General features: G+C 40.5%; 2 protein-coding genes and 1 long non-coding RNA gene across 11 annotated transcripts; 1 reads left to right on the forward strand and 2 right to left on the reverse strand.

Moving 5' to 3' along the window:
* Positions 1-26,328: 26,328 nt before the first annotated feature.
* LOC128139358 (uncharacterized) lies at positions 26,329-28,696 on the reverse strand. The gene is made up of 2 exons (XR_008234343.1): positions 28,356-28,696; positions 26,329-28,267 (listed from the first exon to the last, which is right to left on the reverse strand). It is a non-coding gene; the product is annotated as an uncharacterized LOC128139358 (long non-coding RNA).
* Positions 28,697-28,725: 29 nt separating this feature from the next.
* On the forward strand, positions 28,726-80,407 carry CEP162 (centrosomal protein 162). 8 transcript variants are annotated; one of them, XM_052781592.1, is made up of 31 exons: positions 28,844-29,019; positions 30,018-30,103; positions 30,970-31,060; positions 36,102-36,240; positions 39,838-39,948; positions 42,018-42,167; positions 44,906-45,058; positions 45,329-45,515; positions 46,511-46,563; positions 48,702-48,817; positions 50,937-50,967; positions 51,363-51,485; positions 52,170-52,361; positions 52,542-52,623; positions 53,465-53,732; positions 54,913-55,180; positions 56,915-57,054; positions 57,795-58,022; positions 58,698-58,835; positions 59,744-59,856; positions 60,641-60,746; positions 62,284-62,410; positions 63,270-63,433; positions 64,974-65,078; positions 66,167-66,391; positions 67,553-68,223; positions 69,102-69,243; positions 72,012-72,110; positions 75,081-75,215; positions 77,732-77,954; positions 78,537-80,407. In XM_052781592.1, exons 3-30 carry the CDS (start codon positions 31,001-31,003, stop codon positions 77,948-77,950), a joined length of 4,545 nt encoding a protein of 1,514 aa, XP_052637552.1. In that variant the 5' UTR covers positions 28,844-29,019; positions 30,018-30,103; positions 30,970-31,000; the 3' UTR covers positions 77,951-77,954; positions 78,537-80,407. The 8 variants fall into 8 exon arrangements, with proteins under 8 accessions (XP_052637550.1, XP_052637552.1, XP_052637549.1 ...); XM_052781590.1 differs by lacking the exon at positions 28,844-29,019 and adding an exon at positions 28,726-28,797 and having other exon boundaries at positions 77,732-80,407; XM_052781589.1 differs by having other exon boundaries at positions 77,732-80,407.
* Positions 80,408-81,143: 736 nt separating this feature from the next.
* On the reverse strand, positions 81,144-107,360 carry MRAP2 (melanocortin 2 receptor accessory protein 2). 2 transcript variants are annotated; one of them, XM_052781599.1, is made up of 6 exons: positions 107,286-107,360; positions 101,307-101,404; positions 96,820-96,924; positions 95,265-95,414; positions 89,862-89,961; positions 81,144-85,091 (listed from the first exon to the last, which is right to left on the reverse strand). In XM_052781599.1, the coding sequence occupies exons 4-6, from the start codon at positions 95,389-95,391 to the stop codon at positions 84,698-84,700; spliced, it is 621 nt and encodes a 206-aa protein (XP_052637559.1). In that variant the 5' UTR covers positions 95,392-95,414; positions 96,820-96,924; positions 101,307-101,404; positions 107,286-107,360; the 3' UTR covers positions 81,144-84,697. The 2 variants fall into 2 exon arrangements, with proteins under 2 accessions (XP_052637559.1, XP_052637558.1); XM_052781598.1 differs by lacking the exon at positions 107,286-107,360 and having other exon boundaries at positions 101,307-101,831.
* Positions 107,361-137,177: the final 29,817 nt, after the last annotated feature.

The raw sequence follows: 137,177 nt of genomic DNA on the forward strand, positions 1-137,177 counted from the left end.
CTGAGACAGCTGGCCAGAGCCTTTCTGCAGCACTCCTCCTCCTCCTCCTCCTCCTCCTCTGCATGGCACACCGCTGAGAAGCTCGGAGGCGGCACGACGTGCGCAAGCAGCCGTGGCGGTTGCAGGGAGCAAGGTGGCTGACTGCCCGCCGGCTTAGCCAGCCTCTCAGCTGGGTTTCGCAGCCCCGGCTGCTGGCCTCCTCCCAGTACCTCAGCCACCTTGTTTAAAACGAGCTTAAGTACGTCCGCGCTGCACCACGCTTCCAGCCGCGCTCACCGTCTCAACCACACCGCAGGCAATCTGGGCTCCGGAGATAACCCGTTGCCTGCACGGTCATGCACAGAAAACCCTGGTTTTCGGAAGGGTTGACTCAACCTTCAAGCAGGCATCAGGATCGCTTACAGAAGCATACAGAATACTTTGTTTCAGCGCTCAATGGTCTGTTTGTGTGTTTACCAACCGGAGGGGGTTGTAGCATGCAATTTTGCCAAGGCAAAAAGGTGTTCCAAGAAGAGCAGCAGCAGCTGTAAGCAGGCTCTGGGAATTAAATAATGGCATCTTATAAAACTTCACAAATTGAGCCAATAAGTGTGCAATAAGTCAGTTTTGAAATTACTGTCTTATATCAAGTTTCTCTAATAAAAGTCAAATTTGTGCTTAGAAAAGCTTAAAGCCCATATGTAGGAAAACTTTATAACTCTAATGGGAGCCATGATAGAGCAGCATGTTAGTAAATACATGTGTAAGCAGCACAGTACAAAGAGAAAAGTAGCAATATGTTAATTATCTCCCTCCTGTATTATTTTTGGTTGTCACTATGGATGCAACTACAGCGAAACACATGCACGTTCCTGACAGCTGCTTTGTTCCATGAGGAATAAAACGGCAGGAAGACTGGCAATGTGAACGAGAGAAAACAGAGGCTTTCCTTCTATAAAAATTAATTATGTGTCCATCCAGAGATAGAAATAACCTTTTTTATGCTCTCAGTGACTGATTCAGATGCAACTTTTTAAAAAGAGGTATATGGGTTGGAAAAGAAAGCTGTCTGATGCTGAAGAACTAGTCTGTAGGGACAGGCTCCTTATTAACAGCCATAGGTTCTCACTTAGCTTGGAAATGGTTGCAAACAGTCGTGCCAGCACTGACAGAGAGGTAGTCTCTCGCATCCCGAAGGCCCGTACGGCCTCTGGCAGGCTCACCCAGCAAGCGTGGAGCCAGCCTGGAATCCAGTTCTCCACCAGACGAAAGGTGAGCTAGGCTGTTGCTGCTTTGCAGGTGTGAGACTTGGACACTGTGCAGAAGACACGTCCTGTCGCTGGAGAGGTTCCAGCCGTGCCGTGCGGAGCGCCACTGAGTAATGGCAACTCAACCAGTGGCTAACTGTATTTGCCAAGTGGGCAAACTTTCCATTGCCCTAAATAAAAGTGGGCAAACTCCTTTTGCTTGCATTTTTCCTTAGCCACAGTACAAAGCAGCACCACTCTGTCCTGTCCAAATGAGGTAACCACCGCTCTATTGGTTGAGGTATAATAATAAAAGTTCAGCTGAAATGAGCCAGGCAAGCTCTTCAAGGACAGATACTGGTCCTCTCATTTGAGCTTTTAGAGAAAAAAGTATCTAACAGAGCACCAAGATAGAGGACACTGTAGGCCTTTTTCCACTGCAAGAGCATACCCTTAAATAGGAAAGGTGGAATGACAAAGGACTGAGCAGCTTGACAAGGTGGTTTCAGATGCTGAGTTAATCCAGTAAATTATGGGGTAAAAAGAGCACATTACACATGCAGTCATCCCTGCGTCCTCCAAACCTCACCAATCTACCACACCACAGAATCACCTTCTCACCTGGAAGACATTAACCATAATGGGGCAAATAATTAGAAATTTTTCCAAAGTTATCAAAGACTACTTTGGCCAATCCACAAAGGTGTGGATAACTAAACTGGAGATGTTGCATGAAAAGGGTGACAGAGTACTTAACTCCAAAAGGACATTCAAGGCTACAAGTCTCAGTGAGTCCGGAGTAAATAATCTAAGTTCCACAGTAGGATGGGTCTTTAAGATATACCTCTCTCTTCACCATTTCTTAGTTTATATAACTCCAGTCCAGCCTATTGGATTTCGTGGTTTCTGTTCTTAGGCACTTGACCCATGCACTGCACTGCATAAGCACCAATCCTAATATCTTCATTAGATAATGTCTAAAACTTGGGCATTATAATGCTTACTTTGTTTTATGGAGCTACGCTTGGGCTTAATGTAGTAGACCAAGTCACCTGTTCAAATTTTTTTTTTTACCATTTTGAGTTATTAGACAAGGCCCCTTCAAAGATTTCCTTTGCCTTTGAGAAAAAAAATGTAGCTTCTATAACCTTTCCTTATCACCAGGTCTCGTTGAGACCTACTGTTCTTCAGATTACTGCATGCTGTGCTTTTAGAAATAGACAAATTATGTCCTCTTCCTGTGATATGGTGACTAAAACTGTATAAACAAGTGTTTCAGATAGCAATGTGTAAACAACGCACCAGGTCATCCCAGTCTGCAAATATAACAGGAATGCAAAATTTCCTGGGCCACAGTGAGGGTGTAAGCAAAGTAACTTCCCAAATATGCAGGGACTCTGGACTTGGAGGCCAGAAAAATTGCTTTATCTGTTGGATTTGACATTACTTTGGTCATCACAAGAATATGCAAGTATGGAAGCCCCTTTCTTTAGCGTGGTATCTGTCATATATGGCTGGTTGTCTGGACAAGAGTTGTGTATATGGCAGTGGTTTGTTTTTCTTGGGCTTTTCCTTTTGTGTTTTGCTTTTTGGGTACACAGAGAGGTCAGGTGTGTTGGAGAGAATGGGTGACGGATGCACACCCTGCTCATCGGTCAGGTGCGGATGGTCCTCCTTTCTCATAATAGGTTATTCCATGGACACGGACGGTCCGTGTTTCTGCCAGAGTCTTCAAGGTGAAGACAGGCAGCCATCCATGGTCTTCCCTCCCAGACCTCTTAGCCAGTCCTCTGGAAAACCTGAGCTCAGGTCCCGTCTTGTTTTGAAAACAAGCATAAACACCTTGAACTTGGTTCACAGTTCAGGGGAAAAACAGTTTTCCTGCACATCCTTAACAAGGAAGAGCTGCCTAGAGCTCCTTGGTCCAGATTTTGGGCAGCCTAATTCCACATAAATCCCTGTGCTTAGGGTTTCCTGTGGCTGGCCCTAGGCCTTCAGGCATCCAAGGCAATACAAAAACACTAAAAAAGGGGGTTTGGAGGCAATTGAGGCTGACTGAACCTAGGCCTGTAGGTTTTCACTCCTAAAGATGTTTTTTCCCATGTTTTATTTTGTAGTATGATCAAGATAGGCAGGAAGTGTCCTGGTTGAGAACATATTACACAACAACCTCCTGCAAACAGCCTTAACTAAACCACTTGACTTTCAATAGGGCTTCCAACTCTAGCGCTCTGGATCCAGCTGCTGGTCTTCAATTTTGGCTGCAACACAGGGCAGAAAGCTGCAGCCTCCATTGAGTGCAATGAGAGGAGGAACATCCAGAGATATTTTGGTCAGATGTTGTGAGAAGGGCTAAGGTAAATAAACAGAGTTCCAAAATCCAGTACCTGAAATAGCAGCTCTTGCCTGCACCTTCACAGCACTGTATCTCTGACATTTCAGATTCTTCACTCATCCTCTTGATTTTTTATGTGTGTGCATGTATATTATGAAATGGAAGAATGTTCTGGAGCAAATAGTACAGTCTGGTTTCATATAATGACTCATGCAAATCCATAAAGCTGTAGTAGAATTTAAGTTGCATTCTATTAGTACAATAAATACACAGTGTTTTAAAAAATATTTGTATTTTCCCATGAAAAGATTACAGTTTATCCCTAGATTTTGAAGCTCTCTTGCCTTTGAGATGATAAGGCTCCACAAATGTGTAACCAAGAGGGTTTTTTCCTAGAATGTCATAACATGCTCTGCTCCTAAATTGGAAAATATCACTGTCTCCATATTTCATGATATTCTGGGGAATACGAAGTGAGCTCTTTTAGACTAGGACAGAGGGGCATTGGAACAGCAGAGTGACCACTGGGGATACGGTGAGATGCAAAAACCTCACATTTCTACCTACAGTGCTATCTGGGAAGCAATTTCCCAATAATATAAGAAGATATATGGATAGTCTGACCTATTTTTTTGTAGAGACTCACTGCAGCTGAGTATTTCCTGTACTGACCTGGATCCAATATCATAGAACCTAATAAATCAGTTAATATTTCAGGTAACTAAAATATTAAAAGATGCCTTAAAGATTCAAAATTTTTCCACACATCATACTCCAGCTTAACAAACAAAGGTAATGTGAAACATGTAAAAATTCCCCTCCTTTATTAATTTTTCATTCTTTTTTTTTTACTTGAAAGCTATCCAACTAAGCAAGGGGAAGCCATGACCTTAGAAAGCAGTTTTGTCTTTACCAGAGTGTTCAGAGACAATGTGTGTGGCACATTTAAGTGATACATAATCCCCAGTTCTTCCCCTCAGTCTCTAAGGAATAAAGACAGAATATCTTGTTGTGGTAAGAACTATTCCCCAGAATAGAGATTTCATCTATCCGGTGCATCTAATGCTGTTCAGTTATTAAACATCCTGTTTAGTTCTGATCTGTCCCCAAATAAGAGATTTTCTTCTGTGATTTGGCTCAAGAATCCAAATCTTCAGTTGTGTCACATAGGCTCCACAGTGATCCTTCACTTCTCCTACATATGGAGACTCCATATAACCACCCCAGCAATAAATATACTTGGAATAGACCCAACTCCTTTCACTTTGTTGGGCTGTGCTGACCATGATGCAACTGCACAGGCATCAGCTGCTTAGCCCAGGAGAATCTGTCCATTAAAAATGAAAAAAAAAAAAAAAAGCCTTCCTATTGTTTTCCTAAAACAAAAGGATCCCAGTTTCATAAAGCCAAGGCTTTTGTATTAATCAAAGTATCCGTTGATCTTTGCCAGCCAGTACATTTCTTGGAAGTTCAAGGAGCTGAAACAGTTAATTCAACATGATCTCTAAGAAAGATCCTAGTAGCAGAAAAGGGTTGGCTGAAGGCATTTTCCTGTACTCAGGGTTTTAGTTAATTTTATACACAACAACTAGGATGACATGCTATTATGGAAAAGGTCATAATTCATTCCAGTCCATTTGCAAGCCAGGAATTTTAGGATTTGTAGAAGTCTTTTGTAAAACGGCCAATTTCATGTAGAGCATGCAAACACTCAGAATTGCAACTGTCAGGAGACAAAATTCGCCAACAGCCGAATGGAATTAAACACAAAAACATTTGAGTTACTGTCTTTCATACTAGATAAGCTCTAAAAGAAATTTTACAAAAAAATGATTGTGACATCAAAATAATATTTTGCCATCTATCCATAGGTACGAATTCAACCCCAAAATGCATAACACTCAAGGTTTTGCATTCTTCATGAAACTCTGATGCAGGCTTCTATGCTTTTCAAGTTATCCTGTCTCTCCCAGCCCTGCAGTGAAGCATGCGCACTAAAAGTCCTTGGTGTAGCCTTAGCTAACAGCCTAGTTACTGAGTTTAGTTGTTTTTCCTATTTGAAATATTCTATGAGCAGGCTGTAGTTTGACTACCTATTTCTTTCATTTCATGTAATTTCATAGCTGGCATAATGTGTTTCAGGTTACAGACCGGACACACAGTATTCACTGCAAATATCAAGCAAAATCCATCTAAGATTTGAGGTAAGATTTCAGGTCATCACTGATAAAGCAGTAGACAAAGACCTAACTTTGTGTTTCCATGCTGAGATTTAACTACATAATGTCATTATGTTTACAGATATACCTAATGCTAGAAGTTACGTAGTTTAGCTTGCAGCTGGATCAAAGGACTTGTCACATGAGGCACATCAAAATGCTCTTCGGCATTGTTTTTATTTTAGAATAAAGAATAAAAGGGGGTTTTATTTAATTTAGTTGTTTGAATTTTTTTTTTTTTAGCATAAATGTGGACCTGACATCAGTTTTTTTGAAAAAAGTTTAAAAAGTCCTCAGACCTATAGGCTCCCTAATGTTTTAGGATTTTAGCTGTACTATCCACCAAAAATCTCTGAATGTTTTAGGTTTGGGTTAACTTGATTTCACACACACACACCCCTTAAGTGCAAACAAATCAGCCATCCTGGAAGAGCTCAAAAGAACGACAAAACAGTCACAAACCAGTCTGGAATTAGGCCGACTTTTCAGTCCCCTTCAATGCCGTAAGCAGGGCGGGAGCTGCCCGCGGGCTGGTGTTGGTACCTTCCCGTGGGAAGGCAGCCCCCTCGACTGGCTGGAGCACACGGCCGGGGGCAGGAACCCCTTCAGCCACCCGATATTAATCCGCTGCCACATGCGAGTCAGAGCCTGGAGACTCCCCGGGGAAGAACTGCCATTTCATAGCAACCTTTCCCGGCACGCTCTAAGTTTGGCCAAGTCAAGGAGCCGCAATCCTACGTTAGTCATTTGGCAAGCAGGTTGATCCTGCAATTTGTTGAGCGCACATAGTAGTCCTTTAATGTATTCCATTAAACAAACCTCGATGCATGTGAGCAGTCCTCGAATTCAGTGGGAATACTGCAGCAATTGAGAGATCTTGGTTTCAAGTGTCCCATCCTGGCCAGTACATGGGAATTTTGCCATTGAATTCCACCGGTGTGTGGGGGGATACTCCAGGAACAGATCAACTCTGTAACTACATGGAGGAAAAAACGCTTTTAGGTGTCATGTGTGGTTTAACCCGGCATTGTTGTTCTGCTACAGAAAAGTTTTCTGCATGCAAAATCTGCATTTTCACTTTGTAATCTTACAATTACAGTCTTTGCAAGTGTCTGCTTGGATCCACTATGAAAGTGGGGGTGAAACTGAAACTACTCGAATTAAAGGTGTCGCATGTTTGCAAAGGCTTAAAATGCCTTTTTCTCCTAACTCCACACAACATACATCCTCCCGGCTAATCCCGTGAATCCAGGGAACAAAAAGCCACTTCACACAGTCTGGCTCCTCCGGATAATGAAATATCCAGAGGAATTAGGTCTGGGGAAATGCTCTGATTTGCAGTTGTTTGAAGGCAGGACAAGTTAATAGTGTCCCTGGTGAAGATAATCCAAGGAATTTCAGAGATAAACAGGAGTTGAAATGTCCCTGGTTTAATGGATAGCTGATGTTACACCTTGGGGGGTTTTTTTTAAAAGTCTGCACCTATAAAGACTGTCAACAGCAATGGATATAGCGGACTTGAGCCTCCTCATATCCAGCAGACAATCCTGCTCTTACCCAACTCTCATATATTCTTTGACTTGCAGCTACTTTTCAATGTACGCTGCTACACATCAGTGCTGACCTAGCTCAATTTCAGAGCATGTGGCTATTGCTGTTCCCAGAGCACTGATAGCTGGCTGGAGGCTCTACCGTGGAGCAGAAGAAAAGGTCACTGCTGAAACAGCTTTCCAACTACAGGCCCTGTCTGCAGGGGCAGATGCATCTTCTCACACACACCCTGCATCCCCCTGCAGTCAGAGGGCTCCAGGAGGAGCAGACAGGTCTACCTGTACGGAGAAACTGAAAAAAAGCGCAGATACACCCCTGATAAGAGAGAGGGGTCAAGAGAAGGGGAAATAAAAGTGCGCTGGAATAAGCCTTGCTCGTTACAAGGGTCTGGAAGCCAGTCTGGGTGATTTTTTTCCTCTGATCTGTAAATGCTTCTTTGAAAAGAAGACATATAAGCCACTTAGGAAAAGTGTATTTTAAGGAAGTCGTTAAAAGAAAAGAATATGAAGGCAGAGTCAGCCAGTCACTCCAGGCAAAGGAGACCATTTTTATCAAAGTTGTTTTAATAGCAGAAAAAAAGTCTATGTTGGTCAAGTAATTTCTTCCTGCTGAAGACGGCAAAAATATTAATTGAACAACTTACTTGACAAAAAACTCGGGCTATTATTTAGTCAGCTGTAGTTACAGCCTAATTTATGTCCATTTCCATCCTCATTGTTGTGAGAGTTTCCCTCAGGAGCTAACAGTGTGAGATAGTACAAAAATGCTTTTATTTCATTTTATTGCCTACACCCAAATGTTTGGTAATTGTACTAGGTTTTCTCAACATGACAAGCGGAGGACATGCTGAGTGAGAGCTTTAATAGCAGAAATTATTTAAGAAACAAAAAGTCTTGTTTCCCTCAACTCCCAACCTCTTGGACACCAGCAAATAACTGAGTAGAAAAATGTCACCCAGAAAGAAGTACTCGTGACCCAGCCGGTGCTTTAACTGGCTTTAATGACATGACAAAGTACCTAGAATCCAGCTGTCTACAGCAAATCTCCCGGGTCATCAAGGTGGGGGTACTTCCACGTCATCAAACTAGTCTTGTATCCATACAGCAGGCTCTGAGATCCCCATCACAAAGCGTCCCTACAACCTCCGCTTTGCACGTACACACAAGGCATGCATGTAGTTTTCAAAACGCCCGGAAAAGCAATCACAGTATGAAACAAAAAATGCAACAAAGCTGGCAGGTGTTTGGGGACACTGGAGGATTTCCTCCCTTTATTCTTTTGCTTTTTTTCTTTTGCTTTTATCCTCCCTCTCGTCCCGGCAGCAGCCCTTTCTGCGCTCACCCCTTAGCCGCGCTACCCCTCTGCCGCAGCCCTCCTCCCGTCCCCCGTCCATCCCCGTCCATCCCTGTCCATCCCCATACGTCCTGCGGCAACCAGCAGTGCCAGCAAATACTCAGCGGCCGGCCGTGGCCTGCCCACCCAAAAGCAGAGGGAGCAATTGAAATATTCCCTCCAGGGTTTCCCTTAAGCATTGCCATCAGGAAACTTGCTGCTGACAAAGGCGCTGTGCTGGCCCCAGGAATCAAACACCGGCCGAAGAGCAGGGGCTCTCGCTGTAGCCCAAACACAACTTATTGTAATCCCTTGCTGCCTCCTGTGCTTATACAGCACAGACCTTCTTGGGTTACAAGACACTTTGAAGATCTCACCTTCTCCCATTACTTGTCTTTTACATAAAATGTCCACAGATGTGAGTCTGCTAGTGTGTCGGAGGACTGCGGTTAATAATTTATAAACCAATACTTCCTATTGGGTATATTGTTTAACGTAGGGGTGTATGGCAGAGGGAGCGGGCTGCCTTGCTGCAGGAGCACCCTCTGCTGACTCCCGTGCAGGGCAGCAGCCCTGAGGTGGGGTGATGGCCGCTGTGGGGACGCTGCCTCTCAACTTCTCCAAGGTCGTGGTGACTGTTAAACCCCTCGCTCTGCAGCAAATAGCAAGGCTTAATGTTCCAGCAAAGCACAGACAAAGAGGGCTGTAGTGGAAATACTCTGATGCGCAATCCTCGGGAACCCCATGCGATGCACCCCCACCTCGTGAAGCATCACCTGGAGGAAGCCCAGAGTTTTGCTGTGTGCATGCTCCAGCAATCACACTGAAAAGGCTCCTCTTGAGCCAAAGCCACAAGGAAATGGTCTAGACGGCTACACCTGAAAATAGGCTCTTCTGTGTGATGGCGTTTGCCACGGACTCCTAATTCACCCCAGGTCCAAGTGGAGCACAAGAGAGGATGTGGGCAGATATATTTGCCATGTCAAAGATAACTCTCTGCAGGTGGGACTGATGCTCTGGACCAGCAGTTACAGGCTAAGAAGAAGGGTCCTCCCTAGAAGTGTGCACTGGGTGGATCTTCTTCAACTCCCTTCCCATCCATGACAGCTCTGGAGCTGGAAATGCCAGTAACAATGGTGAGAACAGTTGAACAGCATCTTCCTGCAGGGACGTGTGGACTACATCATCATAAATAAACAATGTGGCATAGCTAGCAATGGCTGCTCAATAAAGAACCATTGTGTAGCTCAAGAGCGCTGGTGGCAAGTGCTTGTCCTTCCTACTCTTACCACATTTATCTCGAGGAACAGTAAGTCTATTTACTATTTCACTTTTTTAAAATATTTTTTAAAGTTTCTAAACACTTTTTAAGTATTTGCTAATTGGTGAGCTAATGGTTCTTCACATCATCAGGAATCCTTGAGAGATTTTAAAATGACAGTTAATTTCAGATTCCCCAAATGCAGTAAGTGGTATAAATGTTACAGAAATGCTTTCCAGGGCACTGTGCAATTTCAGCTTGCTTTCAATTTTGCTTAAGTCTTAGGCCATTTTTCTACCGGAAAAGTGATTACAAAACCAAAACATTCATAGCTCTCTAGGCACACCTTTACTGACCTGAGGAAGAGTTTGTCTGCTGAAAGCTTGTCTGCTTTTTCAGACTACTGTAATAAAAGATATTGCCTCCCCTTACAAACCTTGCTTCGTTGATTGATCAAAATGTTGCAAATGTTATTTCCAGCAGTGCGTTATTATTCAGATTAGAAGGGCAGGTTTAAAAACCTACAGTAGAGGCATGTCCTCATTTAGCTAGAAACCGAACTGACATCCTCCTGCCTGAAACTTTCAGCTGCTTATCTCCAGTCTGTGGCAGAGGAGCCCATTTTTGCACCAGCGGGAAACACGAGCGGCCGTTGGAGGCTCTGGGCTGGACATCCTCCATGGCGGGATGGAGGTCGAGGCTTCAGTGTCCTCTCACCATGCGCCAAAGATCCCGGCTGGGCTATTCCTTCCTCCACACTGGTCCTTGTGAGCCCCAGACTGCCCTTTCCTGCTGTCCTCATGCTGGACTTGCTGCTGGTTGATGCATAGCGGGAGGTGTCACCAGGACAAGCGGTGGGACATGTGGAAGCTGCTGTGCTGATACTCACGCAGAGGACTGTCAGAGACTCCTTCACACCCACGGCACGGGTCCTCACCTGAGCTAAGGGCTACCTGTCTTCACAGGCTGCTGCACCTCCAGGAATGACTGCAGGGACTGCTGTTACCAAATTTCATTACACTCTGCTTTCTCAGATTATCATACGACATAGAATTTGTCTTGGTGGTCTGCTGTTAACAGGGCAGGGATACAGGCAGAGGTGATTTTATGGTAAAAGCTGCATTCTTTCCCATTCACTCACCCGGGGGGAACCAACACCTTCACAGAGGGCAAACCTGAACCCTTGCAAGGACAGACAGTATATCAAGATCAACTGCTATCAGAAATACTGTGTGTGTTATACTGTCATGGAGAGGCCATTTATTGAGCCCTGTTTCTGTGTATCAAGACATTTTATATTTTTAAAGGAGGTGGAAAAAATACAGACAGCCTCCTTCTGCCCAAACGTACCTGGTAAGAGATCTTGGGCTATATTTAATTGGAAAAATGTTCTGATTGAACTGGCTTTTGGATTTTACTTCCAATTCTGTTAGAGTTAGTGCACCAAACCCACACATACCATCTCTCTTCTGCAGCTATGTAAGCATCTCAGTTTCCTCCCAGTGACTTCCTTTTGTCACTTTTCATATCTGTGTTTTTCTCTTCCATTCAATAGGGAGGAGGAGTTTCCTCCAGATTGTCAATCATGACGTGGACTGAAGCTTGGCTCTGCAAAGTACCAGCCTTAAGCTGGGGGCTGTAGTGTCACAAGGTGGACCGTGTTCCTATGAAAAGGCTGAGGCTCTGGGGTTTTCATCAGACCCTCACTTTGATGTGACAACAACAGAGAAAAGACTGTCAGTAGCAATCCTGGGCATCTTGAACGTCACCCGGTTGCAGATGTCTGCACACAGCGACTTCCAGCCTGTTCTTTTACTTGGCTGCTTTTAACACAGCCTTGGGCCAAGGCAATCCTCGAGTAAAATCAGTGGGAGTTCTTTTCACTGGAAACCAGGTGTTTCCTCCTGGGAGATGCCATGTTTTTCCACTGCATATAGGGTTTTGTCTTTTAGGTGCCTCCTACCTCAGAGGCTCATCCTCTGTATTTGTACCAGGTTTTGGATCAGCAACAGTTTGCTGTTATGTGTGTGCTTGCTATTCATCCTCATTGTGGACAGGCAGTCATCGGGTACAGATAAAGTGCAGTTTTAACTACACGTTGTTTCACTAGTGCTTGTTACAAAGCAGCATCTAACAAACTCCCTGGCTCACTCAGCCAAGCACCCACAGAGAATAAGGCGCATGCTGTCCGACAGAAACCCCCTTGCAACAGCAGTAAGAGGATTTGTTCTGAAGGTCTTTTATTTAGGAAGAGGAGCAAAATGTTAAGAAGTGCCAAGATTCTTCTTTTGCATATAAATCCCCTCACTTTTTATTTCAGGGGTCATGCACTGCTGAGGTATGTGGTAAGGAAATAGCATCTTGAACTTGCCTTATACTGAAAAATGAAACAGATCTTCAATATTCCATGGAGAAGAGGGTGTGCATCGTTTCTTGAGAATAAGGCCTTTGTGTCTCTATTATTTTTACAATGCACTTTAATGACCTGAAAGCATGTGTGTGCCTTCTTAAATCATCGCATACAAAACTACATTTTGACTGTAAAATATATTAAGAATCTTATAGAGGAATTTATGCCAGGTGTGGGGTTTTTTCCTCTGTTTTCAAAGATAGGATGAGTTGTGCCCATATTACAAGGACAAGCTCCAAAAATGAAAAAATAAGGTGGGAAGGGGAAGGTATTTTTTTTTAAAAAGAATAAATCCTAGCCCTAGACACCAGTGTTAGAAAAGTCACCCTTACCAGATGGCTAATACAGACAAGGGAAAATAGCCAACTTGATTTCAAATGTGAGAGTGATTTTTAAAATGAATGATAGAAACTACTTCAGATTCATTATTTTAAGTGGGGAAACTCATGTGTTTAGCTTATGGGTCTGGTTTGAATAAAAGTTTGTCTTTCTTGAATAGAAATCATATGTGATTCCAGGCAGTGGCCTGGACCATTTGCTAATACTAATTGTTGCTGGTTGAAAGTAGGGTAGAAGATTGTTAAAGTCTTCCCTGGCAGTAACTTGATCTGTGGAAATGTACTTTACAGGAACTGTGATGAGGTTTACAGCTGGCAGAAGCTTGTGATAGGATGGCCACATGACTTTACATCTCCCTTTTAATAACTGAATAAAAGCTCGCATGACACAAGTTTGGTAGGTAAAGGATGGCAGGGAAAAAAACCCACTGAAACAGGGATATATATTTTTATAAACATTTCACATTTTGAAAAGTACTCAATGATGTGGCTATTTTGAAATAATATTATCACAATATGCTGAAGTAAAGCTGGCAAGTTAGAAAACCACCAACTGAGGCCAGATGGGCTGTTGAAGTTCTCACATGAAGCATCAGTGGTGAAAAAAAAAGTGTCAGATTATAATCATATCAGTTTGCCCTTGCTCAGTCTCAACAGAAACCTGGTCAGTTGGTAAATACTTCATCTGCTGATAAGGAAGAGCTCTAACCTTAGTTAAATAGATAAAACGTGATTATTCTGCATAATTTACATGTTAGCACCAGTATCCTGGTAAATCCCAGAGTGAAACCTTATCTTCTGTTTCTGAAATGCCAGGGTTACACTATTTCCAAGCTTCAGCCATAACCCATAGTGCAGCGTTGCTACCCACATTCCCATCCAAGCTGGCTGCATCTCACCACTGTGTGAAACACCTAGGGCATGATTCAGCTGCCCAAAATTAGGTCTGGGTGCCCTTCAAAGGGCCCTGACTTTTCTGAGACATCCCCGATGGGCTGGCAGATGTGGTCCACAACCCACCACACCCCACATCCCTGCATCCCCTTCCAGAGTGGCAGCCAGCTGCCTTGGGGAGACACCCTGCGGCATCGCAAACAGCGCAAAACGCCAAAGCTTGAAGCACTGATTCAAGTCCCCTATGTCTGTGGTGTAAACCTGCTAAGCCACCTCGGGATCAGGCTCTGTAGGGACCTGTAACAGAGCTGTGGCTGGGGAGCAGAAAGGAGCTGTGGGTTTGATGCCCCGGCGGGATGCCATGGCTCCTTCCCCACAAGGAGCGTGCTGGAGTTGTAAGAAAAGCTCGGCCCTGCTCGACGGGATGAGCGGCATTTTGTTGGTGTTCATACTGATGACATGTCACTCGTGAGCTCGTCCAGAAGAATTTCAGCCTGCAGTTCCAGTCAGAGAATCGCATACTTATTTTCATTGCATATCCAATCAGTATCAACGTGTTTTATGAAGCCTTGTCATGCTCGGGTAGACAGAAAGTATTATTTTCACTAATATTTGTATTGTTTCACATCTGGTTCATAATAATTCTTATGCTATTGTCAGTGGAATTGCTCTGCCATTCGCTTTCATGATGTGCTTGATGGCTGCTCTGGAAAACAGTTTATTTACAGGTTCAAGAAGATGCCGTTGGGTATATTTTTCATTTGGCAAACTACAAAAGTAACATTCACAGTTATAAACACCTGTGTAGACTAATGTATATGTTGCATAACTTTCTTCACAGAGAGGTATACGCGTAAATATCATGTAAACAGCTTTCCACAAGTCAAAATGAATGCAGAAAAAACGCAAGACTCTTAGGGAAATAAAAAATAGAGAAGTGCAACTTTTTTTAAACCTTTTCACTTCCATTCCTTCCCAATCCCAGTCATGGTTACTTCACATTTTCCCCAGCGACTCTCTTTTGGAAGTAGTGAGTATTGTGTACTCGTTCTATATTCCATCGAAAAAGCCAAAACCTTCACAACCACTGGTTCTTTTTATTCATGATTTTACATCTCTACACATTTGCAGAGTAGCAGCTAGCTGTGAAAATGCTCTCTGTTGTGTCCTGTTCTGTGTGGTCCTATAAGAAGTTTCAGTGTGCTCTTCTCTGGGGAAAGCTGAGCTCCTCAGTTGAGTCACGTCCGCAGCCAAGGCTGGCATTAAGTCCTTTCATCTTTTGCTGGTTCTCGCCTGAGCATCCTCTGGCATTTTTAGGCAGCACAATGTCCTTGCCCTAAACACAGCTAATCAGTTTTCAGACTCACTGCTCAGATGGAGAGCAGATATGTAACTTTTAGGATTAATATACTTGACTTTAAAATGTGGGCTTCAGTCATGCTGTTGTCTGGGCTAATTCTTGCTTTTTCTTGATGGTTTGTTTGGGTATTCTTGGCAATCTCTTATGATGATGACAATAACCTTACAAGTATAGCTCTAAAAGTGGACTTTTCTAATTTCTTCACAGTTGTCCAGTGGAAATAAATGTAGTAGGGTGGGATGTAGAAGAAAGTAAATATTTCCATTGTTCTGACATATTTTGAGCAGTATATTGCAGCATCAGGTACGTCGTTCATGGACAAGCACACAACACTACCCATATAAATACTATGTTTGGATATGTGATGGCCACTTGGGTATAAAGACTGCAGCTTCCCTGACTGTGGACTTTGCAGAAGATTGTAACAAACTCACAGCTGCCCACGGCAAAAATACCTGGGAGAAAGTTCAGCTCTGACACTCATAAACCTGATATTACTGACTGAAACCTGCCTCTTGCCTGCATATCTCTCAAGAGGAATGAAGATGGCTGTGAGACAGACCTTCTCTTCTCTGATTCAAAGACCAATGCAACATCTCCCTTATTTTCCTGGTCCTCACGTTCCTGAGGAATTGCACATTTTTTCCCCCTGCCCCTTGTAAGTCCTTCAGTCCTCTTCCAGTGGAGGACATGTGGGCAACAGGCACAAACGGTGCAACAAAACTCATTTTACTGCCTGCAGCTGGGTGAAGCCTTACCTTGTAGTCATCTCCCACCTCTCCTCTGGCACACTTCTAGGAGGTGCAAAGCAGCTCCGGTGGTGTGGAGAAACACATCAAAGGACCAGCAATTCATAGCTCTCTCACTACAGACAAGGCTGCAGCATGGACCCCTGGGCAGGTTCTGGGAAAGGACTGATTGAACTTAGCAGGGTCTCCAGAACTGTCAAGATTAGGCAGAAGACCACTGAGGCTACGGAAAAAGGAGAACAAGATAGATTGAAGCCACCTGAGACCCACACTTTCTGAGCCATGCCTCTGAGAGTTTCTGCACATGTCAACCTTTCACAGGCAGTTTGGTACAAATGCTGAGTAAATGTTGGCCTTTGCCAGGAACATGCTTTAGAGAATAGCGTGGACAAAGGCTAAGAAAAGCTTTCACAAAAAGCACAGAAAACAAGAATTAATGGAATCCCTTCCCCAGATGTAATTCATGTGTGTTTTAAATACTATTAACACAGACAAAAACAAATTCTCAGATAGTTTCTGTAATAGCAAAAGCGGTTGCTATTGTAACAGGTTATGATTCAACGTTTCGTTTTCTTTTATGCATTTTAACTTACATCCAGCCATCTTTTAGCTGGCTCTGTCACCAAGTCCTGACTCCCTGTTAAGCCTCAATCTCTGGCACTCATAACTAAAGCAACGAGACCAAGTCCTTAAACTTATCCACTAAATGTGTTGGCTCTGAGAGTTTTTTCCAGAATTATGTCAACCCTCCACTTATCACTTATCTTCCTACCTCCTGCAAGTGCCCCTATTCACAACACTTTGTACATAGCCTGAGACTTTCAGAGACCATCATGCAACATATTAAAACCATTCTAATCTGCTGCTTCACACATAACCCCTCAATCACAGCTCGTACTGATTCCAACCATCAGGCTCATAATCTTTGTAGCACATTAGCCAAAAAAAAAAAAAAAAAAAAAAAAAGAGAGAGAAAATCCATTTTCATTCTATCTTATCCACAACATGTGCAAATATTACCTCATCCATCCCTGAGCTGGCTCCAGAGATTAACCCAAAGCTGACATGATAGATGTCTAATTTAAAAAATAGTCCGTTTCCTGGCAGTTGATTTTATTGTCAGTTTTGTTTTAAACTTCAACTTCGGGTGTGACATTGCTACCAGAATTTCATATTTTTAAATACCATTTCACTTTCAAAGGCTGAAGCCAAGGATGATGTCATGTGTGGTAGTAGCTTAGCACATATCTGCAGTGGGAGCCTGAAGATTAAAAAGAAAGTTTTCCTTGCAAAAACAAGAGCAGGACACATAGGAAAAAGATTTTTGTAGGAAAGCAACATGACGCTATTTAACCTTCTGATTAGGCAAAGCATTACATGAGTCTTTTTAATTGAGGGAACGTCACTTAAGCAGTTTACTAAGCAGGAAGCGGCTGCTGATGCCTGTGGAAAGCAGGCTGCATGAGGTTTGAAGCAGCACCCTTTGAAGTGAATGGAAAGAGTTTTACTGAGCTCAGCGGAGGTACTCTGCATTTGTACTAATGCAATTCTGAGTACAATTTGACCCATGGGGATGAAGGGCACCGGCTAAATGAAAAAATAGCATGAATCCTTTGTTTATGTTACAGAAAAGCTCATATTGTATGCAATATTACTAAGAAATAAAATATCCTTTGCAGTGAAACAGTTTGTTCTTCCTAATCCAGTATTATTGTTACGCATGTGTTAAATCATAGGATACACATGGTTGTAAAAGCTGATTTATTAACTAACTAAAAATCAGAGGCATCCACCCAAGCGCCACCCAGCATCTGCTGGGACTAATGTCCCTCAGAAACATCCCATATGTCAAAGGAGGGTATACGCTCAGAAAAACACTAATCCCAGCTGGTCAAAAGGAGCAAAAGAAAAACAGGTTTTGCTTTATAGACTACAGTATTTTGTTTGTTTTCATTAAACACTCTTACTGATTTTAAACATCTGTATTTGTTAACTTGTTTAGTTCTTTCAAACTTAAGAGTACAAACAGTGCCATATGTGCTCAGTGCTGGCATTTCTGTTCCCCATGTTAACATTTGCCTCCAGAGCCAGGCTTATCTCTGACAACTCGGTAAACACAGCTCACGATGAAATCTGAACTATGCGAGGTAGTTCACTGCCTAGAGAAGGCAGAAGGGACACGCAGAAACCTCTCTTTTAAAACCTACGACACCCGCTGTGGCAATGTCGGCTCAGCTGAAGCAAAGCTGACATACGGGGGGACTGCATGGGGCCAGCTCTACTGTCTCTGGTCATTAGCTTTCTCATCATTTGTGTTTGCTTGTTGGAGTCCGCGCAAGCAGGTGGAAGGGTAAACTCCAGTGACTTGCACATCCTGCTGTTATATTATTGTAGAGGCTGGTTTAAAACGAAACGAGTAGCTTCCCATGGTTGTATGAAGCAAGACTGCTTGCCTCAAGTCACAACTGGTCAAGAAGAAGATTAAGAAGTGGTTTGGCTGAAATTTATTAGTGCTTTCACAGAGACAAAATAGAGTGCACTCCAGGGCTCTTTAATCTAGCAAAGGATGGTCTCACAAGTGGAAGGCTCAAGCCAAACACAATTAAGTGATGAATTAGATGAGTTTTTAACAAAAGGAATAATCATTATTACTGACCGGAACCAGTTACTAGAGGAAGCAATGTCTTTATGGCTGCTTTCCTAGAAGACAGGTCACGGTCAAACAAGTTACCAGTCCTGGTACAGCAATACTTCCGATGGACAGGAGATCAGACTACACGATGTGTAGTCACCTTCACCCTGTATACTCTGGGAAGGCACCAAGCTGTGGATACATCACTTACGCTCCCCAAAAGTGTAGGGAAATGACAGTCATGCTGCTTCTTCTTCCCCTATGGGACCAACTGAGAAAAAAAACCCTTAAATTCTGCTGATTTTTGGCAATTTGAGCAGTCATGCTCAGAAAAAACAGACTCATTTAAGGCATTTCCCATAGAGTGTCCCCATTTTGAATATTCAGGCCACTTTTTGCAACCATTAATCTAATTTCAGGCTGATCCTTTTTCCAGAATATTTTTACTTCAACTCTTTTTTCTCCTATGATCAACTTGTCATGTCTAATTCCAATTTCTAATATATACCTCCTTGGTAGGCATACAATCTTGGAACCTGGTCTGGAATTATCCAACCCAGTTTTTGGCACCCAAGTTTCCTGCAGAATAGTTAATACAAATGGGCACCTCTTAAGCAATGATTCTTAGCTTCTTTTTCTCAGCTAGTTTGCCCCTTCACACAGAGACCATAGATACTGACATTAAACATTTGTCTATATTTAGAATTACAGAAACATGTACCTCTTTTGTCCTCAAACCCTGTCCCCTTTGCACTCAAGACCTATATTTCATACTTGGTCCTTCTCTAAAGCTTTGCACCCAGGCTGTGCTCCATGCTATAGAGGTACAAGTCTGTGCTCACCTCTCCCAGTTCATTTTCCATGAGCCAGGCAACCATACGCTCCTTGAGACAGGGGTGCACCTATACACAAGAGCATGTGTGTGCACATCTGTGTGTTCACACACACACTCACTTTTTAAATAGGTGCAGCAGCTCTGCCTGCCTCTCTCCAGCAGATGACGTGGGAAATACCGATACTATATAAAAGCTGGGAGAGCAGAGGCAGGGAGAGGGGGTGATAGGTACATGTATACATACATTTCTTCAAAGGAGAAGAGGAATGGTTAGTGGAATATATATATATGTGTTTAAATGGGAAGCGAGGTGGGAAAAACAAAGGAATGGCAGAGCTCATTTGTCAAAGGCTACAGAAGGCAAAGGACACAAATTGGGTTTGAGGTTATAGGAGAACTGGGGACAGCTTCTGCTGTTCATATGCAAGTATGCATACATGTTGGGGTGAGGGAGAATCATGCTGTGAATAGAGGAAAACTTCTCCTGATCCTCTCTGGGCACATTCCATGGGAGCCTGGAGCAGCTGGATGAGACGACTAACAGAAGATGAGGTTGGGCAAGAGCTACAGCACAGTCTTGGTTCATTGAACGCTTCCCAAGTTTTAGGAAAGGTGCATTACAGTCCTTCAGAAGTCTAGTAACAATCCTTCAGAGTCACTGAATGTGACCACTACTCCTAGAGACTTTCTGAAGCCTGTCTCAACATTTCACCAGCAAAAGTGTGTTAAATTGTCTTTTCTGCCCTTGTACACTTCCCTACAGGAGGCACCAGCAATATGAGCTGCTCAGAGAACACACAGGTTTCTAAACATGTAGTTGATACCTTTTTCTTGTTCCTCTTTCTCCTGCAACACCCCTTTCGCTCCACTTCATTCTTTAGTATGTATCTTTTTTTGGAGTACTAACATTGGCCTCCAGGGCAGCTACTCTTAGCACATCAGTAAGAGTGTGTATGTTGATCTGATTAGACTCAAAGTCCCCTAAAAGGGCAAAAAAGCATCCGAGGGGATTACCAAAAGCTTCTAGGCAATGAAATATCTCAAGAAATCCAGCTTGACTCTCCTGGGTGTGGACTGTGGCTTGTATACATTTCTGAAATCAGGGGCAGGTGTCTGGGAATGCTACTGCAAAGAAAATACACAGGGGGGTCTAATTCATATCACTTCACATCCCCTTCTGAATTTGCACCTCTTTCCATGTCCAACTATTGGGGGTTTTTTATCGCTTATTACGTTTTGAACTTGACACTGTGAAGATCAAATAAGCAGCCAGTCATCAATTAACTTTCCAAAGCAAATACTTCAATATTCACAACACATATGTGTTGCAGGCATAAATGTTGGGGGAGGAGGGGTTGCTGGTGTGTGTGCACATGTAGAAGGAACCGGGGCAATGGGCTGCTCAGCAAACACAAAAGTTCCGAAACACGTGGATTATACACTCTTCTTGTACCTCTTTTCCCCGCAAGATCTCTTTCACTCCAGGTGCAGGCAGATACACATACACATACATGCTCACCTTTGGTATGAAATCGGGCCTGGCTCTTGCTGTGAATGTAATTTTCTTCTGCTCAATGGCTCTCTTACACTCCTCTGTAAGTGGTCTGAGGGGGCCACCAGGTAAGGAGAATTTTGGCCCACCATGTTTCAAACCTCATTGCACATTAGGGCCAGAAGCAGCAATAGCTTCTCATTGCAAATTGTGCCTGTTATTGTAATTTATCAGGATCAAACAGTTGCTGGCGGCCCTTTCCATAAGATCCGGTTGCAGTGTCTATATCAGCATCAAGCAAAATCAAACATGGCTTGCGAACAGAGGTTTAGCGATAAATAAATCACTCAGGGAGCTTTAGAGAAACAAGTCTTCACACACACCAATGTTATGGTGCTTGTCTTTATTTCTCTTCCAGCTTTCTTTTCTTTTCTTTTCTTTTTTTAATTTGATTCACAGTGTTCAGATGACATGTGTTTTGCCTTATTCAGCCATTTGGAGTACAGGTGCATGACTGTGTTTTTGATGGAGTGTTGCTATTCTGGAGTGCTCCATCCAAAACACAATCCCACACATGTAATCCAAACTGCCGAAGATGAGTCAACCATCTTCCCGTTGCCATGATAATTAGAATTTTTTTTTCATTCAAAGTTTCATAGTCTTTATTATTAGTTGCAGATGCCATGCTTAAACAATATTGTTGAATCTTAAAAGGCTTTCGCACCGGCCTATTTTATCCTTCAGAATGGAGGAAATTAACAAAAAGCCCAAGCTTATCCAAACTTAAATTAAATCAAATCAAATATTATTACACTGCAAGAAAACAGTGACACCTAAATACCTTTAGTATTCATGTAAAAATTGTAGCTTAATATTCTATTAAGTAAATATAGCAGCTCACCAGGGAAGGTTTGTTGTGATTAAGGGATTCATGGAACAGCAGCTTCCAGTCTTACTAATCCACGCAGGCCACACATCTAAGTGTCTTTTCTTTGAAAGCGTTTCAGTTTCTTATCACGTTAAGAAAATGACCACTTCCCAGAAGCCTGAAACAACAAAGAACCTCACTGGGTTTTAAATCCTTAATCTAGGTATTATTTTCCAGGCAAATGCTTGCAAAAGGCAGTTTTCACAGGTCTTAATATACACTGTCTGAACCTTGGGGCTGCTGGTGTTTATTTCTGGTACCTTAGGAGCTAATAGGCGATTAGTGGGGGAGATATGGAGAGAAAGAGAAGACACGGGAAAGCAGGTGTCATAGTCCTTTGAGGCTAAGCTTTAAGGACCATTTTAGTCCTTCGACAAGCCGATCTCTTGGTGGAATTTTGGTACTAGGTGGGTGGCAGACAGACACCAACTGTTCAGCTGCTGGAAATCTCTAAGTAATGACAGGTTGTATCCCTACCTAAAGCACTGTTTCCAAAAAAAAAATAAATAAAATAAATCTTCTGCCTGTCCACATTTGAGACTTTCAGAGTGGTGAGGTTTTCCTTTCCATAGTACCTAGCTAGCTGGCTCTTGTTTTCTGTACACAGAACATCAGTTTAGATTATCTTTATTTCCAGGTATGAAAAAATAAACCGAAGAGGAGGACACGTGCTGACTCCAGAAAGGTTGTTTTGCCTGGTGGAGAATGAGACCTCCTCGTCAAGCGCTGCCAGCACCGGGCAACAAAGGCAGCGTGCTATAGATGTGTTGGAGGTGAGGGATCTGCACCTAGCTGAAATGGCCCCCAGCAGCGCTGGGGATGTGGCCGTAGAGAAGGAGACCTCAGATTTCTCCGACTTCCCCACCCCCCGGCTCTGTACTAACAGCATCTGTACAAACAGCATGGGACCGGGCCCTGCGTCTCCACAAGTGAGAGGATGACGAGTGAGACAGCTACATTAAATCGACAAACACGTGAACTTGCTTCACACAGAGAACAGACTTGTAATAGTCACCCTGTCCCCCCCACCGATACCGGTTAACGCATCCCAGGGTTTTTGTTATTACGTGTGAACCTGAGTTCTGGGGGGTTTATTCCTTCACCGGCCAAAGACAAAAAAGGGTATCCATGTGCACTCATCTACCTTTTTTCCATTCACTGAGGGAAAAGGGCTTCCTACACGTTCAGCTGGGCAGTCCATGGATCAGCCGGTGGAGCAGAACTTCTATAGGCAACAATTCCTGGCAAGGATCTGATTTTGTCCCCTCAGCTTTTAAGACCTGATGTTCAATTCCCTGTGCAGGATTGTAAGGCTGAACCTCACAGCACGATTTCAAAGAAAATAAAAAATGTGGAGCAGATTAGCTTAGGATGAAATTATAATGAGAAAAAAAGCTTGAGGAAAAGGGTAAGTGGGATAAATTTCACAATCCAGCTCTCCTGTCCAAATGCACACTGCAACTACCTTTAGCCTGCTGAAAATGCCATAGAAATACCACTAACAAGCCACTTGCTTCACAGGAATACTGTTTATAGCAGACATGAAGTCAGGAAAACTGTGGAATACATTATTGGTTTAAAAGTTAAATCAAACTCCTGGCAAATAAATCAATGGTCATTCCAAATTTTCTTTCTAAAAATGTAGGCTAGTATATGGCAACGCAAGTGATTCATTAACAAAGTAATGACCTTTCAAGCCAGAAGACAATCTTGTCCAGTAACTAACTGCTTAATGAAATTATTACCTCAGCAGCATAATTACAAGCCTTTTGCCAGAAGCCACAAAGAGTCGAGTAGACCCTGCCCATCAAGCTTGAACTCTGGTGCTTACAGCTCCACCGCTCCATTTCAGTGCAAAGAGCCGCGCAAGTATGCTGGATGCCCTCAGCCTAGTACGGGGGGCTGAACCACTGGAGCAATAACAAACTGCTATCGGATTAGCATCAGTTATCATACATGTATGCACCTGCCGCTATGCCCCACATCCGTCCTGGGGAAGACAGACCTAGAGTTACTGGAGAAATGCCAGCAGTTACATGCAGGTAAAGAACAGGTTGGAGGGACTGGTCTCATACGCCTCCGTACGAAGAACAAGCACCATGTTCCTCAGCTGCAGCCAACTTTGAAAACATTTTGACTGATCTTCCTGAGAGGATGCACAAATCTCTCTTTCTACCTCTTCACTTCAGCAGAGACTCCAACCCAAAATAAGCATCCCGCACTAAAAGTAGGGAAGCACAATCCTTGGCCAAGTGGGTGTTCCATGTTCCCACCACTCCAATAACAGATCATTTTTAAATCAACCCCCCAAAAACCTGAAGACCTCCCAGTTGCACTAAACAGAACAGTTACATCCTTTTTTGGCCAGTAGGATAAAATGTGATGTTATGACTCGCTGTATTTTAGGGAGAAATCTCCTGTGGCAATCCTAAAGCTAGCTTACTTTCAGAGGAAAATGCTGAAAATTCCAAACCTATCACTTGAGATCTTACGCTGTTTCTGTACCGACAAATGTAATCGCACTTGCCATACTGCACTTTTTCAGATACTTCTCTGCAGAGAAATGATGTTCCCCTAAATTAGCTTTTTAAGATAAACACACATGCATGTGCTGTTTATTGTACTTTAAAAATACAACAACAAAAAAAAAAAAAGTTGAGTGCAGAGAAAATTCTTCAAACTGCATTTGGAGAGTGACCCAGGATGTGGGAAAGTTGTCTATTGCTTATGTTATTTTTTTCACCCACTTTTGAGTGCTTTGAGGCTACATTTCCCCTGAGTTATGACAGATATTGCCACCCACCTTAGTTCTTCCTGCCTCTGCCCTAACAAAACCTCTTTGTTGTTTTATCTAATCAGATTCAGAGGCCCTGCTAGAGTTGGCTCTTTCAGACTGTTCAAAGCGGTTATATTTCTTATTTCCCAGGCTTCAGAAGAACTAAAAATAACCAAGTGAAAAACTGAAATACAAAGCTAATACTCTTGCCAGTGTTAAGCAGATATGTTGTCAGGATTAACGAGAGATTTTACAGATCTGAAAAATTTGAATAAATCAGAACACTTAATTTTTCTTTGCTGAGTTTTCTGAGTTTAATCTTTTCTATGCTACTAAGAATTTTTTATAAAAATATTTACCTTAGTTTTTTCTGAACTGAAGATACGGGGTGTATCTTCACACAAAGAGAAAAATTTATTATAAAACTTTCTATATACAAAGGAGAATATTCATGGCAGATGAGGGTTTGCAGTTCAAACAACTTTGTGGTGAGAGCAACCCAAGTTGATTCTCCAGTCCCCGTGTGGAGTAGGAGTCATAGGTGTGTCGCCCGATGCCAAGCACTGAGAATTTTCACTGGCAAAGAAGGACCAGCAGTAGGCATGGGACAGGATCATTAGGCTAGTTCAAATGTGCTACGGTTGGTCAAACCAGCCATGTTTGTATCTATCTTTGCACAATAATTTTCCCAGGATTTGTCAAAAATGAAAGCTCGTAACAGGAGGGATCTTGCTCTACTGGCTGGATTACGCAGCAGAGCAAAGTTTCCCAACAAGTTTACAGAGAATCTAAAAGCAGCAAAAAAAAAAAAAAAGCAGCATTAAATGTTGGCAAAGCAGCATTAAATGTTGGCAAATGCACTTCTTTTAAGTTGAGAGAGTGAGAAGCAGCTATAATTATTGACTGCAAACATTTACCCTCTTGAAGGAACTTTTAGCTGCTTATATTTGCTGGTGATAGCACAGTTTTCTCTATGATGGGGAAGGGTTTACTCCTGCAGCCAGTAATTACAGCAACTTTGCAATACCCCTCTTCCAGAGGAACTGAAAAGTTGGCAGCACAGGGCACAATATTAAGGCAACTAAGCATTTACACAAATGAGCCAAAGGGATGATCCGTTTTCAAAAAGTCTGCGAAACGGTGCATGTCTAACTTCCAGAAACCGGGAAATGACCATCAACATGACAACCCAGCTTCTAAACCTGCAGCTCCGTTCAACGGATGCAAGCGTGAAGCAGAAATAAGATTAGCGACAGGTCTAAGCCTCTGGAATAATCTGAAACATGATGCAGAATTTAGTTCTCAGCCCATGGAGAAACTGCATGATGGAAAACACCCGGCGGGTGAGATGCTACGCTGAGTTCAGGCTAGCTACCGTAACACAGTCGACCATAAATTTGGCCCTCATGATCTCAGGACTACAGCTAATCAGTGGCGGAACAAAATAAGACCTGCAGTGAAACAAAAGTGAAAGTATTAAAAATTATCTTTTAAACTGAAATTATAATTAGGTGAACTATAACTAATCCTAATTTAACAATGACAGACTACTGTTTTCTCTCACACAAAATACAGTTCCACATAATTTTTCCATTTCCTGTGCAACTTGTACTTTTATGGAAGGGTCTTCCTTTTTCTGATGTGTATACTGGAAAGGGGTTTTATTGCATAGTCATGTAAGGAAGTATTATCACAGTGGGCATGCACAGAGAATGCAGTTTTAACTTAATTCACCAGTGTTTGTTTGCTTTTCATTCAGTATGAAACTGTTAACCTTTAAAAAAACATAATCAAGAATATGGCTAAATATTTGTTATCATAATCTCATATTTCACATATTTGCAAGTTCAGTACTGAAATACTATCTAATGCAATGCCTCAGCCAAAGTGGATGTGGCAGACGTTTTGTTTCTTTTTTTATTTGATGTCTTTTTCCCCATTGACATTTATGGATTATACGAATCTGAAATGAGATGAGCAAAACCAAAAGTATAGATATTTTATCCCTTTTAATTTCACCATCAATTGTTTGAAATTATTACTCTAATACACGAAGCCTTATATTTTAGCAACCTGGAGAAAAAAAATGCGTTAAGTGTACACATGCCACACATTTAAATGAGAAGCCAACGACTACAGCAGCAAAATCTGGTTTCACAGAAGTCAACAAAGGCTTCCCACCCATGTCAGCAGAGCCAGAATTTTACCTTATAATTTGGGGCTCTGTCCAGCAGGATCTATTTCAGAATTTGTGACCGCCTTTCTGCTTTATTAACATTGCCGCCCAAATTGCCACGTTCCTGGCTGAAATTCATGGCTAGCCCTGCTCTCCATTTTTTAAGCTCCACTGTCAAGAGCTGTTGAGAAAACTGCTCCAACTGGTTGGCATTAGAAGGAAATGAAAATCTTTCAAGTGGCTATTGTGCATGTTATTTGAATGCACTGGATGACATTTCAACACCAGGCAATGCCTCCTCTCCACCACAGTCATCAAGAGTGGTTTGGGTTTTTTTTCCTTCCCATATGGGCACTGAGGTTTCCAACAGCATTGATCACTCCGCACATTTTTCTATACTTTGTACAAGCCTCTTTGAACATCTTTCTGCAAACAGAAAGGCTTCAATGTGCAACAGTTTTTTAGCAGCTTGCAGGATTGAGCCCTTGATGTGATTATTTGATTATATATGAAGTAACTCTCATGATCAATGAATGATGTCACAGCTATTGCTTTGAAGTTAACAGCAAAATTTGCATTGGCTTAAATCTGAGCAGGATCAAGGCATGCAGCATCAGACTGACATCCCTTAATTTCCATATTTCTCTTTAAATGCTCATGCCTCGCTCCATGCTTTTTCATGAGATGAGAGAAAAGAGCAAACGCTGGAAACTGATGTTTTCACCAGCAGTAGGCTGTCACGCTTAACAAATTGTTCTAGTATATTAGTTTATGTGGGCATCCTGTCCTTGATCAGCTCCCACATTTCCCATAGACAGCAGCAGAAGTTGAGCACAAAGACGAAATGAATGACCCATACTTTGCAAATAAAAATATAATACTCCATCTGCAGACAAAAGGTCTGATTGAAAGAAGCACTGCAGCACCTTTAGCAAAGTAAATCCTATAGACTTGGGTGGAAAATACAGAGCCTGCATTTCTTTGCTTTGATGAATTTAAACTGTAATTTATACTTGGCATAAAAAAATCTGGGATACATAAAGGCCATATTGGAAGCATGGTCTTTATCTCTCAAGCTAACAGGAAATGAGAGACAGTAATAGGATTTTAACTAGTTTCTCACTTGCAATGAGTATCCAACACTCGCCGAAGAAAACTTTCTTTCAAAATCTTTTCATTCCAAGTCTGCCCAACAGAGAATCAAAACGTGTATGTGCGTGTGTGAACAACGTTCATTTGTATTCTTAAGTGAGCTTGTTTTATTTTGCCATTTACTAAATGCTGGCGTAAAAATTCCTAAAGCAATGTGACTCTCACAACAAACACAACTGACAGACCCTAGCTGGAGAGCACATGCAAGCACAGACTGCAATTGTTCTGTGGTTATTTGAGAGACAGTGGTCAGGGAAACAGGGGTCATTAATTTCTCCGCATTATTTTAAACATTTGCAGAGATGTGCTAAAATGCGTTAAAAGCACAGCAGCCGACATCTGAGGCTGAAACGTTAGAAAAGCTTTAGAAGGGAATTTCTGCGTAAGAGCGATAAGGCATGAGTTTGGGTTTGACCTCTGCATTAGGGGAAGCGATTAACTCTTTCCATCTTGCTTTTCCAGAAGATCAGCTAGCTGAAGGACTCCCGGAGTAGCGCCTCCCTCAGAAACGTGAGGAAGAGACCTCGGCTGCAGGTGGCAACGCAGGCTTCCCGAACAGGAGCAGGGGTGGTCCTCTGCGCCGGCCTCGCATCGCCACCGGCTGGAGAAATAAACCCAATTCTGTTGTAATCCCCCCGCTTTACCCCGCGCAGCTCCTAGAGAGCAGGGGCCAGAAACAGCGCGACAACCTCAGCAGAACCGACAGCGGGCCGGGGGAGGGGACGACGGGCCGGGCCCGACCGGGCCACCAACGCCGCGTCCCGGACCTCCGCTCCCGCCCGGCGGGCCCCGAGCCCGTCCCTGAGGTGGAGTGGGGGACGGGACGGGACGGGACGGGACGGGACGGAGCAGCCCCCGCGGCCGGCAGCGGCCTCCCCCCGCCTCGCTGGCAGCCCCGGAGGCAGGTGCGGGGGTCGGGCCTCGCCGGCCGCCGCGTTATCCCGGCGCGACCTCCCCCTCACGGCGGAGGCGGCCCCTCTCCCGCCACCCGGTAGGCGGCGCCGCTCCCCAACGCCCGGCGCGCGCCGCCGCCGCCGTCCCACGTCACCGCGCGGCGACTTCCGCCTCCAAGCCGCGCCGGACGGGCCGGACCGGACCGGGCCGGGACGAGGGGAGGTGACCTTTGACACGGTAGTAGTGGCCGCCGGCCCCCCCGTTGTCCCCCGTCACGTGTCTTCCACCCGCGTCTCCGGCGGGGGGGGAGAGGAAAGCCGGTGGGGTGGGGGGGATCACGTGACGCGCCGCCCCGCGGTCAGTTTTGGCGGGCGGTACGGTGGCCGGGAGGGTTTCCTAGGCAACCGCGCCGCCGGCGAGGGAGGCGGCCATGACGGAGAGGGGCCCGACGCGGGCCAGGTACGCTGCCGGCGTCCCGAGGCAGGGCAGCGGGCGGGCCGCCCGCCCTCAGGGCAGCGCTCGGCTCTGAGCCGCTTCCTCCCCGGTCCCCTGCCGCTCTCTGGAGCGTCCCCTCGGGCCGCGGAGCCGAGCCCCACCCGCCGGCTCGGCCTGGCGGTGCCCCGTCGGGGGCTGCTCTTCTCTCTCCTTCCTTCCTCCCGGCCGGCCGGCCGCTCGTCTCCGGCCGGAGGAGAGCCGGGGAGTCGCGGCTGGGGTTGGCAGGAGCGCGGCCCGCCGGCCCCAGGGCTGTTGCTGCTGCCCGGCCGCCGCCTGTGCCAGCTCGGCGTCTGCTTTAGGGGAAGCTGGAGGAGGACCGGGTGACGGCTGGTCCTAGCGCTGGGGTGGTTAAAAGATTACCTGAAATGTGTTAGGCTGTAGAAGCTTTCCTTCAGCCCTGTGGTTTAGCCATACCTTCCCAAAACTTCGGCTTTCCGCACTGTGTTATAGCAAATACCCCAGCAAGTGACTTCTCTGTTTTATGTACAAAGTCATTTGCAAGCCTCCAGTTCTAAAGGTGTGGCTGTATTTGGTAAGGGTAATGTTTGTCTGTAATCTTCTGTTATGGAAATTGTCCGACATATTTTTTGTCCTTTTGAAAAATAAAGGTTTATACGGTTAGTTTTTATAAAAGCTGTAACTATAAGGTAGACAGAAGTACAGGTGATGTCAGAAGAATCAGTTTGTTTTTCTGGTAAGGCTGGAATTAAGTATTCTCTGCTTGCTGAAGTAGTTGGCACAGCTAGTAAACTGTTAAAGCACCTGATGTTTAGCATCTAGTGTTCTTTGATGTAAAAGTATAAAAGGACACTGGATTACGTGTGTCATGAGAGGTAACATTCTTAATCTTCTTACCGTGTTTTCAGAGATATTGTCCAAGTGCTTACATAAGGATATCTTACTCAATTCAAAGTCTGGGCAGTCTGCTATAACTTTTTTTTTTTATTTTTTAACTGCCAAAGCCAAAGTGTCGGGTGGTCTATGGATGAATAAGGAGTGAAAGCAGGAAGCAGTTGTCACAACTCGCCTGTCAAAATCAATTTATTAGGTAGGTAACAGTCCTGTGTACTGAGAGCGCTCCATATTGGGAGAAGTTTTATTTAATGGTAAGAGCATTTCTGCAAATGTTTAGCCCTTTTATGTTTACAAAGCACTTCTCAGCCAGGAAGATGCTAGGGTAGTTTAATGCTGCTATACACATGCAATTTTGAAGGTAGCCATATGTGTTGAGCACTGTGATATACAAAAGCTTTGTAGCGTTTTGTGTGGGGGGCATATTTTATACCTGAGAAGTCAACCCACACTTTTGGGAATGGGAGAGGGGCAAGTGCCTTTGGCTTTCTGTGTCAGGACAGATCAAACCAAATGTCATTGTCTAATCTTAAAAGACTTCCATGTTTTTATCGTTTACTGAGTCCTAAGCACAGCAGAGGCTATGAAACAAAACTTATAATGCCAGATGTCTCCAGTTTTGGAGAAGAAACATAGAAAGGAGTTAAAAGCCCTTAACATGGGTGGGAAGTATTACTGCAGCGGATTCTTGTTTGATCATTGACAAAATGTTTAATTGTGCATAGCTAAGAGAGCTGTCTTTTGAAGAAAAATGTAAAGATGGTGAAGAGAATCATATGTTATTTATCCCTCAAAGTTTAAATACTGAAACCGTTGTTTTGGAAATTAGTATTTTGATAATAAGGAATTTGGGTAATCCAGGTATGTTTGCATTGATTGTCTCGTTCAGTAAATAATTTAGATTAGGGGTGGGAGGAATGAAATTTGGCATCTCTCTCGAGATTTTTTTTTTTTTTTTTTGCTTATAGCTCTCTAGAAAGCAGCAAATCACTAGGCACTTCTAATTTCAGAATGCTTTTAATTAACTTTATTTTCATTCTCTATCTTCGTTTTTAAACTCAGTTGTTTGGAAGGTAACATCCAGTTGCAGATTATGGCTCATCGATTTTCAAAAGAAGAATTAGATGAGCAGTTTGAAGAGTTTCTGAAAGAGGTATGTTTCAGAGCAAGGTCACATCCCTTTTCCCTATTAAAATACAGGGCGAAAATTGAGTATGGAATAATATGAAATGGAAGGTGCAGCTGTGCTTTTATCACATAATTGACATAGCTGTCTTAGGTGTGGGTCTTTTGCAAAGTCTTAACTTCATTGCTAAACTTAACTCATACTATTTTGCTATATTGAAATCAAGAGAACAGTTTTGTGATTAAATAATTTTTTTGTCACTGCTAGGTTGTATCTTCAGAAAGCCCTTGCTTCTTGATTTTTGTTTCAGTTTGATTGTGTGTGTTATTTAGTAGCAGAAGCTTCAGATTGATATATAATTGAAAATGAGATAAAAAACTTTTCCTGGATGTAGGCACAAGCTATTTTTTAAGAATTTCCTTATTTTTCTGTGCAATACCAAATTTCACTGACTTCTATTTAAAAATTCTTGTATTAATCCTAACAAAATGAAGTATGTTGTAGTGATTAGAAAATTTTAATTCGATTCCTTTTATTCCTCATGGTGCTCGATGATTTTTAGTACAGGCAAAATCATACAAGTCTATGAGTTATGACTTAAGCTAACCATTATCAGACATGGTCAAAATGCCCTAACTTGGTATGTTTTTTTCACTGCAAATAGACCTGTAATTTCAGAATTTGTGTGTCTGATAGACCAGAGGGCAGCGTGGTAACCCTAAGGTGTAAATACCGCATACATAAGGACTTTACTAGATTCTCTCACTGGCTATAAGTGTCGCTGATCATGGCAGAGAATATTCTGTGGGTCTTTTGTTATATGTAATGTATGCTTAAAGTTTTTTTGATGTAGAGGCTGTGCTACAATTTGATTACTTGTAAAAAATGTAGGTGCTAGATTATATAAAAATTGCACTTGTACTGTGTAGTAAAGATCTGTAGTAACCAGAAGCTTCTTTTCAAGAAGATTTTAGCTTTTCCAAGTAGGTCCGTAACTCTGCCTTGACCATGCAGCTTGTGAGGTATTTTTACAGATACAGAGTAAATGTAACTTCACTGAGCAATACTAAATTGAGAGAATAGAAAACCAAAATGCCATCCGAAATGTACAATTCACAAATAACTTAAATTTGATGATGTAATTGAGTTAAAATTCTTGAATTCACTGAAATTACTAATCTTAGTAGAAATAGAAAATTAGGCTCTGCATTTCTGTCAAAAGTTCTTTACTTACTATTGTTGTGAAGGGAGTTGCTCTGGGGAAGAGAAACAGGTTTATTCTTTTATTTATTTTGCGCATCTGTCAAAACTCTGCATACGATTGCTTTAGTATTTTGTTCCTCATTTGACATGCTCTCCTTGCTCCTCAGCTATTGCCCACATTGAGAATGCTCAAGCTAGAAAAATGTCAAAATAGCTGTATTGAATTACTCTAAGTGGTATTTGGCGTGTTCCAGAGAACATAACTTTTAACAACTCATGTCTTACTTTGAAACGATAAAAAAACAATTAAAACTGTATGTATGTAAGGTGTTTAAGCTTGCTGAAACACATATACTGCCAGTCCAGTCTTTAAAAATATGCATTGTTTTGTTTTGCCAGCTAGATACAGACCTAAACAACAATGACATTATCTACTCTCTTACTTTATACGCATGCATCTTTTGTTATGTCCCTCCCTTTGCTTTTGTTTTTTATAAAGTGTGCAGCCTTTTATTGTTAGAAAGATGAGAAACTGGTGTGCACCATTGTTTGAAATTGCTGCGTAGGTGATGTTTGTGTTGAGAGTGTAACAGTGGAGGAGGGAATAGCAAAAACTGTTTCTTAGTAGTTTGAGGAAGACTTAATATTGTTTAAGCAAATCTTTCAGAAAAGAAATGGAGCAAGATGGTTTTTTCCTTTTAAATAACTCATAGTTAGTGAAACTTCCTTTATTGGGAGGGTTGTATGTATGTTAGCGATTAAAACATACAAAGTTAAAAGCAAGACTGTATATACAGTTGGATGATGCAGGTCTAATAGGATTAAACTAAGTCTTTTGGCATATGCACTGAACTTTAAAAGCTATCAGTGAAGAGGTTTTTCTAGCCTTTTATCATTAAACAGAAGGAAACACAATGTGCATTAACAATTACTGCATGTAGGATAGGTCTTTTAACGATTCCTCTGCCTGGTCACGCTTATTCCCAACCCCTTGCCAGAACAGCCTGTTGTCATCCATGATTCTTCTCTTCCTCCTCCATTGTCTGTGTGCCTGTGATCCTTCCACTCCCCACCACCAATATCTTGCTTTAGCGTGCTTCCCCTATTGTCACTTTAATTTCCCTTAAGCATCATCTGTCATATTGGTATAGCTCCTAGGTTTTCAGAGTGTTGGCTGTGAAGTTCCCTTGGGACATGCAATGTGAGGAGCTCTTTCTAATACACAGTGCTTCAATTAACTGCTTTTTTTGATGACAGTTCAAGCAAAGCAAAGTTATGAAAAAGCCATTGTCTCCTTCTAGTCTTCTAGGTTGACTTTTGTTCTACTTGATATTCATGGACAGCTGAGAAGGAAGACTTTCAAATGGAAAGGCTACACCATCTTTATTAGAAAATCTGTAGTATAGCACCTGGAAGAGTAACACTACACATTAAACCATGTTTGAAAAACATTTTTAATTTTTATTAAAAGATCAGATATATTAAAATATTATTTTGTACTAAAAATATAATTCGGAGTAGACTTGTTTCATTGAAAAAGACTTGGTTTGTAAAATAATTAGGATAACTGGTCATGAAAGTCCGAGTGTTTCAGATCCAATTCTCTATTACCTATTTACTTAAGTTCCTTCATGTGTATAGGAGGTGGTAAGCTGATTATGTGCCATGTAGTTGTCCCAGTTCTTAAAACTGACTCTTTGGGCTTTTATTTAAGTTGAGATTAAACAACTGACACTTCTTTTTTTTTTTTTCCCCCTGTGTCTGTGCTCCTGAAAGGCTGACAGGCTGTTTTATAGAGGGGAAGGAAGAAATCAGTGCCACTTAGTGGCACTGAAAAGCCATTACTGGTCCAAAAAGTTGATTGACTAATTTATTTACTTTTTTTCAAAGGAAGAAAAAAATCTGTAAGTTTCACTGTTGAGACAACTGACATGTTGGGAAAAATGCACTAGTATTTTTGTGTCAGCATTTCTTTCCCAGCTGCTGCAACTTTACTGTCTGCAGTTGACAAGATGGCTGGACATAGAAAGTTTCCAGAACTTGAGAACAACCTGTGGGAGTTTCAGTTTCTTTAGTTACAATACTCTAAGGAGTACAAGCATCATTGAAGTTCTGCTTGCAGAGTAGAGGGTACTGTTAGTCGTAAAAGAAACAGCAAGCGATAACAGAGCTTGCATCAAGCACCTGTTAGTACTTCTAGCTAGCAGGAGGCAGTCCGACCTTTGGGGACAATGGCACTAGTACTTGTGTTGTGACTTGTGTAAGGAAGTTGTTATTTATAGGACATTTATTAAGAATGTAAAGCTGGTTTGTCCTATGTCACTGAGCCAACTTAAAGAAATTGCAATACATCCTGTTGTCTCGCAGTTTCATAATTTATTAAAATTGTGTTTTATTAAAGTGCAAGGCTCAGAGCACTTAAATTTTCTTTCTGAGACTGTATGACAGGCATTTAGTTTCTCAAGTGAAACTATAAGCTCTAAAGATGTTATCGGTCAGTGATATTTATATGAATATTATTTTCTTATAATAATTTTTTTCTTAAATGGTAGTTTTGGATAATTGGCATTTGATTTATGGATGTTCTTGTTAGGCCCATATAAATTGAAGCATCAGATATGTAGTAAAGGTAGGCTTTTATGCTAGTGCTTTTTATGCAATAGGAATCAGGCAGTGGACTGCAGAGGCTTGTTTTTATAAAATACCCTCTTGTGTTTTACATATTAAGTACTCGCAGTCCTGTTGCCTCTAGTATTCTGTTTATATTATCACATTTTCTTATTTGTGACTATTACAAAAGTGAAGCTTTTGAAATTTTTCCATATGATGCATTTCATATGTGAATTCTTTGTTTCTTACGCTTTATGGCTTTTGCTAACTCTGTTCACAGTGTTAAGACACTTCAGGACAATTGGTTTCAACAATTATGGCTAAAACATTAGATAAAAATAAAAAGTATGTCATTGCCCTTAACCCCATGTTTACTGAGTTTAAGTACAAAGAATACATAGCACATAAGATTGCAGTGCGCTAGCTTAATGAATATATTTCCTTGTTCAATGTCTGGAAAGCTAATTGTGGCTCTGAGCCTGCTGTAAGCCACAAAGAGCTTTATTAAAGGAAAAGAGCAGAGATTAGTTGTTTTTTTTTTTTTTAAAAAAAGCAGCATCACTTAAAAAAAAGTGATGCTGTCTTATGAAGTGTCTGTAGGTCTTTTCCTTCCCATTACTCTTCAGTAACTTAAATTCATAGGATGTTCATACTCATAGACTTTTTTTCTCCATTGATTTAAGCCATCAGTCAAAATTGGCATGGGTGACTAGCACATATGAAAGCTTAATACACAGAGTTGGGTAGGAATGGCTCTGGCATTTCTATTAATTTCCATGAACACAAAGTATAAAATTAATTTCTGAAATCTGATTTGCTGGCAGCTAGAATGTTGCTTGTGAAGGTTTATTTTTAGAATATTAGTAGTGTTGTTCATGTACAAAGGAAGGCTAAGGCAAAACTGTTTCTGCTCTACTTCATTCTCTTCAGGGATGTAGTCAGGATTTTGGTTCTTATATGTTGTAACTAACTGAAAAAGAACTGATTATGCTGTTTATTTGAACATTTACTCTACTAAGCAGTTAACTTTAACATATCCAGATTCTGGCAGTGGGGTTGTTATAATATACAGTATTATGCCACATGACTATTGTTATTGTTTCTTACTCAACTTTGTCATGCATATACAAAAAAGGCAGACAGTGGGGAGTAAAGAGGCGCATCTGAACTCAAAAGTCCAGAACTGAGTGGCTGAAAGACAGTTAGCAATGTGAAAATGTAAAGCTGTCTTTAATCTTGTATGCAATTGACTCAGTCTCTTTCAGATGATTCACTTGGAAATTCAAAGAAAAAATCCAGCATTCTTGAGACATTGGGACAGCCCAGGAAAAAAGAAACTAAGAAAAAGGATTCAGTGCCGTGGTGGATATCTGAGGAAGATTTGGATGATGGTGGTAAATAATGTAGTTTTGCAAATTTTTGGCCACAGGGGGTCAGGCTAGTTCTTTCTCATACTTCATGTAGGCCTGGTTTCAGATTAAGTTGATGCCACTCAAGTGCTTTAGAACATTACAATGCAAGTTTGTAAAGTATAAAACTCAAATGTAATTGTATTTTTTTAAAAGGGATTGTATTCAAGCTGTAAGCAAGCTTTCTACTGTTTTTTCCTGTAGCTTTCAAGTTATTAAAACTTGTAAAGAGTAAACAGTATAAATAGTAAGATAATTAGAAAAAGTAACGTATGAATTCTGCTGAAATATTTGTAGGTGTGTTTTGTAACCAACCTGTTCCTTATACGGACTTTTTATAGATTTCTGTTTTCAAAACTGGAGAGGAAAAAGACCAATTTGTCTGATCTTATGCTAGTTACAACATTTGTAATAGGTTGGGGAAGCACAGAAAAACTTCAACAGCAGCTGGTTCAAAGATGTCTGTCTGTCAGTATTCTCAACATTTTCCTTGCCAAGAACCATGGCTTAAGGGTAAAAGGGCTGTGATGACATGATTGCTAGTTCAATATTGACTTGGTCACGTAGTTCTGAAAGAAAATATATTATTGTTTGCAAGCTTTCTACCTCTAGTTTTCCATTTCTTCATCATTTTATTTTTCAGTAGTAAAGCCTATGAGTAGTTAGTTTCCACAGGGTGATTGCCTCTTGTTCTTGTAGTAATTGGTGGCTTCTTATTTTCATGATTTTTGTAACTTACAAATGGAGCTTAACAGAAAGTTCCAGAAATCAGTTTTTCATATGACAGAGTTAAGATACTGCTGGTAGCCTCCAATTTTAAGCTTAGCTCTTTCGGTCAGTGTTGTCATAGTTAGGAGTCAAATCTTAGTTAGCAGTTGTGCCATTTAGGCATAACCCTAATAGGTGTCGTCTGGACTGCTTATCTGTCTCTGTCCTTTTAAGATGTTGCTGGAAGACTCAGATGGATATGAGAGAGTTCCTATCAGGTAGTTATGAGATATTATGATTTCCGTGCAGCTTTTGAAAAAATGGAAGGACAGAGTGTTCTTGCTGGGTAAAGTGTGAGAATTAAGTGGTTAGCATGACCTCCTTTTTCTACATACTAGCAAAGAAAATTTTCAGGTGACTTCAGAAGTTCAGCATTCTTCCATGTTTTTTCTGAGATGCTTGAGGCAACCCATAAAGCACTTTGATGCTTCTCATGCTGCTTAAACCAAAAAGCACTGGAACAGGTACTTGAAAGGCAGGGTGATGACAAGTTTTAGAGAACAGTGCTTGTATAGGTTAAGTACAATGCAAAGCAGAATCAGAAGAATTAATGTGATTGTATCAAGTTGTTCCCATCCAAACCAATTCTACCACTTTTAGTTTTTAAATTAAGAATATCTTATCAGCAGTGTAGTTTAACCAGAGGTAAAGCTATTAGAGCTGAAACATGCTTGATCTGCAGTTTATTGAGGTATAAAATAAAAAGAGTTCTGGTAAACTTTTTAAGGCGTCTTTTAAAAAAAGCTTCTCCTTTAACAGGAAAACATTCAGAAGGTGAACCTACTCAGTTTTGCCAGTATGGAATCTATTTACTTGCGAAAGAAGCTATCTTGTTCATATTCATACTCTTGATGAGGGGCTGGATTATTTCGGCAGGAGTTGAAAGTAATCTGTGTGTAATGCTTTTTGAACTAAAGGTCCAAGATATCTTGGCAGTTGGACATAGTTAAACTGAGAATACAAGAACATGGGGCAAATATGCTAGATCTGTGCACTGAATTCTTCCCCAAGCACCATTTTTGCCAGCCAGATTTAGTTTTATTTCATCTACATCTCTGTCATCACTCTCTGCATAGAATTCCACGCTTGTGGGACACATGCAGTAAGCCATATGCCACCTAGTACTTTAATATTGGCAAGCAGAGAGGCCTTTAAGTTTTACCAGAGGGCTTTCCAGGTTCTGTCTTGGCAAGAAGAGGATAGCTCTGTGGCATGAAGCAGAGCTCTTTGTTGTATCATCCCATGAGGAAAGGGCTGTATTTGTCACACTGGACACTTGCAAATGGTAGCAGTTGTATTAACATATGCTGTGATAGATTAGGAACTGCGCAGCACAGAAGCAATCTGTACTATGATGAATGCCATTCTGCTAACTAAAGTCTAGTTGTAGGGCAATTAACTTGGAGACAGAAGAGAGCCATTTGCAGAGGCCAACTTGGCCGCCTTCAGTATAAACTGAGTTTTCCTCTGCAGCTACAAAAGTAGGTAACTTTTATGTGGCTATAACTGAGAATGATGAATCCCACACATAAAGGGGGATTTATACATGTGTGTACACACTACAAACTATGCTATGATTTTAGTTCATGTAGATATACTTGCAGTGTTTTAAAATGGCAGGTCAGGTGACTGTAAGGAATTCAGTGTGGATAGGCTTCTAGAACTGCTCCTTTTTTCCTCTGTGTGTCTCTCTGTTTGTCTTGCATGCTTCCAAGTACTTTGTCAAATACGCTTTTGCCAGATCTAATATTCTTCAGCAGTTGTATGTTGTGTAGTATGTTGCTCAGATGTATTAATAATGGATGAAGGCACAGCAGCATTGCAATAGAAGTTACTGCGTGGAATGACTGAGAAGATGATTTAGATTTGTTGCTTTTTATAAGGTTATTAAATGTGCCCTACATAGCAAAATAATTGTCCTGTGGAAAAAAATAATAATATTGCTGTGATGGTAATAAATACGGAGATAAGCTGAATTTAATTTCTGAAAAGCGTAATGTTGGCATGCTTTGAAATTTTGTGGAGATCCTTGTGTGTTCTTCTAGGCTTGAACCTCCACACTAGTTGCAGACAGGACTTTGTTAACAGGCTGTCAGCTAATAGAATTATTTTTTAAGTGTTTTGTCATCATGAATCAAACTTATGTAAATGTATAAATCTTACCTCTACCTACAGTGCGGCACCACATTACAAATACGGGCTCCATATGTATGAGTTGATGTGTTTGGGTGGCACTGTGTAGAGATATTGTTATGTTAACAAAGTCTAGCTAATTAGCTTGACTAACGCATCAAGCTGATAAGTTGTTTCCAGTTTGAGGTTTTCATTTTGCATTACTTTGGTATCTATATCATACTTTCTTGAAAGATACAGAGAGATGACTGGAAGACTAAATATATGCTATACATGTATTTGTTGTCTGATTGTTTTTTCTAAGGCATCTTGTTACAGGAGTGCCAGGAAATACGTAGAGATTTAAACTAATAGCCTGTTTTCACTTGTTTTTGTAAATTAATGGTAAACAGTCTAGACCATTTCTGCTCATTTGGCTGAGAAGTATAAAGTACATTTTAAAATAACTCAACTTGTTATTCAAGGCATGTTTGAACTCTTTGTTCTTCAGCTTTAAACTGAAATGTGCAAATTGTGATTCAAAATGTTGTCTTCCCTATTTGACAGCTTAAAGACCTACCACTAACTCATGTCCTTTCTACTTGCTTTTGTCATTTAAATGATGAAAAGAAATTGGTTAATAAGAATTCCTGTCCTGTCTTGCTTGCCTGTCTGTTCTTGCTGTTTGTCTTACTTTTCAAGATTTTCAAACAAGATTTGTTAAACTGAGAAAAGAGAAGAAACTGATGGAAAGCCATGCTGAAATAGTGGAAAATAGTGAACAAAAGAGTCCCCATTCAGATTCCCAGTCTGGTATTTGATTAAATAGGTTTTGTTATATTTATTCAATATCAGCTTTGTATTACTAGTGCATTTCCTGTAGAAAATCCTTTGCAAATCATCCATTTGATGTGTTGTCACTGAAAGCAAGCTGCCACTTACTTCATTTGTCATTTCCAGAAGAAACTAATAACTGTGTGAACTTTTGCTCACTTGTTGTTCCATCATACGTCACTACCTGTAGTGATGTAGTAGGACAGACAGTATTGAATGTAAGCCAGTGTGCGTAGGGGAATAACTTTGAAAATCTAAACAAAAATCAGTATGTTTAGTAAACAGAAAATCTCTTATGCTTTCTGTATTTCATACTCAAGAAATATTAATATTCACTGTTCTGCTTGTTTAATTTCAAAGACTGCAGTCAGATAAGTATTCTAATTATTATCTATTGATGCGATTGTTTTCCCTCTACTGACCAGTAGGCTGCTCTGTGCATGCTGCCCCTGGGATGGAAACAGTACAGTTGGTGTAATAATGACAAACTAAGTTATTTAATCTGCAGGATTATTTTAGTCAGTGTAACTTCAGATTCAGCCTTTTATGTGAAGTCACTTTTTATGCTATCTGAAGAGAAACTCCTAATTAAGAGTTATAAACATTGATCCATTAAATACTTTGTGTATATGACAGTTAGCCATTAACTTGTATGTACTACTTTAAATGTGGCTTTGGTGTTAACTTCAAGCAGATCAATAATATTTTGGAGAGTCATGACAAAGAAATATTTGGCGCTTGGTCTTTAGATCATGTTGGTGATCTGCTATGTAGCCTATAGAACATTTCGCTATGTTAGTTTTCTAGAGTGTATATGCTGCCCTGTTTTCATAAGCATCATTTGCATAGAATAGCTATAAAGCATCTCAGTCTGGGAGATAAACAATAAAACTGAATCTGTTTCTCAAATTAGGCTTAATTGAAATATAAGCAATAGGAGGACTTTGGTAGTTGTTTCAAATTACTGTTTAAAAAGGCATCAGGTGTTTGTATAATTTACAATGGAAGGCATGCTGTCAACACTTTTAGTTTTGCAGTAAATGTGGGAGAATATAAATCTAGAGAAGTGATGCCTCACTAGTGGACTTGGACATGAGTTGAGGGAATAAAGGACCCATGCACTGTATCAGAATGGATTTCATACCATTTCTCTTTTGCAATGCACCTGCCATATGCTCACCAGCTTCTTTTAGTCATCTTGGATATTTCTGAGTTGTGTTAGCTTCTGGTCACATACCCCATAGTCCCTTTTCTAGATAGCAGAAGTACTTGGCCTGATCCCCTAGTCTACTCTTGCTCTCTTTTGTGTCAAGGTAAATTCAAAAGACCTGTAACTAAGAGTTTTCTCTGAATTAGCCAATTTAGAAGCCCCCTCCACCCTGACAATTTGAACAAGGAAAAGTCTAATACAGTGCATCTGGCTAGCCTAAGGTATATAAAGTGTGCAGTGTGACTATCAGCTAAGTATCATGAGAGAGCAGAGTTTTCAGCATAGGTAGTGTTATCTAAAACTTAATTCTACTAATGTGAGTGGAAGGTGTTTGGCTGTATTTGCTGCTAAGCAAGTCCTCACAAGTGTTTGAGCAAACAACCTGCAGTTCTTGTACCTGACAGTGATAAACCAGTAGTAATTCACATTTATGTACCTATGTTTTTCCACTTTTTTGTGAACCGATCTAGATGCTTTCTTTCAAAAGCTGTGCAAAACTTCTTTTATTGTTGAAGTAGTTTTACTAGTTTTCTTTGTTTTCTGTTAATATATTGAGCTCCTAGGACAGTGTATTTGAATGCAAGGTATACGTGGAGCAAGAAGGAATTTGTCTTTTTTAAAATAAAAAAAAAGGGGGGAAAAGAGTTTTATTCTCAGAAGTTATAAGTATTAACTTTAATTTTTAGTTATAGCTGGAAAACTATAGATAATTCAGTCTACAAGAAACTGAACTGCATTACTTTCAGAAGTGTCAATTTGCAATCTCACATCTAATTTTTCTCTTTATTCCCTGTCCATTATGTATAAAAACCTATAAATGTTTGTGTACACTTAAAAGTAGTTGCCCCTAAAGTTTCCTTCAGTGCATCTCGCAGCAAGGCTTTGTCTAAATTCAAAATGCTGGAAAAATTTCATAAGGACAAGAGAGATGTGAACTTAAACAAAGAAGAAGAAAGCCTCGCTTCTGACAGTCCAGACAATTCTGAGGGTAACAAATTTACTGTATTTTATATGATCTTAAAAAGGTAAAATGGCTCAATTCTGACAGTCCTGGACAGATTAAGGAGAAAAGAAGTTACTTTTTAAATGGATGTTTGTCATTGTCTGTAGGTTTGTATCCTTTGTATTTATGTTTTTAAACTTTTCTCTGCGAGTGTGGTGGTTAGAAATATTTTTCTAAGTGAAACTCAGGTTCTTATTTTAATTAATTTAAAGTGGCAGGACTTTAAAAAAGAATACTGTATATCATTAGCCTTACAAAATATTGCATGTGAAGATATGGGTAGTGAAATCTTTGGAGTTCAAGAAAACTGCTGCTTCAAGAAGTTTTTATGAAAAGTAACAAACAGCCCCCTAAAAAATAAATCACTCTTGCAAGTCCCACAGAAATCAGTAGGACTGTTCAAACAGCCAAAAAACACAGTGGAAAAGAGACTTTGAAATCCATCCAAGTTGGTATTTTTTCCAAGTTTAACAGGTTTCTCAGAGTTCAGATTGTGTAGGGTGAGTAAAAAAAGGCATTCTTGCCTTCATTAGAAATGGTAGTATCCCCTGTAATCTGGGATGTGTGTCTGGGAATTGGGAGTGGCGGAGTTGCAAAACTCAATGGCTGCAAAGCAGTATTTGATTTTCGGATTACTATGGGAGGTGCTTTTTTAAAAAAGCTCTGGTCTAGTTTAAACTGGCAAAATACTTAAAAAATATTTGATAGCTTACATAAATCCTGTGAAACCTGCAAGATCAGTGTAAAGTCTGTGAGAAAGTTCATTGAGTTTGAGATGATTTAAATAAAACAACTCAGGAAAATGTTTTTTTCTAAAATCTTGTTCTGTTAAAAGTTCTAATTGTCTTTTTACTGAAGTATATTCCCATCTCCTTTCTTGCAAATCTTAGATAGGAGGGCAGTAACAGTTTTTATCTTTGAGTCTACTAACATATTCTCACTGAAAAATAGGGTCTTGGAGGTCTGGTGAGATTATGGCCAATCTAAAGCTCTGCAAAAATTTTGTGACCCAGCTGCAGACAGACTTCTGTTTGCAGTCCTGATAACTAGAACTGAGCACCGTCTGGGTAAATTACTCTAAATTACTGCACTTAGCTACCAGAGAAAAGGACTATTTGTGCTTTTTACTTCTGTTCAGCACTTCGAGGTTTTCATTTTATACTTTTCAATGTAGTAGGCATTAACTTTGTATATACATGTGGAGCTTGACCTTTAGGCAATGTCTCTGACGTTTATTTGTTGCATGCAAGGCAAGTCAGTCAGAGCTCTGTATCGGGGACGGAGCTGAAGTTAGATACAGGAATGTGGAAGTCATTTCCAGGATGTAGAATCTTATACACTTAGCCTCCCAATAAAATGCGCAAGGGGACTTTGTCATTGAAGTCAAGAAAAAAAAAAAACCTGTTCTACTTCTTAACAGAGAGGGTCTTATAATCAGAATGCACGTGCTAAGGGCTGCCCAGTAGGGAAGGAAAAGGTGTTCAGACTTCTACTTTCCCCACCCCGCCTCACCCTGGGTACATCTTCAGTACCGAAGGGAGAGGATTCTCCATTGTCATGATCTAGGCAAGTATAGCATTTCTTAAAAGGAACTTGGCTGGACCTGTATAGAGGACAGACTAACAGCCCAGAGTTGAAGCACTTGATCAACACGTGAGAGACTGGTTTAGTGTTCTTGATCTGAGGGGTTATTGATGTACACATCTCCTGCAGTCCCCTGCCAGCAGGAAATGGGCTGTTGTCATTGTCTTCACCCCTCCTGGTATTTTCAGTACCAGGACACAGCTACAGTCCAAACATCATTTGGCCAGACAGAACAAAAAATTCTGAGTTTATTTTACCAACTGGAGATTCATGTTGGAAAAGATGAACACGGTTTCTGTTCCCTTCTGTGAGAACTGTTAAATCATTTCATATGTCATTGGATAAAATGCATATGCAGCTTTTCTCCTAGCCCTTCTCCTAAGAAAACCTCTGAAGAATCTAAGTGCGTGTGTGTTAAGGGCAGGTAGAAGGAACTTGGTACTGCTTTTTAACTAGTAATGTACTGCAATATTTGGCTTTTAGTTTTCCATAAGGAAGTGGATAAGGCAGCGTTCTGTCTGAGAGTAGAATTCACACATGAGGTTGGTAAGATGATATTGAACCCTCACAACAATGAAAAAACAGTAAGGAGAGCAACTGCATGTTGTAGTTGCATAAAAATACAGAATAGAAGCACTGGGTGTTCATCAGTGACCTTTGGTTACTAGTTTTTTCCTTAAAGCATTTAATTTGCAGCAAATGAAAAGGATCTGCTGGGCCAATGGCTACAGTTTTCAAAAGTCTGTGGGTAGTAGATCAAACAAAATTAATAGGCTTTTAACAAAGAAATATTAATTTCTGTACAGGATTTGTGTGTGTGATTGTCCTCCATAAGTAATGGTTACAGTAAGTCAATTTTTACAGTTGTTATATTTGCCCCATGCTGAACTATATGTTTGTGTGCAAATGTGAAGAATGGGAAGAAAATGTCTATAATAGACTAATTAATTGTAATTAAACAAGGTTTACATATCTCATATTAGAAACTGAAGTTAGATGAATGTGACTTGTGAGACTGGGTATCTTCACAGTTGCAACATGAGCTTAAAATTGGTGGTTCTGGAAAATGAGTAAAAGACTGAAGTGTAACACAAATAGCTTTTAGATAATAGTCAAGAATATTGCAACTTTTTTCCTAGGAATGCTTGGAGCCAATGGAAGCTTTGTCAGGATACAGAACGCTTCACAGCCTGTGGGGGAAACTGATGAGAATACGCATGTGGAAAAAATGCAGCTTCAGAAAAGTAATGGGGTTGCTGTCTCCTTAAGTAGAGACAGCCTGGAGACAAATGGTGAGAACTGAGAGTGCAGCCATTTCGTGAAGTTATCTAGATCTAACTAAACTATTGTTACAAACTGTTTCCCTTAATTCATTGCAAGTCAGGATTCTTCACTTCTGTCAGCTGCATCTCGTGAGCTGAAGGCTCCTGGTACTAACTTGTGATTATTTGATACTGTTAATATTTTGTGAGTCTGTCTATAGTTGTTATTAACTATTATGACTATTCTATGTGGACATACAGCACAGACACAATTAGTTTATTCTTTGTTTTGAAATTTAGATTCAGTTTTAGCTTCTGGGCCTAATCAAAGTATTGTGGGAGTTGGATTGGATACCTTGGAAGAACAAGAAGAAAAAGAGATCTTCTTTGCCAAACTTGAACAAGAAGCTTCCTCTACTATTGATTATTCAAGATTAAATAAAGAGCTGGATTCCAATGATTCTGTATTACTAGCACCATTTGTACGGTAATTTAGAGGGAAGAAAAGTTGTGGACTATATTAGTGGGCATATGTGACTTGGGTATCTGAATACCATGGCCACTGAGATTTTGTGGGACAAGATCCTGTATGATTTCAGTCAATTTTTTGTTTGTTTATTGTGGTTTGTTTGTTTTGGGTTGTTTGGTTTTTTTGGAAGACAAGGACGGAAGTGAGCTTAATAAATAAAAGAAAGGAATAAGGTGAGAGCATGACTTGGTGATGAGTGGACGTAGCTACACAGTCTTGTACATAACTCAATAGTTACAAGTCGATTTTACATTCTGAATTGTAAGGTGTAACTAAATGAAAAGTTAACAGCTGATAATAACAAGGAAGTTGATCAGGAAAGATTCCGTGCCCCCTTAGACATGATGTTACAAATTAATCTAGACGAAAGATACAAAATCTTCAGAGACTAGGGCAATCCATTTACAATCAGTTATGTGAAAATAAGTTCAAACATATGTGAAATGGATGAAGGGGCAATTTGCTGTTGCCGAAAATGCGGAGTGCAAAGGCAACTTCCAATATGCAAACAGTTGGAGGGTCAGAACTCTCGAGAGGTTTTAGGTAAGGACAAAGCTTTAACTTTACAGGAAAAGGGGACAAAAAGGAGAGGGGGGGTGTTTTTGTTTGGTTTTTTGTTGTTGTTAATGCAGAATGAGAAGGTCAGAACAGGAAGCAAACCTGATGATAATTTCTTTGAGAAGCTAATATAGGTGTTGGAGGGAATGTAGAAAGGGAGTAATTTTAAGAGTTAGATTGAGAATTTTAACTATGGACAGTTGTAAAAATTTAAATATTTATTTTAATAATTGCTGACATTTATCCGCCTTTCTTACCTATGATTGATATGATAGACAAATTCAGGTTTTTAATTTTATTGCTAATTGTAAGAAGTATCAAAGTTTGGAATTGGAGAAAAAGGACTATTTATTTGCTATCCAAGAAGAGAGTAAAATTTTCATTTTGTTTCTCAGAAATGAAGAAAATGAAAAAGGAGAAGAGGAATCCTCACATGAAGAGAAATCTGGTAATACCATCTTTCTAAATTGTTAATTTGAATTTTTGTTGTTGTTAGTGTGTGTACACTGAGAATTGTAAGAACCTCATGAAACAGAATAACAGAAATGAAAGCTGTGGATTAGTGCTCCAGTTCAAATGCAAAGTCTTCAGAAAATATCACAGCAGGGTGTCAGAGGATAGCGAAGGATCTTCATGTTTGTAGTGGGATGCAATTTAAAGATCTGGAAAGAGGAGGTAGTAGTACAGCCTCATAGCTTGCTCTGTACTCTGTGTTGCCTTTGGAGCTAGTCAGAAAACTCGACTCTTTCTAGGTTTCAGATTCACAAGACAGTCCAGCATCCTAACTGAACTTTTTTGTTCTGAGTAATATGTAAACCGATTGACTTCTGTTCCCATATCACCCTGAGTGTTGTGGGTAAAGCTTTTATTCATCTGAAAGCTACTGTAATTTCCATATTAATTATTTGCATTTATCTGTAGTCTCACATCGGCCTTTTAGTCTGCCTTTGCATTATGACTGTGCAGCTGGTGTTCAGACAGAGGGTTTCAGGGGTTTGCTTTTGGTTTGTGCTTTTTTGTTTTGAAGTAGATTTTTAATCTATTGTGACCAGCGTCTTAAAGAAAAACAGCAAAAAAACCCCAAAGCAACTGTCGATCAAAAACTGAAGAAAAAATGACCTTGATGCTGAAATACATCTTAATGTTTGAGTTACTCCAGTGTCTTAACTGTCATCTGTATTTTTGTACTGTCTTTTCATACCTGAGTTTAATCTCTGTAATCTGCAGTATTACTCTTACCTGATCTTTTTCCCAAATTTCCATGCTACACTCCTTCCATCTTGCTTATTTGTCTTTCACTTGTCGTCTCTTTTTATTTCACTCTTCATTGCTAAAATATGATAGAGTGGATTCCTGTAATTTAACCAACATATTGTATTTTCAAATTCATATATTTAGCTGAACTTTTGAGAGGTCCTGTTGTCAGGCTTGAATTTCCCAAATGTAAAGAGGCTGTATTTGTAAACCTTAATCACAGGAAATCTTTTCTCCTTGCAAGTTTGATTACTCTGTAGATTGCAAGAGATCATGATAGTTGTAGGAGAAATGCTACAACAATTTGGTACTCTTTTTCTGAACAAAACGGTTGAAGTTACTTGATTGTTACAGTCAGTTTTATGAAATTGATACTTCTGATTTTTAGGAGAACAGTTTCTATGGAATACCTGGAATGCCCAGTCTGTGTGTTGTGCGTGGTTTGGTTTAGTCTTTGCCAAACTGCTATTTCATGAAATAGCAAACGAAGTAGTGGATAATACATGTACAGCAATAGTATAAGCATTGTGTATGTCTTAAGTCAGTATGAGAAAGCTATTTTCAGCTCATCAGACTTCTCATGGTCCAAACCCAAATAGAATGCTGAAAGAGTTACTTTTCGTAGAGTAGTGTTTACATACGAGTTAGGCTGTGTGTCAGTTGTATTGGTGACAAAACACAGAAAGAACACATTATAAACCAGAGTTTTGCAATGCTTCTAGATTTAAGGTTTACAGAGAGTGCAGACACTGAAGCCTGTAACCACAGGAGCTAAGTGGAGGAGATATGGCAACAGGGAATTAGAACTTGTGGAAGGATCTAGGTAACTGAAGGAAAAACATTTGGCTTGCTTGTAAAATGCATTCTCTCTCATTGTGTTTTTAAATAATGCTTACTCTTGAGAGTGGCTGTTGGGCTACCAACGCAGGTCAGAGGAAGCAGAACTACAGATTCTGAGCCTAAAAACTGCCGGAGTTGTCAAAGTGGATGTACAGAGTAGTTTGTTTACTATGGGGGAAATTGCATCACTTCACCTCTAAGTGAGAGAAAGTAATTGAATAAAAGGGGTCAATTCAAATACACCTTGAGGAGACAGAGGTAAAGTATATCTGATCATAAGACAAACTTCATTCAAATTTAGAGATATTATGTGTGACTTTTACTGTAGTTTTAGTACCAGACCCAGTTTCGAAGCCTTTCTGTTGCCTTTGTGAAAGGAGTAATAGTGGCAGTAGCTCTTAGACGAGAGATTGGGGAAGAGGAAATAGCTTTCCCTTACTACTTTATCTTCCTTGAAGATTCATTCTATTTGATGTCTATTTTACTCTTCAGGCAGCTACAGTGAAGATTTTGAAGAAGAAACAGATGCTAATCCTGCCTTTAAAACTGAGGGAAGTCAGGTGAATCAGAACATCACCTCGGGAGTTGATTTAAGTCCTCAAGAACAGGTATAACTTACCAAATGTTTATATTACTTGCATGAATTGTAAAAGCTCTGCAATATATAATTGTAAATATAGTAAAACTTTATATAATAAGTACTAACTGAAAGAAAAGAATATAGTCGTCCTGGGACTATATCGTTCTATTAAGGATATACACTTTCCTGTGATAAATCACTGAAAGGATTAAGTTCTTCACAGGGTTTCCTGCTTACTCCTCCTTTGAATTAAGAACTGTGGATGGGAGTGCATAAATGATGAGCTCTGGTTGGAACCTCAGCCCCAGAATGGGTAGTGATTAATTTCTCTCTTGGAGCTATTAAGGTGGTGTCTACACCAACAAGTGACACAGACTGAGGGAAGTAGTTCTGTACAGAGTAGCAGCTTGGACAGAGGACCCAAAACCTATGCTGTATGAGCTTGTGATGGGTTAACCCTGGCTGGACGCCAGGTGCCCACCAGAGCTGTTCTATCACTCCCCCTCCTTCTCAACTGGACAGGGGAGAGAAAATATAACAAAGAGCTTGTGGGTCGAGATAAGGATAGGGAGAGATCACTCACCAATTACCGTCACGGGCAAAACAGACTCAGTTTGGGGAAAAATTAACTTGATTTATTACAAATCAACCAGAGTAGGGTAATGAGAAATAAAACCAAATCTCAGAACACCTTCCCTCCACCCCTCCCTTCTTCCCGGGCACAACTTCACTCCCGGATTCTCTACCACCCCCCCAGCGGCACAGGGGGACGGGGATGGGGTTTACGGTCAGTTCATCACACGTTATTTTCTGCCGCTTCATCCTCCTCAGGGGGAGGACTCATCACACTCTTCCCCTGCTCCAGCGTGGGGTCCCACCCACGGGAGACAGTCCTCCACGAACTTCTCCAACGTGGGTCCTTCCCACGGGCTGCAGTTCTTCACGAACTGCTCCAGCATGGGTCCTTTCCACGGTGTGCAGTCCTTCAGGCACAGACTGCTCCAGCGTGAGCCCCCCACGGGGTCACAAGTCCTGCCAGAAAACCTGCTCCGTGGGCTCCTCTCTCCACAGATCCGCAGGTCCTGCCAGGAGCCTGCTCCAGCGCGGGGTTCCCACGGGGTCACAGCCTCCTTCGGGAACCCACCTGCTCCGGCGTGGGGTCCTCCACGGGCTGCAGGTGGATATCTGCTCCACCGTGGACCTCCATGGACTGCAGGGGGACAGCCTGCCTCACCATGGTCTTCACCACGGGCTGCAGGGGAATCTCTGCTCCGGCGCCTGGAGCATCTCCTCCCCCTCCTTCTTCACTGACCTTGGTGTCCGCAGGGTTGTTTCTCTTACATGTTCTCACTCCTCTCTCCGGCTGCCGAATACCGCCGTCCCAACTTTTTTCCTTCTTAAAAATGTTATCACAGAGGCGTTACCACTATCGCTGATTGGCTCGGCCTTGGCCGGCGGCGGGTCTGTCTTAGAGCTGGCTGGTATGGGGTCTGTCGAACACAGGGGAAGCTTCCAGCAGCTTCTTACAGAAGCCACCCCTGTAACCCCACCCGCTACCAAAACCTTGCCACACAAAACCAATACAGAGCTTTGGGGGTATCACTGGCAAGTAGCTTAGTCAGGACTCTTGGTGTGGAGCACATGTGGCTGAAGCACATCAGGTGCATTCCTGGAGCACACGTTCTGATTTGGTTTTTGTTGAAAGGAGTCTATAGAGCACCATGTGTTCATCTATAATAGATAAATGTTTTCTTTAAATTCTTTTTAAGTAAGTTTGTTAGGGTAATATTTCTAATAAATGTTTGAAGAGACCAACTAGAATGGAAGTGTAATGTACTTACTGCTACATTATTTTCTTTCCTTAAATTACAGTATAAGAGAACCAGGGAGGTTCAAAAATATTATTCCATTTTTGCATAGTAGCATTTAGTTCCCAGTCACTTGTGAGAGGGTTTATAGAGTACAGGATGTTGATGACCTTTTGGCACGCTATGGAGAGTTTTAGAGAAGTGCATATTCTTGGAGCACCAAGAACTGCTTAGTTCTACGAACTGTTCTTAGGTTTTGGGCCAACTTTTGAAGTTTTTCCAGATTTTTTTTTTTTTCCTGAAATTCAAAAAGTAATTGGTTTTCTTAATTTTTGTTAGGAAGAAGCAAACGCTTGCATGCTGGCTAAAGGTAAAATATAAACTTTGATAAGTAGGAGAATACTAAATGTAACTTTTTGAAACTTTCTTGCCTGATTTTTACTATTTTGATATTTTTCACCTGATTTTATTGTGTTCTACTGAAAGTCTGTTGGACTGAAATGATTAAAAATTAATCTATATGTTAGCACTTCAAAGTGATAATCAGTGTAATTTTTTATTTTACTACATCTAGTCAGTACTTGGATTTTGATGCTTGCAATCGGAGTTAATCAGTTTACTGTTAATGGCATTAGAATAATCTATATAGCATTTTGTGCATGTTCAGTACATCAAGATAAGCTTTGGTATACTTCTAATTCCAGTGTAGACAGAGTATAAATAAGAGAATTGTGTTTTCTTTAACATTTATCTTCTCGGTTTTAGTTGTATTACTTGATTCACAAGATTCAGCTACAGAACTTCAAAAGGCCGTTGAAACATCAGATGTAGCTCTGGGTGAACATTATCTGCCTGAAGAAGTCAGTGGAATTGAAATGAATGAAGCAGGTAAGGGTTGCTTAAAAAAAAAAAAGCCAAAACGACACAACAAAACCCAAACTCCAAAATCTTACTTTAGTAAAATAGGTGGCTCTGATGTCTTCATTTGTTCTTCGGTTATCAGTGAACGTGAAGCCCTTGGCTTTTAGTAACAAATCTTGAAAGGAGGAAGAAATATTTCAGGAAAAAGTCATGTTTCTGCTAAAAAGACACCTTTTTACACTTGGTTATTGTAAAGTTGCTTTTAACATTGCAGTTTGATTTTAAGTACCATCTCCTTTGGTTATTCATCATAGGTAAAATTCCTTTTTGACAGCATTGAATGCAATTATAAAATGCGTTCTCTTATCAAACTTTGTACAACAGTGTATGCCACTTATATCCAGAGTATGGCTCTGATGGCATCTGTTAAAATAGTTATATTGCATACACTGTTAGTTTTAGTACTGATAAAATATTGAGGGGGGGTAGGGGGGAGAGGCATGCAAACTGTAGATGAGACTATTTAGTATGTACTGATTAACTTGGCAACTGTTTAATTTTATAGCAAAAATGAGATTTTAAAATATTTTTTTCATAACTAAAATCATTGTTCTCACCAAATAATAGACCAAGCTAGTAACAGGCTCCAGTGGGATGTTCCCCAAAACAGAAAATCCTGTAGTGTCTCTTATGAGCCTGCATTTTTCACAGGCACTTCCTATGGACAGACCACCAGTGACATTGAAGCATTACACCAAGCATACCATCATATTGATCAGTCTTTGGGAGACACTGATGAGCAAAAACTGCATGATTCTGCAATGGTGGTCTCGGAATGCTTAGTGCAAGGTGTTTCACAAAATAATGACATCTATTCAAAAAACATGTCAACTATTGAATCAGGTAAATACCTCAAAGGCAGGCATGTATTGCACAAGCACGTAAAAATGAGTGAACTAGTAATATCTTTAATACTCCATTTATGAAACATTTTTAAATGTTGTCCTTTTTACAAATTTTTTTCTAAGGCTTGGTTTGTTGTTTTTTTTGTTTTGGTTTGGTTTGGTTTTTCCCACTAATTAGATTTACCTACTGTGGAAGAATTGATGAAACCAATTAAAGGACATTCATGTAATACCAGAAGTTTTGATGTGGAGCCTGAAAGGTATTTATTTCAGAATGCATTTTAAGAATTGTAGTACCTTAAGTCCATTAACTATTTGTGAAAAACAGCTTAGTAAATCACTCATCTGTCTTTTTCCCTAATTAAATACTGAAATTTCATTATGTATTGCACTGGCATTATGGCATTTACAGTGAATTGCAAAATGAATATACAGGGTTAATTTGTTTATACCAGGGATTCCTAAACTTTGTTTGAGTGATAAGCGGCAATATTTACCAAATCATTTGGAGGAGTGTTGTCACTCTCACAGCTACCACAGCAAGGATCTCTCCTTTCCTAGTCTTCTGCTCTTTCCCCTCCCCCATACAGGGATTTCAGCCCACATCCTACCCTTGCTCTCCAACCTCCATACTCTAAGATCAAATTCTCTTATTCTGCTTACTCTCATGATTCTTACTAACCTGTGCTCCATACCTTCTTCTGGTTTGCTCCAACAGTTGTGTCTAGAGCAGAAAGCACAGGCCCTGGGCTCATTAGCAAATGAGTTTGGGGAGCTTGTCACATAGCTGCACCCAGCAGAAATTACCATTCATTGTTTTATTAGCATTAATTCCATGTTTGCAGGTGTTCATCTTGTAGCCGAGTTTGTTACCTCCAAAACCAGTCACTACTGGGAAATGGCTTTTGTTCCACAGCATGGGAGTGAATCTGTATAACTAAATCTGCAAGGTTGTTCTTAAAAGGAGCCTAGTGGCTCTTTCAAATTCAAGCAGTCTTTACAGCTGATACCTAAAGGAAAAATGGCCCACTTTTTCCAGAGTAATAGAAAAGCAAAGGGCAAAAGTCTTATTATATATGACTTTATTCCTTTCTCTTGTAGTCCTGTGAAACTGGTAGGCAGCACAACAAATGACTTCGTCAGCCACTTGCCCTTTAAAAAGCACCAGAATAATGCGGTTTGGGAGACAAACTTATTTGAAAAATGTAACAGAGAAGAGGGCATCTTTCTGCAGACAGCTGTGAATGATGATAATTTTCAGAGGGTGACTGAGAAAGAAATTCAGACCAGTGAAGTACAGCCAGATGTACTAAGAGAAAAAATAGTACAAGACTCTCTGCTTTCACAACAAGGCAGCAAAACTAAACAAGTAAGTAATATCAACCAGATTTTTATTATATGGAAATACATTTAAAATTTATATGTTTTTAGACTGCCTGTCGTTTGGTTATGCTCTGATGTTTAGAAATTGAGAGACTGTTGCTGTTTTTCTTGAAACTCTCATGTTACCATTGCTATTGTTAGAGGTAGCCAAATCCAGTGGACTTTGGGACCTGCGGGATTCTTCCTGTCCCAGCCCAATACACGCAAGGCTGCTGCAGTTCCATGTCCCCAGCTCAAGCTAGTAGCAAGTCTGAGCACATGTTCCCATTGGGGGTACATGTATAAACACACACAGGCTCAGAATAGAGAGCATACCTATGGAGGGGACAGTTAGAAATACAGTTTAATAAGAATATAGGAGAGACTGCAGTGATCAATGTAGGGCTTAGTCAGGCAATCATACTGACCAGCAACCCGGTCATGTCACAAACTTTAATCTTGTTTTCCTTCTGTTTCCCACACTTGTTCTTACCTGATCCACCTTAATCTCTCGCTTCACCTAGTTTTTGTCCTTTCCCTAAATATCCCATAAGTTTTGCACATTCCACAATCCTCTCAAACATTCCGTAACAAGATTTACACAATCCTAAATCTTCTCCCTGCATCCCCAAATTCTCTTCTCCTTGCATCCCCTAAATTAGCCCCCCACTCCTTTAGGCAATCACTGCTTCTGTCTGCAAGGCATTGCAGGGAGAGGGGTTGTTTGGCTGATTCATCCTGGTGGGTTTCCCCAGGCTAACAGGCTAAGCTTCCTCATTTGCCGGTCTTAGGAATTGCATGCTCTGTTTTCAATGATCAGGTATAGTAGTGTTCCTCTGCCTGCCACTGTTCCTCTCTTCATCGCTAGGTTTCTGTGTTCACTGTGATTAGCCCTTAGTCACGAGCTACCTGCTTTGGTAAGCTAAAGATCCTGTAATGTAATACAACTTCCCAGAACAATTAAATGGAGCTGGTAGAAAATAATTGCACTACATATACTTCTGAAGTAGTAAAGTTCTGCAAAATTACATACTATTAATTTGGTTTAAAATAATGCTTCCTGCCACCCCGAGTCTTACAGCTGTATAATTCTGGTAACTGGTTCTATGTTTTTTCAGTAGTGAAAGCTACCTTCAGATCACACTAGAGCCTAAAACTTGTTTTAAAGAAATGTGCTCTTATCACAGGCTCTTCGGTCTTGTTCCTTGAAGAATGAAAGATCAGAATCAATGACAACTAAACCAATGTTACACAAGAATATCAGAAGTCCAGCACCTTTACATAAAAAGAAATCTTCATATGGTCCTCATGGGGTGGTTAGAAGTTCTGGGTATGGGAAACGCAGTTCACTCTCAAAACAGTCTTTTCCAGCTAATGAAAAGAATGCACCAAAAGAAACTTTCAAAAAGACCAGTGTGAAAGCCAGAAGTCCTGCAGATAGAGCAAGATCTAAAGGTAAGTCTATCATAAGAAGCCTGGGTTTTAAGAGCCAGAGCGCTTTACTCTTCATGTGTCACATTTTAAAAAAAAAAAAAGAAAAGGAAAAAAATTCAAAATGTTGTAGAAGAAATCTAAACCCAAATGCAATTATGTACTGAATTTTTTCTGTATCAGCATGAAGTTGCTGGAAGAGAGACTTTTAAATAAAGCTTTGCACTGTAGTGTTGTTTCATTTCTACTCACATATACCATCACTATGTTTGAGACTTGCCTATTGTTCACCAGTAGGACCAAAACAATACAAAAAGAGAAATAGAAATAAGTATCTACAAGTTAAATTTTTCATTACAGTAAATGCAAAGATTTGCTGACACACTAACTTCTGTGTGTGATGCCAAGTTTCTATTCTCAGCTTCTTTTTATCTTTGCTTTCCTAGAATACAAAGAAAGCACTAAAAAGAAAGCTTTATTTTTCTATTCACATCTCTTGTAACACTAAGGAAAGGAGAATACCAATATTGTCCTGTGAAAGCTGAGTTACAAGTAAAGGACTGAACTTTTTTATTTTTGGGTGAAGCCTAAAGAGTTTCATTAGATAATTCAGCTCAGCATCTTTGCAGACAGTGTTTCTATCTCTGAGGCATGGGAAGATAACTCTATAGATGCCCAGGTTTTAGCACACTTCGAGCATGTAATGCTTTTAAAAACTCTGCAAGTAGTGTTGGGAAAAGCAGTTTAGGATTATGTTGCCCATCTTAGGGAGATGCTTCAGTGGCAGCTGTCAAACTAAGGGACCTTAGTTCCTCAGTGCTTTGCTGTGGCGCTCCCTGAAGAAAAGGAGGGTGTACAGCTGGATAGAGGTGGTGCGGTAAATGACTAGTCCTGAGAAAATGAGGCCACTAGCCTCATTCAAAGATGTTCTTCCCTTTCTAGCTATAACCATGCTCCATAGCAATTTCAGGTGACTTCAGAAGTTAATCTCACGGGGATGCATTCTGCAGGGACCTCTAGAGCTAGGAAGAGAATGGCATTGAATCAAATAATCCCCTAATTGTCAGTGCTAAGGGAGGATCTTTGTGAGGGCGTAGTGTGAGAAATGCAAAAAGTATAAAATTTGGAAAATTATCATTGTCTGTTCATTTTCAGGTATAACATTCCTAAGCAGGAGCTCTTAGCTTAAATTGCTATAGGCAGAAATGAAATGACAGTTGTAGTTACTATCTGTATTGCAGAAGACTAATACATGAATAGTTCCATGTATGTTAGTTACTCTCTAAGGCGAACCTCCATGATTTTTAATTTCCAGTCAAGTTGCTATTTGATGCAACAAATAAATGTTGCATGTCTTTCTATGCTGTCTGCACTCCAAAGTCCATTTTGAAAATTGCTGTGTCTTACCTTCACCATACTTTGAAATATGTTGTATTTCTGTATACTTAGATACCTGGCCACTTCTCGAGCAGAGAACTGAGGTTAACCTTGTTTTATGAAGGATTTATTATCCAGCTACTTGTTTCTGTTGTTCCCTTGGGTTTTGGTTTATCTTGTCATCAGTTCCTTACTTTAAAAAAAAAACTACATTTTCCATAATGTCTCATTGCTCTCAAGCTGCTATATTTAATTCAAAATTCAGGTTGTAGAATACTTAATTTATATGCCTAAGGGGTGGATCACATGAACAGATATTTTTGAAAGGACATTAAATTCTGAATTTAATTTTGTTCTATTGTACTTTCTGCCTAAATGAAGAAGCCTTATTTGCTACTAGGATAATAAGATCTGCAACAAATGAATCAACTCTGAAGGGAAGTATTAACAGAGTTATGTCTGGGCAACCAGTTAATAATCTTGGACACCAGGCTGTGGATTATTGCAGGCAATATCAGCATGTAAGTATAAATCAGTGATGCTCCTAATTATGGTACGTACAACTTGGTTTGCAAGCCTATTTGTCAAAACTGTTAATAATTATCACAAGATTGGCAAATGCTGAAGTATTGAATAAATACTTTCCTTTAGTCAAATAGTAGGTTTTGCTTTTAAAATATGCAAGTATAATCATACTGCTTTTCAGTTCTTGGATAATTCTGATGCTTGGGTGGTTCTATATACTTAAAGTTGAAATGCTTATTAATTTCTAAAAATTACTATTTTGTGGTAGAAAAGAGGAAATTTTAAATAAAACTTTTACTTGGAAGTATTCTGTTATGAATGTTAAATAGTACTACTGTTTAGGGGTTTTTCTATTTGCATTGCATTGAATATTTAATAGTATCTTCTGACTTCTCCAAGGTGACTGGATTTGCAGTACCATGATGCATTTGCCTTCTTCCTTATCAACTGTATAAAAGTTTATTCATTAAATACCTAAATCATTATTGATTTTCAAAAAGTAAGAGAGGTGTTTCTTTCTTGTTTTCCTCATACATATTGTAGAAATGAGAAAGTAGCTCATTAAAGTAAATGCAGGATGTTTTGTTGTTAGAATGTTGGGGGGGGGGAGTTTATTTTCAAGTGCCTTGTGTGGTTGCTGAGAGCCAGACAAGCCAGTTAAATAAAATTGATAAGCGGAATTTTTCGTAAACAATCAGCTCAATGTAATGTTTCCCTGAATTTTTCTCTTCACTAGGATTTATCATTTTCTCCTATCAAAAGTTGTGATAGAGAACTATATTTGCTAAAACGAGTACAAGTTGCAGAGGAGGACCTGAACACAGCTCGTGATTTGATTCAACAGCTAACCAGCACAGTTTCACAAAAAGAGAAAGAAATAGAGACAAAGATAGTAGAATTGAAAACTCAGCATGAAAAAGAGCTTTCTCGGTTGGGTCAGGAAAACTATGTTCTTCAGAGTAAGGTACTTTATCATCTTGTATCCCATTACTATAGAACAGAAGAAATGTTGCTTCTGAAAATTAAATTAATGGTATTTTACATGAGTTGTTAATGAGCAGAAAATCCAGATTTACACACAGCTAGTTTGTTATTGCATACCAGCTGTTACATTTATTGCCCAAAAGACATGATCTTTTTTTCCTAAAGATAAACTATGTTATCCTGAGTTCCTTTAGTTTGCTATTTTGAGAGTTCTGCAGCAGGTTTTTTGCAAAGATTTAACTCACTCTTACGTTAAAAAAAAAAACCAAAAACAAAAACAAAACCCAAGAGATTAAAAGATACCACTTGTTATAGATAAGTACTATATGTTGAGGTATTGTTTATTTTTTTGATACATTTTTCAATGTTGTGTTTTATCTATATGGCATATTCCCGGGGTTATTCCACTATACCCTCCTGTCTAGATACATAAGAGGGAGGGTAAAACTTTGTTAACTTTTCCCAAACTTTTTATACTTTGTTCCTGTTTCATAACGCTTCTGTAAAACTCCAATAAGAAGATTAGCTCATTGGTCTGCTTTCATATCTTAATGAAAAGATTGACCTATTTATATTATAAAAGTGTAGTCTTGTAGAGAATTCCATATTGCTAACAAAACTTTATTAATTGTGTGTCTTTTTTTCTTTTCGAAAGTTAAGAAGTATGGAAGAGCTGAGTCAAGAAAAGAGATGGACCCATCATACAGCAACAATTCCTGTCACTGAAGAAAAACTGACACAAATACAAAAAGAAATTGAAGATCAAGAGGTCATTATTCAAGGTTATCAACAGGTATACCACACAGCATATTGAGCTTTGTTCTAGCCAGTTCCAGAAACAAAATTGTTTAATATTACTACTTTTCTGTTGAAAACCGTTATTTTGTTATCTAAAAAGTGGATGAAATTTAGGTGTGAAGGGCAAACATGTATTGCATGTTTAGAAAGTATTTCACATATGTCTAGTTTGAGCTAAGTTTTTCCACAATTCCATGTAGCTGTTCTAAATTGTAAAAATATACCAACTTCTCAGTTGAGAACTGGGAAAATACTTTATGGCCGATAAAGAACCACAGACTTTTTGCCCCAAATGTAGTAGAAAACTAGTATTATTAAGCAATATTAGAAATCTGGAGGGTTCTGCTTTTAAGATGATTTCAAGGAAACCTTATTGGTGTGCCTGATTTTTATTACTTAGTCAAGTGTAGAAATAGATAATGCAAGCTTAATAATCCTTTTGAATGCTTGCAGCTGTATAATCAAATAGGTTAGTTTAACCAGCTTCCAGCTGGTGCTCAGCAGCATTCCTTGGTGTAGGCACAATGTCTTGCTGGTATGGCTATGAGCATCCCGAATTGGTGATGGTTTGTGTCCGCAGGATTGGAGCATGCGCAGGCTGAGCTCTGGTCTGTCAGCACCCATCCATGTATGTCCTTTTAGAATATAGTTGGGATAGCTTTGTAGAGAAACTGGCCTAGGTTCTCCAGAGTGAGCAGACTCTTGGACAAGATTGCAGAGGTCACTGTATACTACTTTAGCGTAAAGATAATAAAAGCAGATATCCATTTTAAAAACCTAGTAATAAAACATTTAGAATTTGCTTCCACTGTTTCCGTAGGCAGACTATGCAAGTCATAGACAATTGTTTTTGAACTGGATAAAACAGTAATTTATAAACATACTTTGTCTCTCTCAACTTAGGAAAATGAGAGGTTATACAAACAAATGAAAGAACTACAAATCCAAAACAAAAAAAATGAGGAACGAATGTTTAAGGAGAATCAGTGTTTAATGTCTGAATTAATAGGCCTAAGGTAGGCTCATTTAAACATCTGACCTAAAATCTCTGGCATTTTCACTGTGTTTATTATTTTATTTATGAAGAATCACTGCAGAGTCTGTCAGGTACACGTTTTCTAGTGTTTCTTGGCTTTGTGGTTTTGTTTTTTCTTTTGAGAATTGATTTATGTTGATTATGGGCACTTAATTCTTAGTCTTGCTGATGTTGCAGACCTGCGGGAAGACTAGAGTCTTCCATTTGGGGAATATTTCAATGCTAAAATTCTAATACTCTTATTCATATCAGAATGTGTAATATATATACTACGCTTGTTCTGGTATTATGGCTCTGTTCACATGTCAAAATGTTTTGATACTGTTGTAAGATACACAGTAGATCAGGGGCTACAAGAGATCCTGGTAGTAGAGGAACCATTAGATTCACTGCACTGTAGGTCCTGTAAGTTTTGCATCCTGTGCTAGTAATGAGGAAAAAACCTAGCAATTGTCTGTACTCCTAATTTACAAATCTTTGGGAGAGGCCTGTAGATGAGTTCCACTGATGCAGAGTAAGTTTTGTTTCCTGCCCTTCTATAGTCCCAACAAACAAGTTTGGGTGAGGTGAGAAGATTTCACCTTACAGGTGAAATATTTTTGGTATAAAGATGTACTGCATAGTTGCTTCTTTCTTTGTTTTGAGCCTGCACAGATTGACTTTGCGGTACCATTTGGGTGGGGGGTTGTGTTTGTTTTTTAGTACGCCACTGTTAGTATGCCAAGTCACTACATTGCGTAACTGTTTTTGCTGTTGCTGTTTAGAGAAAAGATAGAGAAGACTAATATCCAGTCACAAGTCATGCAGGATTCTGAACCAGCCAGAAACCAGAGCTTCACAGAATTGATTTCAGAGCTTCGAGCAGCACAAGTAGGTATATACCAAGCCTGTTTTTCATGTGTTCTTATAAAAAATGCATAACCATCCATATTGTAGACTAATAATGTAAATTAAGTAGTGGAGCATGCTGCTTTTCTACAGTGATAATTATTTGCCACACTTGTATATCACAAATGTCTCATCAAATGAACTTCCAGAAGTAATTCCATGAGACATAGATTCACTGAAAGAAGTGCATTGTTGCCATGTTTACTGGCAAGTCTGAAATATCTTGTGAGAGCTTGCAGAAAGTAGTGATACCTCTATAGCTTTCCCACGTTAAGACAAATCCAGAAGAATGTTTATCCCTGCTCTGTACCAAGTAAGTTCTAGGAAAGAACATCAGAGTGAAAAGAATCTTTTGTTACTCACTCAGGTAACATTTTTTATAGTCCTTCAGATGCTTGTGGTTTTGAGGGAGGATGTTTAGTAAGCTTCATGTTAAAATTAAAGGTTTTCAGGAACTTCTGGTGCTCTGCTTACTGCAAGTGGGGGGACTATTCTGGTACACACTTCCTCTGATAGTTAGACCAGAAATTAAAAGCTGCTTCCTCCATTTTTGTTTGTTTTTAAAAAAAAAACCAACAAACAAACAAACCACAACTGGTTAGGTAGGTGATAAGAGGATCTGGATCCAGTGAGCTTCAGGACCAGCAGAGGCGTTCCTGGTCTGATAGAGCTGACTGAGCTCTTAAGACTCCAGGGGCTCCCCTAGTTCCAACCTCATAGGTGCTGCTGCTACACCTCCCTGTCCTTAGGTCCAGCCTGTAATGAGACTGAACACAAGATCCAAAGATGGAGAGAGACACAGAGACAGCAGGAACATGGTCAGGCACACAGAAAACACAGACAGCAGTGCCTTTGCTCACACCACAGAAATACAAACAATACTGTTGGAAACACAAGGAGCGCATATGGCCTGATCGTGTTCAGCAGAACAGGATGGGAGTTTGCTAGCAGTAACACATATGTGCACATGCTGGCCCCAAAATCTCAGTCCCCTGGTTGCTGTTTCCTGTATCTGTGGGTCCATAGGACCAAGGGCCTCCATCTCCAGATGTGGCACTGGCACTGAGACCTTTCATCCTACTTAGTCTTGAAGTTTGCTAGTGATCACACATATACAAACAGAACAGAGAGTGCATGCAGAAAATGGTGAGAAATAGAATGTAGTAAGATGAACTGTTGGATAATGCATCTGTCCATATAAGCTACAGTCTTAAGTCTTAGAAATAAGTAAAGCCATTTTCTTTACTGACCCTCTCAAAAGGCAGATGTTTTCTACTTCTAAGACAGTTATGTAAGACTTACTAAAAAAAAATTTTTTTTTTGTGTTTAGCTTAAGTTTTCCCATGCTCTGCTATAGCAAGGCCTGAGAATAATACCAAAACTAGAAAACCTCATTGCTGCTGTGGTCTGACGCAACTATTGTGATTTAATCATTTTATGGTGAAAAAGTATGTTCAGGTTTTTTGTATGACAATGCATGTTTAGTTTTTCTTGTCTTACTGTTTTCTCTAAAACTCAGAAGGAAGAAACTAAATTACAAGAAGAGATAAGACGTCTCAAACAAGATAAGCAAGCTCTTGAGGTAGACTTGGGACAAGCAAAGAAGGAGAGAGATTTAGCAAAAGTCCAGATTGCATCCACATCAGGTAAAGCACCTTCATTTTGTTGAATAATTTTGCCTACTCAGTGCTTTGCTAAATAAATATGTAACTAAAACTTGTTTCTTATTAAAATATTACTTAGTCAAATGCATCTAGACCATTTCCAAATATCGTCTAAACTTCTAATAAAAGCATACAGTGAAGGACACCCTACAGTACCTTTGGTACTGTATTAGAAAGCCTTTTCTTGTATCCAGCCAACTCTCTCTTATTGCCTATTAAGTTTGATTTCTTGCCCATCTTCCACTGGGCATGGAAAATAGACAATTCCATTTATTTAGATCTTGCCCATTTTTTATCTATAATTTATGCCTTGTGACTTTTTTTCAACATTCTTATCAGAACTCTTTCCAGTTTGACTTTAGCTTTCTTAATGAGAGGGCCAGAAATTGGACACTCTAACTTCCAATATCAGGCATCACAAATCCTAAGAGCTGTAATACTTAGCTCCATGTCTCTTCTCAAAATGCTTGATCCCTAAATGGGAGGAGTATGGTCAATACATATCTAAGCATATATTCTATATTGTCATCCATGTTGTTACTGAAAATTTGTTTACTAGAACGTGATCAAGAATAGATCCCTCTGGGATTCTGTTTTAAATACTTTCCATGGTAAACTTTGAGCCATTGAGTACTACTAGGTATGAGAGAAAAAAAGGTTTTTTTCAAATACGGTTGCATTTAAAATCCTAATTAGGGTCTGGTTTTAAAACTTCACTGCAGTAACAGGATTGTCAAAAAAGTAAATGTATGAGATGTGCTGAGAAGGATAGTGTTGACTGATTACTTCTTCAATACATAATTACTAATAAAACAATACTAAGGATGTTTTATTCTTGTAGGTGAGAAGTCTTATGAATTTAAAGTTATGGAAGAATCATACAAACAGGAAATTGCTCATTTAAAAAGAAGACTTCAGTGGTATGCAGAAAATCAAGATCTTCTGGATAAAGATGCAGCCCGTCTTAAAGATGCAAGAGAAGAAATTAAGAAACTAAAACTAGAGGTGATAATGTCTAGCTTTATCTAATAAGTTGGAACTTAAAATTATTTCTTTTCTAGTGATGAGTATAATGTAATTCTGTCCTTCATACTAATCCCATTTTTTTCAAGAAAAAAACATGTAAACCCTTTATAACCTTTAAATCAAATGTGGAGTTTTTATATGCAAAATTGATATTACTGCATATGCAGTGAGAGTTTCAAGTGCAGAATGCTCAAAACCTGGTTTTGCTTCTTGGGCCTTCTATTGGACCTCTTGATGATGCTTTTGGAAACAGAAGTAATGTGTTTCCTTAAAACCTGCAAATGTATTGACTAAGAAAAGGAAGTACATTGTTACATTAACAGCTTGGAACATCCCTCTTGTCATTCTCTTTTCCTCCTTTTTACTCCATGGTGGCATAGGCAACACCCATTTTTTGTCTTAAGTACTGGTTCTAAATTCTTTCTTAGAAAAATTCTGCGGTTGCTTTAGTAGGGAAGAAAAAGCCAAAACACTTGAAATATAAAGCAAGCAAAACTAATACATGAATCTTGAATAGTTCTGAGATTTGCATTGCCTACTTGTCAGTAGATTTAACTTAGGATTCACAGAAATAAAGAATTTTACCAGCAATAAAAGATAATTGATCTTGGAATTTTTTCATGGTGTTTTATTAGAGAGATCACAGATGAAAGGAGGTGCTTCTGAAGGAGCAGCCAGGGAAGGAGATCCCTTAAACACCACTATATCAAACTTTGATCAACATATCATTGCTGTGAAAGAAAATATTTTTAATTGCATTTTCTCCAGGATGGACTGGTATTTAAAAACAATGAAGAGCTTTGACTTCATAGAAACAATCAAATTAGTCAAACTATGCTGGCACAAAAGCATTACTTATGCTAACATTGCCAATGTGAGAGAGAAATCAAGATAGGAATACTTCCAAATACACAAGGTGTAGTATCTCTTTCTGTACAGCGATTGTAGTGGCTGATAAAGGTAGGAAGTTCAATTTTAGATTAAAGCTTTGAGTCTTTGTGACCAGACTTTATGGGAGTGCAGGAGTGTTAGCTATCCAGTTCCTTCCCCTCATCCTGGGAGTCAGCTTTTATTTAGGCACAACATAATGCTGCTTTTTGGCTGTTTCTGTATCTTATCATGGAGCATAGCCTTGCAAATCACAAACTATTTCTTTAACTCACCCTGAATTCATGTAATGCACTGTAGTACTTTCCATTATAGCTTATTAACCAAACCTGCGTACTGGAAGTATGGGAGAAAGAAGCAGATTTACTGGTCTGAAGACAAGAATGTCCCAGAGCTGAAGTTCTCTTCTAGATTTCCATAGCTAGTTTCAGCTCCTTTGATCTTAAGTGGCTTGAAGAAGTTGTAACTTAGCTTAAGAACCTGAAGAATCAGTTAGTACAGAAATTATTATTACCAGGTTTTAAGTTGCAGAATTTCCACTATATTGTGTGTGTTTGAAATGCTTGCTTTTGTACTACAAAACAATGTCTCTGAATATATATTTCAATTTATTTTTTCATAAATCGGATAGGTTGAGAAGCTCAGAACTGAACCTGGAGATCAGTGTGCGCAACAGAAGAAACGTTTGCGAGACAGAGCAGCAGATGCTAAAAGAATTCAGGATCTTGAGCGACAAGTATGCAATAATAGAACTGTGTTTCTTTTAACCTTTACTTCAGATAAGGTCTCTTAAAACACTTACCAGCCCTTTCATAAGGATAAAGCATTGAATGAAGCCCTATGATAAAGTAACTTGTGGTATGGAACACTCTTAACACAAAAAGCTGCAATTATTTACTTACAAAGGACTCTTCTGCTACTATGTTCTACTAAGCTATTTACTGATATCCCTTTTAAAATCCTTTAATGTTAAAATACTGTTTAGAGTTTCTTGGAAAGGGGCAAGAGGGCAAAAGCACACACAAGCTTGCTGTTTATCTTGTAAGACTCCTTGTGTCTATGTTCAGTAATCCCTTAACATTATGACCAATTTCAGCTAAGTTGATTCAAGAGTAGGGGTTTAAATTTTACTTGGATCCCTACAAGATTCATGAAAACTGGGGGAGTAGAGACTTTAAAATCCATGTTTCTACTGAGGAAAAGTCAGGTGGAAGTGGGCCTTTCTGAATTTTAGGAGATGGCAGCTGCATTTGGTAGGGATGTGAGACAAATGGGAAAGAGCCTCTGCAGTATCCTAATGCAAAGAATATCTTATCCGTAGATAAGAGGGGCTTGTTATTAGTCTTGCATGCAAGGTGTTAGACTATTTTATTGCAGACTCCAAAATAAAAGGCATATAATCTGTTATTGGGAGAATAATTTCAATACCATTATGAAATATCTCTGTAACAGCTGGAAAAGTAGAACATGAATGCAAGTACAGAAAAAAAGCAAATACTTTAACACCATTAAGAGCCATATACACTTAAGTGCTAAGAAATTAAATAAAAGGTCCGTTTGACATAAGACAATCTGAAGACCAGAGCAGTATTTGTTTAAGATGATGTATAAGTCAATCAGTAAGAGATGATGAGTCTTGCTTTTCTGTAAACAATAACATAAATGTAAACAATTTTTAAAAATTCTCAACATATGCATCTCTAGTTTTCATTCTTCACCCAGCTTAAGTGGATGACATTTGTTAACATTCTGTCACTTATTTCAGTTCACTTTTCATTAGAACTTTATTCTTTTTGACTTCTGACTTAATTTTCTTTTTGATAGATCAGAGAAATGGAAGGAATTCTAAAAAGAAGGTATCCAAATTCTTTGCCTGCTTTGATTTATGCTGCTGCTGCTGCTGAGAAAACTAATGATCTTTCAGCTAAAACAAACACAGTTGATTTTTTGGAGAGAAGAATAAAAAAGTTAGAAACAGAACTTGAAGGTAGAGATGATGAAGCTAAAAAAAGTCTCCGTGCCATGGAACAACAATTTCAAAAAATAAAGGTAAAAGTTGGAGGCTTGTTGAGTAGTCTATGCCACAAGTAACAGTCATAAGGTTACTGGGGTATAACACAGAGTAGTGGTGAAAACTGAAGGCAAAGACCACATTCAAGGGAAAAAATATTTGAAGGATTTATAGCCAGAATTTCAGTAGCTTCAGCACCTAAGATAAAAAGAGCGTTGAAATTGTTAGAGTAGTACTGAAACTGAGAGGACAAGTTCTTGAGGCATAATAATTTAATTCTTACAATTAAGAAAAGTGGGTTTCATCCTGTGGGTCAGAGTAGCTGCTCGCCTAATTCCTTGCTGTACCCAAGACTGTGGTTTCAACGGTCTGCTGGCCGAGCATTTCTGTGGGGAATGTCTGGGAACACTAAACGTTTTATCCAAAAATTACATGATAGTGAGTCTTAAGACTTGCATTAGGAAACATGGAAGTCTGGCATTTTACTTCAAGGAAAAGGTGAACTGCACAGGTGCTTAATGAGCAGGAAAGGAAAGCCCTGGCCAGTTGTTCCTCCTTTTCTCCATGTGAATAACTCAATTGTGCTTTCCTCAGAGGCTGTCCAGGCTATTAAGAAGGGTTAGGTTTTCCTCAGCTCATTAGGAAGAAAGATTCTTTGTCTCTCTAAATTCATATTTCTATATTCATACTTATAAATAAATAAAAATAAAAATCTGTCCTGTTAAAATTTAAGATGTTTTTAAAAATGTGAAGTACAATTCTGAGACATGTGACAGTAATGTTTGCAAACTGACACATGGCAAATAGATAATGACATTTTTAAAAAATTAAAAATTCCTGCTATATTAAAATGTTACTTTTGAAGAGAACTCAATTATATAAAAATGAAATAGTTTCTTGTCAATTTAATTTTCTTTCCCGTAGTTAACTCCATTCATTTTGAGTAGAGGATTACTTTGCAGTAAATGTTTTGAGTAATTATGTTTTATAGCAGACTTAAGTCTGCTTCACATAATTTTTTCACTCGCTAATTTCTGAACTGATTGAGTAGCATTGTTAGTAATACTGATGTGTATCCTGTCTTGTGAAATCTTGCTTCAGGTGTGCAGTAACTTCAAAGAATAATAGGAACAGCTAATAATAAAAGTACACTTGAGAAAACTACTTTTTCTTCCCCTCCTCCTACTCCCCTCCCTCAGATACAGTATGAGCAAAGACTTGTAGAGCTTGAGCAACTACTTGCCTACAAATTTATGAGTGAATCGCCAAAACTGAATGGTGATAAAGCCAGTTCTACAGAACTTGAACAGGAGCTTCAGAATCTAAAGAAGACCCATCAGATCACGGTTAAAAACCTCCAGACAGAAATTGAAAACCTTAAAAGTCAAAATTCCCAATTAAAACTCAGAAGTAAAAAGGATAATAAAGACTTAGAGTCCACAGACTCTCCAATGAAACAAGGTAACACAAAAGACAGACTGTTAAAACTAAATGAAGAACTAGTCACCAAAAATAGAGAAATACAAGACCTTACGAAAACTGTAGAGAAACTTCAAAAAGAAAGGATGGTGATGTTGTCAGATAATAATTTGAGAAATAAAACCAATAATAAGGGAAGTTCTACAGAGATCTTGAAAAAGAATACCTCAGCAACAGATAAAAGGAATTCCAGCAACAGTGAACCCTTTCTAAGCATTTTCAACAATGACAGAATATACCAACCACATACCTTTTCTGATTCTAATCTCTCGGAAGTTCTGCAAGAAAATGCACAGCTGAAGGAGGAGCTAGAAAGATTGTCTCTAGAAATGAACCAGCAGAGGGTAAAGTCTCAAGCAACACTGGCTTATTCTGAAAATAACATACGAAGGTAAACGCTCAACATGTTCATTTAAAAACCTTGTTACAGTGTTGGCTGATACAGGATTGAAGTGACACGTTAACATGTCAGCCGTGAGTGAAGCTAGCTTATACCTGGCCAATGTTCTCTGTAAATTTCATTTTTACTGTTTGTTTTTGGTTTGGGGTTTTTTTTTTGCTGGGTTTGGGTTTTGTTGTGGGTGTTTGTGTTTTGTTTTGTTTTTTAGAGCAGTGCACTGTCACAATTCTTTCTACAAGCAAACCTATATTGATGCTTCTTATTAATACTACAATTCATCATGGTTTTGAGTAAAAAGTTCTCAGTCTAAATTGTTGCATCTTAGATGCTTTGTATTTGTGTTGTATAGCATTAAGATGTGGTACAGGTACTTTCCTTCAAACTGGGGTATGTTTTCAGTGGGATTTACTTGACCAACTGCAGAAACTTCACACTTCACCTAGTCTCCCTTAGATCTCTTCATAGTTAAAGTAGAGGAAATTGGCATATTTAGATTGCAACACATTCTGTTCTAAAATAGATACCTGAAATAGTACAGATGCATTATGATTTAAAAGCACCTATTTTCTCTCCTTTTTTTTTTAATCAGAGGAGCCAAAAAAGATGATCGGCTGAGTTTTCTGTATTCTAGCTGCCTCTAGTTAAAGGAGGCACATGTCCAGCATTGTAGGCTTCCTACCCTGTCATCCCTCCAGAGCAGTAGAAGTAATGGTGGTGCTGTCTTGCACGGTTTTGTTATGAAATTTCAAAGATATGACACCTCTAACATTTTTGATATTTTATATGTTCAAGTGAGAAGCTTTGCCACATTTTTGAAGAACTGTCTGTAGCTGCTTTACTACATCTTATTTTCTTCTCACTCTGTTCAGGATACAGGAAGACACAGCAGAATGCATTGCATCTCTGAAAGCTTCCCATGAGAGAGAAATGGAGAAGATTCTTTGCCAGCATGCAAAGGAGCATTCTACTTCTAAAGTAGCTGAACTAAACAGAAGAATTTCAACACAAGAGGTAAGATATAGTACATACATTCATTACATATAGGTATCTGTTAAAGTTATTATTTCCTTCTATATTCCTGTAAACTGTATCTTTCTGTGAAGTAGGATCTGTTGTTTTAAAATGGGCCTGTGCCACTGTGTTCGCAGAATCACAGAATCTTGTCCAACCCCCCTGCTCAAACAGGGTCATCTAGAGCCACTTGCTCAGCACCATGTCCAGATGGCTTTTGAATATCTCCAAGGAGGGAGAGTCCACAACCCCTCTGGGCTTAGAGACCCAAACAAGTGCTTGGACACCCTCACAGTAAAGAAGTTTTCCTTATGGTCACACAGAACCTCCCGTATTTCAGTTTGTGCCCTTCGCTGCTTCTCCTGTCGCTGGATACCACTGGAAAGAGCCTGGCTCTGTTGGCTTTGCACCCTCTCTTCAGATGTTTGTAAACATTGATGAGATCCCCCTGAGGCTTCTCTTCTCCAGGCTGAACAGTCCAGCTCTCTCAGCCTTTCCTCATATAAGAGATGCTCCAGTCCCTTCATCATCTTAGTGGCCCTTTGCAGACTCTCTCCAGTAGCTCCATGTCTCTTGCACTGGGGAACCCAGAATGTGGCCTCACCAGAGCTGAGTAGAGGGGAAGGACCACCCTCCTCCACCAGCTGGCAACATTGATACTAATGCAGCCCAGGATACTGTTAGCCTTTTGTTCAACTTGGTGTCCACCAAGACACCCCAGGCTCTTTCCTGCAAAGCTGCTTTCCAGCTGGGTGGCCCCCAGTATATGCTGGTGCCTGGGGTTGTTCCTCCCCAGGAACAGGACTTCGCACTTCCCTTTGTTGAAGTTCATGAGGTTCCTGTCAACCCATTTCTTCAGCCTGTCGAGGACCCTCTGGATGTATGCACAACCCTCAGGTGTATCGGCCACTCCTCCCAGTTTTACATCATCAGCAAACTTGCTGAGGGTACGTTCTGCCCCATCATCCAGGTCATTAATGAAGATGTTGAACAGGATTGGACCCAGAATTGACAGTTCTACACACGACACCCCCTGAGTTACTGACTTCCAACTAGACTTCATTACACTCATCGCCACCCTCTGGCCCAGGCATTTAAGTCAGTTTGCAATCCATCTCACTGTCTGCACATCCAACCCATACTTTGTCAGCTTCTCTATGAGGATCTTACAGGAGACAGTGTTAAAGCCTTACTACTGAAATCCAGGTAGCCAATATCCACTGCTCTCCCACCTGCCAAGCCAGTCATTTCATCATAGAGGGTTATCGGGTTGGTCAAGCGTGACTTCCCCTTTGTGAATCCATACTTACTAGTCCTGATCACCTTCTTGTCCTTCATGTGCCTGCCAGGTTTCCAGGATTAGTTGCTCCATCACCTTCCCAGGGATTGAGGTGAGGCTGACTAGCCTGTAGTTCCCTGCATCCTCCTTCTTGCCCTTTTTGAAGGTAGGAGTGACATTTGCCCTCAGCACACATGGTTGCATCCCGTCAGGGCCGTGGATTTACGTATGTGCAGTTTGCGTATTTCCTGACCGGATCCTCTTCCACCAAGGGTGTATCTTCCTTATTCCAAGACTTGCCCCGTAGTCTCTGGGGCCTTGGATTCCTGAAGGCCAGTCTTGCTAGTAAAGACTGAGGTGAAGGCGGCATTCAGTACCTCAGCCTCTTCTATGTCCTGGGTCTCCAGGGCCCCTGCCCCATGCATCAGCAGGCCCACATTTTCTCTAGTCTCCTGTTTGCCACTTAGGTACTTACAGAAACCCTTCTTGTTGCCTTTGCCGGTCTCACCAGATTCAATTCCAGGTGGGCTTGGGCTTTCCTAATCACATCTCTGCATGCTCGGACAGTGTCTCTATATTCCTCCCAGGTTACCTGTCCTTGTTCCCACAGTCTGTAGGCTTCCTTTTTATGTTTGAGTTTTGCCAGGAGTTCCTTGTTCATCCGTGCAGGCCTCCTGGCATTTTTGCCTGACTTTCTGCTTGTTGGGATGGACTGCTCTTGAGCTTGGAGGAGGTGATCTTCAAAGGTCAACCAGCTGTCTTGGACCCCTCTTCCCCCCCCAGGGCCCCATCCCATTGGACTCTTTCAGGCAGATCTTTGAAGAGGCCAAGATCTGCTCTCCTGAAGTCCAGGGTTGTGATCTTGCTTTTCAGCCTGCTCCTTCCTCTCAGATCCTGAACTCCACCATCTCGTGGTCGCTGCAGCCAAGGTTGTCGCTGATGTTCACAACCCCAACAAACCCTTCCTGGTTTGTGAGTTTAAGGCTCAGCAGACCACTCTCCTCACTGGCTCCTCTATCACTTGGGTCAGGGAGTTGTCATCAAGGCTTTCCAAGAACCTCCTGGATTGTTTATGCCGTGCAGCATTGCTCCTCCAGCAGGTATCGGGGTGGTTGAAGTCCCCCATGAGGACCTGGGCCTGTGATTGTATTTGTGCATTAAAATTTTGGGAGAAGTTATACACACGGTATGAAGGTAGAAAGAGATATTGCATTCAGATTATTTCAGAACTTTTAACTGAGGAAAGTAACTTCAAGATGGAGACTTGTTTTCATATACTATATATGTACGTGTGCTATTTAACCATCCATGTAGAGGATTGTTAAATAGCACAAGTGCACACGTGTTAGAGGTAGTATGTTAATACATGCATCACATATACCTGCAGTAGTACAATAGTGATTATATTTTTGGTGTATTTTTCCTGCATAGGTTTTCACATGTTGTGGGTATTTATGTTAATGACAAACTATTTTTAATCTTTTTGTAGATATTAATAAAACATCTCCAAGAACAAATCGGTGAACAACAGGGACATCAGGAAGCCCTTTTAGTTTCACAGATGCGAGAGGAACTCCTACAAAAAGAGGTATATTTAAATTTGGATTGGGGGTACCTTATTCTAATAAGAGTTTTCACTTTCATCCTTGTAAAACCTCAAATAATATGTAGTAAAATAAGTCTTAGAAAACAGTATCTTTGTCAGTTGCTTCTACATCAATTATACCTGAGAATGCAAGATATTTTTCTAATGTGAACAAGAGAACTACACAGAACAGAAGGTGGAACTTTGATCTCCTTTTTTTTTTTAAATTATTATTCATTTTAATTAGTTAGAAATGTCTGACATCCATATGAAAATTGATCAGCAGGTTAATCCAAGCATTCATAGCCTCTTCCCTGAGAGCTGTGATAGGTAATAAATAGACCACGGGACTTTCTCTTTATTAAAAGGATATTTTATTATTTTTTCAAATTCTTTGTTTAGATAAAGCCTTCCTTTTCTTCTGCATTGCCATAAAACTGACTTAGGCAATTATATTCTTGGTTTTTTCCTTTGATATCTGTGAAACTTAAGCTCTCTTAAGAAGAGAAGGTTAGTTGTAATAGTTCTTTCGAAATTCACTGGGTTTTGAGAGAAGTATCTAGGCTTTTCCTAATCTTCTATTAAGAGCATATAGTCTAAAAATTACACTTGTTCATGTTTTCATTTTGGGGTTAATATTATGTTATGCTGTCTGTCTTTTAGCTCAAGCTTTTTGAACTATTGGCTATGCTTTTGTTGTCTTTGAAGTGTTGCCAATATTTTTTTTTATTTATTTTTTTTTAATCATCTCCTGTTCAGGAGGAGGTTATAGCCTGTCTTAGCATTGTGCCTATGCTTAATTCACTATCTCCTTGATGTATGAAGATTGCTAATTTTAACTTCATTTTGATAATACAGTAATTAACCTGCAAGAGTTATTAAAAAGAATTCTCCTATTCTGTAAGGGACTGAGAACTCCAGACATTTAATCTTGTTTGTTGCCCTTATTTAGAAGAAATGAGAGAAGTATCAGTATGTGTTTAATACATACTTAATATCATTAATCTTAATCTCACTAAACTCATTCAGTATTCGTCCTACCCATGCAAAATTCCACCTCTGTTCTGAAGTATTTATAGAAAGTGAGGGTTTGTAGGGAGAGAAAAAAGGTCTATTAAACAACCTCTCTATTTGCAAAATAAAGGCTGAGACTTTGGGTTCATACTATGAATCTAATGATAGATGTTGCCTTTCCATACAAAGCTTGTTTCCCTCCAGTCATCTCAGTATATATAATACTTCCTCCTGGGAGAACAGGGCAAGAGTACAATGAGACAAATGTTATTGCTTCTTCTATGACTGCTTTACAGATTATTAATTACAGTGATGGTTAAGAGAATGATCATCCTATCTGACCCACATGTTACAGGCCGAGTTCAAGGTGCTGGCATTTAAGAAAATTTAATGTTTTGTTACAAAAATCATTGCAAGACTATACAGAGAGAAACGTCAAAGTCAAGTCTTGCTTTTGCCCTCTAGCATGACTGCTGCACTGCTTATGAAATACATTTTAAGCATTAAATGGTTAAATAAGTAGAACTGAAAAAAGAAGGCAACCAAACCTGCAACAGAATTAGTCATGATAGGGAAAAAGCACTACCATTGTAATAGGATTGAGTCCTCTGTCTAAAATGGTTGTACCTCAAAGGCGGCAAACATTTTTTTCTGAGGCTCCCTGGAAGTTTGTTATTTGAATACTAATTTCAGAAATGCTGTTTATGGATGTTTTCCGTTAATTATATACTTCTTTTGCATAACAGCTTCCACATAGCACAGCTTTGTATTTAACATAGTTCTGTTGCTGGCAAAATATATGGAGCCCATTTTCTCCTGGGGCTTTTTTCCCCTCATAACATCTTTCCTTCACGAATGTTTCAGGTGTTTCATTATGTACTTGAGATCACGCATCAGCCCTTCCCTTCAGTGGGACAACTTTGCAGCCAAGCAGCAGACACTCAGTTTCACAGACCTTACACAACCAAGACTTCTGCTCCTCTGACAAATGGGGCTGAAAGTGGCCCACAGGTTCAAAGCTGCTGGAGCTATGGACAGGCAAAAATGTAGTAACATAGGCCTCATTGTTTTAGAAAACCATGTTAAAAAATGGAAATAATAGTAAGCCATCTTGGAGTCACTTCTCAGTAAGAGTGACAACATCTTATGAGGACACAATGCTTCCAGCTACTTGAATTCAGCAGCAGAGAGCCAGGGATGGCTGAGTGCTTGAAGAGGGTTAGCAGTTCTCAAATATATTGGGTAAGGGGAACTAAGGGTTATAATAAATGATTAAGACTTCAAAGTTTTCACTTTAGTTTACTTATACACATTAAGAAAGTGACCAAAAAAGACTTAAGATGTTAAATGAAGAAATATCAAGTTACTTAAAATAGGCAAAGAATGAGAATAAATCAGTAGGGCTTTATAAGAAAACTTACCTGAATTTCTGGAGGATTAGGAAATCAGTTGTAAGTCAGTCATTGGTAGAGTTGATTTGACCTGGCAGTTATTAGACCAAAGGGGGGTTGTAATCACGTGTGTTAGCAGCATGTCTTTTCTTAATTTATTCCTTAGAAATACACTGGTACGTTTTATATTTGATCTTTATCCAAGGAGTGAGAAGGGATTGTATAAGAACATCTAATCATAATATTCTCTATTAATTTTTTAGTACGTTTAGAAGTATAAAAATTGACTGTGAATAATCACTTCATAACATATTATGAACAGGATTGGATTTATCAAAAAGAACTAGATTTTCACATGCTCAGGCCAATTCTTACAAATGAAAGATCCTAATCTAAGTCCCTGAGCCCCTGTTTAAGCTTTTGAATAAAGGAGATTTCCCTTTAATGTCTTCCTTTCTGCAGCTTTTTAATAGAATGATTAAACAAAACAAATACACTTTGAAATGAATCTATTTATACACTGCTTAATGCAATAACAACAATTTTCATCAATTCTCTCTAACTGTAGGTGACGAAATTGTTGGAAGAACTGAGAGAGGCTAAGGAGAGCCAGAGTCCTGAAATGAAACATTTTTTGTGCCTGGAAAAGAAAATCAAGCATATAGAGACCAGATATGCAGAAAGAGAGCAAGAAATTAAAAAGGTAAACCAGAATGTATCTGCATTTACTTCTCAAGAGCAATTTATTGGTTTAACTGTAATTTTATGGTATTTGCACAGGCTCATTTAGCTCACACTGCAGGGGGGCAAGTACTTCTTTGATAGAGCCGTGGTTTTGTCTTTGGTGCCTGCTGATGCAAGTGAACGTAGCTGCAGTCCTAGTCAGCATGTCCTTGCTGCAGTAATTAAGATTACTTGTGTATGACTCGTGTATCGGGTGCGTAACTTCCTCGCAACCGGACCTAAGGAGGCCTTGCTTTTGCAGAGTGTTGGACCACATGACCTCTGGAAGTCCCTTGTCATTCGGTTATTTCATATTTCAATTACACTGGAGAAAAGGAGGCTGAGGGGAGACCTTATCGCTCCCTACAACTACCTGAAAGGGGGTTGTAGTGAGGTGGGTGCTGGTCTCTTCTGTCAAGTAACAAGCAATAGGACAAGAGGAAATGGCCTCAAGTTGCACCAGGGGAGGTTTAGACTGGATATTAGGAAAAATTTCTTTACTGAAAGGGTTGTCAGGCATTGGAACAGGCTGCCCAGGGAAGTGGTGGAGTCACCATCCCTGGAGGTGTTCAAAAAACGTGTAGATGTGGTACTTCAGGACATGGTTTAGTGGGCGTGGTGGTGTTGGGTTGACGGTTGGACTTGATGATCTTAAAGGTCTTTTCCAACCTAAATGATTCTATGATTCTACACAATGAAAGCTAGCTATTGAAAAATTGAAGAGAGTTCGTAATGCAGAGCTTGTTAAGCTATGAGATACTCCTCAACTGAACTGTAATTTTATTTTCTAGAAGTCCCATTCAGGAAAGCTGCATTAAAAATATAGAAATGTCTTGTAGCAGTCTACCACGTAGTGGTTTTAATACCCAAAACAACAACAAAAAAAAGGCTTTATCCTCCACAAACTGAAAATTTTGGATTTTGAAGGTTGGATATTTGTGATACAGCTTCTTGTATCTGACAGTTGTATCCCTTGTAAAACAATTTTGCGCTGATTTTTTCATCTTATTATATGTCACGGCCTCCATCCTGATTTTTCATCTATCAGGGGAGCTTCTATCATCTGGAAACAGTTTTCTAGTTCATATAGATTTTGTTCTCATGCTTTCATCACTTAAACATATGACTGTCTTTCATTAGTGTTTTAACTTAGGTTTTACATAAATATATGAAGTCAGAGAAGGGCAGTTGGACTGGAAGATCATCAAACCTGTAGCAGTTCTTTGTTTGTGGAGTTTGTTCTACAGTTTTGAAACCAGATCTCAAGGAATACACTTTTATGTACAGAATTGTTCATGGTAGAAGGTTTTATTCTCATACATTTCTACATCAGATATTTAATTTTCCTCCCCAAAAGAGCTGAGCATAAAACAAGTCACTGGATTAAGAACAAACCCTGCCACTACTGATGATTATTATTTTTGTTCACTTTCTGTCCTGCTAAAGGCAACCGTAATACAGTTACTTTTTTATGCTATTCATTTGTTTTCGTATAATATGAGAATTTTACCATTTCTGTAAAGTGTCTGCTGCTGCCTAGTCTATGATCTATCTCCACTAAATTCATTACCTGACCTATAGTATTTACTAAGATGTTTTGTAATGTATTAAAAAAAATACTATAAGTAATAGTAATAGTATATGCAACAATTCCTGCTAAGTAGTTTCATCTTTCCTGGTGCTACTAGCCTTGTTATGTATTAAACTTTGGGTTTTGTTTGTCCTAGTTTTGCACCTTTAATTATCTGCAGTGGGGCACTGAGCAGTCCCCCAAATGAATGATAATGAAATGAACAATGTAGAAAAACTTAATTGCTGAACAAGGAAATAACAGGTTATCCTTAGTATCAAACTACAAATACAGTAATTATGGCCTTTAAGTGATAGAGCTTTCCTTAAAGAATCTATTACAATTAATAGTGGTGTGGAGATTTTGATACCTTGTGACACTTTTTCTTTCGGGTAATCTAAGAGGATTATGCCATGGATTCATGTCAAAATTAATTCAAACTTCTGTCTGCAGCAGCTTCAGACCTTTGTGACTACAGGATATTTTCTGATAGTTCATAGAACTTGTGGTTTTTAAAAGTACAGTAGTAGCCCAGAACATGTCATTCAGATTTGGTTTTCCTTGCAGAATGTTCTTTTAACACATTTAAATGGCAATTCAAAAGGTTCATTTTGATTATAGAGGGGTTTGTTATATGCTCAGCTTTGTCTTAAATAATCAAACTTTTAATTGCTGTTAAATTCTCCTGAGGCTCATTAGTCAGTGATGGATTCTACCCTTCTGTCATTAATGCAACTATTTAAAGGAATTCATTGCTATCAGAATGATTTTTGTAATATTCAGAACAAATTGCTTCCACTTAACATGAGCCTTGGGCTTTGAGACCGAGCATCAAACATAATGAAGTGGTGTATTTTTGCAAAGGGGCAGCGTTGGCTGAGTATTTGACTAGGAAGTCAAAAGGCTGACTTGCTTCTAATTTGCAGGCAACCCAGCTAACACAACATATTACTGAAGCAAGGCAAACCCATGAGGTTGAGAAGTGGCGAAGACTGGCACAACAGAAGAATCAAGAACTGGAGAAATTTCGAGTGGAATTGGATTCAATATTAGATGTTTTACGTGAACTGCAGAAACAAGGGGTTGTTATTCCTGCACCTAATTGCAGTGGATTCGGCACAACAGACAGCTGTTGGAAGACATGATTAGGTAGGAATTGATTAGAGAAGCAGAATTTTAATATTCAAAGTTATGTATAGAAAATATTATTGAAAATCATTAATGTAACACTCGTAAATTGAATTACATTCTGATCTTATCTGGAATCTTGCTTGTCCAAAGGTAGATTTGCATTGAGCAACACCCCAGTCGTATTGTAAGTCTTATATTTTGTTAGTAATAAAGTTACATGCAATTTTTAAAAAATATGAGTAATACTTAGGTTATTCGATAAGTTCAATTACCATTGAAAAATTCCATTTGATGCTTTTTCAGATACTGTAGAACATACCTGAATAGAACTTCTATTTGTAACTTGTCTTATAGTGATTCCTTTGTGAACAATTTGAGTAATATGCTGCTTGGGTTGTATTTTTAGTGTATCATTATTATTTTTCATTCGGTAGGGCATGAAAATCCTCTTTATCCAACATTTTGCTTCTCTCCCTCCAATTCATAAAAAGTTCCTTCCCTTAAGACCCCTTTCAACTTTGTGAATGATTGGAGGGCTTCAGCAGAGCAGGCATTCTCTGGTGATGCTAAAATTCAAACTATTTTTTGTTTACTTGGCAGGTATGTCCAACTGTGCTGGTAAGAATGATGGCAGAGTGGTCTAGCTGAATTGTTATGGGGCAGATAGATATGAAAAAAGTCTATAAAATACAGTTTGAGAGTAGTTATTAGTATCCCTTTTAAAAGAGAAGGCTGTATTGACTAAGATTTTTACAATGGGCTGTTCTGGATCTGACACAGTAGCATCTTTATAGATGATCTTGACAGAACAAAGAGGCCAGTCAAACATGAAGACAATGTACTAAAGCTCAGACTGCAGGGATATGTTGGTGGGCAAATTTAGAGTTAAAATTCTGAACAATTTGGAAAAGGGGACAGAAGAAAAACCCAAACAACTAGAGTCTTGCAGAGTGACAAAGGAGGCTAGTATGCTTAAGCAGGAATAATGCACTACCCAAATACTGAATGTGGATATAACTTTCTGCTGAACTGACAGGCATCATTGCAGGTAACAAGCTGAATGTTACAGAGACCGTTGCTTCTCCCTCTCCTCTTATGCCCTGCTGGAGTTATACACCTAAGTGTAGAGCCTGTAAGATACTAGACACCATAGGAACAATTCCTAATGCATCACCAACATGTAATTTAGTATGCTAAGCTTTTGGTCACTTGTTTCAAGAGAGAGATGGACCAGCTGGAGGGAAAAGAACAATCAGCAGTCCAGAAAATGTAGACTTAGGAACCACTGAACCTATAGGGGCTGCCCTGCTCCAGAGCAGAGACGGGGGAGGGAAGATGAGGATGGCTGTTAAACTTGTCATGTATGAAAAACCTGCCGCTAAAACGATAGAAGGAGAAGCAGTAAGTAAAATTAAAGAAAATTCAAGACAGTTGGCTATTTGGTGGCTGGAAGGACAGGTTTTCAAACAAATCAGTAAATTATTAGTTGTCTGAAGTCACAGCACTGCAAATCATTAAGAATTCCACAGCACATATACTGAGGTGGTAGCTCAATCAACTATACTTATTTAGGGCAAAGAGAAGATAAAAGCTAGACTGTACTCCTCGGGTCCCTATAGGATTGGTTGAAGCTAGCATTTAAGTCAAACAGTTCAGGTCTGTGTATATGTATTTATGTATCATGCTTCTTCAGGGACCAGTGGTAAACATGCATTTTATCTTATACAAGCATGGGACTGAGCATGCATAAAGAACAAAATAGTGTAACAAATTATACACTGTGTATAGGCACAGACAGTAATTAAATGCAAGGATGCTTTTTTTTTTTTGACCATACACAAACATAAAGTGAGAGAGAATGTATACACACATATATATAGATATATAAAAAAGGATAGTCAGTTGGCAATTAATATAGTAATCATGGTTGTTTCATATTCAGATATTTTCAGTATTTTTAGTATGGATGTTTTGTCCCCCAGTAATGAAGTATTAGTCTGTATTCATAAAATGTGTAAATACAGTAATGCTTTGTATATATCAGCTATGTGTAAATATGCTGTATTTTCTTGATTTGGGACCGTTTTGCAAATGAAAAGGATAAAATTGAATAATTTCAACTTACCACTTCTTATTTCCTGTACAATTTGCTATACGTGTAACACTGTATTGAAGTGTGTGACCTGAAGTGAGATTTTTTAAATTATAGCAACCCTTGTGTTCCCAGAGAGGCCGAGTCCTGCATGTAGGTATGCTAGGGCACTGCCTATGACAGGAGGGCCTAGGGGAAGCATTTCTAGCATCTGGAAACTCTCTCTCTCACATGTATAATCCTTAGGTCATCAAGAGGGGTTGCCTTAGTGTTCATGCAGCTCATTCAAACACCTTTTTAAAATTCTTGTATTCAGTTCTCAGCATAGTTTGTAAGCCATAGTATCTTATGTAGTTTGAATTAAATTTCAAATTAAATTCTCTGAGTCTATTTTACTGACCAGGGTCAGCATTATTTATCATTAAACTACAATATGGTTTATACTGTGTTCTCACATGTATTTATGTAGTTGTACACTCTACACAGTAACAGACTACCTCTGGTCTTGAATGGCTGTAGTAATGGTGTTCTTTTTGGAGAACTAAGGTCCAAGTTCTAACTTCCCTGCTGAAGTTATTAGTTCTTGACTCTCCAGCAGTCTTAACAGTACAGAAAAGGGGAAAATACCCTGAAACAGAACAAAGACTAACAAAAGAGGTCATTAGCTTTTATTGTATTCCACTGAGGATTTCAGTGGTATCTTTCAGAGTCATAGAATTATATACTCCTGGTGTATGTTTTTCCTCTTCTTATGCCATACTATTTCATTATGTATTTCCAGGAGGCATTATAATGGATAGATTAAAAGAATCTTAAACATCATTTCTTTGAATCATTGACTTATGTTTAGCTGGAATTCATTTGTTTATTATACTCCAGCTGCTTTGCTGTAATTTGAATTCTCATGTTTGAAGCTTTTAGGAAATCAAGTGAGCAGTTGGCTGGGTAACTCAGTGACCTGGATTACAGAGAAGACATTTGCTTCAAGAGAAGAAAATGGGGTGTGCAGAAGAGTATCAGGCACTGGTGGCAGAGACATTAAGTGTTATGTTCAAGTTCTCAGAAATACATGTCAAAACTGCTCATGTAATAAACATGACATGATACAGTATCTCCTGCTGATTTATTTAGCTTTGTCATCTTTCACTGCCAGGAGGATAGAGCAGAGTAGAAGGGGAAAAGCACACTCAAATTCCTCCTCTGCCAGTGGCTTGTGAAGGGTTTTGTGGGGTTCTTTTAATCACAGAGTGGCAAAAAAAGTCAGTAACAAGTATTCAAGAGCTACAGCTCAGGTGCAAAAATACTAAGTTGCATGACAAATACACATCATTTACTTCACCTTTTAGCCTCAGAGACCATGTATCACTGGATTTTAGAAAAGTTCATGGTTTTACCTTTCCCTTTCTTTTCTCTATGAGCAGGCATTTTCTGATTTTACATTGTAGGGTTCAGGGATTTTTTTTTTTAAAAAGGTACACAACTGAAACTTGTTTACACAGAAGAACATTTCACAAATATTCACCCTTGAAAACCAGAATACATAACTTGACCTAGTAAGTTCTTACAGAACACAATACATGTTTATGCAAACAAACATACGTAATTATCTTAGGGGAACTCTACATGAGGTTAAATCTACCACAGGTGATGCATTTAGAGTGAGTTTTGAGAAAAGGCTCTGAAACAGACAGCCCAAGCAGTAAGAAAACTTGCAATAATTTGATTTTCAAACACCATTAAATTCTGAGTACTCCTTTTGAAGGATTACCCTGGTCAAAGCACTTTCTATTCAATTCATAGTAAACCAATTCATTTTGGTTTTCTGGGAAGAGATGAACTTTTTCAATGTTATACAAAGTTGGTTATTACACCAATCCCCTTTCCCTGAAGGCACAACATCACGTCTATTGGTTCTTAAAAAGGAAAAAGAATGAACGAACACCTTTAACATAACTGCTTTTGAAGACTGCAGAAAGATTCTGCCTTTGCCTTTGACTCTGCTCTAATGGAGAGGCAGAGCAAAAGTCTGAATCAGACTGTATTGCTGCTACAGTGCTTCTGAAGTCATGTGGGAGCTGTGCAGTGGGGACTGCCAGGTTATTTTTCTGTAAAAAACAGCATGAAGGATGACTTTAAAGATAGAAGGGAGATAAGATGAAAAAAGCAGAAGAACCATCAGGGAAGAACAAAAGCAGGAACCAAAAACACTTGAATACCTTTACAGGATTAATACATGCTTCAGAAGGACACTAAGATTACAATTCAAGTGTGTTGTAAATTAAGTTATCCTTTGATCATGTTATTAAATACCTTTCATCTAGGCGTTGGCACCAGCATCCATACACATGGATACTTCTCCTTTTTCCCCAAATTAGCAGTTATGCACCCAAACAAAAGCCACAAATATTCAAGGTAGCAGAAGAAAAGCTTAGGTTAGCCCACTGGGAATAGCAAGCTTTTCTTTTTCTAAAACCAGACCTACATTATTTTAAAACTAAGTTTCAAATGCTTTAAAAATAAGCTTCATTTCTCAATTGCAGGGGGGATGGATTCTACAGAGATTTTCTCCTCATTTAAGCAGCATGTTCTGTTTTCAAGCATAGCAAAGGAAAAAAAAAAAAAGAATATATCAAACATCACTGAAGGCAGCTAACTCATCCAGAAGTAGGCTATAAAAGCTACCTTTAGTAGAAGTCCCAGAGCTTGTTAGTAAGAAAAATACTGAGCTTCAGTTCAGACAAAGCTCAACTACCAGATAGCTAACAGTTGTTTGAGGTACCTTAGCAGGAAGCAGTTGCCACATTCAGAAAGCAGATTTCCCAAATTTCTTAATTTGGGAAGGGAAAAGGGAAGTCCACAGCTACAGCCTTCATAGTTGTGAAGTACTTACTGTAAAAGGAGGCCTTTTTTGCACCTGAAGCAGCATACTGGAGACCTACATTGCAACCCATGCAGCTATGCTCATTTATAACAGGGTTCACCTCAATCTTCTCTTGGGAACTATTTTCAACAATAATCTGCTAGTTTTAAACAGTCTCTGCTTTGCTTTAAGTATAATCCCATTACTTTAAACACTAGGAAGTAGTGCAAGAATTAAATCTGAAAACAGGAAATTTAGGTATAAGTGGTTTATAATAAGGTCACAGGACATAAAACCAAAAGAGATTTCCCTCAGTCTTTGTATTCTTTAAATGCACAACACATTCACTAATTTTTGTATTTGTCAGGTGAAGGAAGAATGAATTAATCAGCATTTAAGTATCTGAAGAATGTATCAGCAAGCCCTTGCTACATTTTCACTCTGATACAAACATGTTGTATACCTAGCAGGCTAGCTTCAAGAAAACTCAGGCACAGTATCCTGAATCCCCTAGATTCATTTGAGTTAAGAACTTCCTGCAGAGCACTCTTACTCCAAATCCAGCAAAGGATTTGAACCTGGTTCCTCTGCATCTAAAACCATTTGGCCATTAGTTACAATCTTTTGAAGAAAGCTGAAACATGATTTAAGTACTGGCTAAGTTCCAGAACCTTATTCCTTCTCTAAAAAGTAAACTTAAAGGTTGAAATTACATCTATTCAATTCCTTAACAAACCTTTCCCTGGGAGAACAGCTGTGGTTGCAACACCATCCCAACTGAGTACAAAAAGAAGATGGAGCAAGTGCACCTTAGCTCTGCTTTTGGAGCTGGTCCTCTGAACAACTGAAAGCCTGCTACCCCTTCACTGGCCTACTGGCAAGGAAGGGCTGTTTATAGAGCCAAAAAGCATAGGAGGTTCAGCCTATAAGCAAAGCATAACACCAGCTTAACAGACAACCACCGTTTGCATATAGTAACTCTACTGACAAAGAATAGTTTTCATCTGATTTCCTGTGATTTACCTACTGAATCCTGCACTTACCAAACTGGAAGTTTGCATCAGCAATTAAAAAAAAGTCAAATTACTGTTTGTGTAGAACACTAATTCCAGGTCATGGTCAGCACTGGGCAGCTGTCAGAATGTCACTCTGAAGTACTACAATTACAGGCACCAATTTGCTTTTACCTCAGCAGCAGGTGGTGGTAGCATTTTGTAAACACTGTAACCAAACAGTTATGCAAGGTATTCCCTCTGGAAGCTTTGTAAGTTGGATTTCACCTGCACCAAAAAGCAGTTAGAAATCAGAAACTGAAGTTAACACCAAGCAGATATCCATTGTGCTGCTTAGTCTCAGGTGTCCTTTTTGGGAGTGGCAAAAGCTGCAGAACCTCCCAGGGGGCTGCCTGTTTATTCCTTGCTTCAGTCTTAATTTAAGGTTTACACTTTTCTTGGCCAAGGAGTTTTCATACACCTCCCAGTGCCAGGCTCCAGCCTTCATAGCCCCCACAAATTAGTATGGTATCCTTCAGAAGCTGGACATAAGCAGTCATTTAAAAACAGAAGAAAACAAGAAAAAAAAAATCAGGAAGCAAAAATAATGCTGGGCAAAAAGTTTAGACCACAGAAGGCATCAGAATAAAGCATTTAGTGTTTTACTTCTTGTTTAAACTGAATTCTGTCAGCACAGCCAGTCTTACATACAATAAAAAGCACAGGCCTGAAATACCTTCTATCAAAATACTAGAAGGCCAAGAAAGGCTTCAAACTGGACAATAACAGTAATGTTTACCTTAAAGTAAAAGACTTTTCAGTCAAGGATCCGATGGGAAGATTGCATGACTGATTTGCTTTCTAAAACGATTGGTGGCTCTGAGATGAGGAGATCGTCCTCACCTAGTGAAGAGTTCTGCTCAGTGTTCACAAAGTTAGGAATGTTAAATTTTGTAAGACAATTTACGTCCTCCTCAAACATTCCACTGCTCCTGGGAACTTCCTGGAAGTGGACGTTATTTTCCAGACCTGGACCTTTCTGACTTTGTTTTGCTTTGTCCAAATGTTCCACTTCATTAATACAGAAATGGAAGAGTGACTGGGATTCTTCAGCTATTTGACGAGAAAAGACCCTCTCCGACTCCAGAGGTCTTCCAAAATCTGCTACAAAGCTATTCATGCGAAATCTTTTTTCAGAAGGTTCTGCATTGCTAGGGAGGAAAAAGAAAAAAAATACAGTAAGCATGAAAGTAGAACTATTTGAGTTCTTAACACCAAATTTGGTTCAGCAACCATTGTGATCAGGAAGGAAGGAAATCCTACAGCTTATCTACAACAAACTTTAAAAGCCAGCACTATTTATTATTTTCTGCTGAAGCTATTTTAAGTCTTGATTTGTCATGATAATTTTCCATGGGAAAAAGTTATCAAAGCCAGCACTCTTAAATGGCACTTCTAGTAATCAATATACTGTGATAATTAGCTCACTGACTGAACTTAGAAATACTCTTCAGTATTTCCTCTTGGTATCAAGTAGTATCAAGTAGTAACAAGTTTTTTAAAATGGCTTATAGAACACTTCCGAGAAAAATCTTTGATAGAGAAAATCTTTGAGACACAGGCAGCATTGCTGTCACTAAAGGCATAATTTGAGTGCGTGGTTGTCCGGACATCAAACCATCTTTTCCACTGACTTAATGACATTCAGATTCCCCAATTAGGAGAGCTGGAACTAAAGACTGCTATAAAGACTGGCGTCTTAAGTCAGACACATAGCCCAGGAAGCACATCTTAATATCTTTCTTGGAGTTTTCTAGAAGTGTTAGCTCAAGCCAGCTCCAAGCTAGATGGAAGTTTTACAGATAGTAATACATTCTTTGTCAGGCTGAGTTTATATGCTATCATCACAAAATGCAAGTTAGTTGCATCTGAAAGGCAGTAGAAGTATTCAGAGGATGGGTAGTGAAAAAATCTAAACATTCTCAGAAGATTAGTTTTGTTAAGTAAGAATTAATAAATCATACTGTTTACATGTGAACATGTAGCAAGTGACACTGAAGCCAAATAGTTGGATGCCTGAAGGTGCACACAGTACTTACAGAGATTTCAGAGAAACACTATACTTTAATTCCCTCGAGCCTGCAGTAGGAGGTTAAGTGCCTACATGCTTTCGAAAGCCTCAGATGGCACCTTCAGAAATCTACCCCTAAAACCTTTAAGTTCACAGGATATCTACCATTAGTCTTTCAGTCATAGTTAATCTTAAAAGATCCCTGCTTCTCAAATGCTCATTTGAAGTGAAGCATGTAGAAGCATAATGTTTAAATTGATGCAAGACAGACCAGTAACTAAGTAATAATCTACCGTATACACACCAGGAGGCAAACAGACTGGAATAATACTGTGGTAGCCTTCAGAACTGACAACTGACATTTATGTATTTATAATGCAACAGAAAGCACCACTCCGAGTTTAAGTTGCATATATAGTTTTGCAAATATGTCACTAAGAGTTTCTATGTAGTATTGTATATTTTTGGATTTTGAAATCCACAAACACTATATTTTTTTATTTTGGGGAGAAATTTTTTTTTTTTAAACTAGACTAGTAACTTGCATAGTCTTGCTCATTACAGTATGCAAGTATACCTCAGTGTATATCTTTTCAGAACACTCAAAATAAGAAAAGCAGCCTCAGAAATCCCAGTTTTACTGTGGAAAGGAACACAGCCACCTGGACAATCAAATCCCTTTTGCAATATTTGGGCCAACAGGACCCTCTGAGTCCCAGAAGCTGCCAACAAGAGAGCAGGAAGGTGAGTGCCAGACACCTGGATCATCATACATACAGAAAACCACCCAAAACAAGCAGTTACCAGTGAACTAATCCAAGCTCCCTTTTCTGGGAATCTCCCAGCCTACAATGCTAGGTTCTGGTCTGCTGGATTCAGTATTAAGCTCCGGACCCTGCCCACTGGACTTGAGTGCGCTGTCAGGGTACAGACCATTTTGCCCAGTATACCCTTCTAACAAGGGCACACTGGTTTGGGACTGACACTCAAGATTCCTTTATAGCTTTAACACCCCTTCTCTCAACACTCCCTGAAGTGACCCGTGGTACTTGGCAAACCATGGAAAGGAATAAGTAGCCAGTTCCTCCAAAATAGCAGGGTTTAGCATCCCAGAGGGAACTTGGGGGAATCTAAACAGATCCTTAGTACCAATCCAGAAATGCAACCCTGAACCTGAGAAACCTTCCTGAATAAGTTTTCAGCAAACACATACATGTTTCTGTAGAAGAAGTTTTTGTTTCAGTGGATCTGCATTTCTCTGAGTGGGTTTAACCCCAAAATCCTTAAAAAAAAGTCATTTCACCTTTACTGCAAGTAGTTCTACAACCTGCCTCAATAGCTGCATGAAGCTTTGACGTTACATCAGCTGATATTTAGTACAGAGAGGTTACATGAACACATGCATTTGTTGCACATGCATTTTTAAGGATTTTTTTTAAAATGCAGAAACAAACGTAGCGTACTGTCTTCTCCCAAGTGATGAATGAGAATACTTTTCAGGCAGAAATTCAGAAAGATTGTCAACGCTTTTTTTTTTTGTTGCTCAAGCTAATGTTCTACACATACTAATACACAAGCAAACAAAAGAAAAGTGCAACAGGCATCATTTCCGTAACTAATTAAATTTCTACCTCTCCCCGACCATATCCTGACCCTTTTCTTCTGGTCTGAGAATGTACCCAATTTTGAACATCTTGTACAATTTTGAGAAGTACATGCTATCATATCCCTTTATAGTGAGCCAAGAAAAGCATACTAGAAAAATCAGAGTATTCTACTTTAGATCCATCCATCTGAACCCAGTTACACTTACCTCTCACATTAATGGTCCTTTAAAGAACAGCCAAATTGACTTACTGAAGTCAGAGACACGTCCATCAATCAGGCTGAATTTCTCCCAAGACCTAGGAATCCCATTAACATCTATTTCTAAAGAAGGGCTGCCAGACAGCTCACTAATGAAATGATGAGTCATGAAGAATCCAGTCAGGTATAAAGACAGAAGATGCAGGCAAACTAAAACCACAGTCTGCACTGGTTTTACAGGTTGGTATTTATGTTCTCCAGTTTTTATATACATGTATCAAAAATAAGAGCAAACAACAGTATTCACTGCCCTTAGCATATTCCTGGATGATGTTTCCAGTACCATACACACTTGGTTATCAAATCTCAAAAAAACCTGCTCAAATGTGTTAAAGGTGCCAACTCAGCATACATAGTAATTGGGCAAGCATTCAAGCACACGGCTCCCAAAGCTGCAAAGGAAGTTTAAAACAAATACAGAAAGGAATAACTGGGTTCTCTTCAGCAAATGAAGAAAAATTATATTAAGAGCTAGACTGGAAGGGACTTCTGGAGGTTTCTAGCTTAATGCCCTGATGAAGGCAAGGCCAACTCTGAATTCAGATCAGGTTATCTGGATGTAGAAGTTGACCAAAGACAGAAGTTTCACAAACTCTCTAGGCAACCTGTTCCAAGAAAATTGATGAAGAAAGCAGAAAAAGTGGGAGATATCAAGCAGGCCTCTGCCACCTGAAAGGACACTTTTACAAGTGTACAAACTTTTGACAAATATCAATATTAAATTCACTTTGTGTATATTTGACTTCATCACTTCTTCCCCTCTCAAATTATTTATGTAGGATACAGACTCAGATGCTCAGTTAAGAAACAAGATCTTCAGGGAAGAGGCAGCACACCAACACTCACAAGAACTTTAAATATATTTGGGAGCAAGGTCTGGCTACTTTATGACAGTCTGTAAGGGAGGCAAAAATACCAGCAAGTCAGTTCTGGGAAGATGAATTCTTCTGCCTCTATTTCCTTCTCACAGAAGGAAAAATTTAGGAGCTCAGAAGAGGCTCAGATGTATGTTATGTCCTCTCTAATATGGCCTGGTCTCTAGAGATGTGCTATTACATGAAGTTTCAGAGCCAGTCTACATATGACTAAATAGCAAAGGGCCTTCAGTAGGCAGAGATAGGCTGGCTGCTTTAGGAAGTGATAAGCACTAACAATTACCTTTCACAATCAACTTCTCATCACTGCTACCTGCCTGCAGGCAATGTCACTCTCCAGAGAGGCTTTTTACTTCTACTTTTTGGCATGCAAGCCTGAGAGGGGTGGGTTCAAACCTTCTCAGAGGAAGGGGCACTGACAGCCTGCGTGCTGTGCAAATGCAGATAAATGGTTGAGGCAAGGCATGGTCTGCACATACTTATCAGCCAGAAAGAACAAGAAAAAAAGGTTAGTTTGTGACTTTCAGGGGCCCATGGTGTTAAACAAATGTGGAGCTGATCTGTACTTCAGCATCTACCGGAATTTCTCAGCAGAAACTAAGACACTCTGAGACCAGGGGAGCTACAGAGTTAAGGGAAGATTTTGTAACTACTACTGATCTACCTTTTGGATTTCAACACACAAACACGTGGAAGCCTGCCAGACTTCAACTTCCTTAATTTAACATCTGCACTGCACTTTATTTTTATATGCTCTGTCAATACTCACATTTCTCTGTTCCACTCCATCATAATGTGAGCCTAACTAGAATGACCCCATTTCTTTGCAGAACAGTAATCTAAAGCCAGCTGTTTGGCAGCCTACCCACCAACTGCCTTCTAGCACGAATATGCATACATGCAGCTATTCCCTTCTCTTACTGCATGCCTATGACTATTTGCTAAATAGGGAACACATTAATACAGTTCTACAGAACTGGTCTCCTAGAAGTGCTTGGAACAAAGATTATTTGAAACAAAGATAGACTGCACCCTTTCATAAGAATGGACTAGAACAAGATGGTGCTGAGCCAGTGCAATGTCAGCACTGTCGCTGCTTGTTTGGGGGCTGCAAAGAACAGACACACCACTTAGCAGGCTGGATTTGTTATTCCAGTTTTCAGACTCACTCTTGATGTGGTGCTCCTGTCTTCGTCAGCAGGGTCAGGACAAAAAACATGAAGATGACAAAAACCGCAAGACCAACCCAAAATCCAATCACAATGGAATCTGGTGAAAAAGAAAAAACAAGATGATCAGTATTTCACCTACACGTGCAGAAAGTTTCCTTCCACATGCAGCATGACTGCAAGCCCCGAAAGACTTTGCAGCTTATTCCTGGGTGGCAAAGAGGAAGGACGACCAGATTTATTGTTTTCTATTTTTAAACAGAAAGCTGCCATTGAAGGTCTCATTTCTAGCCCAAATTTTACTGACGTCTGGACAAACCAGAAACAAGCTGAAAGAGGGAAGACACTGAATTCTCTTGGTTAGTAAAATAAGAGCAGCTCCCTTTATGACACCTGGCCCGTTTCCAAGCATTGCTTTGGAAACAATTTCAGTGCTAGAACTCAGGAGAGAGGATTGTTTGATTTTCAGCAAAAACCTCTGTCCCTTTAGAACAGAACCCCTGCTATTTTAAATTATTTCTGCCCCAGAGCATTAGGTTTCTGCATTTTGATGGATTTCTTTGACACAATAGGTTTAGGAGGATCTAGCTTTCTTTCAGTGGTAATAGGGTTCTGAAATAAACAGAACCACAGATAAAACTATCTGCTACCTCAACAAATATAAATAACCAACACATACAAGACATTTTTGAATAATTTTTAATTTGGGTTTCCAACTTGCATACAGAAAACTGCAATACAACGTCAGAGGAGCCAAATGGATTTGGACAAAAAGAGTCAAACCACCAGTTAATTAAAAGGAAAACAAACACCAATGCAATAGCCAAATATAGAAGTAATTGGGAAGAGCACACACACAGGCAAAAAGCCATAAAGACGTACCTACTGTTCGCATTTATAGCAAATGGACCCATAGATAAATTGCTAGTCCTACTTAAAACAAATCTGTGTCCGCTTATGACTTCAAAGTTGATCCACAGTTGCTTTCAGGAACTTATTAAAAGAGGTCCAAGTGGGACAAACCTATTTCCAGACAACAATCAATTGATAAGCATGGCCCAAAGTTACAGAGCACCAACCCAAAATATGACCTGGTCCAGGACCCACAGTATACAGATACTTTTTCACCTGTCATTTCAGTTAGTTTTTGTTCATGCAAATATTCAAAACTTCCACTGTAAAAGTTCAAAAAATTAACATACAAACATGCAAGAGGGAAGTCTTGGTCAGGACAGGTATCCTATCTGCCCTTAACCTCTCATTACACAGCTACTACTGAACCTCAAAGATCCTTGCCGGCTGTAAAGCTACGTGATGATCTGTCTGACCCAGTGCAGCAGGCACAGCACAGAACTTTAGCCAGCCTGTTCAGTCTCCTACAGGACTAACTGAAGATACCAGAAAACAAGGAATCAGCTATCCTGCATGGTGTTTGACCCCAACGGTTAATCACACTCCTACTGTGAAATATCTTCCCCACTAAAAGGCAGATCTGGAAACTGGAAATCAATTCAAACCATTTGCTCTTTCTCTGTGAAGTCGAAGTGCCTGCTGCAATTTGAGGTTTTCTCCCTGTGAAAATACTTTATCACAATCAAGTCACTCCTTAATCCCTTTTTCTGGTAAGCTAAGGAGGCTAAGTTTCAAGTCTCCCACTGCAACATTTATTCCATCTCTCATCTGCCACATCTACCCCACTCAACCCCCTTTGTAAAACAACTAGAGGGTAGTTCAAGTATAGGTCTCCATGATGGGACGGGCAGGAGGGAAGTTTGTAATACTTTTTGCTTAAAGCATACTGGTATGAGTTTATTTCTGTAATTCCACGCATTATGAGCCCTAAATCATTTTCAGCATCATTCTGTGAGTATAGCCTGAATTCAGTGGCTCAAGATGCATCCTGTGTTTGGCCTTACTAATACACAATGGCTCATGATTATCTACCATCCTACTGGACTTTGTAATACCTGAAAATTTCATCTAAAAAGAAACATTTCCATTAAAAAATTTACCACTCAACCATTTACAGCTACTAGTACCTACCAATTAGTCAGACATGCTTCAATGATATGCAACTGCATTGATAACCAGAATGTAAAGTCTGATCAAGTAAGATGTCTAAAAATTATGCACACAGATTATATTGATCAAGCTGCAAAACAACTCATCAACTAAGGGAAAAAAACAAAAAAAAAGAAGATTCTGATAAATTACTATTCCCCACAAAAATCACACCTGCCAGCATTGTGTGCTGAATAACAAGCCTGTCCTGTGGTTTGTTTGGTGTTCCCCCACCAACAGAATTCCTAAGTTTACTGAGCCTAAAGCTACATCTCCCTTGCTTTCTTGTGGCTCCTGACGCACTTCCAACCTCTGCTGTATCAATTACAAAACAAATCTTTGGATTTGTTTAAAATTAAAGCAGGTGGCCTGAGTTCTCTTCAATATTTCATTTAGGTCTCACTCATTTAAGTGCAAATTATCCGAACCTACTAACTTCTAAACATTTATTCAAAATAAACAGTACATAACACATCTATTAAAAAAATATGGCACATAGGACTACATTTATAATACTGTCCCAAGTTACAAATTGATTGGGAAAGTATCTCATCACTTTCTCAAGTTGCAGTATCAGCCTTCCTTTTCTTCCTAACACAGACTTGTAACATCCTGGCAGCAGTTCCAACTCCCCTGATCATTCCTACCTATTTTACCTCTCTCTAATGTTACTGATGTTTCTTCTGTTCCAAAGGCACAAAAAAGGATTTTATTATTATCTCTACCAGTCACAGATTATCTCCTGGCTATCTTTATCTATTTACTTTCTGAGGCTTTAATTTACAAAACATCTGGTGCCTACTCTTCTGGATTTTCTGATTTCTAGTTCCTGTCTTCACTTCTCCTCAGGCAGAACATACTTTCTGCTTGCAAAACAGCTTGCTTTTTTTTTTTTGTAGTCATATATTTGAAAAGTCAGTGTGGCATTTGAACACCTCATCTTTTCCCCACCTTCACTTTTTTTTTTTTAAGACGTATTTCTGTGTATTAGATTGTTTTGTGAATACTTTTCTACACAGGTGATTGCATAAATTTTTCTCTGCTTTCAGAAAACAGGCTTCTGAATTCCTTTGTATATACATTGAATTATTAGGAACCTCCCCTTGCCTACAATTAATTAAATCAACATTAACCTGAGAGCAGTCCCCAACTTTCTCTTGTGGAATTCATCTTATGTTATGGTTCAAAACAGTGCCCTCTCATTTTGGGTGAAATACCTTGTGTAACAGAAATAAATGAATATATAATAATTTTTAAAAAAATCACACACCTGTAATTTTAAGAGGGGCCAGTGATGTTTTACAGCTGTCCAAGCGTCACTACCAGCCTACATCACCTAAACTGGAGTCCACTCCCCTTTAAGCTCTCCAATGTAAGTTCCAGGCATTTGTTAACACCCCTTCTTTGTTCAATATTCAAGATCTCCTTCTTAATACAACCCCAGCGTAATCTCCTCTCCTCCTTCCTCCCCATCTTAGGATTTCAGTGAAGTTAAATGTCTGACCACATTGCCTCCACATTCCTCGACAGTCTCAACTCATCTAGAAATAGCTAGAACAAGAAACATACAAAGAACATACAATGTCAAGTATCATGCCATACACAACAGACACAGACCATTCCTTTACTAGATTAAACTCAGCCCTCTGAGAATGTATGCAGTAACACCAAAGTAAACAGAGCCAATTCCAATCTGAGTTAAAACGCCCCAAAAACCTGAAAAGGAAAAAAAACCCACCACCACAAACCCAAGGGACTTCCTAGGTGACTGATTCAATACTACTATTAACCTCTTTCGTAAGTACGTCAAGCTGCACCTGAAAAGCAGTTGTTAACTTCTGTCCCATTCTCTAGTAATTGTCCAGAACCCTCCTGCTCTACGAACAGCACAGCCAGACAGCAAAGCTGAGCTGCTACGCTTAGCATAGCAATCACTTTGATGGCAATCCAAGACCTGTTTTGCCGCTATACCTTCTGTAACTATCATTTATATTTTTTTCTCCTGTCATGCTCTTTGACACACTGAGCTAAAAAGAAGGCATGTACATAACACTGCAGCTGCTCTTTGTAATCAGTAATCTTTGTAATCAGGTTTGGCCTCTGATTAAGGGGATGAATGGAATATAAATTAGAAACATGATAAAAGCTAACCTACATTTTTCAAGTACCTAACATTTGTAAAAATACAGACAGTAATCAGCAGACTTTTTTTGGGAAAAAAAAAGGTAAAGTACAATTCAGGCTAAGAAGCAAATTAAGCTCTAGTTTTTTTAAAAGCATTAATAACTTCAAGAAGTTTCTTCTGTCCCTTACAGAGCCTCCCCAAAACCTCCTGACTGTGCAGAGCCATGGGAGATCAGCCTTTCTGGGCTGCTGTTTGCCACTGCAGGCACTCCTCTTTCCTAGTCTGAATCCTCAGCATGACAAATGAGGCACTCCAGCACTGCATGGAGACCCTTCCCCAATACTTCAAAGACTGATGCTCAAACCCTCTCACAGTGCATCCAGCTCAGAAACAAAGAAACAAGATGGTTTGCTTCTCTTTGGCAAAGTGCTTCCAAAACACGTCCAATAATTCTGAGTTTGTCTGTTACTTTTTTTCTTTTTTTGTTTCCCCCCTCCACAACCATCTCCCCCTAAAAAAAAATAAATAAATAAATAAAAAATTCATAGAAGCCAAAGCTATTGTCTAGATTTTAAATAAATGTTGGTCCAGCTGTACTAGCTTGTCCTAGCTATATTTCCTCTCAATTCCTACCCATAATTTTCATCTCTCTGGTTCCTGTCCACCACTTGCGACTTCTGCTCCAGTATTAGCAGAACACTGAATTTAGCACACTTCTCATATGAAGAAAGTCCCAATGATAAAAGTTCCTTCAGAAGGAGAAATTTCTTCTTTTGTTTTAAATCTTTTAAAAGCCTTAAGTTTATTTTCTATGAAGAAAAACAAAAGCAGTAAGGCTGCCCACCACTGCCTTTTTAGCATTAACAGGAACAAGAACAAGGCAACACAGATCATACCAAGTAGTCACCAGAAGCAGCACTGGCTGTATTTGCTGTTATAAACTGTTCCTGATAGTCTGATATTCCTCAGTATTGACAAATTTCTACCACAGCCAAGAAATCCATGGTTCTCAACTGCACAAGAAAAGCAGTCAACAAAAGGACACAGAATAATAAACAATTATAATAATCTAATAAATAGAGTAATACCTCTAATTGCTGAGAATCCAAGAAATTAGGAGAGAGATATGTTTGTACAATAATCAGTTACAAATGAAGAGCAGGAACATTAAGATGGGGAAGCTCAGCTGCAATAAAGTATGTCTCTACTGCACTTACATTTATGAGCCTTCAGGCCTTCAAATGACACTGGTCCGTACTCATAGTACTCGTACTCCCAGGTGTAATCAGAGTTAGAGGAGGCCTGCTGGGAGGTTCTGTTAGAAATCAGCCTCAGGGCAGACATCTCGCACCTCAGTAAATATATACCTGAAATGAAATGCGTTAATAGACACTACATACTTCTAGCACATCTTTTGATTTTATAAAGAATCCTTTCTTATTTACAGGATCTCCTCCTCATCACTGTTCCCAAGAGCAGCCACTCATGCTTACAAAGGCTCGCTCTCACCTGTTACTTCAAAATCCAGTATCACTGCCTCATCAGACAAGGCTATCACATCCCCTCCCATTCCTCCCCCAGTCTTGGCTGGCCAACCACCAGTCAACACAGAGCTTCTCTTCCATGGAAAGAAGAGAACCTACGTTCACCTCCAGAGAGGCCTGTAAGTGTACAAAGTATCAAACCCAGGCTCCTCAGATTGAATATAGCTTTCACAGCTCAAAAATAGTCAATACCAAAGACCACCAGCCTCAGCATCTTAGGATAAATGCTGCCATAAAAATCCCAGTGGAGAACTGGCCAGACTACCAGGCTCAAAGGGTTATATTATCCATACAAAGTCCAGCTGGCAGCTGGTTGTCCATGGTACCCCTCAAGGACTGGTACAATGAAATGGAGTGCAGTTGTAGCAAGTTCATGGATTACGTGGGGGACAGTCAAGAGGCTGGAGCACAGACTGCTACTCAGAGGGACCGGGACAAGCTGGAGAAAGGGAGTGACAGAACCTCATGAGGATGACCAGTACAAATGCAAAGTCCTGCATCTGGGAGGGAATAACCCCCTGCAGCAGTACAGGCTGGGGGCTGACTGTTGGGCAGCAGCTCTGCAGAGAAGGACCTGCGATGGACAAGCTGAACATGAGTCAGCAACGTGCCTTGTGGCAAAGAAGGCCAAGTACGTACTGGGCTGAATTAACAAGAGTGTACCCAGTAGGTCAAGAGTTGGTATCCCCAGTAGTAGAAAGACACAGACATGCTGGGGCAAGTCCAGTGGAAGGCCGCCAAGATGGTCAGGGAGCTGAAGCACAGGATGCACGAGAGCCTAAGGGAACTGGGTTTGTTCAGCCCGGAGAAGGCTCCGGGAAAGACCTTAATGCTGTCTACAGTTACAGTCAGAGGGTGCAGAGATGATAGAGCCAGACTGGAGATAGGACAAGAGGAAATGGCCTCAAGTTGAGGCAAGGGAGATTTAGGTTAGATATTAGGAAAAATTTTTTTACTGAGAGGGTTGTCAAACATTGGAATGGGCTGCCCAGGAAGTGGTTGATTCACCATCCCTGGAGGTATTCAAAAAGTGAGTGGACAGGGTACTCCAGGGCATGGTTTAGGGGGCATGGTTAATGGTTGGACTCAATGATCTTGAAGGTCTTTTCCAACCGAAACGATTCTATGATTCTATGACTCTTCTCAGAGGTGCACAGTAAGAGGACAAGAGGCAATGGACACAAATTGGGAAACAGGAAATTTAAGTCAGACACAAGGAAAAATTTACCTGATCTAGTTGAGCATAGTTTGAGCAGGAGGTTGGACCAGATGACCACCAGAGGTCCCTTCCAACCTAAATTTCTCTGTGCTAATGAACAGCTTCAATATGCCACTAGAGAAGGAAAATAAAACAGGAGTGATCTTCCCCACAGATTAACAAAAACTGCAATGCAACATGAAGCATCATTAAATTGTCTCAATAGATATTTCTGTCATTACCATAACACCGCACTAGGGATTTCCATTTTGCAGAGCAATTTTTTCAGAATATTAGACAGTTTTATGCACACCAAAAGAGGGCACATCTCTGCACATAACATCTGCTTTAGCAGCTGGAGTCAGGACATCCTACTTGAAACATATTACAAAATACTTTTTGTAAGAGCAAATTGAGCTTTGGGTAATTTTGCATTCAATTAAAACTCAGCAGGGTGAAGACTTCATGCAGTTCCTAAAACTATTGCTATCAGTTGTCCTGTGGACAATGAAACTTCTCAGAGCACAAAGTCAAATCCAAATAAACTTTCTTGAAAAGAAGGGCCCCTAAATAGCCATGTCACTCAAAAGAACTGAACCTTCAGTCCTTCCTAAGGATAATTAGATTGATTAAGGCTGTGCAAGTAAAGTACATCGTTCAAGTGCTAGGAGGGACATGCATAAAGAGCAAGAATCAGGCACAAAATGAGGAACACAAATTCACCCAGGGAATATGAACAGCATTTCAAATTTGTGAAAAAGTTCTTTCTGCAACTATTTCACCATCAGCAGGAATGCCTCTAAACAACTTTAAATAAATAGTGAAGTATGCCTGAAAAAGTAACCTTCATACTCAGTTACAGTTTTCAGAACCTTAAACACCAAAACTTGACTGGCAAGCGATAAATCCTTTAAAACAAGAAATGGATCTATTTTTCAACTCAAACCAGCTTAGTTTTCACAACGAGCAACTTGCCAACAGGGCAAGGAGAAGCGACCAACCCCATTCTTGGGTAAGGATAAGGAGCTTCACATTACCCTCACCCTCCTTTGACCACTCAGAAAGCTCCCAGTGAGAATAAATAGCCTGAAGCACAGAGGAAAAAGAAAAAAGACGGCTATAATGGACAACCCAGTTCATGGCTGAGGGTGTTTCCAATCCTCTACTTCCAACCCTTTAAGGACATAACAGAAAGAGGTAAGTCTAACTTTAAGTGACTGTGTTAACAGTAAAGTTCCTCCTTTGCCTTCCCAATAACTAGAAAACTAGGAATCAGAGACTATGTCTAATTAAGCTTTAGACAGAGTTTTTCTTTTTTTTAATCAACTAAAGCAACTGCTGCCTCTGCAAAAAGCAAACAGCACACAGAAAAACCTAAGATTCCTGTCCTAGTTTGCTCCCATCTCAGCTCTGTCAGTTATCTCTTACAAGATTTTGTGTTTCATTTTGTGACTGGGCCCTAAGAGACTACATGGTGCTGCACAGGGTTCCCACTATCTTTTTTCCCCGTCTCCTTAATGTTTGGTTGATGAAGTGTCTGTCTCTTGACAAATTTTATTAGCATATTCCTGTTTAAGGGCTGCTTTTCTCTCTTATAGCCTTCCAGAGGAGTCTTTCATTTAAATATTTCTCATATGGCATCACCAATGTTCATCATCACCTCCTCACTTTTAGTATTATATAAAGAGCTGAACTGGAATTTGCAGGCAGAAAACATCAGAATAGCGTATATGAACAGTCCAAAAAGCGTTTCTTCTTCCACTTCAAGTGCAGGCAGATGGGATTAATTGGGCCACCTGCAGATGGGATTAATTGGGTCACCTGCAGTGACTAGATCTCTCCCAATCTAGTCACTAATGTCCATTTATGATTTATGAGGAGAATAGCCACTTCCAGGATACAAAGAATCTGTCCTGGTTTAGTCTTAGGTTAGGACCAGAAGCTCCAGTGTTTCACCACTGACTACAAGCATTTCTAGACTTACTTCCACTGTACACAAGCCACTGTCAGAGGGAGAACTGAAACGTGGGTCACCAGCTCCCAGGCTAACCTGTGCATCAGGCTTTGTGGGACATAAAATATGCCTCTAAATCATCCAGTACAGCTAAGCATAAGCATTGTCTCAAACTAGCTTACAGCTCACTTGTAAGCTTTGTCTGTCCAAATGCCTCCAAAACCTCAGCCTGAAACATGCTAAAACAAGTATTTTATTCTACTTAAAAAGCCAGCCTAGCATGGTGAACAAGGACCAGCACAGCAAAAGCACTGAATATTAAGACCTTGCACATCCTGAGGAAGAGCAAAGCAAAGCAGGGCGAGCTGGCATGCTAGCAGCCTGTCAGGTGCATTTACCAGGCTGCAGCAGGTCATGGGAGGACTGCAGGTTCCAGATAAGGGGTTCAGGGAAGGAATTCCCCCAGGAGACACACTCAAGTGCTCTTTCTGCCAGGAATGGACAGCAGTGATTCATCCCACATGCTCTGAGGCATGACAGGAAGCTCTTCTCACTGACCTTGCTGAGGGCTTTTTGGGGGAGCACAGGAGTTTAAGGCAAACATGAAAGCCCCTCTGCTGACTTTGATGTGTATGGATGCAGATAGCCTTTCCTCACCCTGGCTCATTTCCTTCAGGAACAAGTAAGTGAGCAACAAAAAGCTTTACTTTGATCAGTCAAGATACCCGAAAGCAGGGCCGTGTTCAGTGCTGCCAACCAGGAGATTGAGGCAGGTCAGTTTCTCGAAAACTAAAAAAGGCAAGTGCTCACAGCCGCCTTCTAAAGCATCGGGTTGCTCTCTGCAGATAAAGGATGTCAACAGGTACCCAGACACTCCCCAGGGAGACACGACACAACTGCAACTCCTGGAGCTGAATTATACCTTAATGAGAACTCGTTTGTAACCTGTGTGAAAGTTTGTAAGGTCACAGCTTGCCTGCCAGTTTGACCATTGGGCTATATTTGCACAAAATCCGCATCTTTGAACTGCAACAGCAAGGCATCAAACACTGCTGCAGTTGGACTATTTGCTTCAATCTGGACATTACTGACACATTGAACAAAGCTCACAGCCACTTACCTTTCAAAATGAGTCACTGTAAAGGCAAAGCTGCACACACACCTGTGCTGGTTTTGGCTGGGATAGTTATTTCCTTCATAGCAGCTAGTATGGGGCTGTGTTTGGGACTTGTGCTGAAAACAGTGTTGATAATACAGAGATGTTTCCCTTATTGCTGAGCACTGCTTACATAGTGACAAGGCCTCTTCTGCTTCTCACACCACCCCACCAGTGAGTAGGCTGTGGGGGGGCACAAAAAGTTGGGAGGAGACACAGCTGGGACAGCTGATCCCAACTGACCAAAGGATATTCCATACTCTATGATGTCATGCTCAGCATATAAAGCTGGGGGAAGAAGGAAGAAGGGGGGTGGATATTCGGAGTGATGGCATTTGTCCTCCCAAGTCACCGTTAGGCATGATGGAGCCCTGCTGTCCTGGACATGGCTGAACACCTGCCTGCCCATGGGAAGTGGTGAATAAATTCCTTGTTTTGCTTTGCTTGCGTGTGCAGGTTTTGCTTTACCTATTAAACTGTCTTTATCTCAACCCATGAGTTTTCTCACTTCTACTCTTCTGATTCTCTCCCTCATCCCACCAGGGGGGAGTGAGTAAGCGGCTGTGTGGTGCTTAGTTGGCAGCTGGGGTTAAACCATGACAACACCATACCTGAAGCACAACTTCATGGCTTACACCATCACTGGGGCCACAAAGGCAAATCTGGTGTTGTGTACATCTGAAACTGGCCTTGTATGTAACTAGCAACAGCTACCTCCAAACCTGACCTGCATGCACAAGAATAAATCCATGTGGACTGGTCAATGTACTGTTCGTTTCTGAAGCAAGAGAGACTACCAAAATGGTAGACACAAGCAACATGGTAAATTTTCAGTCAAAAACTATATTTATTTTCCACATACTTCCATTCTGCTTACTGCCATAGAGTCTAAGCACTTTATAGTCTTCATACAATAAATGAACAAACTGTTGCCCCCTCGAAGACTGTGAAGATCCCAAAAGCCAGGGAGGTAAAAAAAAAGCTAGCTACATTTCAAACTATGAGAAGTCCTACCCTGAGAAAGCTTAGCACTACACCCCAATGCATCAGCTCCATCAGCTAGGCAGTACAATTAACCCAGAAGTTGTTGGCTATGAGAAGTTAACAACTCAGGCTGTTCCTATATCCCCTAAGTCCCCATACCAGCAACAATATTCTGCATGGAGAGGAAGGGAACCAGCCACCACCACATTCCTTTTTACTCCATCCCAAGGACTAAAAGGTGAAATCAGAGGAAAAGAAGTTAATGAAAAAAAAAAAAAGCACAGACTTATTTACTCTGCACTGCATCAGCTGAAAGGTAATACAAATCTCACCTTTCTACAGCCCTACCACACAGCTACTGCACTGAACAAGCTGTGCCACTCCCAAGACTGACGAGAAAGAAGTCTGCAGGAAATACTTAACCAAATGGTCCTTGATTCTTGCTAATTCTCAAGATCCTAGACAGGCAGGATTTGAGATCAAACTTGTGGTCTTTTCAGGGGAATACCCAATCTTCCCACCTGCAATAAAAGAGAGGAAAGCAAGCTACACAAAACAAGTGAAATTTAGCAAGAAAAATAGAAAGATACCTGAAAAGTGACTGTACAATTAAAAATGAATCATACATGCCAACTTTGAGTGCATGGTACCTGGGACTCTTCTTGGAGAGAAAAGAAAGTACCAATGTTAGCAGTGGTTATGTTTGTGATTGATGCTCACAAACAGCATCATCTGCATGAGCTGTTGCGCTAAAATAACAAGAATGATGCTGGATTCATCACAAAAGGATTTTATAACAACAGTAAAGAAAAATGCTGGTTTAGTCACTGCTTATCCTGGGAACTAAGGATGAGAAAGGACAAAGTTATAGACATCTGTGCCTCATGCTACTGTATTACACATGATATAACATACATTTTATCGTCCTTATAACTGTGTAATGTAAACTAGACTCCAAGAATAAACAATTTATACACCACACAAATTCTCATGAAAATGTCTTATTTTCCATGTACTGATGCTTAATATCTTGCACTGTGTGTGCTGCAGTGTAAAAGGAGGTCTCCACACCATTGTATACAATTTACATGGTAATTGTACAGCTACTGCTTGTACTTAGTTTAAAAGCGATGACATTATGACTTTAAAGTAAAATTTAACAAATAAAAGACCAAAACAGCTTGCCAAGTATTTTCCTAAATATAATAACGATATATGCAAACACTAGCGCCCACTTAATAGTTCAACTCAGTAGGGGCCACCTGGAAGTTATGCAGAAACTAACATGAAATCATACCATACTATGAGTTCACAGAAAACTATATGGATCTGAAAATAGATAGAGCAAATACTACACAAGCTCATTCGTAAGCCTTGTCTGAGAAGACAGCTAAATTATACCCAACGTGGCATCACAGAAGCTATGCATTTCCTTTTGCTCTTGAAAAGTTTCAGTCCTGCACTGACAGTAAAGGGACATGGAACAGTTAGTACAGAGCTACTGGGACTTGCTCCCAAAACACACTGAAGCAAATAGCTTAGCTTTTTTTACTAACTCCAATACCAAAAGCCTTAAAAATTACAGCCAGAATATACAGTCTTAAGAGACAGTATTATCTACAAATAATAAAGATATGGTAGCCATAATTCCATTTATTTCCTGCAGCTAGGTCAGAATTACACAATCAATCCATCATCTGGCTTCAATGTATGAAGTTGAGCTTCAGTTGAGCTCAGAAAACATTTCATTTTGACATTCAGGATGGCAAAAACTGATATTACAAGAATTCACCCTTCCACCCAAATAATACATCTCTACACAAAAAAAACCCTAACAAGTTGACAGTTGTTACAGTCACAGTAGGAAACAAGAGTAAACCTTTCTTTTAAGCAAAGAAAAGTCTATTTTTCTGAGAAAATAACAGGCTTAAATTTCTGAGCATTTTTTAAGAAGTAAGATTATGCCTTCAACGGCCTTTTTCCAGACATGCCCCAGCTGAACCTCTGCTGAACCTAGTTCTGGACACGGCTCACGGACACGGCTCACAGACACGGCTGCAGACACAGCAGGAAAGGCTGTGTCAGAAGAGAGCTCTGGGTATTACTGAGCCTATTTTCCTCTCCCCACTAAAAGCCAACCTCCTCTTAGATGCGCAGGTATGGCAGCTTGAAAATCCAAGTTCCCTCAAGACCAACCAGACTAGAAGAAGTCCTATCAGTAAGCACTAAAGTACTGAGACCTTTTCAGTCCTGTCATGTTACAAATGCTGACATCAATGGTATATGTAAGTATATTCAACACTTTCCAAAAAGAAAGGCTGCCTTTACCACCAATTTTAACGTTTCACACTACAAATTTTTAACCTTTAACCTTTCAGTAAATATCACAGATAGAGGTCCCAGGCTGATTTGTTACAGAAAGCCCTGAAATGAAAGAGCTCTGGCACATCCGCTAATGAGGTAAGAGTAAACCATAAAGCAAGTTTGCAACTGGCCTGCCCTGAATGCCTCTGCTTTCGGGCTGCACTACTTTCCTGAACTTTCATGGCTTGGCAAAGTAGTCTTTTTTATTTTATTAAATGTCTCTCTTTATTAGCTTTATTCCCACAGAAAGCTCAGTGCTGAAATGGGGATGTTTTGGATTCCTTGCTAACCCTGAAGTCTGTCAATCTGATGCCTTATTCTGAGTAGAGAGAAAGGAAATCTTCCCCCCCTCCACACTCTTGCTATCAGCCCACTGCAGGTCAACCAGAATGGCTCCATCAGAATATGAGTTAGCTGTAAGAGTTGTTTTTAAAATACCTTCTATTTGTGTTATCACGTAAGAAGCTATAAAAAAAAGCAGCCTCCATAGTAGGGACAAAACAAACATTATAATTTATCATTTTTTAAAACTAAAAGATAACACTAAATTTGAAAGCAAAAAAAACCCCTCTTACTGTGAAAAGAATTTATGTCAATGCACAAAACCCTATGCATAGGGTTACTAGACTAGATTTACTCAAATTGGCTAGTCTGCAAGGCATGAAGAAACACTGGAAGCATAGAGCTCAGTGTAGCCAAAAGAACAACTGAATCCAAGAACAGAGGCACCCGGGAGTATTTGAAATAACCCCAGGCTGACCATTTGTAACAGGGGCAAGGCTGAAAGAAGGAACTACTCTTGTGTGATTGCTTCTGGGAAACTCAGCGCTGATTAACAGCTGAAATTACCTAGGCTCCCTTTGTGTCAGTCACCTGGGCCTGAAGACGCCCTGTGGCAAGCAGCAGAGGTGCTGCTGCTGCACGGGCCACCCTTACCAAACCTGCAGGGTGCCCTATCGCAATATGTATGCCAGCCCCGGGTTTAAATACAGAACAGCTGTTCATAGGGCTGCACAGCCCAGAAAACGGATAACTGTGTTCAGGCCTCATTTCATAGCTCTGTTTTGGCTTTGCGTCAGTGAAAAAAAACACCAAAGTGCTGAGGCTGACAAGCAGAGTGGAAGCTGAGTATATTTCCCCTCTCCCATTACAAAATAAGACTCTAATCTTCATGTAATGTCCATCTGGTTTGAAGTACAGGCCACAGCACACCTCTCGTAGCACCTCTTCACTTCTCAGTGGTTCTCCCCACAGAAATAGTTTTGTTCCTAGTCTACACTGAAGCCAGGGGAAGATAAACTGGCAAAGATGAAAAAAACAAACAAACAGGTACAATAGACCATTTGTTCAGAGCTACTCCCACACTTGTGTATCTCAGCACCATGGTTTAACTGTGCTATGGTGGAAAAATCTTCAGCTTATGCTCTCACCCACACTGGGTCTGTGAAGCCATAATCTCTCAGATGCAAAGTAACGCTTGAGCTTTTCAATTTGAAGTCAGTTATGTATTACGTTTCCTCAAGAGCTAACAAAATAAAATAAAAAATACAGCTTTTCTTGAAAACTTCCACACTTGGATGACAAACATTTTCTGAACTTTTGTAGTTAGCCTGTAATATGATGCAGAAATTTTGCCTTAATCTGTTCAGTGAGAATTTCAAACAGTCACTGAAATGGAGTTGTTTATTAAAAGTCAAACTGGTTTGGGATTTTTCCAACCCAGAGCTGGTTTTTTTTCCCGTCTTTAGATCTAATTTTTTGCTCCAGTGCTGCTGAAGAAGCAAACAATTTATTGTAGTCCCTCAAATACAAATTTCTTTTCAGGTAAATCAGACAGCAGTACACGACTCACAAGCACACATCTGAATTCACCCATTATTAATCCCTGCCACATCTCTGTGCTACACCAGGCTATAAACAAGTAACTAGGGACCAAGGAAACATCATTAAAAAGTACAACCAAGGCCCACTGCAGTGAGTATGCTGGATAAAGTCTTCATTTATTTGTACTAAAATTTGTACTAAAATTTTACCAGTAATAGCTCATATTATTGGTTCAAAGACTGGAAATTTGATTTCAACGGTTGAACAAGCTGCAAAAGTGTCATCTGTGCTTCACCTTAAAACCTCTTCCACCACAAAGTATATGTGGACAACCAGCAAAAGAATAGGTACTAAATGACTTTGTCCAGCTCTTAATACTCTGGATTATTTTTTTCCTTAAAAAAAAAAAAAAGAAAAAAAAAGGTATTCTCTTGCAATAGCTTGATTTATTTTATACATTTCTGCTTGTGATTGATACGCCCAGAATGTCTCATTATTTTCGGCAACAACAGAGCCAGGCTGTCCTCAGTCAATGGACAGTTCTCCTGTCATCTTTCTAGGGGTAAATTTACTCCTGGGGTAAAAAATTATCTTGACTCTCTGATTAGGAACCTGAATAGGAAACCACAAATGGACAAGAAAAAACAAGAAGTATTTAAGACTATTACCTGATTATCTCCAAGCAGAAACCAAAACATCTATTTATTTCCACAGCGGTTACGTAAATCTGCATCCCTGTGTATACAGCCTCTGGGGAGAGGCTCAAATGAGAGTAACAGACAGGAGCAAAGGGAGCAGCTCCAAACAGAGCACTAAGCTGGAAAACACACCTGGAAATAGAAGTGCCTCAATGTTCTTGCAAACAAACCCCAACCAGCCCTGCCAAGGCAGTTTAAGACAGCATTGGCACTGCTGTCCCATCCCTCTATCAGCTACAGCTGTTGCAGGAGAAGTGGCAAACTAATGGTGTGCCTATGCTTCCAGTCACTGTCCAGCGTTAAGCACTGGACAAGGTTGATATGCCAGGACAAGCAAATCAAATGTCAGGGAACAGAGACTGTTTGGAGGGAAGTTTTGCCGGCTTGTCATTGAGGTGATCATCTCCAGCAAAAAAAGGGCAGACAGCTCAGGGGAGGGACCTGAACCGCCTACCATACCAGTTGCTATCAACAGGGGCTGCTCGCCAGAGAAGGAGACTGCTAAGACGACGACTTGTTAAGAAAGACGCCGTTAAGTGAGAAGGAAGGGAGGGGGAAAAAAACAGTATGAGAATCAGCAGAAGACTAGGGAAGCGCACATAGGGGAAAGGGAAGTGGGTAAAACTGAGAACAGGAAAAGTAATCCAAGGCTACATAGAGACATTCATTCCTTCAGTCTGAAAGCATAAAGGGAGATGTCATCGGGGGGGGGGGGGGGGGGGAGCACTGCAGCAAACATACCACAACAAACACACCGCAAACTTTTTTTTTCCCCCAAAAACATTTTAGATTAAATTTTTAACTTCATTCAAATGCTCAGCAGTCAGAGCAGAATACAACATACAGTCTGGGGGGACCGAAAGTAACTTCCACGTATTCCAAGCAAGCTATATGCTTTTGAATACACAGACTTCCTAACATCAGAAGAAATGACCCCGTTACAAATTCAGAAACGTGACACAACCTTTCTGCAGGCGGCATTTTCCACATCCGTCAAACGAACAGTGCCACCGCAAGCTTTTTATATTATTTCAAATAAAGTAAAAATTAGAGGGATACCTCAGACCTTAAGGCTTGCGAACGTCGACAGCAGTCGGTTTCGAAACCACCCCGCCGCCTGTTAACGCGGGCTGAACTACAGGTACTCGGGGCAGCGGCACCCCACGCCGCGCTCGGGGCTTTCCACGCCGCCCAGCCGGGAGCACCCACCCGCGCAGCGCCAGCCGCGGCGGCGGGCCCCTCCGCGGGGCAGCGCGGAGCGGGCGAGGCGAGAGACGAGGCGAGAGACGAGGAGAGGCAGGGCAGCACCGCCCGCCGCTCCCTCACCCCCCGCCGCAGCGCCGTCCCCTCACCGCGCTTACCCGCACCGGGCACGTCCACCCGCGCGCCCCGAGCCGCCGCTTCGTCCCGGGCGAAAGGCGCAGCCCCCCCCGTCCCGTCCCGGGCGAGTCAGCCCTGAGGGGGATCCGGGCGGGATGAAGCCGGCGGGGGGTGACGCCCACCCCCGCCCTCCTACCTGACCGGGCGGCGGCAACGGCCGCGCCGCGCTGCGAGCGGAGCCGAGCCGAGCCGGACCGGACCGGACCGGACCAGACCGCGCCCCGCCACAGCCAATGAATCAGCAGCAGCCGCGGCGACCCAGCCCGCCCGGGCGGCATGGCATGGCCACGTGACGCGCCCGGGCCAATGGGCAGCGCGGGCGGGAGCGGCCCCGCGGGTGGCCGCAGGTGCGGGCAGCGGAGCGGGTAGGGCTCTGCGCCGTGAGGCGTCCCGCCCGGAGGGACGGGGGTTCGCGTCCCGCCCCGGGCCAGCGTGAGCGTCTGCGGGCGTCGAGGGGAGCGTAAGGGAGCAGGGAGCTTGCACGGCTTCTGGCAGGGGCAGAGCAGCAGTTGGGAGTAACCCCCGTGCGTCTCTTGCCTGGCAGGAGCACGCACATCCCAAGGGGGAACGTTAATTTTGGAGGGTGAGGAGGGCGGAGCAGGATGGAAATGGAGGGGCCAGCCCGTTTGCGTATGGGTAGGCGCAGGGCCCCCCGCCATGGGGAGCCGTTGCAAGTGGGGCCCTGGGCCGGTTGTGAGAGGTGCTCTCAGCTGCCAGGAGGTGAAGGGCAGTGCCTTAAATCTACAGGGATCGTGTGGCCTCTTGGACCATTTCCATCCCTGTGAACCACGGCTTCTTAAGAGACCTTTTTGTAGGACACCTGGAGATCATCTAGGCCTGCTGAAGCCGGGTCAGCTAGAGCATGTTGCTCGGGACATGAGTTGTGTCTTCAGTATCTCCAAGGATGGAGGCTCCACAGCCTCTCTGGGCAACCTGTCCTGGTGTTTGATCACTCTCACCACAAAAAAACTATTTGTCTCATGTTTAATGGGAGTTCCTGTTATTTCAATTTGTGCCCATTGCCTCTTGTCCTGTCACTGGACACCACTGAGAAGAATCTCGCTCCACCTTCTTTACTCCCACCATCAGTTATTCATACACATTGGTAAAAGCACCCTGAGCCTTCCCTAGGCTAAGCAATCACAGCTCCCTTAGTCTCTTCTCATATGTTACATGCTCCAGTCTCTGTACCTTCTTCATCGCTTTTAATCATCTTTGTGGCAATCAAGTGCTGTAATGAATGACATGACTTAATTTTTCAATCCCATACTAGGGAACAAGTCTCACACACCTATCCAATGACACCACCAGCCTGCTTGTTGTGGTTTAACCCCAGCCAGCAACTAAGCACCACGCAGCCGCTCACTCACTCCCCCCCCCGCAGTGGGATGGGGGAGAAAATCGGGAAGAGAAGTAAAACCCATGGGTTGAGATAAGAACGGTTTAATAGAACAGAAAAGAAGAAACTAATAATGATAATGATAACACTAATAAAATGACAACAGTAATAATAAAAGGAATGGAATATACAAATGATGCACAGTGCAATTGCTCACCACCCGCCGATCGACACCCAGTTAGTCCCCGAGCGGCGATCCCCCTGGCCCCACTCCCCCCAGTTTATATACTAAATGTGACGCCCCATGGTATGGAATACCCCATTGGCCAGTTTGGGTCAGGTGCCCTGGCTGTGTCCTGTGCCAACTTCTTGTGCCCCTCCAGCTTTCTCGCTGGCTGGGCACGAGAAGCTGAAAAATCTTTGAACTTAGACTAAACATTACTTAGCAACAACTGAAAACATCAGTGTTATCAACATTCTTCTCATACCTAACTCAAAAACATAGCACTGTACCAGCTACTAGGAAGACAATTAACTCTATCCCAGCTGAAACCAGGACACTGCTGCAATACCCACCTTCAAATGTTATAGTGGATCCTTGCTAAGTGCTCTGGCACTTACTCTTTACCATCAGCCTCTCTACATGGTTCATATCCATTTGTCTTCTTGCACTAGAATGCAGGTCGTGTGCAAGTAAGGGCATCTGTGAAACCACTGTTTTTAATCTATTTCTTTCCAGGCAGGACTGTGGTCTTGGACAGTACTGTCTCTCTCCAGCAACAGTCATAAAAGCTATCAATGCTGTCCTCTTCATCTCAAAAATAGAGAACTGACGCTTATGCATCATCATGATTATGATCAGAAAAGTGAATAAACACAATGGCAAGTCAGGTACCTCCCATCTCCTGCTAATTCCACTGCTGTTGAAAAGGCAGAATGACTCAGGCTTTTGTTCATTTTTCTTAACCTTAAAAAAAAAAAAAAGGCATTCAAATTCCCTCTACAAGAAAGAAGCCGCAAGTAGCCCATAACCCACTTCTGCCACATCTCTTGTGCTTTGTCCTTTAAGGAAAGATTTTAGAGCTTTTATACAAAATGCAGAAGAGGCCAAACGAAAACAAACCACAGCTAGACTAATGAAACAGAATTGTGGCATTTTCTCAAGATTCTTAATTTCATTTCTAACACTTATTATTAGTGAAAATGCAGAATTAATGACTATTCAGTAATAGCAATGTGGCTGAGATTGCAGCGGAAGAAATGTAGTGTTCTTTCCCGATGACACGTGGAACTGCAGGTGCACAAACTCCAAGTGTAGATAAGGGTGCTGCACAATCTTTTTTCCACTCCTCTTGTCATTTCATTTTCTGTCTCTTCATGCACATCGTTGATATCTCTTCCTCCTAATAGAGACAGCAGTGGGAATTTTTTAAAGGCAAAGGAATTCAGCTGAGGGAAGGGGAAAGGCACGAGGCATTCATTGCAGCTGACCAGAATGAGGATGGAGCTTCATCTGCAGCAGCTGTCCTCTTCCAGCAACTAAGCCCCACACAACCACTCACTCACTCCCCCCAAGTGGGATGGGGGAGAGAATTGGAAAGGCAAAAGTGAGAAAACTCGTGGGTTGAGATAAAGAGAGTTTAATAGGTAAAGAAAAAGCCATGCACACAAGCAAAGCAAACCAAGGAATCCATTCCCCACTTCCCACGGGCAGGCAGGTGTTCAGCCATCTCCAGGACAGCAGGGCTCCATCACGCCTAACGGTGACTTGGGAAGACAAACGCCATCACTCCCAACGTCCCCCCTTCCTTCTTCTTCCCCAGCTTTATATGCTGAGCATGACGTCCCATGGTCTGGAATATCCCTCGGGTCAGTTGGGGTCAGCTGTCCCAGCTGTGTCCCCTCCAACTCCTTGTGCCCCCCCAGCCTCCTCGCTGGTGGGGTGGGGTGAGGAGCAGAACAGCCCTTGGCTCTGGGTAAGCACTGCTCAGCAGGGACGAAAACATCTCAGCCTTACCAACACTGTTTTCAGCACAAATCCAAACCACAGCCCCATGCTAGCTACTATGAAGAAAATTTACTCTAACCCAGCCAAAACCAGCACACAATTAAAGCACAAATTCTGCAGAAATTCATTCTACCAGTCATTCTCACTTGCCAAATCTTTAGATTCATATATAGTTAGTAGCTGCCTGGGTTTTAGCAGCCATCTAGAAAGAAATAGCAAAGAAAAACACCCACCTCTTCAGTGTAGCTTAGTTAGAATTGACAAAAAAAAAAAAAAAAAGCAGTCTTGAAAAGGAACATTATTACAGAGTTAAGAGCTTTGCAGTTCTTCCAGATCTGTGGTGGTTTAAATGGAAGGCAACAGAGGGACTTTCCTGCACCACTTAAGACAAGTAGGACTATGTTACAAGAATAAAGTTGTTTGTTGCATTTGTATGTTACTAAAAATGGTCTAAAGAAACAAACTTCAGCATATTTACCACTTTTCTGTACTACACTCAAAAAAACTTCTCAAGGTTGCAGATCTATCAACAGGCTGCCCTAGTCGGCTTCCCAGTGCTGTTGATAGACAAATGTACTTACAAATTCAGGGTCCAAAGTTGCCAAAAATTGATTCTGTTTTTCTCTCAAACTCTGTTGAGTTCCTCTGTTTGTCATGTTTTGAAAGAAATAATATTATAGGGGAAAGCATATATTATGTACTTTACAACATGAAACTAAATTAAAAGCTAAAACTAAAACATCCATGAATGGAGAGTGAAGTTTTAACAGAAGCCACCCGTGCAGGTTAGATGCAAATATACAGATATACATAACAGTAATAAAAAGTGGGTAAGTAATGAACTATGTTCATATCTTGTAGCCATATCACTTTCACAAATGATAATTTTTAAGATGGAATTAATATTAAGTTGAGGTTGCAGAAAAACTATGGGGGAGGTCCATGTTGAGCAAGTGGAATAGCTTCTGAGAGAGCCTCCTTGCCCACAGTAGCAGTAGGAGAACCCACCTTCCTCCACTGGAGCATCTTTCAGTGCTCTTATGCTCAACTACTGAAAATGCTGTCTCGTTTCCAGTTGGAGTTTGAAGCTCTTAGTACCATTTCTGTGTCAAAAAGCAAGTTGTTTCCTAGTATATCCTTATGGTAATTGTGTAATTATAAATAACATTCTTTGGATAAGGTTCATAGTCTTGAACACTCCATCACTTGGAGTGATTTTTTTTTTCCTTTTGGTAACCCGTTTCAATTTTTCAATAAAGATAGATCAGAACTTAGGCATTATTCCAGCATCAGCCACATGAGAAGTAAACATCACCTCTCTACTGATCCTGAGTATTCCTCTTTTAAGTAAGGCATCGAGCTGATGTAACTCCTTCATAACAGTAGTTCTGTCCTTTACTGACAGTTTTGTCCTTTAAAACTTCTTCAGAATCACAAATTTCTAGCATATAATTTTTACTTTATGTGTGACCTCCAGTCTGTGTTCCTCTCTCTGTGGACTGAATGTTCTGAAGTACCTTTTAATAATTAAAAAAAAAATAATAAATCCAAGGAAGCTCATGTCTATACCAACTTGCCACTGATAGCTGTTTAAAATCTGAGCCAGCACTGACACCATCTGATATGTGCTTATTGGCATTTTAATGCAATTAATTTTCTTATCTGAACACAGTGCAGGTATTACATGTAACTTGCAGTTATTTTTATGAGTCAGACTTGCAATCTAATTTAAAAACTGATTTATAATTGTTAGATATACCCTAATTCCCTTATAAATACAAAGTGATACTTAGGCTTCAAATAAACCCATGCCTCTCTTTACTGTCAGTGGTTAAAACAGCCAGCTTGCTTGACAGCCAGCAAATATCAGTGATCAGATTCTTGGACAATTGTCCTACCACCCAACACTTGGAGTTACCTCTCAGTCAATTTTATCTCCTAAAAAGAAAGAATAAATTGCCCACAGTACTTCCAGTCTGTGCTTTAATTTATTAGATTAATCCTCTGCCAGTCTTAACACTCTTTTGCCCACCTGTGGCAAGCTATCTGGGCTGTGCCTATACAGATCCTCTCATCTAGTCCTTCTGTTAATGTGTTAGCACAGCATCCCTTTTTCTTGGTATTTTGATCACAGAATAAAATCTTTTCAGCTATCAAGTTTCACCCTAATTTATGGAGCATCTTTTCTTGTTCCTGGAACAGCTCCTGTTTCTGGGACGAGTTGAGGGGAAAAGAAACCCTCAGAGGTTTCCAGTTCATTCTTGTATGCAAAGCAAGGAGAGAGGCACAGGCAGACTTCATTCCAATAAAGTCCAGGTATTGTTTTCTAAATATTATGTTGGATATGAAGCAGCTTTATTGCAACAAAACTACTCATGAGTCACAGGCATTACATCCTAGGTTTTTTTTACGGATTATGATTCTGTCATACTCTAGCAAAATAATCTGCAGTGCCTGCCAAGCCCAGCATTAGTAAGTAACAACACAGAAATTTGCTCCATGTCACTGAAATTTGATAAGCTACAACATGTTGTTCAAAGCCTTATCAAAAAGCCGTGTTCACCCTCTGTATTTGACAAGCCATGGCAACTGGTGGAAAGCACTGCCCTAAGCAATAGCTCTTCCAGGTTATGTATACTTTATTTTACAGACTGGGAAACAGGTAAACCTAATTTGCTTTTACTGCATGGATTCTGCTGTGCTGTGCAGAGCAGCAGTTCTGCAGTGGAAGCCAAGGCAGTTGTGTCTTTCCAGAGGCTCTGTACTGAAAGAGAAGCAGGGACCCTAAGTTCAGTTCTGCCTTCAGACATCGGGATCACAAGTGCTCACAGACCCTTGCACTGAAATTCCAGTGTCTCTGAAGTTGTCTGTAAGGAACTTGCTGCTCTGAGGCTGGAGGAAAGGAAATCTTTCCACTGGAAGTATCCCCAGGGTTCCCAGCAAGGGCAGCCCTCTCTGCAGCTCTTCCATTCTCTTTACACAGATCCATATTCTTCCCTAGGCAGGGATGACCTGCCTAGCATATTAATATTGGCATACCTTGCAGGTATTGACGCAGAAGTTTAGATTGTCGTAGGCTTTACTTCACCCACTGCCCTGCTCAGTCCATGTTGTCCCTCTTGTAGCTCAAGTCATAGCTCAGGTGGGCCTGAGAGTGGTGCATTCTCTCCTGTGGGGCATAAATGGGCATGTGCTCAGACAGGTGGAGACCATAAAGGCAGGAAAATAATTCCTCATTCCCTTAGACATAAGAGAGATGACGTTCACGTATTCATTCTCTGGTCCTATACAAAGGTTGTCGTCTATGCTCAACCCTTAAAGCAGGTTGTGAAGCTTCAGTTTAGCCTAGAATTTGTAGTATTTTTCTTCCTGCTGGCTCCTCCTTAGAAGAGGGGAGCAGGTAACCTACACTGGGTATCACTCACTGCCAGAAATGTGTTTGCTCTTAGAAGATTCACAGTCACTTGTTCACTGCTGTGGAGAGGATCTTGATCAACCAGGTCTGCACCTCTTGAGAAATAGCGTCATTGAACCATGACGGAACTCACCATGAAAAATTATCACAGCACTTTCTGAGGCATCGTTATCATTTGCTGCAAGAGACAATTTCTTTTATTAGATAAACCAATATAATCAGACAGGCAAACTAACGTGCACACAGCCCTTCTTCTGGTCTGAAGGAGAAGCTACATCCTCAAAGCTAAGTACAATTTGAATGAGATTTTAACTTGATTTATGTTAATTTATTAAATGGTTTGAAAGAAGAGGTGGCTGATACCTGTAAAGCAGAGATGGATACTAGAAAGACATAAGGCTGTAAGGTTGGTAGCTCCAAAAAAAGAGAGAGAAGTCATTTACTCCTTACAGAGTAGATCTCTAAGGGGTAAACCAAGGGTGGGAAGTAGGCAGAAGCAGTATATACCACAAACCCAGCTTTCCTTTCAGTCTGTGGTTTTCAGTATGCAGTACAGTTTAGAACTATACTTGCCGGACTCTTCTGGTTAAGGTAAATACCTTGAGGGTCATGACAGAGGTGAAAGGAGCACTTCTCTGAAAATGTTGACAGTATCACAGTTAGGAAGTGTTTGTTCTGTGCTGATCGCACAGCAGCAATTTGGTTTCTTCAAAATTCATGGACCAACACACCCATTTCTACAAAAACAGCAACTGTCCAACATAAGCAGTACAGATACTGAACAGTCACTGTAACGACAACATTCATTTAAGAAGGATGTTCCTCTAGGGTAACACATCATGTTTTTGGGCAGCCCGTTAAATAGAGTCTACTATATTACAAAAACAAACCCTGTTTATGATACATGCGCAGTTGTCACATAGCACCAATACTGGTGAGTGTATGGAAGAAATATGCAATCAAGAGTGAATCATCATCTATAATGAAAGAAAAGATCCTTGGTGGGAAGGAATTGCCTCCTTCCCTCAAGGTGATGGATAGATACTCCTAAAATTTTAACAGTTTCCATTTCTGTTTGGTACTTAAAATACCAAACGTAACTTTAGAACTCATCTCTCATTTAACCTCCAATGAAAATTTTGCTCTTTAATGGGTTTGCTGTTGTAAAAATTTCATTTTCAAATCTCAGTTGGTATAATACCACAGCTCACTGAAGTCTGCATGTAACAACATACTGGCTTTTAGCCACCTTCAGCTTTGAAAAGTTTGCTTTGATAAAACTACATATACTTCCACTATGATGGGGTTTTTTAGCCTCTAATCTTTGTGAGTCATGTTTCTTCAAAGAAATAATCTCTCTGCTTGGACTAGGATAGAGCTCAGAAATAGCTATTAATATTTAAGTAAGTGCTATTTAAATAGCAAAGTACCTTTCATCTGGAGGCCTCGGACTTTTGGCCAGCTTCAAATCTGACTCTTGAGTTCAGCAGAGTATGTTTAAGCTGCCTACTGTGTCAGAGAAGACCACACACTGTTTTATCTTCTGCATGATGAGAACTAATGTGCTCCAGAGGCCAAACAATCTCAGCAGGTTGAAAGCATGGAAAACAAGGATGATCAATACAGGAATCCTGATGGCCAGCAGAAGGGTGGGAAGTCAGAACTTTTTACCAGCAACTAAGTGAGGAGTATTCATTCTGCTCCGTTGAATGAAGCTACCCCCATCACAGAAGGCTTGTTAGTAAATCAAAAAGGCTGAACTTGCTAACCTGCAGGCCTTTCTTCACTGAGGGTCCGGCAATTGGATCATCCAACAGTTCAAAAAATATTTCACAGTATGGAAAAGTTTTGCTCTGCAGTGTTGAAAAACCTCAATAGGTAGCATGCAGCCTTACTTCAGTGAAAGTCCCTTGTGTCAGAGGCTATACAAGTATGGAATTTATAAGTCTGTACTCAATAAGGAGTTTTTGTATCCACCCAAGATCTTTCTTTGGTAGGGAAAAAACACCTCTCTTTGGCTTACTTAGGTCAAAACTGAGTCCAGTGACTCTGCCGGACCTAATACAAGCAACACTGTGTTTGCAAGTCAACCACATTCCTGGTATCATCACTGGCAACTTGTTCTCGGATGGAACTTAATGGGACAGAAGAGCGAGGGACAGAAGTGGGCACCACCAGGCTCGAGCACCATTCAGCCCTCTGTGTACTCTGGACAAACACGTGCACGGCCATTCCCAAGAAAGAGTAAAACAAAAACCACTGCCGCAAGAACATACTATAGTCAAGCATATGATTTAGAAAGCTAAGCTAAAAGTTGAACACCAGGTATGTTTAAACTGTCAAATACAAAAAAAGCCCTCCAGTGACGACAGGCCTGATACGCTAGTTCTTGTGCTAGGGTGGTCTTTGAGAAAGGAGTGAAGTTCAAACAGCTCAATAATATAAATAATAGGCAGCTTTATGGAATCATACTATATACCTCGTAACAAAACTAACAGGCCTTATCTGTATTCATCAAAAGAAAATAAGATTTTAGTATTTAAAAAGAACATAACAGTCATAAATTGGTATCAGCTTGACAGGATATAACTGTGAAACAATTCACAGTACTGGTTTTATGATTAGTGTGGGTGGAAGTGATACGCCTGAAGCCTCCTCATGAGAGACACAATTAATGCTGAGGTGCTTCTCTCTAGCAAGAGTTGGTTATTAACTTCTTGCCACTTTTGCATATCTTCAAGGAGAATAGTTTTTGGATTACATGGGAGGGAATGAAAACAAAACTGATAACATCCCTACATCTTTCTTATAACTCAAGTTCCTGGTAATCAAGTTATCATCTTTTAATAATGATAATGAATTTAATTATGATAATGAAAAGTGACCCATGTCCTCTGAGCTTGTAGAGTATAACATCCAGAAAAAAAACTTGACATAGAAGAAAAGAGATCTAAGGAACTCCAAATAAAGTTGAAGAACATCAGTTCTTCATTTCCTTTTTTTTTTACCATAGGCCTTGGTAGTAGCTCCAGATATTGAAGTTTCATTGTAGGAAGCATAGGTACAAGTCCATATAATGGGGGAGGCCCTGTCCTGAAGCATGTAGAGGTTAAATGGGAGAGGGGGGATGTTATGGCAAGCTGCCCAAAGAGAGAACTGAGAAGCCCAAAGTAGAAAAATATAGTCACATTTTGTGTCCAGAAAAGACACCCCAGATATCAGTCCCAAGGGGGAAGTATAAAAATGCACTAGAAAGTCTGTTCCCAAATCTTACCTTGTGAGTATGATTAAATCCTCCATCATTAGCAGTGAGAAAATAAACTCTGGTGAATTGCTGATGGATGTATCCTGTCACTGTGCTACATTGATTGGTTTCATCTGGTACCAAATATTTCTGTGACTTTCCAGGAGAAAAAACAAGTCAGATACAGGAATACAATATATTTAAACTTCATTTTCTTACCATCTTTACAGAAGCAATAAGGGCACAAAAGCAAGGTACATTGGGAGAACATAAGGCTGGAGATACCAGTACAACCCCATGATTAAGAACAGGTCTCTCGGATTTTGGGGGCAGACGGGCCATCCTTTCTCTCATCTAAATGATGACACACAAAGCTGCCTTTGCTGCGAGCCAAGCCTGATGTGTCAGTAAGTCTGACTACCTCAAACCTGAGAACACCGACCTCTATGCTCCAAGTCTGAAGCATAGCCTCAAGCTCACTTTAGAGTCTCTTTGGACCATGGGTTGAGATAAAGACAGTTTAACAGGGAAAGCAAATGTTGCGAACACAAGTGAGGCAAAATAAGGAATTCATTCACTATTTCCCATCAGCAGGCAGATGTTGAGCCATTTCCAAGAAAGCAGAGCTTCATCCCATGTAACGGTGACTTGGGAAGGCAAATATCATAACTCTGAATTTTCCCCCTTCTTCTTCCCCAGCTTTATATGCCGAGCATGACATCCTATGGTCTGGAATATCCCTCGGGTCAGTTGGGGTCAGCTGTCCTGGCTGTGTCCCCTCCAACTCCTTGTGCCCCCCCAGCCTCCTCGCTGGTGGGGTGGGGTGAGGAGCAGAACAGCCCTTGGCTCTGGGTAAGCACTGCTCAGCAGGGACGAAAACAGCCCTGGGTTATCAACACTGTTTTCAGCACAAATCCAAAACATAGAATCGTACAAGCTGCTACGAAGAAAATTTACTCTATCCCAGCCAAAACCAGTATGCATAGGGAGAAGATTAGGCCAGTTAAGCGCATGTCCACATGCTTTTTGCATGCAAAAAAAGACTGTATGCTGCCTGTTCACTAAGTCAACCAGAAGTTATTTGGCCATGATAGTATTATCAGTGAACATGAGCTAGTATCTCTTAGGAATTACATAGATATAGCTTAAGTGAGTAGTTTGCATGCAGTCTGCAGGATAATGTATTTATCAGTAAGAAGATACAGATGAAGCTCCATGCATTGCATGGCAAGAGCGGGGACTTTTCACAGTTCTTAAGATGTCTCTAGGCATCGTCTGTATTCGGCAAGGGTTCAGCCAGTTACAGAATCCACCAAAATGCTCTTGCACCAAGACCTGATTTGAGCTTATTTTCCTTACTTGAGATACATATATATCTTTTGAGATACATGTATATCTTTGGGAACAGTCTTTTCAAACCTTGCATTTGGTATCAGAAAAGAAACAAATGTGGTAGCTGAACTAGCCACCACAGTCGTAGCTAGTCCTGAAAATTGCGGGAGTGGTGGCACAATGTCTGTTTCTTGGCTGAGAAGCTGATTCGAAGGTTTCCAACACTGATGGATGATACAGGGAAGAATTTATGCCATGAAAACTATTCATAAGCAAAATACTGGACAACAGTCAAGAAAGATGGAGAAAAGATTGCTAAAGCTGGGAAGTACAATGTGTACTAAGTATTAAATAGTGGAGTGAAGGGAGCAAGTGAGTCAGACGATAAACAAGGGGTGGCGGTGGAGCCCTAAATAAATTTAATCAGACAGTAAAAATCATGACAAATTTTGAAGAAGAAAAGAGTGAAAGGAAAATGCCGAGAGGCTGGAAAAGAAATAAAGTTGCAGAGAAAACAATGGATTAAAATTGCCTTAATTTAAAAATGAAACCCTAGGGGGAAAATTTATCATTGGACTGGGGAAAAGAGATAGAGAGCTCTCTATCCTCCTTCATTCAGCATTCAATTTGGGCAAGTCAGCTTCAAAGCACAGGAGAAAATGATTTGTAGTCACAATGTGTATGGTTATTTGAGCCTGATAATAAGGTTTTCTGTGGCTGTTTCCCACTGCCACAGCACTGGAGCAGATGGCGTGGAGCTGAAGCACAGATTTGAAGGGTCTTGCCCAAGCAGTCTGTGGCTAAGCCAGGAGCCAAAACCAGCTGGTACTTGAGAAACCATGAGCTGAAACCAACTGGCACTTGAGACCATCCTTTCTCACTCCTGCATGACTCTGGCCTACATATTGGCATGACTAGACTGGTCATCCCAAAGCAGCTAGCACTAGAAGAAGACCAGGGCTTTGTAAGTCATTGTTTACAGCTGTGGACAGGACCCAGACCCGTGCATATGTACCTAGATGCTCATGCCTGTTTGTTTTCAGAAGCTCTATGACTTTCACCAAAGACAGCTGCTTAGTGTTTGCCCTGGTAGGATCCACCCTATAAGAGCTGATTGGCTTCAATGGCTTCAAAGATCTGCTATATGCGTGCTAAGGATTACTATAACATCCCAATGCTGTGGAGAATATATACTGTTAGGTATGGAATGAGTTACCTCTGGGAGATGAAAACATTGCAGCCATGCTGGTGTGGCTCTGTGTTAGGAATAATGAATCTTAGTAAGAGACATAGCTAACGAGTCAGCTGCAGGGCCACACAGACACAGCTTTGGGGATATAAACTAATGCTCTGTGTATTTACCAGCTCACCTGGTGCTAGCTGAAACATGCTTGGTATGGGCAGCAGAGACATCGTGATGGAGGGCTTGTAACTTGGGATCAACATTGTTAGCTTCTTTTTCCTTTTTACTTGTTTCAATTCTTGTATAGGCATGTACAACCAGGGCTTCAGAAACTCACACAGCTTGATTTGAAGTGGAAGCTGTCTTTTCAATGCAGTAATGTTGTGTTGTGGGTTAACCCTGGTAGGCAGCTCAGCACCACACAACCGCTTGCTCGCATCCCCTCCCACCCTCAGTGGAGCAGGGGAAGAGGAAAGGAAGAATAAAAGCAAGAAAACTTGTGGGTCAAGATAAAAAATGTTTAATAAGTGAAGAAGTGGAAAGAGAGAAAGAAAACAAACCAAAACAAGCAATGCAAAGGCAATCACTCACTACCTCCCACGGGTGGACCCATGCCCAGCCATGAGCGAAAAAAAAGATGGCTCATCTCCCTAAACCCCCTTCTGTCCGTTTTGTTGCTGAGCATGACGTTATATGGCATGGAATATCTCTTTGGTTAGTTCGGGTCATCTGACTGGTTGTGTCCCCTCCCCACCTCCAATCTATTCACTGGTGGGGGGGATATGCAGAGTGAGAAACCAAGGCGGCCTTGATGCTGTGCAAACACTGTTCAGCAGTAGCTAAAACGTTATTGTGTTATCAACACTGTTTTGGTCACAAATCCAAACCAAAGCATCCTATGAGCTGCTATGAAGAAAATTAAGCCAATTCCAGCCAGACCCAGTACACCACGCAAGATGAATGTTACTTTGAAGGGGTCTATGTTGGAAAGATGCTGTTTAGCATTAGTCTTCCAGAAGAGCTCCCATGCCAGGTCTGTTCAGCTTACCACGATCCATACTCTGTATCTCTAACCTCTGTTTCCCCATTGTGTCCTAACAAGAACAGAAGACAACAACAAAATTCTGAAGTAAATGTAAATGTAAAACTTATTTTTTGAAGCATAGAGTTATCTAAGTTTCTGAAACACTGGTATGATCTCAGCAAGCACTAATACTTCTGTACTCTGGAAGGGTTTAATCTAAATCCTACATTTAACAGTTGAACAGTTGGGCTAGGTTTGCCCTACAGGGAAAGGGGAGGGAAAGATGGCACTCATTGTCTAGTGGAAATGTGTCCGTCTGCAATCAGGTGAAACATGCTCTGTGGGTGCCCTTTCCCATCCATTTCCCCTTGACTATAAGAGCTGAATACCCTAGACTTGGCTTTGGATAGTTAAGGAAGATGAATCATGCCTCTCACCTTTCTGTCACCCCCAGCTACACATAAAGTTAGAATATCTTTTTGTTCATTGATGCTTTTGTTTGAAGGCAGATCAACAATGGTGATTACTGAAAAAACAGATGCGTGGGGTGGAAGAAATTGCACTTCCTACAACATGCTTAACGATGAGATTGTCCCTGTTTTGGGGCACTCATAATCAGAAGCTGAGTGAAAAACTCAGGCCCACACACTGTGTGATAGCAAGCAGATTACATTGCTATGCAACTGATGAAGAAGTTTTAAAGTTCAAATCATACCCTCCCAGAAGGGGAGAGTACTATTAGATTTACTCCTGGATGAGCCTTCCCTCCCCCTCCCCCCGCTACTGTTAGGGATGTTGTAACACTTAAAAAGGAACAGGGTATGTTGGACAGCGTACAATTTTCCCATCCCAAAGGGAGGGTAAGTTTTTCTTAAGTTGTGATGTAAAGAATAAGAAGCTGTAGTTCTGTTAAATCATTGCTTTATTACAGCAAAAGCATCTTTTTTGCCTATCCAGCAATGCCAACTGTAACTCACAGATATTTAAATCTTGCAGATTGGGCTTTTCAGCTAGTAGATTCATAAAGAAATATCTTCTATCCAATTTAACAGCAAACAGCAGTTGTCTACTCGTGTGCTTGCCGAATATGATCACTTATCAACCAAGATAATGGACAGTGTTTGGGTGCTGCCTAACATATAGCAATGGCAGATTTACAGGTGTTAGCCATTAGAAATAACTATAGGATACAAATGACAATAAATAAGAAAAATCTTGAAGGTGTCAAAACCAGATGATAAAAAGATTGTGTGTGTCCTGGCACATTTTCACTACTTCAGCCTTTTCTTGCCTACATCCCATCTCCTTGTCCAGACCGGTCTGTTCTGTACTTACCCTTTTCACTCTGGAGATTGTAAAAATTAGAGCTGGGGAGGGAACATGGAAACCAGAAGCAATAGCAGTAAGCTCCAGGAAAACCCTGATGGTTGAAGACCTACCCCAAACTAAGGTCACCTTGTCACTGAAGGCCCACTGGGGAACAGACTTCCAGAACAGTTAGCACCAGGTTGGCAAGACTCAATAATAAAGAATTTTTCAATAGTCCACGCTCCAGGGCAATGATCACTTTGGAAAAAAATATCTTGTCTTGAAAGAGGACAGAAAAAAATTAGCTAAAAGGAAACTTATTGCCACTCTTCAGCAGCAACCTACCAGAGTCTGGTTTACAAGAGTATCATGCTGCATAGCAGATAAAACAACAATTTAAATATAAAACGTCAAGCTGGTGCTTCTTGAACAGAACTAATGGCAATACCAGCCAAGTAATTTTATTTACCGATGTTTCAGAAAGTAACTTGCACAGACAGAGAGGATAGGTGCATAGTGTCACTATGACCTGGTTTTTGCATAACTCTTCAATGGCAGGTTGTAGAAGCAAAGAGCTGCATAAACAGTCTTGATACATTTGCTCTGTTATGTTAAGTACCTTATTGAGAGTGAGGAGCGTAGGAGAGACACATAGAGAAACTGGAATAAATATAAGACAGATTTCCACAAGGTGTAGCCGAAAGGCAGAATGGACCTAGCCCCTTGCGGAGACACAGAGGCCAATGACCAACGGTAGGCAGGCAGGACACACAAGATGCTCACCTCAGACTTCCAGAACAGATCTCAGAACTTTGAACAGATCAGAGTTTCTTGACAGCAGCAATAAAATAAAATTTCCAACAATAGATTTGAAGGGAAGTTGGAATGTATTACCTAATGAAATCTTCCATCTCTCAGCCCAAACATGACTTACAAGCTAGACTGCCTACTGCCACTGCTCCAGGAGAACATGGTTTACTATGATCTCAGAGCACTAGCAGAGATTCTGCTTTAGAAGATAATGTACACAGAGCCTGTTTTCTGCAAATACCATATATACATTCAGATCCCTGCACTTACCTGCAACAAAAGCTGAAATGAAGGCCCCGCACCCACATCTCCCTAGGGATCACACAAAGGAGTACGTGTATGCTTTGCAATGCTCCTTGGGATAAGTCACTTGCCACCAAAGAACTGGATTTGTTTTAAGAAGTCTGCACTTCCTAAATAATGGGAATGCTTGTAATGATTAGTTCCTTTTCTTCCATGAGATAAAGGATTTAAATTATGCAATTGTGACAGTGTCTGTGGTAATTATACCTCTGCAATACAGAACACATTATTTTCAGGGACAAGGTAGTTTTTATTAAAAAACAGTTTCGGGATTTGTTTTCAGTAGCAACCTAGACTTGAAAAAAAAGTCATGCTTACAAAAGAAGCAGGGGAGATTTGAAACAAATTAGCAATTTGATTAAATTCTGTCATGCCAAATATATTTTTGCCCAATGGGAAGAGGGGAAGGAGAAGACATACATTTACTGCTTATGTTCATCAAAAGAGTCCCCTGCAGGGCCAGATGACAGTGGGAGAATATGCATTCAGGGCCTGACCTCAGGCTCATTGAAACCGAAGGAAAAAAGAAGGTAATGTTTTGCACCTTGGCATCACCTCTGGATTTCTGCAGGCATATTACAGAATTTCATGCCGGTTTCATTATTTTTTTTTTCAAACACTTCTTAGACCAACACATTCCCATCTCTAAACACCCTTGTGAACATGTCAGCAAAATAACACCCACCGGTCAAAACATTTACATTTAGCTCAGCTCTTTTCTCTGGTTATTTAGCTTGGCATTTTTTCAAGTAATGCTCTGAGGTGCTTTGAGGCACTCTGCAATTGGGGGTTGTGTCAAGTTCATGTTTTCCTCAACAGCTGTATTTCTCTATTATGCTGCCATTCCTTCTCTTCAGTGGAGGTTGAGGTGAGGGAGGAAGAGAGAGGGAATAAAGTGTTTGCTGCTCTTCACCTCCACCAACACATGAAATCATCCCAAGCTAGTAATAAGACAATGGGCATTACTTTCAAGTCCACATTTTCATAAGTGACAGGTACTGAAGAGCCCAAGTCAACTTCAGATAAGGGCACTGCAGCTTTCATCAGTTCATTCTAGTTTTAACTACCACTCAGGCTGGGTAGTACATTCAGTCCCAGCACAGACATCTATACAGTCAATTGTGTTTCTCCAAAAAGGATTCACCAAAATAAGTGTGCTCAGCAGGAAACAACCTAGCTGATGATCCCATAGATGCATATGAAGCCAGCCCCTCTCAAAAAGGCACTAAATGAGGGAATCCACTGCATCCCCTAAGGAGTCATGGCCATGGTGCCTCACCTGAACGTAGCTCTCCATGTCTAAGCGAGCACAGTCCCAGGACAGAAGCCACACTTGGACTGTTTTAAGGTCACACGTTAGTCACTGCTGCCCTACAGGTCAGTAGCCAGGACTGCTTTGAGAAGCAGGACATGCTGATCCTGCTCCTCCACAAGCAGAAGGGACTGAAGGTCTCCCACATTTAAGGATGCTGCCCTGCTCACTAGTGGCTAATAGGTTTCTTACCCCAAAGAAGGAGCATTTTTTCAAACTGAGCAGTTTCACAAGTACTAGGATAGACACTATCACAGCATCAGCCAGAAGTAGTTTTTTCCAGTGCCTAGGAGTTCACATTCTATTTGCTGGTGCCACCATTGCTAAAACTATTTTCAACAATTTGCAACACACAAACCTGGATCGGAAAGAAAAGTTCACTCACTAAACCTTATGATCAGGAGCATCTTTTAGTTCCAAAGGGATGGATGACTAGTGGACATAGAAGTAGGCTAAGCCAATTGTACCTCAGTTTGCTTTTCCAAGAGTCTGAAGCCAAAGCATCTGCTGAGGTACCCAACACATAGGCTGCATCCTTATTTGGTCAGGACCATCCCTTTCTGAAAACAGTGCCAAAGAAGAAGTGTGGGCCAGCTGTATCTTCCATCACATAGAGCACTGAGTACAACAGCTACTCTACAAAAGTCTTGAGTAATATTTATTTATTTACAGCAAAAACAGGACAGACAGCTTTCCTGAGCAACAGCATTGACTATCTTCTTTGGGCTAATGGAAGCAGTCTTTAACAAGCCTAGGGGAAAGGCCTGCTCTACAACAGGGCTGTCTTCACGGACCCTCTTCCCAAGAGACTACCCGTCATCTTTCTACCAAAATCTTTGCCTGGGGTTTGCTTCCCAAGATGTTCATGTAAGTTCGTTGACAGGATGCAGGTCCCACTCTGCATGAGTAGTGGACATAGAAGTAGGCTAAGCCAGTTGTACCCTGCATGCTGTCAGAGAGGTCTTACGTTCTTGGCATCCTGGCAAAGCTCCCCAGTACCTGCTGGGCAAGGGATGGCCAGCAGCTTTCCATTTTGTCAGGAACAAGTAGCTGATTTGATGAGGGAAGTATGAGGAGACTGAAGCATCTTCATTAAACCAAGTTCTCAACTTAGCTTTAAATCTGAGATATGAGGAGAAGGTCAGGACTGAGGATGAAAGTGGAATGTCCTGCTGATGTTGTGGCCTCACCAAAGACCAGCAAGGTCAGAAAACCCCGTCAGAGCGGGGATAACCCTTGCTTCCTAGACTCAATGTGCTTTGAGCTGAATGTGCATAGAGCCCCAGCCTAAACAACGAGGGGACTTTCTGCAGTTGCAGAGTCAGTCACCTCCAATGTGTAACAAGAAAAGAGAAACCCCTGTGCCTGCATGATGGATTTATCCTGCACGAGGCGCACGCTTACCTGTCAAGCAGCACACATTAAGAGATACTCCCAGACAACCCCACTTCTCTGGGTCTTGGTCTGTTAGCTCCTTTTTCCAGCGTTCAGGTTATGTGAGCATCCCAATACACAATTCACAACCGTTGTTGCCGTGCTTAGAATTAGATTAACTCTTAATAGCTTTACCAAGAGGAGATTCCACTGCATTAAAAAATGTATATAGTCATTATTTATTGAGTAAAAATTCACTGTCTTTGGGTTTCACTGTACACAGCTTAAAAGGATGTAAATTCTGAACTTGCCTCACACTCATACTCTCTTGAGTACATAAAATTTATTTGCAAACACTGCCATGATACTAGTCTATTGAAAGAGGAAATAAAAGAAACATGCTTTCACTTAGGAAGCCGGCTGGACTGCCAAAACCAGTGCATGCCATTAGCAATACAACTGTGTGCGGAATACAGACAAAAATTGTATTCTGTGCCTCCTTCTGTAGGATTTTGCCCACCTGAGACATTCTCTGGTCTTGTCCGTGTCCTGTTTTATTAAACATGACATTCTTCTTGTTGGCTTTATTCCCAGTGAGGGGAATCTGAACTAAGTGCTGTTCCAAACCAGCCATGGCATGGTTCAGCTATTTTCTCTCTTATGCTGAACAACACTTTCATTACTATGGTAACTATCCAGTTGTTACAGGATTAGGGTAGCAAATCACTTTTGGTAATTATTTCTTAATTTCCTCAAAAAGGGAACTCTTGCTTATACTGCTGTATCTACATATGTTCGGGGGGGCATAGATATTCACTAATTACTGAACCTTTATATATCCATGCCTGCAAAAGGAAAAAAAAACCCAAACCCTGCAAGAAACCCACATCCCATGCTGTCAAAGGGATCTCTGCCATATGCAGAAGCAAGGCTATGTGCATTTTCCAGATTCATGGCATAAACTTGGTTTCAGGGTTGGACTACAGAAACTAATACTGAGAATCAAAGCCAGACACCTTAAAAAACAAGCTTGCCTGTCAGATCAGGACACCTCACTGTCTTGCTCTGATACACCGTTTGGCTTTTTAATAGATTAAACTGTTCTAGCACAATCCAAGCTGTCCATCAGTCTCAGTTTATGGCTTCTGGTATAACAGCTACAGTTCAATGACACCACAAACCCAACCACTATGACGCAGCACAGACAAAACCAGGAGCATTAAATCTGCTGCCCAATTTTGCTGGAGGACACATTGGGATATCAAAGTAGAGTTCACCGTAAGTTCTCTCAATGGCAACAGATGGGCTGATGAAGCTGAAACAGGTGTCTTTGTAGTACTAGTAGCCATTAAAAGGTTAATAATTGATCTCAAGCTGTTCAGTTGTTTTCAGTTATTTTTAATCATCCTTAGTGTGCAGTATACAGATTTCATTATTTTTTCTGCTACCTTAAAGAATAGACAAAATTAGAATTTCTAATTTAAAAATAAGCAATTATGCACAGGATCCATGGGCTTTCTTCGCTTCTGGCAAAGGATGAAAAAGGAAAGGAGCCGCACTGAATTTTTCTTTGCAGTCACTTTGAAGTAGTCATAGTAATAATCAGGAAGAGACTACATAAAAGTTCAGCCTCTGCTTACAAATTTTGTTGCCAGATCTTTATTAGTTACGAATGTTTAAGAAATTATTTTCCAAAGCAATTATTTTATGGGCTGGGAAAAGCTCTTTAGTAGCCATAGATACACCGATGCATTTTATTACAAAATTATTCTTATTTTACTAAAGAATGCCAGGGAATGCTACACATTTAAGTGTTCACCAAGATAAGTTACATCTTCATTACAAATGATTGGCAAATCTCTCCCTTACATAGGCAAGACACCATGTTCTTATGTCCTCAACATGTGCTAAAGGGTTGTGGGGGTTTTATTAATCTTAACAAGATGTGGTTTGCTGGGAGATGTTATTTCTTCTCTTAGACAAACTGAAACAGGAGAAAAAAATAAGGGCACACCAGCTTTATGTCTGAAACAGATACAGACTTCAGGCTGAAATTTGAGATGGTTGATCTGAATTTACTGATTCTGTTCACCAGTTATTCAGCTTAAGGGGAAAGGAAAGAGAGCAGTGGGGAGCAGAGGAGAGCGCTGCCCGAGGAACGGTGAGCACTGTGTTAGTCACAGGGGACAGAGACACACACACAAGTCATTAGTGCCGTTGAGCATCTGGGCTACGTTCATGTATATGAGGTGGTTGGAGCACTTTAAATTGGAGGGAGTAGGTGCAGAGAGACATTTTGAGACAACAGCACTGATGAGGTCAGCTAAGCTAGAGATTAGTCTCGCTGGACAAAGTGATGTATAAACAAGTCTGAAAAATGACTCACCAAACATCCTGTATAAGCAGAAACTGGTATGTTATCGATACAGAATTCCTTCCTTGCCCTTGTTCACTGACCATTTGTGGCTCTGCAGGACACCGTTGTGAAGGCCTGATCAAAGGTCCTCCTGAGTGGAGTTTTTGAGAGGCTACGTCTCAAATATAAAGAAAGAAACTCTTTCCATCCAAGCAAAAGCTCAGAGAAGATCCTAACTGCTTTCAATGTGGTGCTACTTTCCTGCAAAAAGAGGAGAAGCAAGGTAAACAATTTCCTTCAGAAAGGGGATCGATACAACGTCAAAACCATGGTGGATTGCCCAGCCAGTCCAGTCTGTCTCCTCTCCCACGCAGCACGTAAAGCCCTTTCAGCAACTCTTGCCTACCCCAATTGGGTTTAGCCTGTTAAGAGGATTCAGTCCTGTATATGCAAGGAGTCAAGAAAGTGTATTACTGAAATTCCCCAGATTTTGTCACTTAATATTAGGTAAACAGTATAATTTGTAAAACATCTCTCCAATTGTCCTTGTGAGAGTCTAAGAGACAAGTTCAAAAGACAACCAAAACTTCATAGGTTCACATTTGAAATAACCGATGTATTTTTTTAATGTGAATGAAACACCTGATAAGGCCTTGGTAGCGGCTCGCATCATCAACCAAGAGAAATGCATGAACGAGCTGACTTCAATTAGCGGAAGACCAAAGCTATATGACTGAAAATCCATTAGGTCTGCTCTTTTGGAGGGATGAGTGGTTTGCTTAAACCAGAGCATATGGTGGGTCAAACGCCTGCTCTGCAAACTGGCTCTCTGCGGGAGCTGGCACACTCCACCTTTTCTCCAGTATGCATCGGCCCATAGCCCCTGCGGTCTGCGGGACGAGCCCTGCACTTCTCCTTACACAACTGACCACTCTTCGGCCAGTGCAAGAGGAGGTGCAAGGTTTGCAAAAGCATTTTGGCAGGGTCCATCTTTACTGTATGCACAAAGTCCAAAGTTAGTGGAGTACCTGTCCTATAGTACCAGTGTCCCTCACATTAAGAGCCTGAACAGAGTCAAAGCAGCCTCCACACAGCTGCATGGCTTCCAGGATGCACGCTTGGGAGGGCTGGTCAAGTCCCTGGCTGTTTCTCAAGAAGAGGACATAGCAGTAATTCAGCATGTAAGTTCTGAAGCTTTGCTGGCAAGTTTTCTATGGTTTGTGAAAAAACAGTGGGGAAGATATTAAATTATTAAACTTGTTTCACTGGTTTCAAAATATGCAGAGGAATCTCTGCATGTAAGTCCTACTACCCAGGAAATCTATTATTTAAGATTTCAATATTCAGTATTCTTTACAGGAAAATAATTTCACAGGATTTTCTGCACTGAAAAAGAACATTGTTCTTTTAGCAAGTGTACTGAAGTCCTGTTAATAGACTTATTTTCCTGGAAGGAATTATGTAGAATCTTGAAGGGACAGTAGATGGATTTAAGATGGTTATTTAAACACTTCTTTGGATTTAAACATGCTGCCATGTATAACCTACTCTGCTTTTACTCATTCATCTTGTTGAATGGCTAAGGGCAGAGGGTTGGTGAAGACCACCTTACTTGAAACTCAGAGCAACTGTGGCATTTAGGAGCAAACCCCACTGCTCCAAACAGTCTGAGTTACCAGAGGCATTGGATGCACTTTTGAACAGTGGTTCAGCCTGCTGCGGAGGTAGAAGAGAGCTCTTCCTTAAGACACACATGACAATTGCTCAAGCCGGTGGGCACTGAGGCACTCAGCTGCTCCTTGTGCCTCTTGGAGTTAGCTTTCCTGCCCCTGCACTTAGGTACCTACCTTCAGGTTCCTAATTTTTAGAAGTCTTGCTCCCAACATTTAACACAGTTACATTTTATGTAACCTCCTTTCTCCCTCCTCCCAGTGGTCTAACAGCATCTGCAGAGGTCTTTCATCATTTAGAGCATTAACAACTGTATGGAACATTCAACACAGTAAAGGCTTTTTTTCATTTTATAGTGCACAGAAGCCCCTAGATTATAACCTTCCTGGCCATAATTTCTTTCCTTTCATCTCCCAAACAGCTGACATTTAGAGCTGTCACTCGTATCTCCCTTATTGCCATCTGGGAGCATGCATCAGAGCAGCACCACCCTGGCTTCTCCTGAACGCTTTTCCTTGCTATGGTCACCATTCTGGATGTAGTTTTCACAACTTTGACTGAAGCAGATGACTGTTGTCTACAATAGTTTGCCTCCCCTTCACCTCTTTTGGAGCTGATGCTCAGCATTTTGCTTTGTGTTCTGCATTGACCTACGTTTGATCGAGAGGGACACAGTTCAAAGCAGAGATTGACAAGGCCAGAAGGGGAAGCAAGACGACCCCCTTCTCCCCATCCTGAGCTGGTCAAGCAGTTTAGCAACTTTTCTGCATCTTTATTGGGAATGAGCCAGGCATTTCCTCTGAATTAGTGAGGAGAAAGTTTGTATCATACTGTGCTTTAACTAACATACCTGGCTTTAAATATTGCTGTGGTTTAACCCCAGCTGGCAATTAAGCACCACGCAGCCACTTGCTCCCTCCCTCCCTTCCCCCCACAGTGGGATGGGGGAGAGAACTGGGGAAAAAAAAAAAGTAAGACAGTTTAATAGGATAGAAAAAGAAGGGAAAATAATGATCATAATAATGAGACAATATATAAAACAAGTGATGCACAATATAATTGCTCACCACCCGCTGACTGATTCCCAGCCAATCCCCAAGCTGTGCTGCCCGTCGGCTAATTCCCCCCAGTTTATATACTGGGCATGACGTCACATGGTCTGGAATATCCCTTTCGCCAGTTGGGGTCAGCTGTCCTGGATGTGTCCCCTCCCAACTTCTTGAGCACTCCCAGCCTCTGCTGGCAGAGCAGTATGAGAAGCTGAAAAGTCCTTGACTTAGTATGAACACTGCTCAGCAACAACTAAAACATCAGTGTGTTATCAACATCACTGTCATCCTAAATCCAAAACTCAGCACTATACCAGCTACTAAGAAGAAAATTAACTTTATTCCAGCTGAAACCAGGACAAACAGGCATTGGCAACAGCTTCTCTTGCATGACTAACAGTCTAGGCAATTTGAGCAGCATGAAGTTATTCCTCTGCCACATAATCTCGAGTCTCTTGCCCACGCCCCCATTTTCTGCCAGGTGTATATATACGTACCTGTGTACCTTCCACAAGTGATTCGAACTTTTTGTTTTACTTGCTTTTAAATTCACAATGACTAGATCTTCCTCGCCACATCTCAGTGCATTTTAAATGGGTTCTTTATTTCAAATAGGAGAAAATATTTCCCACAGGACCTTGTTTTCTACCTGCAGATGCAAATACAGACAGGCTTGCCAGCACGTACATTTCAATTAGAAACATTTGCAAGTTGATGACAAAACCCAGGCGTTCCTCTTTGATCTCTACAAGCCCAAGCAATAACAGAATCAATAAATCCCTTGAGAAGCTACAAAACACACCAGGTCAGTGCACCCCTCATGGTTAAATGCAGAAGAATATGAAGGTGGGAGGAATAGTCTGCTGGTTTAAGGTTTCATACCAGCGTCTGCATCCTAGGGATCTCTTCACTCCCTTCTGGGGCATCCAGCACCGGCTCCTGGCAGATGCCAGATGTTTGGACTTAGCAGCCAGCACGGGCTTGACACTTTTCTGCACCTACTAGAATTTCTTACCTGTGTTGCCACAGCAACTCAGCATGCCCAGCTTGTGTGAAGACAGCAACGTGTTTCTATGGGAACGAAGCATCCAGGCCTGCGTTGAAACGTCGGCTTGGGAAAACATGAAATTTGGCCAATACAAGGAAAATCAAGGGGTGACAGGCGGGTAGTTAACTAAGAGGAGAATCCGTATTGCATATGCATAGGACTGTATGGAGAGACAGCCAGCGAATATTTACTCTGGCCGAGGACTAAGTAAATTTGGACTCTGACTAGAATGTCAAGTCACTGATCTCACACACACTAAGACAGCTCTATAAAAACATGAATTGAGATTTTTCCCACAGTGATTGTCAACTTTAATATTTACAATATCTGCTCAAAAAGCTGAAATATGGGACCAGGGTACGGAGAGTTTGGGTTTTTTTCAATCCAAATTTCTCTACATTTATGCTGATAGCCTAGGAAAATCACATAGCCCCTGAGTAGATTTATATACCTGTAAAAAGCAATAAAATGAAGCAAGATTATTCTTACTAATGATTGTGTGAAAACATGTACGTTAATAAGATCATTTAAAGTAAGATCAGGAAAATCATAAAACTGTTAATCTTTCAGTAGTGTATCATTAAAAAAAAAAGATATATACAGGAAAAACCTGCATTGAAGAATAAAAATAATAAAAAGAAAACCTAAAACTAATTTCGCAGCACTTTGTAAGTATTGTCACAGAAAGACTCCAAAGGGAACATTCCAGCTACACTTGGAAAAATCTCTGCTTCAGTTCTAATCAGATATTATTACTTTGTATCACTAGTGATCAAAGACCTAAATAATGAGATGGGAGATTTAGGCAACCAACTTCAGATGTATAGAAAATATTGTCTGAGAGGCACGAATAGAAGAAAAAAAAAAAAAAAAAGACCCTGTATATAGGTCTGGCTTGCCACTGAACATCTCAAACGGCACTGGGCACCCTGAACCCCACACCCAGCTCAGCGGAACCAACTCTCAGCCCTGCGCAGGCTGCGCTGATTTGAGCTCTAGTGGTTACAAAGGGAGCTCAGAAAATTAGCTCAGCTGCAGGCACCTCATTTTAGGCATCTCAGTTTCAAGCTAAATCCTGCTCTGGGGAGATTGTTAAAATAGACAGCCAAAACTGAGGGTAGATTTAGATTAGATATTAGGAAGAAATTCTCTACTGTGAGGGTGGTGAGGCAATGGCACAGGTTGCCCAGAGAGGCTGTGGCTGTCCCATCCCTGGCAGTGTTCAAGGCCAGGCTGGATGGGGCTTGGAGCAACCTGGTCTAGTGGAAGGTGTCCCTGCCCATGGCAGGGGGTTGGAACTGGATAATCTTTAAGGTGCCTTCCAACCCAAACCATTCTATGGTTCTATGAAAACTCTGAACTGTAAGGCATTTACATTTTTTTAATGATGTTTTTTTCTGTCATTCCCCTCCTGCTCCATAACTTTTAAACATCTAATAATGTGTATGGATGAATGAATGGGAAAAATATCTCAGCTTGACAAAAAGAGTCATGGTACTTCCAACATCATCCTACAAAGCAAAAAAAATCGTTACAAGTTAGTGCTTATATGAGCAGATGTAATTGTTTTGTGTGTAAAACACATGCTGAAATATATCTAACTACAGAACATCTCACACACACACACACACAAAAAAAGTGCCATTGATTAGAGCACAACTAAAAAGCAGAACAGGCATTGAATTTGCCTGCCTGCTGCTAGTTTTCCTGCCTTTGGTAAGGCAGGCTTTTCCTGCCTAGTTTTCCCTTCCTCTTTGGAATTAAACTCTTCCTGGGCTTGTGATGAACCGATCAGACTTTGACCATGGATTCTAGGGCTGGGAAAGCCTCAGATGAGCTTGACCATCTTGCCTAAAAATTGGCTGCTGCCAAGAGGACAGGTTCTGCCTGACCGGGGGCTGGCAAGAGCTACAGCACATCAGTTCTGAGTTATAAGCATGAAAATTAAATTCACTTTTTAATTACAGTTGTGGTGTAGCAGGGTGTCAGTACCTGTGTGCACACCCAGTGCACTTGACCCTCTGTAATTGAACTGTCACAATTAATTGACTCGTCATTATGGGAGCTCACTGGATGAGAATTTGGGACAGTTCTTGAAATTCCCCCAGGCAGCTCCCACTGCATCTCATGCCATTTGTGTGCTTAAACGTCTTGATTAACATCAGGGGTGGTCCCTGCTACAGAATTGATCAACTTATACATAGATAAGATGTTTGTAAATAGTTAAGATAAATTATTCCTACAGAAACACTAACAAGACCAAGGAGAGTCTTTTCTGCATAGTTAAGACATTTAAGAGATGCTTTGTCTGTACTGAATACAATCAACAGCAATGCATCATGCACGTTCTGGAGTGTTCACATGGGACTGCGTGTTACAAGAACTGAGCAGAACCAGTTCCGAGAGTCTCACCTGGTCCAGCTGCTAAAGCTGCCGCAAAGCCCATTGCAACAGAGACTCTTGTCGCCATCCAGTCAGCAACTGACTGTCCCGGCTGGGAGATCCGATTCCCCACTGCGAGCCAAGTTCCCACTAAATTACATTTTCTTTTTTAACAAACACTGTCTTAAGAGTATCTGAGCAACCCCAGCTACATAACTCACCCTTCCCCTTGTGTCAGCCTTGATAGTCATCTCACTCCTCTTGGCAAGCTGAATCAACTCAAGGTGGTAAGAACTTATCCATGAGAAGAAACAGATGAAAAATCACTAGTTTAAGGAGTTAAATGACCTCCTCAAGGTGCTTCACCAAGCAGAGTTGTCCACAGCTTGCCGGCGAGGCCGTGGGGGACAGCACCTTTCCCCAGCACCCAACTACAGGCTCAGCGCAGCCACGTGAGTAAACGCGGGCAGCCGGTCCCCTGCTGCAGCTAATCGCCATGGGTTGCCACGAAGGGTCGTCTTTGCTTTCACCTACTCGTTAAAGGTGCACACGTTTTATCCTTCACTGTTTTATCAAAGAAAAACTGTTCGGCTGAGTCCAGTGACTTCGCTGATAAGGCTTCCCCTCCCCCCTTATTTGTAGTAGATGAGTATAGTTTCATGTAAACTAACACACTGCTTTCCAGGTGTATTATTTGATTATTACTGTCTCTGCAAGCTTCCATCTGTAATCTCTAATCACCCAGTTCTGGTCTATTAGGATTTCCTGTTGTAAAAACCTGTGGTCAGTATACATAAACAGTATCTACATTCTATTACTTTCAGCAAAGCAAGAATGACTCGAATTGTGAATGAATTGATTTTTTTAAATTTCCCTAAAGAGTACTTCTCTACCTTCTATTAACTATTTCTACCTCTAAAACCATTAAATATGATACGTAGTCTTAATCTGATTCGCAGGTATTAAAAAAGAGTAAACAAGCCAGACACAGCCACTGAATATCCCTACAACTCCAAATCATAAGAATTCCTCCCTTTTAATGAATGTATTTTTTCCTAAGCAGACTAGCTACCACACCATAAGTAAAGGGATGGTATGGGAAAACTGCTGGATACTCCAGTATCCAAATTTACAAATTTTGTCCAGTAATCTAATACTGTAGGCAAAGTTGCTTGTTATTTATTTACAAAAACACACATATAGCTACAACACTGCAATGGCTGTATGCTTCAAGGAGAAAAATCAGCTACTGTTGCTGTCGTCCTTACTGTAAAACAACAGGTTAAGTGAATACACATGTGAAAATCATGATAAACAGAGGAGGTATGTACTGTTCAGAATATGATGGGTGGGTTATGCTCTTCAGCAACAGAATCTGCATGAAACTGAACTATGGATTAACAGGAATTGTTACCGTGAAAAAGTAAGTTTGCACACATATTCATAGAATCAAAGGATAATTTGGGTGTGAAGCAACCTCAGGAAGTCTCTAGTCCAGACCAGGCTGCTCAGGGCTGTATCCAGATCTGGAAAGCCCCTGAGGGCAAAGACTGCATCAACTCTCCAGCAGGCTCTTCCAGCCAAAGTTTCTGCAGAATCCTACTCAAGAACTGTGCTGGAAGCATTGGTCTGAAGATCTGAAGTACTCTATTTCTCTGGCATGTTTTATAAGTCACAGAAGCTGCTTTGCAATATACCTTATAAACACCAGCTCACAGAGGAATGCAGAACAGTTGCAGGAATGTGCCTGTTTGATCGCACGACCAGCAATAAAGGTTAATTACAAGAGAAAACCAGACTGTCAGCAGCTCCATTTTAACAGCCACATAAGGCTGTGATGCTACCTAATGCAAACAGGCAGACCATAAGCATCGCTGCCTTCAAAAAACCATTTTCACTTGTTAATAAAAATTAGCCTTGATTTTAGATGTTCAGCCTGATGTCCACCATGTTAGGAATTTTTTATAAAACTTATAATCTGCAACAAGTCTTTTGAGTATTAGAACATTATAAGTAAAACTTAAAGTTACACTTCAACCACTTTTAACAAATAGTGTCATATCTAGATTAGAAAGTTGAAATAATGTCAAATCGCCATTTGTTGCTAAGCTACTCATGCAAAGCAAGTTATGAGTAATAACAGATCTATTCAAAACTTCAAAGGAAATCAGAGGCTTTTATAAGTATGACAATTCATCCTAAATTACATCTTAAAAATCCTCAAAGTGCCTGAAGTTTTGAGAGCCTATCTTGGGGGAAACAAGAAACTCTGCTCATCTCACTAGAAAGTCCACTTTGGAACTTGGAAACGAGTGTCCCTCAACTCCACTACAGATGCCAAATTATGACTGATCTCAACTACACACTTGGATGTGATCTGGATTTCAACTGTTGCAAAAATATGCTTAAATAGGTATTTTCCCAATTGGAAATGTAGAATGCCATGCTTAAAGAGGTCCTCCAGAAGTGGTCTAGAAGGAATCACCATAGGGATACCATCCTTGCCAAGGTCAGAGCAATGAAGACTGTAGGTGGAATTGAACATTTGGGGACCATTCTCCTTTTTCCAAACCATGCAGCTCAAGGAGCCACATTACAGACCTATCTGCAAGGGAAGAATGAGAGCGGGGAAATGCATCAGTCTTCTACAACAGCATTTTATGAGATAGTGAGTTCATAAAAAGTAGTTTGTTTCTGAAAATTCCCATTCAAATTGTGATTTAACGTGGAGATTTTATGGGTGTAAATTCCACAAATCTGTGTGGTCTGTTTGTGTTTTACTTAGGTTTTGGTTGGTTGGTTTTTAAAACTGCAAAATCAGGATGCAGCAGTCCGATGTAAAGGGCAGTATACATATTTCCAAGATATTG

This window comes from Harpia harpyja, chromosome 3 (genome assembly GCF_026419915.1).
Source record: "Harpia harpyja isolate bHarHar1 chromosome 3, bHarHar1 primary haplotype, whole genome shotgun sequence".
In the NCBI taxonomy this organism is placed as follows: domain Eukaryota; kingdom Metazoa; phylum Chordata; class Aves; order Accipitriformes; family Accipitridae; genus Harpia; species Harpia harpyja.

Excerpts from the sequence above, each read along its gene's own strand:
- CEP162 (XM_052781590.1), top strand. The coding sequence starts at position 31,001 with ATGGCTCATCGATTTTCAAAAGAAGAATTAGATGAGCAGTTTGAAGAG. Across the intron at positions 45,059-45,328 it reads AGACAGCCTGGAGACAAATG|ATTCAGTTTTAGCTTCTGGG; the intron begins GTGAGAACTGAG and ends TTTGAAATTTAG. Across the intron at positions 68,224-69,101 it reads TCTGAAAATAACATACGAAG|GATACAGGAAGACACAGCAG; the intron begins GTAAACGCTCAA and ends CACTCTGTTCAG.
- MRAP2 (XM_052781599.1), bottom strand. The coding sequence starts at position 95,391 with ATGTCTGCCCTGAGGCTGATTTCTAACAGAACCTCCCAGCAGGCCTCC. Across the intron at positions 89,962-95,264 it reads AGGCCTGAAGGCTCATAAAT|ATTCCATTGTGATTGGATTT; the intron begins GTAAGTGCAGTA and ends CTTTTTCACCAG. Across the intron at positions 85,092-89,861 it reads ACAGGAGCACCACATCAAGA|CAATGCAGAACCTTCTGAAA; the intron begins GTGAGTCTGAAA and ends TTTCCTCCCTAG.